The sequence below is a fragment of the Thermobia domestica genome, chromosome 15, assembly GCF_964235325.1.
Source record: "Thermobia domestica chromosome 15, izTheDome1.hap1.1, whole genome shotgun sequence".
NCBI classification, from domain to species: domain Eukaryota; kingdom Metazoa; phylum Arthropoda; class Insecta; order Zygentoma; family Lepismatidae; genus Thermobia; species Thermobia domestica.
This window is the reverse complement of record NC_137468.1, coordinates 162,959,522-163,103,700: the sequence shown is the minus strand read 5'-3', so window position 1 is coordinate 163,103,700 and position 144,179 is coordinate 162,959,522. Positions and strand designations below refer to the sequence as shown.

Genomic DNA, 144,179 nt, shown 5'->3' with positions numbered 1-144,179 from the left:
CTTCAAAGTGTATAACAAGTAACTAATAATTGTTAGTGAGAATTTTAGTTTTGGAGTTTATTATTTGCAACGAGCAAAGCTTTAGGTAGTATCTTTGACATGTTTACCAAATAACAAATAACGCAACATATTCTACTGTAATCGATCACGAAAATAATTTTGTAAACCTATGAACTGTCTGAGAGTAGTTACATCAGTACAATGCTGCCATCTGTCGATATTGTATCCTAGCTCAGTGGACGTTATGGAGTTTTTACAATCATTCAGCTTTTATTCGTCAAAAAGTCTCTATAACACCGCCTGGAGGAAAAATGACACCTACCAAAAATGGAGGTTACTTTCTGTTGATGAGAATGAGAGTAAAAGAATGAAAGTAAAAGTATACACTTGCACGGTATTATGAACGTCTCATACACACATGCAGTAGCCGTGCAAATACACATGTGCACACAACGGCTTAAGCACCGGTAATTTAAATGTGCTTCATCCACGCAAATGCACATGTGCACATCCACTGCTCAAGCATGGGTTATGCACATGCGCTGCATCCACGAAAAAGCACATGTGTACATAACGGCTACAGCACGGGTTATATAAATGTGTGCTTCATCCATGCAAATGCACATGTGCACAGTAGTATAGCACGTACTTCTCACGAACTTGTTCCGAAAATCTCACGAAAAACGCCCTAAAATCCGCCATTTTGTACCAAAATTTACCCATGTTCCCAAAATCTCACGAAAAACGCCCTAAAATCCGCCATTTTCTACCAAAATTTATCCATGTTCCCAAAATCTCACGAAAATGAGGGTAAAATCCGCCATTTTGTACCAAAAAATTTACCCATGTTCCCAAAATCTCACGAAAATGGATGCAAATTTCCTCTTGAATGTTTTATCATATATTTTAATACAATTTTATATTAATTTATACAATTTATGCTGATTACTTACCGTTTTTCCCCAAGCCTTTAAGAAACTTGTTTCTTCCTTGCTTATTCATCCCTCAAGTGCCCAGAAATAACTGAAGAAGCTTCAAAGCATGTCCACACAAGTCTTTTTTGTTAATCTTGAACGCAGTTGGTCTTGGTATTCAAGAAACTAATTCTAAAGAAAGAAGGCACCTATAATAAAAGAATGGGATGTTCTAAGGTGACGTAACTAAAGGAGAAAGGCAGAAAACAAAAGGATAAAAAAGTAGCTTATTTGCTATATGTAAACATTCCTTCGTTGCAGGGTGCCTTTGTTCAATGTATAGCAACGAGTTAAATGTATAGCAGATGGTCTTATGTAGCTGTCTCGTAATTTCATCATTGTGTCAATTAAAAAAAGAACAAGCTGTCACTTTAATGTGACATATGGATGTTGGACAATACTTTAACCATGGGAGGTGAGAAAGACATGTCAAATAAGTTAGTTTCATGTATTTAGAAACATGGGAAACTCTGGATAAACAACAAATGTTAAAAGATATTGACTGTCTAAGATGTAAGGCGTAGGAGGGAGGGAGCCCTTTGATGGGTGAAGAGTAACGAACGTAACATAGACACCTGCTTGTATGTGTGTGTTCCAGAATGCTGGAGTTGGGGGGAGCGAACTGTGCTCTGGACAATGCTTAATTGGGGGGACTGTGATTTCTATTGCATGGAAACTGAAAAATATGTGAAAAAGAAAGAAATAGGAATCATTATTCTAACGACAGAGAATGTAAGAATGAGATAGGTACGTGTCACTTTTTAAAAGTTAATGTATTGCCCCATATTGAGGGAACCGCACATAAGATGGAGGGGTGAAGTGTGTTTTTTGTTTTGTGAGCAAAGGACCACTTTAAACCGGCGTGCGACTTGTTACGCATTTTGTTAAGACCTTGCCACATACGTAGAGGGGAGAGAAAGGGTGGCCCTTCCTACCTGACTTGCAAAGAGGAAAAAGACTGAATGAATTGTGTACTCAAGACAACTTTCACTATTGTGCTTTTTGGAAGAAGTGTTCAAACAAGATTTCTTTAGGTATTTTCACATAAATGATTTTATCCTTTTAAAAACTAGAGTAATGAATTAATTATTTATGAATATTAATGAAATGATAATGAATATTAATGAGATGGTAATGAATATTAATGAGGGGGTATTTTATGTACTGATATTGTATTTTCAGTAGCTGATATGGGATTTTAGCATAGAATATCATCTTTTGGATATTGTATGGGTCTAATGGTGTACGAAGCTTAGAGGAATGACAAATTGCATGTATATATGATTACTTTGTAAGTGGGGTACATGTATGTGTAGCTGATATGTGATTTTAATATAGAATATCATCTTTTGGATATTGTATGGGTCTAATGGTGTACGAAGCTTAGAGGAATGACAAATTGCATGTATATGTGATTAGTTTGTAAGTGGGGTACATGTATGTGTAGCTGATATGTGATTTTAGCATAGAATATTGTCTTTTGGATATTGTATGGGTCTAATGGTGTACGAAGCTTAGACGAATGACAAATTGCATGTATTTGTGATTAGTTTGTAAGTGGGTACATGTATGTGTAGGTGATATGGGATTTTAGCATAGAATATCATGTTTTGGATATTGTATGGATTTAATGGTGTACGAAGCTTAGACGAATGACAAATTGCATGTATATATGATTAGTTTGTAAGTAGGTAGATGTATGTATGTAAGTATATTGGTTTTTGATATCGGGACAGGAATATATGTATCATATTGTAGACATATTATCTTTCGTTTGCATGTAAGTGTTTTAAGCATGTGTTGTTGGTTGCGTAGCTTTAGGGGCTATACTAGGCTGGATGCAAACACCTGAAGTGTTTCTATTGTAGGGTTATATATATTGTATAGTTGTATATGTTGTTGTGATGATATGTTATGTGAATGCAAACACATGAACTGATTATATTGTAGCCTTATAATTTGATTGCTTATGTATATAGATTACCTTGAATACCATGTTAGAATGTATATATTGTGATTTTTTATGTATTTATCCTCTTGTAATATTCATTGGATCGTTTGCTAAGCAATCTCCGAGGAACTATGTTCCGAAAAATACTAAAATGTGTGAGCATGCCATAGATGTTTGCTGGTATTTGAAGCACAAAGAAAATCACTGTGTTATAACCCATTTACATATAGATATCTTTTCACTACAGTATTCTAATGTCTTATATTGATACCTTTACTTACTTCTAAGATGCTTGTTTACCTTATAGAAGACATTATGACATCAACATGGTTTCCAACTTGGAATCATTTATTGTAGGAACATAAAATACGTATAAATAACCTTATATGAAGCATACGTATTCTTCCTTTATCTTATATAGAATACAGATACTTCGTATGATATCAATATTTGTTTGGAGAAATAAAACATAGTATTGTAAATTGTAACGCTTTATTCTATTTATATACTCTATAATATTGTATTTTGCAATATTGGCATATTGATATACATATATAGATATATTTAAATAAGATATTTACTATACTTAGAATATTCTTAATAACTTATTGACATATTTACATTATATATACGGACAAGTACCAACAGATAGCAAAACTTATGGACATATTTGATGATATTATGACCATGTTATGACATTATAGTACCTTTAGACAGTTTACTATTTACATATATACAGAATACCAATCATTTAACACACTTAATACTTTGATAACCATATGGCAATGTTCTATAGTCAGTAATACTGTTATGATTTAATCGTCGTCTTTTATTTTGAACTTTTTGATGTGTTTTAGTTTCAGACTTGGATACGATGACAAACCCAGGCTTACGAACAATTCTTCCTGGATTGTGTAACTGTTTTTTGTCAGCTTTATCTTGAACTAGTTGATAAAAATGATCAAAGTTAATTTCTTGTCGTGTACGATGATTTAAAGTAATTCCTCTAATTTTAAATACATAATCTACTTTCCCTGTTTGAACTTCTTTCATTCTATAGGCATAATTTTTTGGTCCTAAGCCTATAAAGGCATCAATTTCCCAGCCATCAGGAACTTCATTAGTTAACTGACCTAAATAGGAACCCAAAGAAAGTGGAGGCTTTTCATTACGTTGCTGCACAAACATAATACTATCAGTGTCACAGTACAATACACGCTCAGGATCTATAGCTGTTAGTAACTCATAAAGTTTTAGACGCGCCCAAGAGGTGATGAAGGCTGCAAGGACAACATTGGAAAATTTCCATGGTTTGTTTTTGTTTTCAATGTTTTTATATGATACAATGAGATGTCGCTCTCCAATAGGCAATACAGTTTGTATCTCATATTGTGGTGCCCATAGATAACTTAAAAATTTTTCTGGAGTATCTACAATTAGAGATTGAGATAAATCTGTTCTTTGTCCCCATTTCCCATACAAGGAATTGAGAAATATTTTGGAAATATATCTTAAACCAGGATTTGATTGAATGTTATTTTCCGTTAACTGAATGCATTCATGTTCATAATAGTCTACAATATATTTTTCTTGATCTTGTTTACTTTTGCACCAGCTAGGAAATCCTGAAGACTCCTGTTTCATTTTTAAGAAGGAATTGACATAATCTTTAAACAGATTATTTTCTGAATCGGATAATTTGAATTCCCAAATTTCGATAATTTGTAGAATTTTGTATCCGAGATCTAAAGCTACATGAAGTTCAGGAGTACAGTATGTACCAGTAAGGACACGCTCGGCATCATTATGGATGCAATTGTTTTCACTTTGTTCCATACACGTACGACATAACCCAAACAAAAGGCGATCATTACATGTATATGGTAAAATTGGAAAATATAAGTCTTTGGGAGGCAAGATACTACATTTCACTAATCCATGAATACTTTGCACTTGTGGAAAGTCAGGCCCCTTGTATATTATAGGTTTACCTATAGGCAATGGCTTACGTGCCATTACCCACGGATAAAGACTGGTAATATCATAATATGCCACAAACTCTTCGCTGGTACATTCGTACAAGGCATTAAAACATTCTGTACGTCCCCCATGAAAACTATCTTTAGGTACCAGATGGTTGACAAGATCATGACACTGTGTTTGAATAAACTGTTGTAATTTTTTATCATTTTTTACCATGAGGTCCCATTCACATTCCCACATTTCAATGACATTAAGATTTAATTTTTTAAGAAATGCTATTTTTGTGGTGGTGTTTTCATACCGATCTTGTACTGATGTACCTTGCTTAGAGGATGAATCTAGGGACACGTGTCGTAGTGTAGGATAACAGTTTAAACACCCGTGATAGTAACATCCATGAAATTCGTAAACTGTATTTGTTTCAGTTTCAAATCCATCAACCTTATACCTCCCAAATCGTTTTTCCAAACCATTTCCAGAATGAAGAATTTTATTACCAGTAGTACGTTCTAAGTATCGCAGCCAGTACATTGCCTTCAGACTTTGACGATCACGATACCCATAAGGTGGAATAATTGGAATAATTTCTTTGGGTAAATATAAGGTACGATATGTTAGTATTGCCAAACTAGCAATAGTTGGTGCAGCGATAAAACATTGGATACCATTTGTTTTGTCTTCAATTAAGTTTGAAAATTTAATGACAGCCTCTGCTAAAATTTTAACATCATTCCGACAATATTCAATCATTTCCTTTTGGAGATTATACTCCTCATTACTTGCAACACGTTCTTTGTGCCATATGATAAGTTGCTCTCGATCTTCAGTGCTCCTTGAATCAGCATCAAAATATTTTAGATCAGGAATTTTGCCTATATAATTTTGGTTTTCTAATGTATTAAACAAGTACGGAAAATCTCCCTTTCGTAAATTTGCAGAAAGACCTAACGTCTTAGGTAATTTAGATAATTTAACTCCCATATACAAATATGTGTCACGAAAGTAAATCTTTTGTCCTAAACGCATTTCAATAATTTTTTGCCCTGACATTATTACTTCAGGTGTAAAATGATGGTTTATGATCAAAGTTTTAGCACAGAATTGCATATCATAATTACTGCCATTATGGGAAAGCACAATGATTTTTTTAAACATTGGTCGAGTTATTAATTCATGATTAACAAATTCTTCAATGTTGTGAAAATCAAACGAACGGAATCCATTTTTATCGCCGCATACAAAGCATGTATCATCAAGCTTCATGTCCTTACACTTGTAACAAGCATGAATACAATTTACGAAATTTACGCGATGTTCTTGTTCTCCTTGTTCATTTTTAGGAAGCAACATTGTTTCTACATCAAAGATAATGTACAAAAAGGTATCTACATGTTGCATCATAGCCGTTTGAACAAAACAAATATGGTCATCTATTACATATGAGTAACATGTTTTACAATAACGTTCACCACATTCATGTTGAGACCTGCGTGAACGCATGTCAATCATATCACCACATTGGACACAAATTTTCTTTGTTTCGCATAAACTTTTTCCGGAAACATTTATTGTTTTATGATTAGCAAAACATTCTTCTGAAGAAAACAGTCTATGACAATTAATGCATTCACGTTTAATATTATTATCATTATTACAAACATTGTGATACTTTTCACACATTGGGCATTTGAAGTTACACTTATGATTTTCTGTACGATGATAACCTTCCAAACAATACTGACAATAATTTTTCTTGTTTAATAGTGTTGTAATACTAGTAATTAATTCATAGTGTCCCTCAGTATACAAAATTAAAATTTTCTTTGATGCATATATTCCAGGATAAATTACATTGTAGTTTCGAGTTAAACGATTTTTTTCGTAAACAACAATTTGATAATGATAATGATAATTTCAAAAGTTTATTTTGAAACTTTTTTACATCATCAATAGTACATCCATCATGGATTTCAATGCCAACTTTAGCACTAACACACAAATCCTTTGCTTGTTTCATCAATCGTTCAGAATGATTTTTCAATTCATATACGTAATTATAACGGTGATCAGCTCTACCCATTCCAAGAATAATACTCTTGGGAAGACAATACACATCCTTTTGTACAGGAATAGTACATTGATGCATGTGTGTTACAAGATCAACATATTTTGATGAACCCATAGTTCGTCCCCTACCTTTACGTAAATCAACAATATGAATTTTGAAATTTACTTTATCACCTAATAAATAATTTTCATTACTATTTAAAACATTTTCAATTTTACGAAATAAAATGTCGGAGCTTAAATTTGACTTTTGACGCCACGAAATGTATATTGGTTTATTAATTGTGGAAGCAGAACTTTCTATTGTTATACCAACATACATATCATCATCGGCATCATTTAAAACATGATCCTTTACAAATTCAAATAACAACTGAATATATTTTTCAGGATCATCTATTCCGCTAGTGTGCATACGTTCAATTGTAACTTCCTTTCCCGTAAGTCCAAAATAAGTATAATGTTTGGTTCTATTATTAACAATACGAAAATATTCATTTGTTTTACCACTCCCATACATGGTAGGTTGTGATAGATTATTAGTATTAGGACTTGGAAAGTTTATAAAATTTTCCATGAAAACGCTAAAATCATTTGTAGTTAAACTATTAGCTTTTCCTTCAGACACAAGTTCCATAAACTTCTCACGAGCTAAATTCTTTATATTATCTTGACGAAAGAAGCCTACATGATATAAATCAATAATATCTTTTGCAGACTTACATTTTTTCAAAACAACATGAGGATCACAACCAAAATGCATAAACAACGCCTGCAATAACTTGGAATAAGCTTCATTGCTTACCCTTGCACCCGTAGCATGACATTGTGTTATCACTTCCCATGTAAATAAAACTTCGTTTGGATTTTCATATCCACATGCTTCTTGTGCCGCCAACATGGTACAGATGACAGACTGTTCTTCCATTGTGTGATTGACACACTAAATATGTAATTGCAATTTGAATTTTTGTCTTATACAATAAATATTTTACACAATGATGTACACAGAACTTTGATATTTCTTTCACAGTTTTTTAAATGATAAGGTTTCGTAAGTAGACTTTTATGAAATAATTCACAATGTGTTGACCAAAGATACACTTTTTAAGAATTTTTTACACTTACCAGTAAGTATAATAATAAAACTTTCCCGAACTTGTTTCAGTTCACAACAGATTTAGTTGTAAGTTTACCGACACTACACTTAAAAGCTTGTCGGCAATTGCACTAACACTTGCCGTTAACCACAATGATAAAACTTCCCGTAACTTTTTTCAGTTTAGTATCGATGCACTACCACTTGTCACTCACTAAGTATATTTTAGTTTACCGAAGATATACTTTTAAGTTTATCGGTTAATCCTTTAGCACTTTCCGATAATTGTAATTTACAAACTGCCGTAATAAAATTGATTTAGACTAATTACAGCACGCAAAGTACAAACAGGAAGTGTGTTTACTTTTTATTGATTGTTTATTATCAACACTAATAAATGGAAATTCCAAGAACTCCACACGAAGATTCCCGAAGATTGCCGAAGGTTCCCGAAGTTTCCCGAAGTTTTCCGAACATTGCCGAACCTAACCGAAGATGAACATGAGAGTTTATCCACAATTCCTGTACATGTTGGTTAATGTACCACACGAATGGTTCCGAAAATTACCGAACTTAACCGAAGATGGACATAAGAATGTATGAACAATTCCTGTACACGTTTAGTAAATGTAACTTCCAAAAGACTTGTAACTTTAAGATATATTTCAAAGTTTATTATTATTAGATGTAACTTTGTAACAAAATCGGTATTTTAAAATAAATGATTTAACAACAGAGAGTATACCAATAATTGGCTTTACTTTAACACTAGTAATTCTATAGTGCGCGGCGCGGCTTGCTGCGCGGGATTTATAGTTTAAAATTTAATCTCGTACCCAAACACACTTAGTTTTTGTAATCTCGTACACAGGTGCTTTAACATATTTTAAATTAGTAACAGTAATATTACATAATGTGATATAATTTGTAAATGCACTATTAAAGTTTGCAACACTTCAAATAATTATAGCTACTTGTTTTGTATGCTTTTCCACTGTGTTATTGGCCTTAAAAATTCCTTTGTTAGTAGTGCTAAAAATTTGTTTTGTCTACATTGCTACAGGTGTTTAAACTGGTTTAAACCGGTTTAAACTAGTTTATTGTTTTTTCTTAACAGAACACTCATAGAGTGTGATCGTATTTAAATTGCTGTGCAAGCTCATTATTTATTTAACCTTTCGTAATATTCATTGGATCGTTTGTTACTCAAACTCTTTATTTATTTAACCTCTCGTAATAAATTACTCGAACACTTCGTGTGAGCATACAAAATATGTTCCGAAAAATACTAAAATGTGTCAGCATACGAAAGATAATTTGAAAATAATTAAAAAATGAAGTAAACTTAGAATTAATCCCGATAGAAACACAAAGTAACATAGTTACAAATATTTTATTCGTTCGCTTGATTAGCAGCTCAGAGGAATTACATTCCGAAAATATTAAAATTAACAAAACATAAATATAAAAAAGTTATTTTAGCATGACACAAGATGATTAAACTTAAAATTTATTACATGAAGCTCTTTGATTGTTAAATGGAGAAGTAAAATTTAAGTCAGTGTTGCAATTGAATACAGAAACTATCAGTAAAAGTACAAGTTCCCAAAAGTAAAATGTAGAAACAAAACTTAAAACACAATGTTGCAATCTAAATTGGAAAGAAAATTAAAAATACAACTTACAAACAAAATGTAGAAACCGAAAATAAAATTGCAGAAGCAAAATTAATACTACAAGTTTAAAAAAAATTGAAACTGACATGAAAATACATAAACAAAATTAAAACAACGCTACAATTTAAATTTAAAGTACAAGTTCCCAAAAGTAAAGTGCAGAAACAAAACTTAAAACACAATGTTGCAATCTAAATTGGAAAGAAAATTAAAAATACAACTTACAAACAAAATGTAGAAACCGAAAATAAAATTGCAGAAGCAAAATTAATACTACAAGTTTAAAAAAAATTGAAACTGACATGAAAATACATAAACAAAATTAAAACAACGCTACAATTTAAATTTAAAGTACAAGTTCCCAAAAGTAAAGTGCAGAAACAAAACTTAAAACACAATGTTGCAATCCAAAATGTAAAAGAAAAAATTAAAAGTACAAGTTTAAAAAATTAAAACATGCAAACTAAAAAATAAAAAAATACAGAAACAAAACTTAAAACACAATGTTGCAATCCAAATTGCAAAAGAAAATTAAAAGTATAACTTTAAAACACAATGTTACATTACAAATTCCGAAACAAAATAAAAATTACAACTAAAGAAATCAAAAATGTAAACTGAAAAACTAAAAATGCAGGAATAAAAAATTTTAAAGTACACAATGTTGCAATCTAAATTGCAAAATGAAAATAACAAGGAGGAAACAAATTTTAAAAAATGCAAAACTGAAAACAAAAAAATACAAAATAAGATTAAAACAATGTTGCAATCGAAAATACAGATAGAAAATAAAAATACAAACATAAAACATATACGAAACATTATGTAGTAGTATAGCACGTCATTATTTTAATAACATGAGTTTGCACCAGCTTTGGTGAGATTTGCGGACAAAGTTGGTGAGATCTACGTGCTATACTACTACATAAAAAAAGAACAAGCTGTCACTTTAATGTGACATATGGATGTTGGACAATACTTTAACCATGGGAGGTGAGAAAGACATGTCAAATAAGTTAGTTTCATGTATTTAGAAACATGGGAAACTCTGGATAAACAACAAATGTTAAAAGATATTGACTGTCTAAGATGTAAGGCGTAGGAGGGAGGGAGCCCTTTGATGGGTGAAGAGTAACGAACGTAACATAGACACCTGCTTGTATGTGTGTGTTCCAGAATGCTGGAGTTGGGGGGAGCGAACTGTGCTCTGGACAATGCTTAATTGGGGGGACTGTGATTTCTATTGCATGGAAACTGAAAAATATGTGAAAAAGAAAGAAATAGGAATCATTATTCTAACGACAGAGAATGTAAGAATGAGATAGGTACGTGTCACTTTTTAAAAGTTAATGTATTGCCCCATATTGAGGGAACCGCACATAAGATGGAGGGGTGAAGTGTGTTTTTTGTTTTGTGAGCAAAGGACCACTTTAAACCGGCGTGCGACTTGTTACGCATTTTGTTAAGACCTTGCCACATACGTAGAGGGGAGAGAAAGGGTGGCCCTTCCTACCTGACTTGCAAAGAGGAAAAAGACTGAATGAATTGTGTACTCAAGACAACTTTCACTATTGTGCTTTTTGGAAGAAGTGTTCAAACAAGATTTCTTTAGGTATTTTCACATAAATGATTTTATCCTTTTAAAAACTAGAGTAATGAATTAATTATTTATGAATATTAATGAAATGATAATGAATATTAATGAGATGGTAATGAATATTAATGAGGGGGTATTTTATGTACTGATATTGTATTTTCAGTAGCTGATATGGGATTTTAGCATAGAATATCATCTTTTGGATATTGTATGGGTCTAATGGTGTACGAAGCTTAGAGGAATGACAAATTGCATGTATATATGATTACTTTGTAAGTGGAGTACATGTATGTACATGTATGAACTTGTACTTTTACTGATAGTTTCTGTATTCAATTGCAACACTGACTTAAATTTTACTTCTCCATTTAACAATCAAAGAGCTTCATGTAATAAATTTTAAGTTTAATCATCTTGTGTCATGCTAAAATAACTTTTTTATATTTATGTTTTGTTAATTTTAATATTTTCGGAATGTAATTCCTCTGAGCTGCTAATCAAGCGAACGAATAAAATATTTGTAACTATGTTACTTTGTGTTTCTATCGGGATTAATTCTAAGTTTACTTCATTTTTTAATTATTTTCAAATTATCTTTCGTATGCTGACACATTTTAGTATTTTTCGGAACATATTTTGTATGCTCACACGAAGTGTTCGAGTAATTTATTACGAGAGGTTAAATAAATAAAGAGTTTGTGTAACAAACGATCCAATGAATATTACGAAAGGTTAAATAAATAATGAGCTTGCACAGCAATTTAAATACGATCACACTCTATGAGTGTTCTGTTAAGAAAAAACAATAAACTAGTTTAAACCGGTTTAAACCAGTTTAAACACCTGTAGCAATGTAGACAAAACAAATTTTTAGCACTACTAACAAAGGAATTTTTTTAAGGCCAATAACACAGTGGAAAAGCATACAAAACAAGTAGCTATAATTATTTGAAGTGTTGCAAACTTTAATAGTGCATTTACAAATTATATCACATTATGTAATATTACTGTTACTAATTTAAAATATGTTAAAGCACCTGTGTACGAGATTACAAAAACTGTGTGTGTTTGGGTACGAGATTAAATTTTAAACTATAAATCCCGCGCAGCAAGCCGCGCCGCGCACTATAGAATTACTAGTGTTAAAGTAAAGCCAATTATTGGTATACTCTCTGTTGTTAAATCATTTATTTTAAAATACCGATTTTGTTACAAAGTTACATCTAATAATAATAAACTTTGAAATATATCTTAAAGTTACAAGTCTTTTGGTAGTTACATTTACTAAACGTGTACAGGAATTGTTCATACATTCTTATGTCCATCTTCGGTTAAGTTCGGTAATTTTCGGAACCATTCGTGTGGTACATTAACCAACATGTACAGGAATTGTGGATAAACTCTCATGTTCATCTTCGGTTAGGTTCGGCAATGTTCGGAAAACTTCGGGAAACTTCGGGAACCTTCGGCAATCTTCGGGAATCTTCGTGTGGAGTTCTTGGAATTTCCATTTATTAGTGTTGATAATAAACAATCAATAAAAAGTAAACACACTTCCTGTTTGTACTTTGCGTGCTGTAATTAGTCTAAATCAATTTTATTACGGCAGTTTGTAAATTACAATTATCGGAAAGTGCTAAAGGATTAACCGATAAACTTAAAAGTATATCTTCGGTAAACTAAAATATACTTAGTGAGTGACAAGTGGTAGTGCATCGATACTAAACTGAAAAAAGTTACGGGAAGTTTTATCATTGTGGTTAACGGCAAGTGTTAGTGCAATTGCCGACAAGCTTTTAAGTGTAGTGTCGGTAAACTTACAACTAAATCTGTTGTGAACTGAAACAAGTTCGGGAAAGTTTTATTATTATACTTACTGGTAAGTGTAAAAAATTCTTAAAAAGTGTATCTTTGGTCAACACATTGTGAATTATTTCATAAAAGTCTACTTACGAAACCTTATCATTTAAAAAACTGTGAAAGAAATATCAAAGTTCTGTGTACATCATTGTGTAAAATATTTATTGTATAAGACAAAAATTCAAATTGCAATTACATATTTAGTGTGTCAATCACACAATGGAAGAACAGTCTGTCATCTGTACCATGTTGGCGGCACAAGAAGCATGTGGATATGAAAATCCAAACGAAGTTTTATTTACATGGGAAGTGATAACACAATGTCATGCTACGGGTGCAAGGGTAAGCAATGAAGCTTATTCCAAGTTATTGCAGGCGTTGTTTATGCATTTTGGTTGTGATCCTCATGTTGTTTTGAAAAAATGTAAGTCTGCAAAAGATATTATTGATTTATATCATGTAGGCTTCTTTCGTCAAGATAATATAAAGAATTTAGCTCGTGAGAAGTTTATGGAACTTGTGTCTGAAGGAAAAGCTAATAGTTTAACTACAAATGATTTTAGCGTTTTCATGGAAAATTTTATAAACTTTCCAAGTCCTAATACTAATAATCTATCACAACCTACCATGTATGGGAGTGGTAAAACAAATGAATATTTTCGTATTGTTAATAATAGAACCAAACATTATACTTATTTTGGACTTACGGGAAAGGAAGTTACAATTGAACGTATGCACACTAGCGGAATAGATGATCCTGAAAAATATATTCAGTTGTTATTTGAATTTGTAAAGGATAATGTTTTAAATGATGCCGATGATGATATGTATGTTGGTATAACAATAGAAAGTTCTGCTTCCACAATTAATAAACCAATATACATTTCGTGGCGTCAAAAGTCAAATTTAAGCTCCGACATTTTATTTCGTAAAATTGAAAATGTTTTAAATAGTAATGAAAATTATTTATTAGGTGATAAAGTAAATTTCAAAATTCATATTGTTGATTTACGTAAAGGTAGGGGACGAACTATGGGTTCATCAAAATATGTTGATCTTGTAACACACATGCATCAATGTACTATTCCTGTACAAAAGGATGTGTATTGTCTTCCCAAGAGTATTATTCTTGGAATGGGTAGAGCTGATCATCGTTATAATTACGTATATGAATTGAAAAATCATTCTGAACGATTGATGAAACAAGCAAAGGATTTGTGTGTTAGTGCTAAAGTTGACATTGAAATCCATGATGGATGTACTATTGATGATGTAAAAAAGTTTCAAAATAAGCTAGCACCTCATTATCAAATTGTTGTTTACGAAAAAAATCGTTTAACTCGAAACTACAATGTAATTTATCCTGGAATATATGCATCAAAGAAAATTTTAATTTTGTATACTGAGGGACACTATGAATTAATTACTAGTATTACAACACTATTAAACAAGAAAAATTATTGTCAGTATTGTTTGGAAGGTTATCATCGTACAGAAAATCATAAGTGTTACTTCAAATGCCCAATGTGTGAAAAGTATCACAATGTTTGTAATAATGATAATAATATTAAACGTGAATGCATTAATTGTCATAGACTGTTTTCTTCAGAAGAATGTTTTGCTAATCATAAAACAATAAATGTTTCCGGAAAAAGTTTATGCGAAACAAAGAAAATTTGTGTCCAATGTGGTGATATGATTGACATGCGTTCACGCAGGTCTCAACATGAATGTGGTGAACGTTATTGTAAAACATGTTACTCATATGTAATAGATGACCATATTTGTTTTGTTCAAACGGCTATGATGCAACATGTAGATACCTTTTTGTACATTATCTTTGATGTAGAAACAATGTTGCTTCCTAAAAATGAACAAGGAGAACAAGAACATCGCGTAAATTTCGTAAATTGTATTCATGCTTGTTACAAGTGTAAGGACATGAAGCTTGATGATACATGCTTTGTATGCGGCGATAAAAATGGATTCCGTTCGTTTGATTTTCACAACATTGAAGAATTTGTTAATCATGTATTAATAACTCGACCAATGTTTAAAAAAATCATTGTGCTTTCCCATAATGGCAGTAATTATGATATGCAATTCTGTGCTAAAACTTTGATCATAAACCATCATTTTACACCTGAAGTAATAATGTCAGGGCAAAAAATTATTGAAATGCGTTTAGGACAAAAGATTTACTTTCGTGACACATATTTGTATATGGGAGTTAAATTATCTAAATTACCTAAGACGTTAGGTCTTTCTGCAAATTTACGAAAGGGAGATTTTCCGTACTTGTTTAATACATTAGAAAACCAAAATTATATAGGCAAAATTCCTGATCTAAAATATTTTGATGCTGATTCAAGGAGCACTGAAGATCGAGAGCAACTTATCATATGGCACAAAGAACGTGTTGCAAGTAATGAGGAGTATAATCTCCAAAAGGAAATGATTGAATATTGTCGGAATGATGTTAAAATTTTAGCAGAGGCTGTCACTAAATTTTCAAACTTAATTGAAGACAAAACAAATGGTATCCAATGTTTTATCGCTGCACCAACTATTGCTAGTTTGGCAATACTAACATATCGTACCTTATATTTACCCAAAGAAATTATTCCAATTATTCCACCTTATGGGTTTGACCATCGTGATCGTCAAAGTGTGCACATAACGGCTTAAGCACGGGTTATACGTGCGTTGCATCCATGCAAATGCACATGCGTACATAACGGCTTAGGCACGGGTTATATAAATATGTGCTTCATCCATGCAAATGCACATGTGCACATAACGGCTTAAATACTAGTTCCGTACGTGCGCTGCATCCACGCAAATGCACATGTGTACATAACGGCTACAGTACGGGTTATATAAATGTGTGCTTCATCCATGCAAATGCACATGTGCACATAACGGCTTAAGCACGAGTTACGTACGTGCGCTGCATCCATGCAAATGCACATGCGTACACAACGGCTTAAGCACGGGTTATATAAATATGTGCTTCATCCATGCAAATGCACATGTGCACATAACGGCTTAAGTATGGGTTCCGTACTTGCGCTGCATCCACGCAAATGCACATGTGTACATAACGGCTTAGACACGGGTTACGTGCGTGCGCTGCATCCACACAAATGTACATGTGTATATAACGGCTACAGCGCGGGTTATATAAATGTGTACTTCATCCATGCAAATGCACATGTGCACATAGCGGCTTTAAGCACGGGTTCTGTACTTGTGCTTCATCCACGCAAATGCACATGTGTATGTAACGGCTTAGGCACGGGTTATGTAAATGTGTACTTTATCCATGCAAATGCACATGTGCACATGCACGACTTAATCACTGGTTATGTACGTGTGCATAACCCACGTAAATGCACATGTGCACATACACGGGTTATGTATGTGTGCTTCATTCACGCAAATTCACGTGTACGGCTTATGCACGGGTTATGTATGTGTTCATCATCCACACAAATGCACATGTGCAAATGTACGGCTTATGCATGGATAGTACACATGTGTCGTACACGTACGTGTTGTCTGGGAGTGCACCGAACACTCCTAACGATGGGCCTCCGCAGCCGACGACTCATCCATGTGCAAATGTTAACACTACGACATCGGCAACTACGACTGAAATGAACACGTGACCATCGCCACTGGATCTTAGGACTCATGACGATGGGAGGGTGCGAATCCGTCGTGTTTCAAGGGAACAGCTCCTTGATACTTGTATTGCGGGACAGAGACAAGCTGGCGGCGGCTTAATTATGCTCTGGGGTATATTCACGTGAGCATCTATGTGTTTAGTGCAGCTCGAGCAAGGCACCATGACGGCCGAGGCGTATCGCACACTTCTTGCAGACTACGTACACCCCTTCATGACGACCATGTTTCCGAACGGTATTGGCATTTTTGGACAAAATAATGCACTATGTCACGAGGCCAGGAGTGTGATGGAGTGGTTCGAGGAATACAAGGGCAAGTTCCAAGTGATGTGCTGGCCTCCTAACTCGCCGGATCTGAACCCAATCGAACACATCTGCGATGTGATTCAACGTGACGTCAGAGCGCATCGCCCTCCTTCCTGGAATTTACGGGAATTAGGTGATCTGTGTGTGCACATGTGGTGCCAACTCTCTCCAGCAACCTACCAAGGATCATTGCGTCCATGCCAAGACGCGCCGCCGTTGTTATCCGTTCCAAAGGTGAACATACTGACAGTTAGGTAGGCAGTCATAATGTTCTGGCTGATGTGTGCGTATATTTTAACTATCGAGTCGAGTCAAGACAGAAACATATTTTCGAGTCGAGACATTTTCTCGAGACGAGTCAAGACAGGCTTAAATCTCGACTCGTGTGCATCCCTAATAATGAATGCTTGTAACAATTGAAATAACAAGCTTGTCAAAATTCCGGATAGATAGTGCACTAGGGCTTACACAGGGGTGCCCACAAAGGGGGGCTATGACGCAAACTGCGTCATTGAAATATTTGGGGGGTTAAAAATCTATATAAATATGTTTGATGGGGTGTAAAAATTAATCGAAAAGTTTTTTTTTCATGGAAGAACACCTACGGATAGACAATTGAGGGGGGTGCATCATGGACATAAGGGGGGTGGGCACCACTGGCTTATAGTGGTGAATGGGCCTTTGTAATGTGGCGACCATTGCTACAGTAATAATAGAAATATCGTGGCTTGCGCTTTCTAACAATGAATACTTGTATCAATTGAATAATAAACTTATCAAAATTTTAGGTGGGTATGCACTGGAGGTTGTAGTGCTGAATGGCTCTTTGCAACATGGCAGCTGGCTGCCAATGCTGAACTAATGACGAAAATATCATGGTTCAGGTTTTCAACAACGAATGTTTAAAACAATAGAAATAATGAGATAATCTAAATTTCATATAGATGATGCACTAAAGATTATAGTGCACTAAAGACTATAGTGTATACCAAGGTGACCAGACGTCCCGTTTTAGCCGGGCCAGTCCCTTTTTTTTCCAACCGTTGTCCCGTTTTCTTCTGATTCTCGAACGGTACGCCTAAATGTCCCATTTTTAAGTAAAAATGACCTAGGTGTCCCGTAATTATTATTCAAAATATAAATCGTCAATGCAAATTCTCTCTTCCGTACCAACACTCGTTGCCAAGGTTCAGCCGTGAACTTCTGAATTTTCGAATGGGAATAGAGTGTTCGTGGTTCAAGTGAGAAATGAGTGGGAATTCTGAGTGTTCAACTAGTTAAAATACTTGTTGGGTAGAACTTGCAATTGGGATCCATTATTTGTTGTGTGGTACACGCAAAGTTAGAAACGGTGTGTTATCACTCTTACTTGTGTATTTTGTAAATTGAGAACACTGCTGAGTCCCAAAATGCAATCTGGAAGTCAGATATCCACTTCGCGTAGCCGATTCGTATGCGTCCCGTTTTCGCAAGTGAAAATTCTGGTCACCTTGGTGTATACACCTGCTTGAAATGGTAGAATCTACTTAATTTATGACGAAGGTGTCGTGGCTCGCGTTTTCAAAAATAAATGTTTGTAACAATGGAAATAATAAGGTATTGAAAATTTCAGATAAGTAATGAACTAGAGCAGCGTTTCCCAACCTTTTCAACTTGCGGCACACTACGGGTGTAACTTTAATTCTCGCGACACACTCACTCATAGATATTATTATGTATTTGTAATTATAAAATACCATGGTATTTTTTTCTGTGATTACTGATCTCCTTCTCACAGACAAAAAGCTCAATCACTGGTTTTCCCCCGTGGTAAATTATTATGCTTATTTTTCTATTGTAATTAAAAATAGAAAACAATTGCAATGTAATGTTGGACTCAGGTTTTTAAACATTCACTTTCTTTTTCGAAAACTGTAACCAACCTTTCACTAAGATGGAAGATCACTAAATAACGAACGAACAAACAAATCTCTTGATCTTTTAAAAGACTAATGTACGTAATTTATGTGTATGTTTGGTTTGTCGAAAAGATTGAATGATATTTTAAAATTTCAAGTTACAAAATAGACTGCAACAATAAAGAAGCAATAATGGTCATAAAATGATAACAAATACTTTTTTCAACATTAAAAATGTACAGAAAAGCAACAACGTCTGAAACTTGAAATTGTAGATTCGTAGTAGAAGTCCTCATTTTCCCTATGTCTTGCAATTTGATTGCTATGGAATTAATAATTTTATTTCGATTTCCTCTCGGCACACCAGCGGCTCATTCACGGCACACCGGTTGGGAAACGCTGAACTAGAGATTGTAGTGGTGAATGGGCCTTTGCAATTTGGGTTTGTTATTGATTTAACCACAGATATATCACGGTCAGGGGCGCTCGAAAAAATTTTAAATAAACATAGTATTTAATATATGTGGTTTGCTATATTACATATACATTTTCGTGAACCAGAGGGGGCCCGGGTCCCACCTTGCCCTCCCCTTTGGGCGCCCATGATCACGGTTCATGTTTTTAACAACGAATGCTTAAAACATTAGAAATAAAGAGGTAATCAAAATTTCAGATTGGTAATGCACTGGGAATAATAATATTGTTTACGTCTGCGTGAAATGGTACAGGGTGCAGCACGTAAAACCAGCCCGTAAAGTGAACACATAAAATGAAATGTAATGTATTGAATATGACTACTCACCTTCACAGCAGCCTTCACAGCAGGTGCTGAAAGTGTCCTCCGCCCATTTCAACACACATGTGAGCACGATTGAGGAGATTCATATATACCCTTGTCAGTTCTTGTGTTGTAATGCTATTGGTGACATCCTGGATCCTGGTCTTGAGTTCTTCAATTGTGTGTGGATTTGTTTCGTATACTCTTCCCTTTAATAGTCCCCATAAGTAAAAGTCACACGTGTACAAGTCTGGTGACCGAGGAGGCCACAAGCAGGAGCGTCATTTAGGGGGGGCAGGGAGGGGCATTTGCCCCCCCCCTGAGTTTGAGATTTATATAGATTTTATCAATATAGTAGTAGTAAATGAGTGAAAAACGCGAAATTTTACTTATATCGAGGGGTTTTGCCCCCTCCAAGCAAAATCTGAAATGACGCTCCTGGCCACAAGCCTTTGCTGATTGTCCTCTCTGGTGTAAACATCTCATGCACAAGGGACAATGATGCAGCTGATGTGAGGCATGTTGCACCGTCCTGCTGAAAGTAACATAACTGACGCTTCTCTTCGGTCAAGTGTGTATAAAACTCCTCCAGGATTCCCATATACACGTCACTGTTCACTGTCGTCTCAAAGAATATGGGCTTAATAACGCTTGTGGCGGAAATGGCACACCAAACACCAATCTTCTCATCATGCAAGGGTACCTGGTGGATTGTGTGTGGATTTTTTGTCGACCAATACCGGTTGTTTTGGGAATTTACGTACCCAGACAGGTGGAACCACGCCTCGTCACTCATGATGAGCATTAGTGGATCCAAGAAACCACTGGCAACATTGCTCAACAGCCATGAACAGAAATGCACCCTCTTTTGCAGATCAGGCTCCTTCAGTTCTTGCACAACACTTATCCGGTACGGTTTTAACTTCAGTCCCCTTAAAACACGTCTGCAACTTCTCTCACTCGCATGAACCTCTTGACTCAATCTCCTGGTTGACTTTCGAGGACTTCTTGTCATTATCTCCTCCACCTGCATCTTTAATTCAGGTGTGTAGACAGATGGTTGTCTGTTCCTGGGAGCATTTTGAACCGATCCTGTACGCCGCCATTTTTCAATCAATTCCTGAATGGTGCTTTTTGCTGGCACAGAACGTCCTGGAAATTTCTCCCGAAACAAATTCTTTGTTTTCACAAAAGATCCAGTGAGAATGAACCCTTCAACAATGGCAACACGCTCGGGTATTGAATACGGCATTATCACACACTGACACTCACCCGGCTTAACACAACGAGGCCTTTTTTCTCAACTGGTTTCGACAAGTTTCACTTGCTGCGGCTGCACGTGACTGCTGCAGGTCACGTGAGTCGACCCGACCTCGACACGCCATCTCTTGGTAGGAAGGTAGATTATTTAAGTGTTGCCAAAAACACAATATACCAGAATGTTACGACGGGCCGGTTTTACGTGCCGCACCCTGTACAATCTACTGAATTTATGACGGAGATATCATGGTTTAGGTTTTCAACAATGAATGTTTGAAACAATGAAAATAATGAGGTAATCCAAATTTCAGATGGGTAATAAACTAGAGGTTGTAGTAGTGAGAAACCTTTGTAATATGACGGCCATTGCTCAGTACTGACGGAAATATCCTCGCTTGCGTTGTCAACAAATGCTTTAAATAATAGAAATAATGAGATAATCAAAATTTCAGGTGGGTAATTTACCAGAGGTTGTAGTGGTGAATGGGTCGTTGAAATATGGCGGCCATTGCTGAAATAATGACAGATATCTTGGCCCAAGATTTCAACAGTGAATACTTGAAACAATGGATATAATCAGGTTATCAAAATTTCAAATGGATAATGCACTAGAGTTTGTAATGGTGAATGGACCTTTGTAGTATGGTGGCCATTGTTGAATTAGTGTCGGAGATATTGTGGCTCACGTTTTCCACAATGAATGCTTGAAACAATGTAAATAATGAGCTATAATGAGTGAGTATGATTTTTCCAATAAGATTTGCGTGAAATCATTATCAATTCATTTGGTAATTAATACAATACAATACTTACAATATTTACTATAATATTGTAGTATCAATGCAATACCACAATATTTACAATAAAAAAAATGTTTTTTCTTTATTTTTCCGCTTGATTGTTGTTTCCTAATAGAAAAAGTAAGTGTGTACTTCAATTCATCAGTTGAGTGACAGACGAATAGACTGAAATAGTGTGACGTCACATCCTTTTCGTTGCTATGGTGATCGCCAGTTTGTTTTCTATACAAACACGAGCGAAGGCTGAGAAATAACGTAAAAATGGTTGTGTGTTATGCACCTGATTTTAAACATTATAGCGATAGCGATTTTTTACATTTCCCATGAATGAAGCAGAAAAAGATGGGAAAAACAATTAGGTAAGTAATATTTAGTTTCATAGAGAGAAAATTATAGGCCTATATTGACAAGTATTAAAATGAAATAAGTGCAAGTTTACATTCCCTCGGAAATGTTCTTTTTCATGTCGTACTTTTATTATTATTATTATTATTATTATTATTATTATTATTATTATTATTTTCATTTTGATATTTACAATATCTGTCAAAGTGCATCCATCTTATTCACTGTAAGTTTAAATTTTTCACTCAGTGGTATCGATATTACATACAGTGTTCCAAGCACGAAGAATTACTGTTTTAACAGTTGTTCAAAAATATGTGCAGAACCACTCATGACTAGTTGTTTCTTGTTGTACCTTTTCCCACCATTTTCACTTCGTCCTCAAAGTATTTGAACACCAGTGGCGTATTTAGGGGGATGGCTTCCGGGCTTAAGCCCCCCTGAAATCTTACTTAGTATAGTAAAGTGAATGAAATATCTTGCAGAATTTTCACATTTCCAGGCAAAGCCCCCCCCCGAAAGTTAGCAAAGCCCCTCCCGAAACAAAATCGTAAATACGCCACTGTTGAACACACTCATTGTTCGTATGCACATGAAACTACACACCTCATACTTCAACTCACGTTTGTGTAGAAAACAAAATGGCGATCACCATGGTAACGGTAAGGAAATGACGTCACTACTATTTCAGTCTATTATGTAACGCTGACGTTTCTATTTTGGGTAATCCCCCAATTTGGCAGTTGCGGACTGTTATCAATGGTTTTCGTTTTACATATATTTGTTGTTTAAGAACAGAACGATCTTCGGCGCTTAAGTAAAACAATACCTGATATTGATCATTTCGAAAACAACAAGAAAAGGGAAAATATGAAACTTGAAATTTGCCTTTAATATAGGCTAAATATGATTTCTCCCATACGAATTGCATTAATTCATTTATCAATTAACGTAAATATAGTTATTATTGACTTTTCTGCTTAATTGATACTTTTTAATACTAAAAGAAAATATTTATATCAACTGAGCAGCGTCACTTGAGTGACAGCTAATTATGTGACACTATCTGATTTCTTTTTTTTTTTAATTAAGATAATCCTTCATTTTGACAGGTGCTGACTTACAATAGTTTCATTAGTTTCTTTTTTTTAATAAATTCCTGTTTGATAACTGAACGATTTTTGGTTTATATGTAAAAGAATGTCTAATAATGATTTTTTAGACTTCCTTAGAAAAAGAGCAATATGAAAATTGAAATGTGTGTATAAGATTAACATAATTATTCATGATGGATGCAATGAGTAAGATATAAGTTATTAAGAAATGAAATCTTTCAGTTTTGCGTCCCATGTCATGTAGGTTAAAGAAGACTGTGATGATGAGAAATGAATGAAATGTAATTAAGAAAGTGGAAAGAAACGGGACAACTCCGAGAAAACCCACGCACACAGCGTTTGTTCACCACAAAGCACACTTGACGCGAGCTGGGATTGAACCATAGGCGGAGCTATGTGGGGCGTTTCTCCCCAACTTTTTCACTAAAAATAAAAATGCCACCTATAAGATGGCCACCTACCAAGCAAAATATGTCAGTCTGCCCCCAGCAGAAAATTCCTAACTAAGCTTATGGTTTGTACCACGGACCCCATGCACCAGAGGTGAACGCTCTATCACTAAGCCACTGTGGCCCATAAGCTATTAAGTGAAAATAGGTAGTTGCCAGGGACGTACGCAGGGTGTGGATCCTGGGGGTCCGGACCCCCCGAAATTTCGACTTTTGTGTAAATTTAGCCTAATTTTAGGGTCAATTTTAGGAATTTTAATATAAAATACCCTCATATTTAGTTTGGACCCCCCTAAATAAATTCATGGGTACGCTACTGGTAGTTGCTATTGAAAATTACCGGCAAATTAATAGTTCGTACTTTAGATTGTTTTTCCTAACCATTACGTATAATTTCCGTTACATAGTCGGCATCAGCGCAAATATGATGATAGTAAATTGCGTATATAGTTTTGAGGGCTGGCAGCATGTTCTTTGTTAATGAAAATGTTATAATTTAGGCTACGTGTCATTAAAGGGGTAAGTCAATTAATTCCGTTAGTGTTATACTTAATTTCATCTTCTATTTTATCTTCATTCTTAACTTGAAGGTTTTTAATTTGAGTGAATATTCTGAAGCTGCGCCCAATATTTAGCTCTCATGTTTATAATTTAGGCTTTGCTCTATTGTCAAAGAGCAAAATGATCTGTAACTCCGAAGCAGTAGTTAACATGAGTAACCATTATGATAATGGTATATTTGGTTTAAAACTGACCAAAACCATAGACCTGAGAACTACTTCCGTTACTCTCTCTTCCCAGCTCAGTGCAAAGAAACATGGCCACTCAGTGTGATTATGGTAGCAAAGTATTCCAGTAATAGAATTTGCAATCGACTATTACTTACGTAATAAAACAAAGGTGTGTAATGAGTGAGTAATGGACGTAATATGAAGTGAAGTAGATTTTGACACACGTTTAGTAAATAATTATTGAATCTTGTCAGTGAGAACTTGAAGGCAGATAACTAGTATTTTACGATGACTTGTTGCAAGAGCTACCAACAGGGTGTATATTGACCGCCGATCGGCAGAAAGTAGTGATAGATAAACCTCTATTGTTTTTGATATTGAAATTTCACAGGTATACTTTTAAAAAATCTATAATTGGTAGTATACGTCAGTTGATACGATATAATAGTCGATATAGTATTAAAGAGCAAATATACGTACGATGTATTAATAAGCTTTTGTACGTAATGCGAACAGGAATTCTTGTGCGGTGAACAACGGTGGGCGCTGATTTACTATATGGATCTACATGTTACATTTACAGAAATTTGTAATAATTTAATAAACCAGCCTGTAAATAACCGAAACATGTTTTGTTCTTACCAGTGAGATGTATATCGACGATAGAAATATTGTGCTAGTTGACTTTTGAGATATCACTCGAAATAGTTGTTGAAAAATTATAATTCTTTCACTAATTTCCTTCTTATTGCCTTCTAAATTATTTGCACTGAGCAACATGAAAATATCCTACTTGCCATAGATAAAATTCAAGGGGGTCATCAGAAGTAGCTGTTGAAAAATTACAATTCTTTTGGGATTTCCGTATAAAATACGGAGCCCGGATATATGGTTAAGAAATTACATTGCGAGAAACAAACCAACCACGAATTCTACCTGAGTAAGGCAGGGCGAAGCTTGGGGTTCAGCGCTGGGTTGCATCCGAAGGGAGCAGGAGCTTCAGCGACGGTGGATATACTCGTAAGCAAGAATAGTTAAACAAGTGGAGTTTGGCAATAGGTATATGAATTTCAATAGCATTTGTCATTGGTTTCATACTAGTAGCACCCCACTTGTAAACATAAAGTACCGGTACAGCTTCTGTACACTGCGGAAGTGTTAGATTTAAGGAATCCTTATATACGTGAAATTTACGAAAGTAATATGTCATGGTAGGCCTACTTTAAAACACCAATGTGTAAGCAATTGAGAAAAGTGGGATATTAACTACAATGTCCATAATAACGTAGAAATGCATATAATCTAACACGTAAACAAAGTATTTTTATGTGGGTATTATTTAGTTTCGCCCCTAAATCACTTGATAGTGACTCTGGCTCACTTGTAGTGATTATAGTTCATTAATTGTAACTGTGTTGAATATAAATACAGTGTGGACATCTAGCATGAAAACTACAGTGCACAAACACGAGTCAATTTGTGCCAAGTGACCATTAAAAAGCACTAATCCTATGTAACAAAGGAGTCATAGCGGGAGCGCAGTAGAGGAGCCCGAGCAGTAGCGAGGGGTGTGTCCGTATCGAACAGGCGTGTCAGCGATGGTGGGTATACGCGTAAACGAAGTGGTTTACAACGGCTCACTGTAAGTCACAATACGGATTCCAGAACCATCAATGGATTTGGGAAATAGCCGTCATCTTTTTTATGCTATATATAGTGTTTGTGCTATCCTTGTTGATGTGTATACCCACCGTTACTGTCCCATCTCTTCCCTACGGACGCACTACCGCACTGGCAGCCCTGTTGTGTTGGTTAAATTGGTCTTCCTAAGTCCAGGTGTCTAAGGAAAGAATTCCACAGACTTCCAGGCAAGCTAAGTGAAAATATTTTGGGAATTCTCAGTGCTTCAGGCAAGCAATGAGTGATCGTTGTTCCGCATAGCTCCAGGCAAGCTAAGCGGGCAGGGATTAGGTTGATCTGTCAGAGCTCCATGCAAGCTAATAGAGGGGATTTGACTATCCGAAACTGATGTCGATGGAGACCTTACATGGTGTTGTATACCCTCATCTGGAGAGCGGTATTGCTAGTGTTCCTTTTCTCACACACGACCTGATGATGATTCCTGTCGTTTGCTTCTTGTAGTAGGAGAGCACGTCGTGTTTGTAAATAAATAGCACGTGTTCGTGTTTATAAGTATAGACCATGTGTAGAATAATACAATATTATGCATGATCGAAAGATATGACCCTGTGTACCATCTCCTAGTATCTTCACTGTACTTATAATGAGGCCTGTCTTTTTTCCCCACCCTTTACAGTGATCGTACGGATATTTTTCGAGTATTAGAGATATTTTTTAGAAAGGTTGGAGGGAACTTGGCATCACTGATTTTCATGATGCTTAAGTCAAATGCACTAACAGTGTGAAGTTACATGGTGTTTAGCAGAAGCGTTATTTCGGTATTTACTGGGGAGGGGGAGGACACTTCAATATAAGAAGTTTGATGTGTTTTATTAGTATATTATAATAATATCATTTAATATATATATATGAAGTTTAGGCTCTGCATTTGCATACGCCTTTGTTTTCCTCATACACGGATATCCTTTATAGTAATTGTTGTGCAAGTAGTACACGATTGTTAAACATGACTATTTATATAGTACTTGCGCTAGTTCCTGTCTAATTTCTTCAACCACTTTTGTTAAGTCTCATACTTTTCAAGCTAGATAGTTTAAACAGTATTTTCCTTTCATCGGCAACCAGTAACCATGCATTTCAGACATTTTTTCTAATAGGAATTTCCTTTGTTTCTTTCAGGGCTCTCTATACGATACTATAGTTAGTATACGAAAATATTCTTCAACCAATATATTCATAATTGAAAAGCTAACGAAAGGACGGGGCCGTAGTGGCTCACTGGTAGAGCGCTCAGTTCTAGCGTTAAACTAAAATAAGAGTATTAATTACTTATTGAGTGTATAAAACACATTTGCAATAATAATAATATGACTCACCTGTAATGTCTTTCAGTTCGTGTTTCTTCGCCAATATTTCAATTGCTCAAGCGGACAATTTTCGTCAAGGCAGAGGGTTAAATTATTTTTCTATGCAGATCTTTATATAGTTGTTACAACTAACAGTGGTACGTTGTAAGAATATATTATTATTGCATTCTTATATGAGGTATCCATAACCAGTTATTTAAACTAATTAAGATAGCTTAATCTATTAGTGTAGGACTACTAGATTAGTTCAAAAAACTTAACTTAAACCAAAATGTTTTGGCACCCTTCCAGTTAGTTACATTTGATGATATAATGCACGAGGTAAAATTTCAGTTCCTTTAATTGAGGGGTTGGGGAGTGCTGAAGAATGTGGATTTTTGAAAATCTCGGAATTTTGTTTTTTTGTTTAAAAAAATGTAATTATTGTTCCCGGTTCCAACGAAGTTTTACTGAAGAATTAATGTCGAATTTGATGGCAAAAGTGAATTGTCCCCTGGGACGGCAAAAATATTTTATTACGGCTCACAACGTTCTTTAAAAAATTATATAAAATAAAGTTTTGATAATACGGTAGTAAACACAGGTTCAAAACATGGACTATGCATTTTGGTTTAAAATAGAATAAAAGCCTACTAAAGCTGGCATGTCGATATCACACTCTAGAAAATATGTTTAGTAAAATATTTATATTATGTTTTGATCCTTCCAATTCACTTAAAATCCCCCTGTTTAAAAGGCTCAAAGCTTCATGGCATTTGGAACACTGCCTTCTAAGTAAGATACAGGAATGAAATTTACACAGAACACTTCTCTTACCAAGAGAATAAATAAGGGTGGTGCCTTAGTCTCTACCTTGAACTTAAGTTTCTGCCATTATAAAGGGGTCCACCCTAATGAGTATACTAAACCTGTTTTTGTAGTAATCACTTGACTATCTGCTATCTTCTTGTACTAAGAGATGCTATGTTCAAAATTCGTGGAACAATTTGGAGCATTGGTGCGGAAGAAAGGGACGCATTTTTCCAACAAATTCTTCAAGTTTGGCTAGAAGGCGCTTAAACACAACTTAAAACAATATAATATTAGTATGTGTGTATATACTAGGGATGGCCAAAATTTTCCGGAATCCGGATTCCGGAAATTTTGTTTTCCGGAATCGGAAAATTTACTTTCCGGAATTCGGAAAAATTCCGGAATTCGGAAAAATTCCGGAATTCGGAAAAATTCCGGATTTCGGAAAAATTCCGACATTCGGAAAAAATCCGGAATTCGGAAAAATTCCGGAATTCAGAAAAAATCCGGATTTCGGAAAAATTCCGGATTTCGGAAAAATTCCGACATTCGGAAAAATTCCGGATTTCGGAAAAATTCCGACATTCGGAAAAAATCCGGAATTTAGAAAAATTCCGGAATTCGGAAAAATTCCGGAATTCAGAAAAAATCCGGAATTTTTCCGAGATCCGGAATTTTTCCGATTTTACTTTCCGGATTCCGGAAAGTAAAAATTCTGGAATTGGCCATCCTTAGCTAGTAGTTGTTAAAAGAGAAACACAATAATGAATAGGCTATATATACTGTATTAATTTCTTGTAGTTGGATATGTCTTTATCATTTACGTAGACAATTGCTACTGCAGTTATTTACTACTTTATGAGAAAGATCTTATTTTCACACACAAAAAAGTCGCCGGTATGTCTCAAACATTATCGCGTTCCCACCTGCAGCTGCTCCAAAGCACTGCAAACTACTTTTTAATCAGGCGAAAGGCAGTGAAGGAAAATAAATCTCAACAAATATTCTAATAACATTCGCTTATTGTCAACATACCTACAGTGAGCGCAGAAAGTGTTCGTACACCGTGCATAGTTTATATTGAAAACAGCTAGCATGAGAACGGGAGGTGGAAAAATATATATATAACCAGAATTAAGACTACACATTCATACATTTTATTTCTATATACAAGAGAAAGGCCAAACAAACACAATCACTGTTTTGTTCAGAAGAAAAGAGAGAATTCCTTTTTTGTAAACGCAAAAAGTCACCGTACACTTATGCTTGAATTAATGCTTATAAAGTATATTACGTTATTTAATATTTTGTGGGATTACCCTGTGCGTTAATGATTGTCTGTAATCTTCGTGGCATTGATTTCACCTGTAGTAGTTCGTAGTTCTGTAGCTTCGGGACTGATTATGTCCCATTCTTCTTGAATAGCTTTTCTTAGGCCTTCTTTAGTAGACAAGCTGTGCCTTCTGATTCTTGTCTCCAGAACAGATCATAGATGTTCTATGGGGTTCATGTCTGGGGATTGGGGAGGTGTGCGAAGCTGTTTCAAGGTATTATAGAGTCAGGGGCGGGTCCAGAGGGGGCAATCGCCCCCCCCCCCCCACAAGAGGAAACTCTTATTTTATACATAAATAAACCCATCCATAACAAGTTTGGAGCTCTTAAAAGTAGCAGTATTACCGCCGACCGCCCCCCCCCCAGAAGTCCGTCCTGGATCCGCCCCTGGCAAACCTTGCAGACAGGCCTTGTTCAACAGTACAAACAATAATTGCGATGTATAATGTTTCTATCACTGTGCGAAACCATAAAAAAAATAATAAAAAAAGAACTCGAAGACCAAGAGTGTTGAGTGAACAAGTTAAACGTTACATTATTAGGGAAAGAAAAAAGGTTCCAAAAAGTAGTGCTGTGCAATTGGCAACGGATCTGGAAACACGCGGTGTTAAAGTATCAGCCAGTACAGTGCGGAATATTTGCAGGGTATCATGGTCGGATAGCCAGGAAAATGTTCTGGGTGAACAAGACAAATCGTATAAAGAGACTAAAGTTTGAAAAAGAGTATAAAGATAAGGGATCAGGCTTCTTTCTGGAATAGGGTCATATTTTCGGACGAAAATAAATTTAATTTTATCGAGTCCAATGGGAGGCGTATGGTATGGCGCAAGGTGAATACAGAGATGAATCCTCAAAATCTCGTCTCTAAAGTAAGACACGGAGGAGGGTCCGTGCTCGTCTGGGGTTGTATGAGTGCCTCAGGAGTGGGTCGTCTCCACCTTATCGATGGAGTGATGATCTACAAAGTGTATATTAACATATTAAAGGAATATCTCCATACTAGTGGGCAGAAGATGGTTCTTGAAAACAATTTATTGTTCAGCAAGACAACGACTCCAAACATACAGCGGAAAATACTCGATTGTGGCTACTCTATACAGGGGCGGATCCAGGACGGACTTCTGGGGAAGGGGCGGTCGGCAGTAATACTGCTACTTTTAAGAGCTCCAAACTTGTTATGGATGGGTTTATTTATATATAAAATAAGAAAGTTTCCTCATGTGGGGGGGGGGCGATGGCCCCGATCGCCCCCCTCTGGATCTGCCCCTGAGGTTTGCTATCTTTCTCAAAGACTTACCCTTCTTATGCACTTTAATAATTACTTTTCTTGTCTCCTCATTTGTTTCTGTTCGGTTGCTTCCCATTTCGACAGCCCACCGTGCAGTTTTTTCAATCCTATTCACAACTAAACTCATTCTGTTACTCGTCATGCTATACAGAGGTGTATACTCAGGTGAATACTAGTGAACCCCAGTTGTGGTATCTTTGTTTCGTATTCGTACGTCAGGTGTACGATCACTTTTTGCGTCTACTCTATATATTTTCTACGGAATTTATTTACTTTCTGACCATTAAACTTGTCTTTGTGGTTCTTTATTGATATATTCATAAAGCTTAGTTTTCATTATTCATATTGTGTGTGTTATTACACTTCTTAAATTTTCTGTTTCTTTTTCGCAGGCATTTTCGTTTCAATAGCATAGGTGTACGAACACTTTCTGCGCTCACTGTATGTACAGTAAATACAAATTGACTTTACGAAGTATACAATGTAATTGTTCAATAATTAACATAAGCAGGCATTCATTAATTTATATTAATATAATAGTTAACAAAACTAATAAGCGGGTGATTGATGACTCAGTGGTAGAGTTTTCATCTATGGTATTCTAACCCAGGACATGTGGGTTTTCGATGGCTAATTTTGTGTTCGAAAATTTTCCCGGTGGTACTCTTGGTTCCCTTTCTTATATTTGTTCCATCATCACTCATTAACGAATTTAGTTTATCAAAACTCTATAGCCATATATTCATTCTGTCCGTCAGTGAAACAAACAGTCTCAAGAACTATCTGATGGATTACCAATCAATTTTGGCCATGATGTACAGAGTCAATAGTTAAGAATCGAGTTCCCTGATGAATGTAATATTCAAACCGGAAGCGGTACAAATCAACCATTTCCGGTTTTAACGTTAATCATTATATAGTAAATATGGTAATAGATAGCGAGAAGCGGTTTCCAGTAATCGACATATATAACATTCATGTAGATAGCATGTTACCCAGTTTGTGCATCTGCTGAAAATAATGAGCTTAGGTATTTAGAGAGCATTTTCCGCTTTAGAAAATGTGTGCTTGGTAAAGAATGTAGAGATTTAGCTGAGTCAGGCACGTAGCTAGAATATGGTAATAGGAAGGGGGGGGGTCTGTCACGAAATACTATGGTTATTTACCAGGGGCTCAATCATTCTAAACTATTTTATTGGCAACATATATTGATTCGTTTAGCCAAGATTTCTAATGGGGGCATGATACTGTGGTTACACACCAGAGGCTCGATCAATCTAAATATTTTACTGACAACATACCCATATTGATTGGTTAGGACAATAAAATGAGGATATATTAGTAAGTATTTTAATAAGAAGCTATGAAGAAATCTCGAGTAAAAAATTATAAAAAAGTATTGAAAAAGATATAGTCTTCCGAGGTCATTCGAACGGTGTCGAGAATTTTGCGTCTGGGAAATTTGCGCCCTACCTCAAGAACAGGGAAAATTGCGCCTGCGATGTACCTCCACCGGGAAGTTTGAGACCTGCGAAATAAAAGAACCTATTGGAGCTTACGCATTTCCTCGGAGGGGCTGACATTACAGCATAAACAATCCTCCCCCCACAACCATGCCATTTGTGATTTATTTTCATTGTGGCTATATAAGGGGAGAATAAACTTCAATATAAGCCAAAAGAACACAACGGATCAACGCAATCACTGCTTCTTCCAGAGATGATTTTGGGGGAACACTGGCCTCCCCAGAGCTCTCAGAGTGCCCCCTCGGAGGAGACCAAAATAATACGTCTATAATATAATAATAAATAGAATAGTACCAGCAGTGACCCCCCTCCGGAATACTAAATGTGCCCCCCGGAACATTTTTCCTGAAAGAACGACTGAACGCAATTGTGTGTTTGAAGTGTAATTCCAGCAAGTAAACACACTGTACATAGTTTTCTTGATAATATTACTGAACTGATTTTACATTCACTTTACATTTTCTTTTCTATATTTTGTGTCCTGAAAAGCAAACAACTCTCAAGGATTGTGAACAGAGATATCTGGGTAGAGCCAAACAGCCTTTTGTAGATTAAATTATACTCTTTGATTATATTAATAAATAATTATATATCAGTCATTTATACGTTTATTGTAAATTTTGTAGTATAATGAAAAATTGTATTTGTATGGATTGCCCTTTAGTGAACTAAAATTGTATTTTTTTTTCATTTGTTCGGAATATTATAACGGATGGAGTAACTCACTGAGACGATGAGAGGCAAGCCTAGTTCAAGTGCGAGTGGAAGTTACTTTACACAATACAATAATAAGTTGAATTGTAGGGCGCTAACATCCCAGTGCAAATATATAGCCGGCGCATTTTCCCCTCTTTTTGGGGTAGGGCGCAAACATTCCAGTGCAAATATATTGCGAGTGCATTTTTTCCTATTTTTGTGGTAGGGCGCAAAATTCTCGCATTCAAGGAAAATATAATGTCCGTGAAGTTGACAAGCCACTTATGTCAGACTCCAATTTCGACTTTAAACGTCGCTAGTGCTACGTTAGTGTTCGATAGTGACGCAAATCGTTAGTACTCCAACTGCATGCCAACACGCCCACTTCTAAGAATCATCTCAAAAGTGAGGTTAACCATTAGAGCAAGTAAGTGCTCATTGGTGCCATTAACATTAACGTTAAAGCCTCCATCGTACGGCCCTTTGAGTAATAATAACACCACGTTTTTTGCTAGTCTCAATGCGTCCCTATATTCTCGCGAATATTCTGACGTGCCCAAGTTAGTTACTTTTTTTTTGGGACTATTGTTTATGTTATTGTTTATTGTTTATTGCTAGTCTGCAGAGTAGTCCTTACATTAATATGCCATTGTCCTTGATAATCATTGCGTATTTACAAGCAATTTGTTATTACTGTTAGAAGATATCAAAAAACAAGATAAAATATACTACTTAACGGTTCATATTTTTCTTTTACAGTACATAAACGATTAATAATAATAATAATAATAATAATAATAATAATAATAATAAGAAGAAGAAGAAGAAGAAGAAGAAGAAGAAGACTATTCCAGCATAAAAGTTATCAATTGCATTACACTGGCAACAAGCGACGCATATTTTAACTTCATAAAAAATCGTTTCTCACGATTTTCTGGAAAACTACGTATGATAACATCTTCATTATGTCAAGTTGTTTATCTCAGTGTAATATATGTCTTACCTCTGGACAATATCACAGTAAAACAAAAATTAAATATTAGGAGTACATCGTACTTTTGGACTACATCTCATTAACCATGGGAAGATTGAGTAGTGTATACTTTAAGATATAAGTTTCAGCTTAACTTGCATCATACATTCTTAGGATTACAAAAAGGAAATTTGTTCGTTTGCATTTGAACAAAATTCTTAGGATTACAAAAAGAAAAAATAATTTTTCCGAATTCCGGAATTTTTCCGAATTCCGGATTTTTTCCGAAATCCGGAATTTTTCCGAATTCCGGAATTTTTCCGAAATACGGATTTTTTCCGAATTCCGGAATTTTTCCGAAATACGGATTTTTTCCGAATTCCGGAATTTTTCCGAATTCCGGATTTTTTCTGAATTCCGGAATTTTTCCGAATTCCGGAATTTTTCCGAATTCCGGAATTTTTCCGAATTCCGGAATTTTTCCGAATTCCGGAATTTTTCCGAAATCCGGAATTTTTCCGAATTCCGGAATTTTTCCGAAATCCGGAATTTTCCGATTTTACTTTCCGGATTCCGGAAAGTAAAAATTCCGGAATTGGCCATCCCTAGTATATACTAAATTGAGAGAAAGCACGAAATTCATGTTATTATTCAGTCCAAATTCTTTTGTCTGCGCGAATTCTAGCAAGGAATTTTAAGCTTAAGTATATAGCACGATAATTATGCCTGTTGTACTGTACATGGTTGCAAAACATCATTGCCTACTCTGAGGGAATGACGCAGACTGAAAGTATTTGAGAATAGAATCCAGAAGTGCAAATTCCGACCAAAGAAGACAGGAATGGGAAATGGCGGAAACTTCATAACGAGGAAGTACATAATTTAATAAGTGTACCTGACATGGTTAGATTCATAAAGTCTATGAGATTCAGACGGGCAGGTCATGTAGCCAGAATAGAAAAAAGTAAGACCGCTTTCAAAATTTTAACTGGTAATCCAATCGGAAAAAGACCATTAGGAACGCCTAGACGCAGATGGGAGGACAGTTAAGATGAATCTCGCAGAAATGAGAATACAAAGTAAAAACTGGATCCAGTTTGCTGAGGACAGAAGTCAATGTAGAAATTTCGAGGATACTGCGTCAGTGAATTTTGGAAATGTTTGCATCTGTTCGACTCACCGTACCCTCCAGTGATCAGTCAGTTGTTCCCTCCAAAAATTATTTAACCCATTTGTATATTGCTGACTTCTTCATGGCATTCTAACCTAACCATATTCCAGTATTTCATCATCCTTCTTTTCTAGATTCACCAAAAATTTCACGTTTGTTCGTTGCTCTAGTTCCAGCTCAGACGTTTTCACTAAGAACACACAAGCACAAACAGTGAACGCCACTCAGCACGAAACCGCCACCCGTCAACGCAAACACTGCTGTAAGACACTGAAATAATAGGCTTCTGAAAAAATATAAAGCTGCTTGTGTAGTGCTGCCCTCAGTCACAGGTGGCGAGTTCGCGAACTTTAAAAAAATGAAATTTTTGAGTTTTACGTCCCACGTTAATGCCGGTTAGGCTAAAAGAGACGGTGATGATGAGAGATGAATGAAATGGTGGAATGAAGAAAGTGGGAGGAAACGGGAGAACCCCGAGAAAACCCACGCACACGGTGTTTGTCCACCACACAGTTCACTTGGCGGGAGCAGGGTTTGAACCTGGGACCCCAAGCACCAGAGGTGAACGCTCTACCACTGAGCCACCGCGGCCCCATTTCGCGAACTTAATTGTCAGTACATTAATAAAATGTTTTCCGTTATTTGGTGAAATACCGAGCTACTTCGACTCTGAGTTGTTGGTTATTGCTATTGAATTTTATATTTTAAAATTAAAGAATCTAACTTTTCACTGTTTAGCTTAGAATTGATTCTGACGAAAGGCATTCTTACATTATGCTTGAAATATCAGTGGGCAGTTAATGAGTAGTGGATCATCACTGTTGGAACACAAAGATTAGTATAGTATCTATAAAATAATAATAACGAAAAGACAAGAAATATATCTAATTGTTATGTTTCCTAAAGATTTTATTAACGTGTTCCTGTTCTTTACATATGTTAATACTTAAAAAGCCCGTAGATGCGTGTAAGTCACTTAATATGCTTATTCGCTTACTTAATTGGAGTGTCGGATTTACGTATAAGCTAAACAAGATATAGCTTAGGGCCCCACTCTTTTGAGGGCCTCCCTAAAATAAAGGAGAAAGCTGGATTTACATTTCCAAAATATAAGAGAAACTGTAAATATCTAAGATAAAAATCTACATATAGCAACAGTGCTTCGTGTTGTGTAAGTCCTGTGATGTAAGTAACGGGTCCCCTTCTGCTAGCCTAAGTTTTAAAATATCACTAGTTCCTTCATTTCTGTATATAGGACGCCTACATTCATTAGGAAACATAAAGGGCCCCATTACTTTCAATAGCTTAGGACCCCACCAAACCTAAATCCTGCTCTGCTTAATTGGGGGGCGCGGTGGCTCAGTGGTAGAGCGTTCATCTCCGGTGCTTGGGGTCCCTGGTTCGATTTCAGCTCGCGCCATGTGTGGACTTTGTGGTGGACAAACACCGTGCTCGTGGGTTTTCTCGGGATTCTTCCGTTTCTTCCCACTTTCTTCATTCCACCATTTCATTCATTTCTCATAATCACCGCTCCTTTAGCCTAACCGGCATAATCGTGGGACGTAAAACTCAAAGATTTCATTTCATTTTTTCGCTTACTTAATTGTTTTCATTTAGAAAACATGGAGGTGAGTTTGAAAAATTTAATAGCTGTTTACATTTTTTAACCCCTTCACAACCAAGGGATATTGTTGTCTCATTTTTTAAACTGTCCTAAAATTGTAGTTGATCATTTAAAATGTTTCAGTTTTCATGTATTAGCTGTTAAAGATACAGGAAGCACCTAAGTAAGCTTGAGTATAAATTGCTTTATAATAGTTTTGTAATCCCATTCTGGTTTCGTTTAATTTTTACCAGCTACTTTTGGATTTTTGAAGAATATAGGAACATTATAATTGCTAACACTGTGCAGAGGAATAAAGAAAAATTAAAGAGTTATCGTTTGTACAACTGCTTGTGCTTTTTTAATTTTTATTTTCATTTTTTTTTTTAATGCCGTATTTATCAAGAGACATGTTTGTCCCAAATCATGAATAGGTGAACGTGTGATGATGATTTATAGAATGTACACAACTTTCGCTTAAATAACTAAAAGAATATTTTCCTCTTTGCCAACAATTGTTATGGTCCTCAAAAGGGTTAAGTAATTATAACTAATTGTCGTAATTTCTTTCGTTGATAGTAATGAGTTGGAGTGCTGAAATTCTTGTTAAAAATGCCTATCATTCAGCGAGTAGAGGCGTCTATTTCGATCGAGCAGGTCGACTGGATGTGGCCTCATACTTTTACAAAGAGGCAGCCAAACTTTTGGAACAGGCGTCCCGCCAGACACCTTGTAATGACTGGCTCACTAAAGCTAAGGAATATGAGGGGCGTGCACAGACGTTGGATGCCATGCGTAAGTACAAGTATTCCATTATACGTTACGACTTTAATTGGTAATATCGATTTATCCTTGTAATTTACATTAAAATGTATGCTTTTCCATATATCTGAATAAGGAGCGTTCCTGATTCTGAGCGCGATTTCTTGCGAGAGCATAAAACACAAGTAACTTTTCAGTGGTGTTATCATCGTCATAAGCCTCTTGTGCTTGGGGTCCCGGGTTCAATCCCAGCCCCCCGCAAAGTGAACTTTGTGGTGGACAAACACCGTGTGCGTAGGTTTCCTCGGGGTTCTCCCACTTTCTTCATTCCATCATTTCATTCATTACTCATCATCACCGTCTCCTTTAACCTAACCGGCATAACCGTGGGACGTAGAACTCAAAGATTTCATTTCATTTTTCATCGTCATGAAACAGTTTGGGAAGTCGCGCCCAGAGTCAAACACGCTCAGAATTTAGCTAAGTAGAATTAAGAGGGTTCACTTTGACCTTAAAATTCAGGGAGTCAGGGAAATTAAAATAAATCAGGGAAATGCTTTAAAAATATGCTGAGAATAAGGGAAATTGCTATATTTCACAGAGTCATGGGAAATGCAATCAGATTTCACAAAAGTCTTTCATATTAACAAGCATTACATTGCCCACAGAACATGTAAAAAGCACCTCAAACAATTGATGCATATTCAAAAAGATGGTGATAAGAAGCTTGAGAAACCCCAAAAGTAATCAAACCTTAAAGCTTTGAAAGAACAAATTGAATCAAAAATTTTACGTTTGGCCGATTTCGTTCCTTCCCCCTCCCGGGCAGAATGGATTCACCTGACCTGGCTCGTGGCGTCCTGTAGTGTTGTGCAGTGGCTTCCTGGGAACGAAGTTGTTTTTCCGCGCGGACGACAATATCGCACAAAACAGGACCATTGTTGTGAGTGTTGTGTTAAATTTGTTTCCAAGTGTGTGTGGGTTTCCGCTCTGTGACCAAAATGCCGCCCAAACTAAGCCGGTTTTGGGAAGGCTATGTTACGGTTCTTTATGACGCCCACTTTAGTGTTTCTGTCATTAGAAAACAGTGCAAGAAGAATGGTTGCAACATCAGTTTATGTGGAATAAAAAATGTTATTAAAAAGCACAAGGGCAACGAAGCTTCACCATTTGGATCACCAACGAAGTTGCCTAGGAAGCGGGAATGCACCAAGGCCACCTCCACCATGCTGAGGAAACTTCGCAAAATGGCAATGCAAGAAAATCCGCTAACACGAAGTGTATGGCTAATCGTCTTGACGTGTCTTAGGGGACTGTGAGCCGGACGTTACACCATCAACTCAAGCTGGAAAAAGTCATGAAAGCTCGCGGCCATCTTCTCACGGATGCCCACCAAAAGGAACAAAAGTATAACGCCCGGAAGCTGTACGAACGGCATCTGGCAAAACAAAGGTGGATGTACGTCGTAACGCTCGATGAAGCATGGATTTACCTTTCCAACTGCGGCAAACCTAGAGCCATCATGTACCGAGAGAAAGGCGCCAAGAACTTCAGAAGGTGGGTCCGTGTCTTTCCCAAAAGGATTCATGGTCGTTACTGGCTACTGTCACCGAGGTAAACTGAAGGTTCGTAGGGTGGCGAAGAACTGCAAAATAAATTTTCAGTATTTTCAGGAGCAGATCATGCGACCGATCTACGAGCATGAGATTCCAACAATGTACGGAAATGACGCCAGTCTGGTGTGCATTCACATGGACAAGGCCTCATCACATACTTCACGATCGTCCCTCGCATTCTACAGGGAGATGGAGGAGGCAAGTGGTATACAGGTGATACCTTTCAATGAGGTACCTGTTAAATCTCCAGATGCAAGTCCTATGGACTATTGTGGATTTGGATTGCTGAAGCGGGCTTTGGGAAAACTGCATGTGACAACTGTGGAAGGACTTTGGAAAGCTGTGCAGAGGGAATGGGACAAGATTCCCCTCCCAGTTCTTCAGAGAAGCCCATTACAGTGGAAATTACGCTGTCGGGCTATTGTTAGGAATTAAGGGAAACACATCAAGCACTTACGGACAAGTCGAAATTGATCAAATGTAGACTGAACAACCTCTGTATTACAGAAAAAGTAAGTTAGGTGTGTTGACTGCAAATAGTCAAAGAGGTACTAAATTAAGGTATATGTTTACTTGTTTATATTAGGTGTATATTCAGAATGCCGAGATATTACATTAATGTTTAATTATTGTTTGGTGCTAATGTTTTATTGTACTCCAAATACAGAAAGTTTTATTCAAAAGTATTGCAGGTAAGAAAGTAAAGCGTGTACTGTATTTTAAAACATTAAAAGGAGAGCGTTTTACGCCAATGGAAATGGTGGTGGCCTATTAAAAAGCTATTATTGTTATTTTTTTAACTTCGTCATAAATGATACTATCGCGAGTCAAGGAAAATCATGCCCAATTCAGAAATGCACATGTCATGAATGTACAGGGGATTTCCTGCAGGATATGAATCCGAGATACGTTCTCAACAGAGTTTTCAGATATGCCCTGATTTGAAGATTAGTCCAAAAAAGGTATGAGGTAAGCCTTGATAACAGTAGACACGGAAAGCTTCGGCGGAAAGTCGAAAGTGTTAGGAACCGTCAGCTCCACGATTTCTTGTATTCGAAATAACGCGTGCTACGATGTATTCAATGTATTTCGTCACGGTATACTTCACTTTTTTTTTTTTTTCTCCATTTGTAAGCGTGAAACAAAATATAGCAGCACACGTTTCCTCGAACATGGAGAGACCGTGGTGCTGACTTTCCTTAACATTTCCGACATCTGCCGAAGCATTCCGTGTTCCTGCTGTCGTGGCTTATCATGCCAACTTTGTGCCAACCATAAAGACAGAGTATATCTGCAAATTCGGTCCAGAGCATGTCTGGGAATTATACGCTGCACATACATTGGACACTGTTGAAATATGCATTTCTGGATTGTGTATGTGAGACTTCCTTTACGGTGATAACGACCGCCATCCACACTTCCTCGAATTCGAAATAGCGACTGATGAATGAAATTTAGCGTTTTCCTGAGTTTGGGCAGCCATACGTCTGAAAGTATGCACTTTTCCCCACAAATCCGTATGAACTTTTTATCTTAGTCTCCGAAAGGGTTTTGTGAACAGAAGCTTACAATAGCCTCGGTGCTGAAAGGAATGCTGAACTCCAGTCCAACCGACTAGTCTACTGAATTTTTCAGTATGTAGTAACACTCTCGCAGATGTACCAAAACACACGTTTATGTTGAAAAGGAAAATTCAGTACAACGATGCCTCAACATCATTTCGAAAACCTTTGTTATTCATAGAAAGACAGGATTGTGAGATCTCATTCGGACAAAATGAATTAAAGTCAAACTGATATCGTTAACTGAAAAATACAAAAGATCTGGCCTATACGGAGATTAAAAATTCTTTTAAATTGTACCGATGCTCGCTGACCTCTTTATTAATAACTTTTATTTGCTATTAAACTGGTAACATATGGTTAGAATTATGCTTTCTTGTAAAACTTTCCTGAGAGAGAAAAGTAAAATAAAGTTTTTATTTCTCAAACAGTATTGAACATGCCTCCTTGAAAAAATATTTGAGTTATTCAATATATCATAGCGATAGCACTGGGCAAGAACAATTTCCAGAATGAAAAGTACTTCTTTAATAAGCTTATTAATATCCACTCCAAGAAGAAATTTCCAAAAATCTTCGTTTGGAGTTTCTGGACGTATGGGTGTGAAACCTGGACATTAGCAAAACAACAAAAACGTCAGCTCGACACAATGTAAATATAATTTGGAGAATTGCAAGAACTACTTGGACCGACGGGAAGAGCAACAAGATGGTACTGCAGGAAGTAGGTATGGGAAGACAGCAACTTTAAATTAATAGAAGTACGCAATGCAAGCTAATTGGACATTTACTCAGACATGATGCCTTTCTCTAAAACATTTTCGAAGACAAGATCTTGGGAAAGAAGACGAGGGGACGACCGAGAACATCTTGTTTTAAAAATGTGATCAATAAGATGAAATGTTTTTCCTACATGGAAGTGAAAAGGCCTGCGGAAGACTGAAAGCTATAGCTGCAAAGGCAAGGCATAGGCCTTTGAAGAGGAGAGAGAGAGAGTTTGAGATTGTGATTGAGTGTGTATCCTTTACCAGCTATTAGCAATTACTCTGATATCGGTACTTCTGACAGAAGTTGAAATAACATAAAGACTAATATTTGAAATAACATTATAATAACTAATATTAATAGTTGAAATAACATTAATAATAAAGTCCTTAGACTTAAAAAAAGAAAACAAACAAATAAATAAATAAATAAAATCAATCGTTTCAAAGATATAGATTGAATTATATCTGAACAGAAATACGATGAGGTTTTTAACTTAAAACTGAAAAATATCTAGAACAGGTATACGGCAAAAATCTTCATCGAACGGAAGAAACGAAGTATAAGGTAACTAAGAAAGTTCTTTCGCTTTTTGTGGAAGTCTATATTCAATTAGCACTCACACCGTGAGTTGAATGCGAATGGAGATGGGACCTCCACAGAGCATCATATGGGGGTACATGCTGTATGAGTTCAAGTTGGGGTCAAACGACGCTGCAGCGGGGTAGACAATATGCCAGGCCTTTGGTGAGGGTGTCGTGACTATGCAGACAGTGCAGCGGTGCTGTAACAAGTTAAAGACGGTGACGAAACACCCGAAGATGCAGGAGCTCCTCCGTGGCTAAGCGGTTAGCGTACGCGCCTTTGGCGTGGGAGACCCGGGTTCGATTCCCGGCGGGAGCTCATGTGGTTCGGATTCCACGTTAATCAGTAGGTCCACGTCTCATATAGCCTCGCTGCTGAAAGGGACGCTAAACTAAAATCAACTCAACAACCCGAAGATGCACTACGTACCGGAAGACCAACACATGTACAAAATGAAGATCTTCAGGCAGCAATTGAGGCCAGACATGTAACGACTGGGACTACAATTCAGTGTGAGTGGATAAACCATTCGGCAACACTTCCATTAACTTGGGAAGCACTATAAGTTGGGTCGATGAGTCATACATGATTTGACTCCGGGCCAGAAGGCAACGCGAGCAGACACCTGTGTTTCTTTGCTATCTCATCTTAGGAAGGAGCCGTTTCTGGACAGGTTGTTGACATGTGATGAGAAGTGGGACCTGTACGAAGCTCCACTGCGCCGTCATCATTGGTTAGCATCCCATGAACCGGTTCCAAAACAGCCGAAACCAGCATTGCACTAGAAGAAGGTCCTCCTGTGTGTTTGGTGGACTGCTTGCAGCATCGTGTATCGAGAACTGCTACCAGCTGGTCAGAGCATTAATGCAACTGTGTCCTGTCAGCAGTTGACCTGTGTTAAAGAAGAACTCAAAACTCTGGAGCCAGTACTTCTGAATCGCAAAGGGGTCCTCCTGTTACAGAACAACACTAAGCCCCCACGTGGTTAGGATGACCCGGGCCGGGACACCATTCTATGTCTTGGATGGCAAACAGTATTGCATCCGCCATACTCCCCAAACATTGCACCGTTCGATTATCACTTGTTTCATTCCTTGGACAATCATCTTAGAGGACGCAAGTTCAAATTTCTAGTAGAGGTAAAAAATGCACGTGATACTTTCTTCGCTTCACGGCCCACCACGTTCTACCGCGATAGAATCCATGGCTTTCCAGAACGTTGGCAGAAGGTAGTCTATGCCGATAGGGAATACTTTTGATCTTCCAGGTACGTCTTAGGTGATATATCGATGTTCGAAAGTGATGAGTGAAAAAGCGACAACACTTTCTTGGTTACTTTTATAAAAAGTTAATGTATTGAAAAGGAAATGAATTTACCTGTGATAAAATTAGCCCGTGAAAGTGGAATAGGAGCCAACTTTGAGAACTTAAATGGGAACCTGCATTTTTGTTTTTTCTTAATTTAGGATTCTGATTCTAGGAGGAAAAATAAGTAAATTTTATTTGAAATATTTTTCTGGACTCCGGATAAATGATGCTATAATCAATGAAAATGAGGAATCAAATGTTTGAAAAGAAAAAAAAAAACTACTTTATCAGTATAAATAACGTGCCCCTATTCCTGGGCAAGCTGACATACATATTCTTTGCTAAACTTGGACTTAAACGTCATCTGGACTGTTGGATTCAGCACTAATCTTGGTCATTTATTCACATTTTCTTTTTCAGCCCTTCTCATTCTCTATATAGATGGGGGCTGAACTTGAATGACATCAAACTTGTCGCTCTTCAAATTACTGACCCCGTGGCCCTGTGAAACAGTGGATTCAACACTAATGTTGATTGTTTTCGATTATTTCCAACTCCCCTCGGTGCTAAGGTGCCTTTCCAACACAGTATATTTGTTTTCCGATCTAAAACAATAATGTATGTTCACTTGTATTTAAAAATGAGTGTACGAACAGAGTTAATTATTTCTAACATGAGATCGTGAGATACTCTATTTTTGTTATAAATCTTAAGACCAGCTCTTCCCCTTTAAATATCTTTCTCCTTCCTTAGGATACGCATCAGAAAATCTAAGTGGCCTACAGTCTGTTCCACATGTAATCTCTTCGATACAGTTACTTACAAGTATGCCAAGCAAACGGTCTGGATTTGGATACCGAACAAACGAAAAACATTTTATATATATATATATATATATATATATATAAGATAAAACACCTTTTCCTCTTGAGTCCCCTTCTCCCCCCTCAGAAAATACATAAAAATGTAAATAGTCTACCACCTCTTTTTGACTATGATCTCTTCGATGTACTTACTTAGAAGTATGTCATACAAATGACTTGGATTTGTAAAGAGGACAAATAAGCAAACAAACATTCATTTTTATATATAGGATTATAGTGGTGTGTAGTATTTCTGTTCAGACACAATTCAGTCTATATCTTTGAAAGATAGATTCTACGAAGAAAAAAAAAAGCTTAAGAACCATTTTCTTTTATGTGTGTAGAATTTTATGAACTAAAATTTTTCTCCTAACTTTCTCCCTCGAATCATTGATAATTTTTCGAGATCATTGCAAAAAAGGCTAGAATCTTCCCTACCACTCACCAACTGCCCTCCAAAAAATGTCACGGCTTCTTTTCAGGATATGCTGAGAACATCAAAAAATAAAGATCTTCACAATAATCCAGCTTGTTTGAAATTTTTTAAATTCTAATTTTACTGGGCTATTTTCGCATTAAACGTTTTTTACTCACCTGTGTCTTAAAAATTCTTCCAGGGAAGCCAATGGAAATCCGATTATTGTTGATCGTTCAGTTAATTCTTACTACAGTAGAAAGGATAAGATAAGAAATTGATTCGTATGTTCAAAGTGACTTGAACGAAAGTATTTTCTCTGGATTTGCAAGTCGCGTATCAAAGCCCGAGCAAAATACATTAAAATTGAAAATCTGTATTAATACTATGCAGCGTTAAAATTACAATACTTTTATCTGAACACCACTAATTCTAATTTAATAAATAATATATACTTTGGTCGGAATTTGTCTTTTATTTTATAGAATTACGGTACTTTTCTTCTGAGTTGAGTTGATTTTGAGTTTAACGACCCTTTCAACAGCACGGCTATATGAGACGGGACCTATTGATTAACGTGGAATCCGAACCACATGAGCTACCACTGGGAATGGGACCAGGGTCTCCTACGCCAAAGGCGCGTACAGTAACCGCTTAGCTACGAAAGAGCTAATATTTTTCTTTTATGTTGTTAGTGTGTACTTGGCCAGTAATATTTGAATGAGGTGTGTCTTCGCATCTTCGTTTCATAATGAGACTCAATGAGATCTCGTTTTGACTGTCTGTGCTTAAGCTATCCAAAGTGTTGCGTTTATTTTCCGGAATTTATTCTTACACTTCTCTTATTCTGCAATGTTTCAATTGTGATTCTTGTACATTTAAGCCTAGATTCTATGATCGTTCTAAGACGACTAGTGAAACTGTACTATTAAAAGTAATAAACATATAAATAGTAAATACAATATTTATAAATAACGCAGAGAAAATTTAACATTTAGTTTTTTGCACTGAAGTTTTTCTTGTAAATTTACGTTAAAAAAAAGTGATGGTATCTAAAAGCGAATAAGGGAGTGCAGAATTAAACTATTTTGTTCAATTTGTGGATTTATGTTATGTGGCAAAATATTTCGTTTTTTTTTTTATTATTATTATTATTATTTATTTATTTATTTATTTCAGAGGTATCAAAGAGTGTAGCTGAAGTTCAGTCCAATAGCCAAAAGATGCTCGGGAAAGCTCATTTCTTATTTACACAGGCGTTAGATGCAGATGAATCTGGTAATAAAGACGAAGCCGTGGATTTGTATACACAAGCTGTTGAACTTTGCCTTAATGCTGTAAGTTCAGTAAGAGTTCATTATCTGAAACAAATTTTCGTCTTTGTTTCATACAATGTCGAACTATTCGCTGATGTTCTTCTGTAAGATATCAAATTTTTGGTTCCTTGATTGTGATCCTTTATTGGTAGTATATGCAGGATGCGTAAAACATAATGTGGATTGTAATTAATAATACTTAGGGCATTTTCAATACTTTTGTTCTTTGAAATGGGATGATAGTCATTCTGTATTATGTTAGTTTTGCTCATACGTATTTGTACGCACATCATACGAGCTGACTATCTATAGGGTCTCAGATTTCTCACTAACATGTAATCCTATAAATTAATATATTTGGTCAGAATTTATAAGTTTTAGAATTCCTGATGCAGTAAAAACAAAATGAATGAAAAAAAAAATGTAATAGTACCAAGAGATATTAATCACACGAAAGTTACAGGTGAGAACTCTGCTTGTTTTTGTTAGTTATTGCTCATTTTTCTCAACTAGCCTTCTGGTAGAGGTTGTTAACAATATCTTTTCTTTATTTAAAAACATATACACCTGGAAAATGATATAAATAGACATGAAAAAGCGTGGAAAAAACCTGGAATTTAAGAACAAGCAAATAGTAGGCACTCTGTTACTTATTCATGTAGTGTATAGGTTTAAAAAAAAAAAATCCAAACACATTCAATCCGTCGTTGTGTATGTGTTCTCCTAACAATTACGCAAATATAACTTGTAGTATAGAGCTGGTGGCTTTAGTACACGAACAGTTTCCTACTTCTGAAAACTACAATCTCCTTCTTAGTATTGGCACATGACTTACTGGTTGGTTGTCCGTCCCTTACGTAGGGTTCTTGTTGAAATTCCAGGTCGTGTGAGGTGGTAGTGGGCACCATTGTGGATCCGTGGGTTTCATTTGTATTATTATTTTCATTCTACCAAGCATAAGCATTCCTACATTTGTTATCCATTCGCGTGAGCCAACAGTAATTTTTTTTATTTCTTTTTGGAAACAAATACTTGGTCACATGTCAAATTTAACGTTATTGTACCTTTTATTTGTTGAAAAATTTTTGAAATTGGCAACTTACGTTGTTCAGAACTCTGATAAGAATATTTCAAGCTGAGTAGAGTCTGTGCTTATAATTGTCTGACTTTCTGTTTTAAAAGTGTGTTGTTTATGAAAGTAATTTGTAATTTTCCCAAGAATAAGCCAAAACGAATTATTATTAACAGTAACGCACAAAGAGTGAGAAAGTGACTTACTAAACCGAGACTCGAACCCGGAACCTCGTGCTTATCGTGCGATGCGTTAAACACCACTCACTTTCCGTGTTATAGAATTCGCAGCTATAGAGGATCTAGTGTGTTAAAAAAATCGGTTGTTTCCTCCTTTCATTAGTTCATATATTATTAACAGTGTTCACAATAATTCCACGTCTTAAAAGGATTATAATTACTCCAACGAAATAAATGCAATCGGTAACCGCATAATCATTTTCCCGAAGCAGTCTAATTGTCAGAAATTAATTTCAATAAAAATGCATATTTTATCTTAAAAATTTAATGATGAAAAAATTCTAGAGAACATTATTTGATTGTACAGAGTTTGTGTTGGTTAATTTTAAGATTTGGGTAAACGTTAGACGTCGCATCGATAGTCCAGTATCATATCGAATTTTCAATTAGTTGCTAAACTGAGTATCGGGAATTCAGGAGTTTCTGAACTTCTTAATTTGTAATCGCTCTGGTGAACAAATAAAAGCTAGTAGTTTATTGCAAGGTTAATGAATGCAAATTAGTAGTTTATTGCTAGGTTAATGAATGCGAGACGTTTTCCACGTAATGTAATATTTATTTTTCGTGCCTTCTTGTGCATTTCCATTGATTTTCATGTTCTTGATTTTGTGCTGTATGCTGTAAACACGAGAGAATGAATGACAGAGATCTATTTTGTGTTTGTTTCAGCGAAAGTCTGTTCAGGAAACGGATTTACAAAATAAATTAACAGAGTTAGCTAAGCAAGCGCTTGAAAGAGCCGAAGAGTTAAAAGGAATCAACCAACAAGCTGAGGCAGGAAGCTCTTCTCTTTCCGCATCATCAGTAGTCCAGCCAAAACTTAGCACAGTACCTGAAACTGGAACATTATCTGTACGAGCAAGTAATGTTGCAGGCGTGCAAGGTATGTAAAATAATCATAATAAAAATAAAATAAAATAAATAAATACCTTTATAGTACCGAATATATAGTACCCTCTCGTTAGTTCCATTGTGAAGCATTTGTTACACATCTATATTTCAGGAGTTACACTGCTCTCTTCGTCTCGGCGATCACTTTATTTGGAAGGATGAATTACAGTAACCACGTTATGAAATAAAAAGTAAGAATGTTACCCAATACCGTAAATTATGTTTCGGCTTGGACAATAACAGATCACTTTAAAATGTAACTTGTTACAATTTTGCATCTACGTTTGTTTCTCATACCTCAGTGTTATCACACAGTAATTTTGATTTTTTGTGTGTGTGTGTGTGTGTGTGTGTGTGTGTGTGTGTGTGTGTGTGTGTGTGTGTGTGTGTGTGTGTGTGTGTGTGTGTGTGTGTGTGTGTGTGTGTGTGTGTGTGTGTGTGTGTGTGTGTGTGTGTGTGTGTGTGTGTGTGTGTGTGTGTGTGTGTGTGTGTGTGTGTGTGTGTGTGTGTGTGTGTGTGTGTGTGTGTGTGTGTGTGTGTGTGTGTTATTATAACACTATCTGTGTGGAGCGAACGATTTGTACATCCTCGTACATTTGTGCTTGAAGACTATTTATTTCACAGAGATGTTTATACTTCCTTTTGGTCCATCAAGCAGCGTTTTTCATTCATGTAGGTGATGCCTCTTACCTTTAATATCTCTGAATAAGGTCCTGATTAAAGCATATTGTTCTGGTATATTTTATACTTCGTTATATATTTTCAAGTTTCTTATTAGGTTCAGCTAACTTTCTCTCATCCTCCTCAAATTTCAAAACAACACTTAGGATCACTTTCCTTTGTGGACACCGTTGTAATACAGCATTATAATAAAATGTAACAAAACCTTAAAGATCTTATTTTGAGACCTATGTCGCATATCGTTTTCAGTAGGAAATCCGAGAATACTATTCAAAAAACATTATGTCGGTCCCAGAACAGGAACAATGAACACTGTGTCTTAATTTGAAACTCTACAAAAAGACAAATATTTCTGGATAACCTTGTAACTGAAAACAGCAGTAAATCTACTCAATAATGGTAAAATAAAACCCCTTCTAAAATACAGTGCGTAGATTAAATGTTCATTGCTTCAAAGAGTAATTTGTATATATATATATATATATATATATATATATTTTAAATACAGGTTTTGTACCGTATTAACTTCATTAGACGTCGAAGTAAGATAACTTGGGATTAATAGGGTTAATGTAATGCATATTCAATTTGCCTGGCACTACTCGTAAAACACTTTCTCAAACATTCCACGAAATTCCTTTTATTTGTCTTCAACCAGCAGAATCTATAGCAGCCATTGCAGTTGTTATTCTTTCTCGGAGATGATCCAGTTCCTGGATTTTGACCAGGCATATTTCAGATTTTAAACTTCTTATATCATCGCCCGTAGGGTTGAGGAAAGGTGATCGTGTTGCACGTTCCACAGGCCTGCTTCTCTCAATCTAGCATCTAGAAAACATGTTTGTTGAAGTTAATTATTGAAGTACGAAGGGTGATCAGAAAGTAAGGTTACAAAGCCTGCAGTGAAACGTGTTTATATTATTTCATACAACCAATACAGCCAATAGATAGTATACACATTAAATTCTTTTTCGACATAGCATCATATCGGTTGAGGCACTTGTCACATCGTGGGATGAGTTTGAATATTCCCTCCTCGTAAAAGATTCCGTCCTTGCATGTTCAGCCACGTTGTCACGAAGTGTTTTGCCTTTTCTAATGCAAAGCGACGGCCTTCTAGGTGCTCCTTCAAATGTGGGAACAGGTGAAAGTTGCTTGGAGCGAGGTCCGGGCTGTTTGGAGGGTGGTCGATGATGTCCTTGCGAAAATACTTCAACAGCCTGGTGGGTTGGCTACTGCGTTCCTCGTATGTGACGTTTCCTCTCTACCAGCTGCAAACTTTCAACACCATTCTGCAACATGCTGACGAGACATTACAGTCTCTCCGTAAAGCTCTACCAGCTGCCGGGGAATTTCAGCCGCGGTTACATGTTTCGCTCACATAAATTGAATAACTGAGCAGACTTCTTTGCGAGACCAGTTTCCGAAACTAATCGCCATTTGTGTTTACATACAACTAGCGCCGTAGATGGCGGGTGACTGAAACTCTGCACAGTTGCCAACTCCATGTATTAAAATTGTACAGACTGACATGTGAAGAGGATCTCAATGTCGTACAGCATTCCCGTGATGATAGTGATGCAGTGTTGCAATATTGTGCTGAGGGAGTGAGGTAGAGAGAGAGTGTGTGTGTGTATATGTATGTATGTATGTATGGTATGTATGTATGTATGTATATATGTAATGTATGTATGTTTGTGGTGAATGTATGTAATGTATGTATGTATGTATGTATATATGTGAGTGAGTGAGTGAGTGAGAGAGAGAGAGAGAGAAAGGGGGATAATTGATCATGTGAAAGCAAAAAATCGAAGTATGACTTGTTATCTTCGTGGACATTGATTTGAAGACAGAAAAACAAGTGAAAGAACTGCAAGCATCAGGTAAACTAGCTTTTTCAGGCTTGACTGTCAAAACCTTTTGCTGGATACAATCAAGAAGATTGTGGGAAGGAGCCCTCTGAAGTACAAACTGGTACGTGCTCCGTAAGTTTTGGATCTCAGGCTACAAAAGAACAATTCAGAACTTGCTCAGACTAGGATGAAACGCATCCTACAAACTGCATGAGCATAACAGAATATCTGATTCTGTAGCTTTGGAAGCAAAGTGTCAATTTATGTCTTTCTGTATTGAAATTCAAGGGTCTCCTGATTTCAGAGAATACGAAGTGTGACAGAAAGAAGATAGCATCAGGTTAGATGACTTCTTTGCAGAGGTGATGTCCAAGAAAGAAGATTATTCTGATTTGTGGAATGTGAAAATGTTTAATCTCATCCCATGGCAATGTTTCAGTGGAGGGCGGGTTCTTAGTCAATAAGACACTTATTGTAGAAAACCAAATCGAAGATTCTCTGGTAGCACAAATGCGGGTGCATGATGCAATTATGTAGTATGGAGGTGTAAATCTGTTCCTGGTGATCGAAAAATGCTTCTTTCAGTTCGTTCGGCTCGGAGACGCTATGATGAATATCAAACAGAAACGAATCAAAAGTGCAGAGGAAAGTAAAGTCAAAGTTAAAAAAATAAAACTTAAGTGCTGAAGTTGAAAAATTGGAAGCAAAAAAGAAACAAATGGAATAATGTTACAAACAAGAACAAGACGCTCGCGTAGAACAAATTCAAGAACTGAAGGCGAAACAAAATTCTGTTTAAAAAATGTAAATATGAGGATTACCATGTCTCAGAGGTGGCAATATTAGGACTGATAATAGGCCACGGTGGCTCAGTAGTAGAGCGTTCAGCTCTGGTTCATGAAGTCCTTGGTTCGATTCCAGCTCGCGCCAAGTGAACTTTGTGGTGGACAAACACCATATATATGGGTTTTCTCGGGGTTCTCCCGTTTCCTCCCACTTGTTTCATTCCACAATTTCATTCCAGGTTGTCTATCGGTCACGAAAGTCACGAAATCAGAAAACGGTCATGAAAGTCACGAAATTTAGCTTTTGGGTCACGATTTTTTTAAACTGTACAAATGTAAGTACAGATTGGAAAATTTTGTTCTATAAAACGTCAAAATTCACCACCAAAAATGTCTATAGTCGGCTTTAGACGCTACCAAATCGCAAGCAAAGTATGTTTCTATCACATGGATGAAAATTCGGCCTAATTCGCAGCCAAATTCGCTCTTCAAAATGTTAGGAAATTTTATAATTTGGTAAAGAAAAGGTCACGAAAAAGTCACGAAATTTCATTTTGGAATTTTAGTAGACACCCTGCTCCTTTCTCTCATTACCGTCTCTTTTAGCCTAGATGGCATACCCGTGGAACGTAAAACTTCATTTCATTTCATTTTAGGACTAATAGTAATAGGTCTCAGAGAGAGTTGGCAATATATTCCTGACTGCATGTTGTATTGCTTTTTATTGTTTTTTCAAGCAAAAAAAGTCTTAAGTTGCAATGTCAAGGTATGTGCTATATCATACACATATAATGATAGAAAAATCTTCCTTTTTATATTCAAGCATTTATGTCATGGAAAACAAGAATTTGTGTCAAGGAATGCCATGGAAAATCAGGGAAATCGATCTTCAGTTTTTTGCGGGAACTCTGTTTTTAAATTAATCGGTAGGGTTTAGAATTTTATGCACTAATTACGTTACAATATTATTACCTAATAAGTACCGTAGTAATTCTGCATAATGAAGGCGCCATTGTTAAAGATTTCGTGGTCACCTACAGATAAACAAACGATAAGAGTGTTTTACGTAATTTACTGTATTATATTTTTTCTCTCATGAACAGGAAGTACCAGCACGAGACCAAAGCTCCACCGAGGGGACAGCGCTCATCTCATCGTTAGTGGACAAGAGTCGTATACAGAAGAAGAGAAACGTGTTCTTCTGGTCACATCCAAAATCAATAACAAAGAATACGTGCCTTTTATGACGGTGGATCTTAGAGAGCGATTCCAGTACACAATGCCGTTCACAGACCGTGATGGATTTCTAGCATTGTCTCCGAAGCAGACACGAAGCTTTTCTCGATGGGCGAGACCTGATGAGTTCTGTTCAGAGCCTAAAATGATCGAGGTGATCGATTGCTTTAGTATCAAACAGACTGTGGTGTCAGATTGTTCGTTTGTGGCATCACTTGCTGTAAGTGCTCTGTATGAGAAACGCTTTAAAAAGAGTCTAGTTACGTCCATTATTTATCCCCGTAACTCCAAAGGACAGCCTGTGTACAATCCATTTGGCAAGTACATGGTGAAGTTGCATTTGAATGGTATTCCTCGGAAGGTGATTATTGATGACTATTTTCCTGTTGGACGACATGGAGAACTTTTGTGTTCGTATTCAACAAACAAAAATGAACTGTGGATCTCTCTTCTAGAAAAGGCCTACATGAAAGTCATGGGTGGATATGACTTCCCTGGCTCAAATAGTGTAAGTATTTTATTCTATATACTGGTGCTGCTGCGCAAAGAACTTATTTGTAATACTGATAAAAATCTTATCTGGTATGCTTTGATAGCGCAACGGGGGTCACTTGATATGCTTTATAATTCTCTCTTATGCATGATAAGTGATCTAAGGATAGAGGTAGGATATTGGCTCAGTGGTAATGTGCTCACCTCTTAATGCGAGGGGTCCCTGGCACTATTCCAAGACGGGGGCAGCGGTGGCTCAGTGATAGAGCGTTCATCTCTGTGTCTGGGGTCCTTGGTTCGATTCCATCTCGCGCCAAGTGGACTTTTTGGTGGATAAACACGGTGTGCGTGGGTTTTCTCGGAATTCTGCTGTTTCCTCCCACTTTTTTCGTTCCACCATTTCCTTCATTTCTCATCATCACCGTCTCCTTTAACTTAGCCGGCATAAACATGAGACGTGAAACTTAAAGATTTCATTTTCATTTTGGTATGCTTTGATAGCACAACATTGTAATTCTCTCTCTTATGCATGATATATCATCTAAGGATAAGAGTGCCATAGCAGTTCAATGGTAAAGTGTTTACCTCTTTATGAGAGGGATCCCTGGCACGATTCCAATATGGTTTTAGTGGTCAACTGTAGATCTTGTCCGTATATAGATATATGGTTGTTAAAATAATGAAAAATTTGAAAAAAGTAACTTCCCGGTGAGAGCACTCGGTCGAAAAAGTGTAAAAAACTTTTTCAGGTCAGTCATTCTGAATGAGGACTTTCTGGCTTCTCCTCATTTATACCAGACAAATGTCGGGGTGGTACCTAACATACAGGCCCCAGGCCGCTTCCTTCCTTCCCTTTTCCCGGACAGTGTGTTCGCCGAGGGACGTTATCCCTCATGCATGACGGGCTAAATGGCCTTAGATGCCGAAAACCCAGAAGTCTAAATCCTAAAGTGCAACTTAACTCATTAAAGTGAGTTTAAAGGAGCACTGAAAATCAATAGGTGTCAGCACATATCCTCTATCTTCCCGTGTATTTTGTAGGAAATGACAATATTCAAATTAGGGCTTACATTTCAATTAAATTCAAGTGTCCAGTGAGAAGTTGAATAAATAATCAGAATAATCCGTGTAGTTTCTTTTTAATATTATATTTCTTTCATTGTTGAGAGTTTCATTGTTGGGAGCTCTTGTCCGAGAAGTATAATTATGTGCTGTCAACAATGAAAGTAATAGAATATCAAAAAACTGCACGGATTACTATTTGATTATTTTTTCAACGCGTCTTTGGAGTAAGTCTGAATATTCATCTCTTCAATTCCGTTGAATTATTTCTAATACAGTCGTTTCCTTCGAAAGACGTTGGAAAGATATGGGATAAGTGCTGCGATTTGTTGGTGATATTTCGAGCTTGACACTTACCTTAATACGATGCGGAACCATCGTTAGCTTTAGAATATGACTGACTTGTCGTGGAATGAAGGCATGTAAGTTATGAATGGGTTCCAGAGGAATATTGTACCATTCCGCATGCAGTAAAGGATTGAGTTTCGTCCATGCGGATGGGAAAGAGTATTTTTTCCACTTTCTGTTCTTCGGAACTAGCCGCAGTTGTTCAATAATGATTAGGCACAACAAAGGAGGTATTGTACAAGGTATGATCAAAAGAATACGGTGTGATTTTTTTAAAAGCAGCAACTACTGACGCTACAGCCATTTGATGTAATTCGTCCAATAACCTGATCCCTTGAGACAGGCAGTGTCAAGTTGGAACACGTTCTGACTTGTCATTCATCGTTCAAAGTCGCTAGAGTGAGGTTGCGTGTCTGTAGCGCATCGACAACGCGTGAATATTAAGTTTTCTTTCAAATTGTGAAAAAAAGTGCCAAAGAAATTCATGAAATGTTGAAATTGGTGTATGGCTTTAGTGCTGTAACTCTGAAGACTGTTTACAACTGGTATGAACGATTTAAAAGCAGAAATGAGTCATTAGAAGACGAGCAACGTTCGGGATGTCCATTAACCTCAAAAAGAGAAGAAAACGTGCAAAAAGTGACACAAATTGTTTGTTCAAACAGGCGAATAACTATTCAAGAGCTTTCCAAAGAACTAAACATCTCGTACGGGTTCATACAAAGCATTTCAACCAGCGATTTGGAAATGAGAAGAGTGAGTGCGAATTCTTTTCCCGATTTTCGACTAGCAAACAAGAGTTTTTGAAAATATTCCTGTCTGTCCACATCCATCGTACTCTCCAGATATAACATGATGCGACTTCTGGCTCTTCCCAAATATTAAAACCGTGCATAAAGGAAAACGTTTTGACACCATTCCTGACATTGAGAGGGCCACGAGAGAGCAGCTGAACACCCTTCCGAAAGAAACCTTCCTGAAATGCTTCCGGTCATGGATTTAATGTTTGGATAATTGCATTCCTAGCCAAGGACAGTATTTTGAAAGAGATTAAATCAAAACCCATGTAAGCTTATTACTTTGTTTCTAATAAAATTATTCACCCTATTTTTTGATGACACCTCGTAGTTCATCCCGATGTTCATGAAACCACGCCGTAACTTGAGTTACATTGTTTTGTCGCTATAAGAATTTTTGAATTTCCCGCCACCGATATTTATGTTCACCAGGCCCAGCATTGAGCGGAGTCAAATACTTTTGAAAATATACCAAAGAGAATTTCGATGTAAGTAGGAAATTAGCCGGTCTGTGGCGACTTTACGGCTCTTTTTCTCAAAACTGCTCCGCCAAAGTTACAGCGTTTTGTCGCGACAGGGCAGAGCAGTAGTGCGTCCTTTGAGCGTGGTTCCAGGACGCGCAGAAGACTAGAAAATTGCGGCCACTCACTGCCATGTTTCACAGTAGGAAGGAGATTGTTAGGAGCATAAACTCCTTTAGGTGTGCACTATACATAAATACTGCTTATCGTTAGAAAAGGTAAAAGAGAATTCACCGTACCATATTATTCGTTTCTAATTTTGGGGCCGCGGTGGCTCAGTGGTAGAGCGTTCACCTCTGGTGCTTGGGGTCCCGGGTTCGATCCCAGCCCCCGCCAAGTGAACTTTGTGGTGGACAAACACCGTGTGCGTGGGTTTTCTCGGGGTTCTCCCGTTTCCTCCCACTTTCTTCATTCCACCATTTTCATTCATTACTCATTATCACCGTCTCCTTTAGCCTAACCGGCATAACTGTGGGACGTAAAACTCAAAGATTTCATTTCATTTCATTTTCGTTTCTAATTTTGGCAGTATACTTTGCATGTTGTCAACAGCATGCTCTTTGCGCTAAATCGTTATTGATAGTGATCAACAATACGGAAATTTGCAACCCAACCGTGAATATTCATTCGCGTCGAACTACAGATGTCCATTTTGCATTAAGCTTGCTCGGGATCGGTCTCACTGATAGCTGGGCTCGCGCTCACTTGCACTCGGACTCTCTTAAGTGGGCTCGCTCTCGGAATGTCATAAAAAGCCTTTATAATGATGTTCTAAATACACGCCATTCTGTGATTGAAAATATAACCCAACTTTTATATCCGAGACGAAACACGGACTATTTAGGTTTAATGTTAATACGAGTGCTTTGTTACACACGATACCCCGGTGGGAGAGCATCGAACGCACTAGAGCAGCCATGTGCAACAGCTGGCACTCAGGCCACCAGGCCCCAATCTGAACTTTTCTTTATAATAATTTTATCTGAAAAGTTAGACACTTGTGGCGTCATGATTTTGTCTTTAAAATGATTAAAATTATACACATGCTTATTACTGACCTTTATATTTTGTTTTTATAGTTTTTATTGGCAGGATATATTGGTGGACGCTTGGTATGACGCGTCTTATTTTCGTTCTTGTTAAAAATGAACATCTTACGAAATTTTCTCCCTGGTCTTGTGGTCTCATGTTACTCAAAACCATACCTGAAGGAACATTTCAAAAATGTTATTTCTTATTTTGTGTAAAGAACTAGTTTATTACAGTGACGGTCGTTTATATATAGACGACACGGTTCTTTGGTTCTGTGTTCAGTTCTGATAATTTCGAAAGCTATATTTTAATACTAACTAAAACTATTCATTGACAATAAAACAAACCAAAACAAAATATTCACTCTGATCCCCGAAACTGTACGGTTGCGATGGCTCAGTGATAGAGCGTTCACCTCTGGTGCGTGGGGTCGCTGGTTCGATCCCGGCTCGCGCCAAGAGAACTTTGTGATGGACAAATGTCGTATCTGTAGGTTTTCTCATGATTCTCCCGTTTCCTTCCACTTTATTCATTCCACCATTGCATTCATTTCTCATCATCACCATCTCCTTAAGCCTAGCCGGCATAAACGTGAGACGCAAAACAAAGATTTCACCCACCCACCCCCAAATTGTACTGGAATAGTCAGAATACCCCGCTTGTGTAATAAAGGTATCGGAAAGCGTTAATTATGCAACAACGGAAGAGTTAATTATGCATCTTTAGCCTATAGGACATCATCGTAAGACATAAAAGTACCGATTTCTATTTATTATTATTATTATTATTATTATTATTATTATTATTATTATTATTATTATTATTATTATTTCAGAATATTGATCTTCATGCCTTAACTGGTTGGATTCCTGAGCGAGTTTCCATTGAGACTGATCAGCCAGACTTCAACAAGGACGCCTTATTCAAAAAGTTACTTGAGAGACTTTCGAAAGGTGATGTTCTAGTCACTGTTGCGACCGGAGATTTAAGTGATGCAGAATCTGAAAGAACCGGCTTAGTATCGACGCATGCGTATGCTGTGTTAGATGTTCGTGAAGTAAAGGTAAGCATATGACGAAACTAGTTATCTCATTCAAAATCAATCTAGTGTTTATAATTACTTATTGAGTATATGGAACACAATTACAGTAATAATAATATAGTCTTACCTGTAATGCCTTTTCAATTCGTGCTTTAGCCAATATTTCAGTTTCTCTGGCGAGCAATTTTCATCTGGGCAGTTATATATATATATAGCGTCCTTATATGAGGTATCAACAACCAGTTATGTATCTCACTACTTAAGAGCTCTTGACTTACTAATACATGATACACTAAACTCTTTTTCGTCAGTTTACTTTTTGTAGGAGTCATTCGATGCTATCTCCTTGTACTAAACTTCTTTATGTGTATCGGCCAATGAATACTTCAAATTTCTAGATGTACAGTGTTGCCGGATAGCATCGAGTGACCCGTATCAATAATAATAATAATATAGGTTAGTGTATTCATATATTAATAGATTAAGAGGTCTTAACTAGGAAGATAAATAACTGGTTGTGGATACCTCATATATCATCATCATCATAGGTATTCTGCCTTTATTGGCAGGTCACTTGCCGCAGCTGAGAAGCTTCCATGCTCCACGATCCTCCGCTAACCTTTTCGTCTTCGCGTATGATCTTTCTGTTTTAATATCATCCATTAATTGTAGTCTCCTTCGCCCCCTTCCTCTCTTTCCCGCCACCATACCCTCTAGGACGTCCCTCATGATACAATCTCTTCTTAGGCAATGCCCCAACCAGTTTCTCTTCCTCTTCCTAATAATATCTAAAAGTGTTCTTTTCTCACCCACCATTTCTAACACTCTCTCATTCGTTTTCCGCTCATATAAGGATGCTATAATAATACTAAAGAACTTTTTCAACGTTCTCCTTTAGCCTAACCGGCATAACCGTGGGACGTAAAACTCATTTTTTTTTCAACGTACCACTGTTTGTTGCAATAACTATGTAAAGATCTACATAGGAAAATAATTTAAGCCCTCTCCCGTGACGAGAATTTCCCGCTGAAGCACGCTAAATTGGTGAAATATTGGCGAAAAAACACACATTAATGGAAGATTACAGAAAAGTCAGGATAATAAGGGATATTGGATTATCATGCCCTTGTATTCTTCTGTCATTAATAAACTTCAGTGTGTTTTCGTGCGCGCGTAACCTCAACGCAACATATCTCCCTCTGCGCAAGGAGAAAGTAAAAGTAAGTAATATGTGTTTGATATATTAGTACAAACGGCAAGATTGCGAATTAATTTCATTGTTTACAAATGATGTCAGAAATATGGCAGCGTTGTCAGAAATATTGCTTTTATCTGCATGTGCAAACTTTTTTTTTTTTTTTTTTTTTTTTTTTTTTTTTTTTTTTTTAAGTTGAACCTAACGAAATTTGTGTGGAGAGCAGTCGTGTACATAATTTAAGTCGTGCGCGTTGAATATGTAAAACTGTTTAACAGGTATTAAACCATTTACATAACTGCTAACGTACGGTAATTGTCTTATATGAAAAAGAACTTTAAACATGGAAGGAAATTGGAAAAAAAAATAGTACGTCTACAGTGTACAGTTCTTCTGTACAGAATTTTAATACTTAAATGTTTTTAGTATCACCGAATTACTTCCTTGCTGCAATTTTCCTCGTGTTTTTCTCTTCCAATCACAACAGCCGTATAGATAACAAAACAAAATGAGAACTGGACTATGCCTGCTGACTTTGTTGCTCTTGTATTATGATAAAGTAATGCAAATGGACTGATATCTCCCTCTCTCAACACCTCCTTTAACCAATAACACAACGCAGGGTTTCTACAGACCTGGTAAGGGAACAGGGAACAATATTTGATCACTGAAGGTGAAGGAACCATATAAATAATCGGGGAGATTTACTAAATATTTATCTTCCAAATAAAAGAAAGTGGACACAAGCTACAGCAACCTGCTAGAGCTCCTTCGTGGCTAAGCAATTAGCGTACGCGCCTTTGACGTGGGAGCCCCGGGTTCGATTCCCGGCGGGAGCTCACGTGGTTCATATTCCACGTTAAACTGTCGGTCCACGTCTCATATAGTCTCGCTGCTGAACTCAAAATCAAATCATTCAACCTGCTAGTAGGTAGAAAATGAATATTTAAAAAATAATATATTTTTTAATTACTAGATAAATTAAAATGAGTTGGCCTGCAGCTCAGTGAGTAGAGTGTCCGACTACCAATCCTCTGATCCATGTTCAATCCACGGTGTGTGAAAAGGATTGGAGGATCAGCCGGAGGTTGGATCAGCCTCGGAAAGAGACTGGGACCAAACTGGTGAAGAAAGAAAGAAAGCTGCAGGCGATATCATCACTAGGGAGGCTCAGGCCCATTTAAGGTGTTGCGTTAAGAGATATTGCATGGAGAACAAACTCCATGCAATTAGACATTGAAAACAAAACACAAGAACTGCGAAAAATAAAATAAAATAAGCATAAGTAAAATGTCTTGATGAGTGTATCAGTTTCATAAAGAAACGGAGCACATTTCTTGGAATCACACGTTGACATCAAAGTAGTGCAAGAACTGCAAAAGAAGAAAGAGAAATACACCGTGTCCCAAAAGTCCGGTAACACTTTTCGTAATTTATTACACAAAAACTACAAGTGATACAGCTATCCTGTATATGTCATATGCAAGTTTTTGTATGAGTTCACAATGCCTCGATATGGGAATCATGTGTAACATGACATATGTCTAGACGGTAATAAAATTCTTGCCATACTCGTTGGAACATATCCTGAGAGACAATGGTAGCAACTTCTTCAATCCTGCGCTATAGTTCTACATTTTCTGGTAACGTTGGCACATACACACTATCTTTTGTGTGTCATCATAAAAAGAAGTTACAGGGAGTTAGATCCGAAGATCTTGGAGGCCACGTATCGAAACACTGATCACTTTTGCATGCTCGTTCTATCCAGCGTTGAAGTAACTCATTGTTTAGGAATTCACAAACGTTGTGATGATAATGTAGTGAGGCCCCGTTCTGCTGGAACAGGAAATTGTCAGCATCTTGCATTTGTGGGAGTAGCCAATGCTGTAACATATCGAGGTACATATGGCCAATTACAGTGTTTTCTGCACCAGAAATCACCATGTTTACAACACGTCGACGCGAACGCCAACTGCTGTGAATGTGGGAACTACAAGCATTGCCTTAAAAAAAAAAAAAAAAAAAAATCATATATACACGACAGCTATATCACTGGTAGTTTTTGTGTAATAAATTAAGAAAAGTGTTACCAGACTTTCGGGACACGGTGTGTGTATATATAAGCAGAAATAGCATTTAAAATTTTAGGTGTTATTCATTTCATAAGTAGTTTGTATTAGTCGAACTGTTACTAAGCAACTGAACACACAGTTGTAATTCCGTGTAATCAATATACGTTGACTATGTATACTGTTGTAGTGCACGAAGTAGGTAGAATTAAATGGAATAAATTAAAATAAGAATAAGTAAATATGATATAAACATTTATAGAAACCTTCATTTTCCTTTGTAATTAAATATTTAATTCTAGTAGTAAAAATAACCTGAAAAGATAGAACATAAAGGCAAGATATGGTAGGTTATAAGGGAAGGAGGTGGCTGACAAAGTATGTATTTATTTTGAAGTCACGGAAATTAAAATATTATGGAAATCCTGTAACAGGGAAAATTTATATTAAAGTCAGAAATACTAATTCTAAAATACCTGTAGGACACTGCAACAAGGAAAATTTATACTGAAATCAGGGAAATTGAAACTAAGAAACCTGTAGAATCTCTGTAACAAGAGCGACTTCACAAAACAAATACATAAATCATCGGTTTCGGGTACAGAGGTTTGTTATTATTATTATTATTATTATTATTATTATTATTATTATTATTATTATTATTATTATTATTATTATTATAACATAACAGTTCCATTGTGCTACCCGAATTTATGCAAAGAGAATTAGAGTTGCATGGTGAAAAGGAATATTTGTGTCCAAGTTTACATAATTATTGTATCCAAAATGTTCTGAAACTTCATACATAATTTTTTAAAAGAAAACTTTAAAAAGCTTACTGGAAAAGTACTGCTTTTTTATCATTAGATTAGTTCTAGACGTCTTCATTCGATTTAGCAACAAGGTTATGTAAAATCTGTGGAAATGCTTTGTATCTCTGGTTGTAGTGCAAGATGCTTCTGGTTGTAAACTTGATAACAGACTTGATAAACTTGATAACTTAATAGAAGCGGTTGGTACTCTTTGTGTATCATGATGTAATTTATTAGTGTGCAACAGGATGAAATAGACATAATATAGAATATTGAAATACATGTAATAGAAAGCATTGAAGGAAAAACTTTGTTGCCGTAAGTTATAGTTGCAGTTGCAAGTTTGAAAAAGAGCATTACCATGACAGAAAGAGTGAAAAAGTGCATTACCAGACCGGGACTCGAACCCGGGATCTTTGTTCTAGCTGTTATGTAGTTCGACAAATCCGAGTCTATATTCCGAACACCGCTAACGGCTGCTCTGGGAGCGGACTTGGTAGCGTAGTGGTTAACATAACGGCATAGTACGCCGAAGAAACTAGGTTCTACTTCCGGACTAGTCTTGCACTTTTTTACTCTTCTTGTGTTATTGAATTCGCACCTACAGAGGATTTGATGTGTAAAAATGGGCTTAAATCGGTTGAATCCTCCTCTTACTAATAGTGATAATACAACCGTTAGCGGTGTTTTGAAAGTAGACACTGGATTTTCTCCAAGCACAACAGCTAGGTTGTGAAACCACGTTGTCTGAGTGGAAGAACACCGAAAAGTGGGAGAGTGTATGGCTGCTCTGGGAGCGGACTGAATAGCGTAATGGTTAATGCATCGGCACGGTACGCTAAAGTTCTCGGGTTTGGTCTCGGTCTACTCATGCACTTTTTCACTCTTTATGCAATATGATTTCTAGAAAGTCCGTGTTCACATTTGCTACGTGAAGGACCAAGGGGGGAGGGGTCAAATTTGCCCGCGCTGGTTTTTAAGTAGCTTTCAGAGTAGATTTGTTCAAATTGAGTTAACATTTTGGACTCAGTTTCAAAAAAGAAACTTTTCAAAGAATTGTGCTTTTTATTTGAAAAAAAAAAAATTGGCTAAATACAGTGTGTACAATTGCTTATATATTATACTAAATTTCTTATAATACTATGCAGAAAACCAATATTACAACTGACACTTGACAAGGTATATGAAAGCCTAAGTGTTTATATAAAGGAGAAATGTAACATTTTAAAAAAGTAATACAAGTTTTACATATTTAAAAAAAAAAAAAAATGGGGAAAACAAAGATGGGTAGCACCTATGACCAAGGGAGGTCAAATCGGCTCACCCAACATATATATATATATATATTTTTTTTTTTTTTACAGGAAAACAATGCAGTATATTCCAGTTGGAAAAAAAATGAAAATGAACCTTTCATCAAAAGGAACAATAACAAAGAAAAGAAGAAGAAACAGAATCCTGAATACATATTAATTCATATAAAGTAAATAAAAAAGAAGACGCGGGCAAAATTGACCTCCCCCCTGGTCTTTCTAGGGTTAATATGTTTCGGATAATTATCTTTCCTTATGTTTATCTAAATAAGCATAAACCAAACATAACATCGACATTTTACGGTTGTTCTCCCTCTCTCAAAAAAGAAAGAAAACCTTTGTTGAAAGCTAGGCTTAGGATTTATTGGCCACTGAAATTATAACACTGCGAAGGGGACATCCGATCCACCCGATATTTGCAGAAATTGTAGAACATTGGAGAACAGTGCCATTATTAGCGGCGCAGATCTGCTGCTTGTCACATGCGTCGCTAATATTGTCATATGCGGCAGCCACGCCTCCAGTAATGGTAACCAAGGAAAAAGAATAGCTGCAGCGGGTTAGAAATATATTTATTCGACGTTAGTGTACCCCTAAGGTTAAAATTTGCTTCTTCGATAAGTGTAGCAGCAATATTGTCAGGTTTCCGATTTTTGTTGCAGAAGAATTAAAATATATTGAAACCTGCTGATTATATCCTTATGTGAAATCGCTATGTTGGAATGCAGCCACAGTGATGCAAATCTTGATTCGCTGGCTCAAGGAAGTAGAAACATACCTACATTTAGGAATCCAATAAGACCGTCACATCACCGACCGAGAGGACATGTATCTTGTGTATGGCATTTGTCGATTATACAGCCACGTCACAAACACGCGCGCTCCGAAGTATTCGGGAATACTGTATAGTGACCAGTAACCGCATGTACGTGTATGATGTGGCTCACTTTGCATATCACAGTAGGCGTTTACAACTGGAATGATACCAAGGTTACACATGGCCAATTGAATGATATGAACTCTTCTTTTTCGAATACTACTATCTACATCATCATAATGGGCCTTTTGTGTCTGGTATCGTGGTTACAAACTAGGTAACGGATGCGTTGTAACACACACCAGTCAGGCACTGGGCATTATGAAGTTGGTGCCATTCTATTCCATTTCCGCTTGGGTTCAAAACACATTCACGGGACATTATACATCACTGTTATATTGCCGAAGAGTTGAAGCTTGTTCGTGGTCCCATTTCTGGAGTTCTTAATGTGGTCATGTAACCAAGAAAGTTCTCTCGGTTTTTGTGGAGGTCTGTGTTCAATTGGCCTGAATGCAAATGGAGATAAGGCGAAGGTCAGTTGTTGGTGTGGGTATATCCAACTTACTACTTGGTTGTGGCAGTTTAGTTACACCGTGAACTTGCGTAGGGACAGAGCGTCATAGGGGTGTGTATGCTGTACGAGTTCAAACTGGGGTCATACGTCGCCGGGAATCCATGGCCTTCTAGAACGTTGGCAGAAGGTCGTCGATGCTGATGGGACTATTTTTGATCTTCCAGGTTACGTCATAATTGACATATTGATATTCGAAGGTGGTGGGTGAAAAAGCGACAAAACTCTTGATTACCTTTATACAATTCCTCAATGGTGACCGTGTTTCTTTCGTCCTTAACCGACATGCCCCTTGATCTCTCACCTATTGAACACATCTAGGTGATTATTGCATACTGAAAACATCTCCCTCCCCCTCTCCCCTGCGGCTACAATAGATAAAAACTTTGACACCGTATCGAAATTAAATGGTTTGCCGTATGCGAAAGGATTTTCTGAGCTCCTTCATTTGCTTCGCCGTGACACAACAGTTATTCACGTCGTTGGTGATTCAACGCGAACGTCTAGAATCTAAGCTCCCGAGATGCCATGGCACATCTTACAGTGTATGAGAACTGGAATCATCTCACACTGGTACAATAAGGGATCCGTCTACCAGATTTGAAGGGGTTGCTGACTCTTCTTTTTCCTGTCGTTGGAATTTTAGTAGCAGTATGCGTTGTATTTTATTGAAAGTAAAACTACAAAATTAAGTTTGGACTTGAGAGCGTACGCATATAACTAACCAACAAACTAACTGTGTGGTGTATGAACCCGGAGGTTCAATTGTGCATTCACAAAGGCTCTCAGTAGACTTTTGTTCTTAGCTAATTAGAGCCAGTTTCTCAGTTTCTACTTTGTATTCCTATTTCTGTGAGATTAATCTTAATATTGTTCTCCCATTCTGCGCCTAGGTCGTCCTAATTGTCTTTTTCCTAATGCATATATATAAATAAATTATTATTATGGAATAAATTGTTACTTTATAGGGTGTGAAGTTGTTGCTGGTGAAGAATCCTTGGTCTCACCTTCGGTGGAAAGGCAATTACTCGGAATTGGATGTTGTTCATTGGACTGATGAAATGAAGAGATTGCTCAACTACGATCCAGATAGTGCTTCGATGTTTGATAATGGAGTGTTTTGGATTGATTATGAGAGTGTGTGCAGGTTTTTTGACGTCTTCTATCTCAACTGGAACCCAGCACTCTTCAGCTACACTTATTGTATACATCAGTAAGTAGGTAATGGAGTAACAAAATTTAAAAAGATGCATATTTTGAGTGAATTTTTTTTTTCTTTCATCTAAGTAAACTGTTAGAACTAGTTTTAACCTCTTGCATATTCTATTGGATTTGTAAAGCTCTCTACTGGCTAAGTAGTTAATGTTATTACCGTTGGTGATAGTTAGTAGAAGAATGAGCCATAAATTTTGCGAATTGGTGTGCGTACATTGTTTACAATATCCCACGTAACGTTTATGTTATGGCGCACGTATGTCACGTGACCAAAGGAGTTAAGCCGTTGTCGCTAGCACGGATATATGTAGTGGCAGTTTGTTTCCTGAAAGGTTGTACTCTGCTACGTTTCGTGTGTGATTTGATAACTGCAAGAATTAAGATGCAAGCTAGGATTTAGGAACTTTTACTTTACAACTTTGAACTAGGTGGACACGGTGGTTCAGTGGTAGAGCGCGTACCTCTGGTGCAGGGTCCCCGGTTCGATCCCCGGCAAAGTAAGTTTGTAGTGGACAACATCGTGTCTGTGGGTTTTCTCAGGGTACTCCCGTTTTCTATGACTTTTTTATTTCAGCGATTCTTCTATCATCATTCGCTTGCCTTAATCATCGGCTCTCTTACCCTAAAAAGCATACCCATGGGATATTAAACTGAAATATTTCATTTCATTTTTGTGTTTACGACTTCAAACTGGGCCATAAGGACAAGGAAGCCAATCGAAGCATTTGTTGTGCGAAAGGTGAAGGAATAGGTTACGATAGTACAGTACGAGATTCTTCAAGAAATTTCTTCGGGTTGCAAGAACCTTTGCGATCAGCCGAAACCAAGGAGACCGAAAACATTGGATTCCGTGGTCTTGTGTCGGGGTATAGAAGCAAATTGAATGACTGAATCTCGAATGTGGCGAAGTCGGTATCTCAGTCCCACTGTGTGATTCGCCGTCTGTACTCCGAACACTTGGAGGCGGATATATGCCATTGTTTGTCAGAAGTACTCTGTTTTGGTGAAAAGAAAGCGACCATTTTTATAGCAAGAGAAGACAACATGAAATCTCGTACCTTTAACAACCTCAGAAACTTGATGGAATTGAATGATGCCACTCCCAGCGTATAGTCCGGACATCGCACACTTGGAATGGTACTTGTTCTGAGTCGTGGTTATCCAGTGCTCGTGATGCTTCAACAAGGAAGAGGAAGCCACAATTCAGTTCTTTGCCTCGAAGAACAAGAAATGGTATCGGCGTGTGTTCAAAGAACTGGCCAAATAGTGGCGTTCGCCGATACAGCGCCATAACCTCTACTTTTTGAATGCTAGACAGCTTTTGTTGTAACTTGACGCACAAAGTACGTACATGACCGCTGTATTAAAAAACTTTTGATTCATCCTTGTAATAATTAACTAGGGTATAAAATGGAATATGTAATATGAAATATCTACTCAAGTCTTGTTGTTTTGGAAAGGTTACTGTTAGTGTTTGTATTATGACGTGTTTATATTTTCTTGTGGGAGAGTTGTTTAACGTACTGCTTAGTTACATGAATCAGACGAGAGAATTTATGTAACTTCTTTGCTATATCTGTGTCTTTCGCTACTGATGTTTAACAGAATAAGTTATTGTGCACCGATCTATTCGAAGTTGTAAGTTCATAATTGAGCAAATTTTGTATCATCATGCATATATATTCTTTTTCGTCGCTAAAGTAGTGCGTAGTTCTAAAGCATTACATTCGTAATCTAGTAAATGTTTTATTCCTCTTTTCTTTATTTCTTCTTGTCGTGTCGACGACTGTCTCAACAAATAAAGGAGGGACATTCGGTTACTATCCAAGAATTTTCTTTTAAAACGTAAGACATAGGAAATGCTTATACTTACGACAACTCACAAACAATGTTTTTTCCAGACATGATTTTGGGCGGGTACTGCCCCCGGAGCTCTGAGAGTAACCTCCTGGAGAAGACCAAAATAATACGTCTATAATATAATAATAAATAGAATAGTACCGTATGGAAATATGTGCCTCTCCGAATACTAAGTGTACCTCCCTCCGGAATTTTTTTCTGAGGAAAAAAAAAAGCTGCTTACAAAGGAGATAGACTTCAATTCGAAGATTGTAAGTCGTCGAAAAAATAAAGATCAGATTCATAATCGCTTTTAAAGATTATAAGCAGAAACTAGAAATTTGATTAACTTCAGATCTACAGCTGTGTACAGAGAGATACAGATGGTGATCAGAAAAATGGAAACGCCTGTAGTTGGCAACACGTCAGATGTATGGGTTGGTAGTGGTGTCGTGGCGCCCGCAGCGCCGGATCGCTGGTGGTTGGGGGTTAGGTCGGTCTCCATACTACGCCAGGCGCAGTGGAACAGCAGTGTCCAGTGGCTGCAGCAGACGGAGGTCGTGTAAAATGGGAGACCTCTCAGAGTTTCAAAGAGGACAAATTGTTGGTGCGCGGTTATGTGGAGTGAGTGTGACGGCAGTGGCTACTGTGTTAGGTGTGTCGCGTGGGACAGTGTCGAAGGTGATGACGGCCTACACAACACACGGGAAAACCACATCGGGGAAGCGGAACAGTAGGCGGAAGAAAATTACGAGTGACAGGTCACGCCGGGTAATTAAAGCGCATTGTCACGCAGAACCGTCGTGCCACTGCGGAGCAAGTGACGCAGCACCTCCCCTACCCTGTTTCGACAATCACAGTCCGCCGCGAATTACATAACATGAACTTACGGGATCGTGTTGCACGGGCCAAACCGCTCATCAGGGGCCATAACGCTTTCGCACGCCGCAAATGGTGCCGCGACCATGCAACTTGGACCGTTGAGGACTGGAAACGTGTGATATGGTCGGATGAGTCATCTTTCATCCTATTCCCAACCACGGGCCGTGTTTATGTGTGGAGAACGCCCAAAGAAGCTTATGATCTGCAGTGTCTCCGCCCAACTGTGAAACATGGCGGCAGGTCGGTGATGCTGTGGGCCGCAATATCATGGTTTTCATTGGGTCATGTGGTCACACTTAGCGGACGAATTACTGCCAACGATTATGTCGCAATTTTAGGAGACCACTTGCATCCTATGGTCCGGATGTTGTTCCCGGACAATGACGCCATCTTCCAGGATGATAATGCACCCATTCACACAGCCGGCCTTGTTGCTGCGTGGTTTGACGAACATCGGGATGAAGTTCAACACCTCCCCAGGCCCGCCCAGTCCCCAGATCTCAACATAATTGAACATCTGTGGTCCGTCTTGGAAACACGACTCCGGCGACGATTTCCACCTCCATCCTCTCTCACAGAACTGGCCGATGCCCTGCACGAGGAATGGTGTAAAATTCCACTTGCTACTATTCACGACTTCTATGCCTCCATCCCACGTCGCATCAAGGCTGTTCTGAAGGCGAAAGGTGGCCCGACACCATATTAATCTGGTAAGTTGCAATTTCGTTCAGGTGTTTCCATTTTTCTAATCACCATCTGTATATTACCAACTCTACTTCTATCAAGTAAATAAATAAATAAAATAAATAAATAAATAAATAAAACTTGAAATGAAATCTTAAATATCCCACAATAATGCCCTTTCAGCTAAAGGAAATCGATGGTTAATTGAAGTGTAATGATTATGAAAGAGTTGGTGAATAGAAATGTGCGATGAATCCAGAACACCCACGGACACGAGTGTTATCTACCACATATTCACACTGCTTGGGATCGAACCAAGGACCTCTCACACCAAAAGTGCAAACAAAAAATGTACTTCTAAATCCGATCACTATTAAAATATAATCATTCCGTTTTTATTGTTGAAGAAATTTCTGAGGCTTAAATCGTAAAATAAGTTTTGTAGTCACTTTTTGTCGCCAAACCCGGAGCTAGTGACGTGGTCCTGTTAGGAGTCATTCGTCTGTATTGCGTAAGAACGTAAACACCAAAACTCAATTATTTACCATTGAACAATGTTTAGATTATTTTCTGTGTGATAAACTCATCTGTTATTCAATGAAAACTGTTTGAAAATGAAAATCAAATGAAATTTTTCAGTTTAACGACTCACCCTTTAGGCTAAGGGAGACGGAATTAAGGCAAGTGAATGATAATGGAAGAATCGGTGGAATGAGATTGTGGGAGGGAACAGGAGCACCTGAGAAAACTCTCGGACACGATGTTGTCCAGCATAATCTTACTTTGCAGGAAATCGAACCAGAAATCCTACGCACCAGAGGTAAGCGCTCTACCACTGAACCACCGTGCTACTCCGAGAATTGTCTGATATAGACCTGAAAAGTGAGATACAATATATGACACTCTTACATAGTAATCTTCCATTATTGTGATTCTATGTAAACTTCAAAAAAATAGTTGGATAAAAAAAGATGAACAGACACTTTTTGACGTTAACGTTCTACGATTATGCTCCGAAGCTAAAGGAGACGGTGATGATGATAGTAAACAAAATGATAGAATGAAGAAAGTGGAAGGAAATGGAAGAACCCCGAGAAAAATTTACGCACACAATGTGTGTCCATCCACAATATCTACTTGGCACGAGCTGGGATTGAACCAGAAACCCCAGGCACTGTAACGCTCCCATCCGTAGCCTAGCGGACAAGGTGGGAAAAACCAATCCAGCCTGGCCTCAGAAGGGGCTTTACACGAGCAAGCATCCGGATAGCTCAGGCTGTTATTTCAATTCGGAAATCCAGAGGAGTAATAGTTCATAAACTAACAGTAAATATATATATATATATATATAATCAAATAACAACACAACCAATTCAGGAATAAATGTTTATTATAAATAAATTACAATAATTAATTTGTCTTCTCGCTGCCAAGTCAAATCTGAATTCAATAATTATTTTGTTTCTCAGTTTGAGAAAAGAAAAAAAAATAATATAATTCCAAAGAATCGTCCGCTGAATCGTAAATCTTCAAAATTAAATAATAAAGCAAATTCTCCAGTCAAGTCAGGAACCTCTAAGTTTGCCGCAAATATTCGAGGCCAGTCAAGGACCTCTCACACTTAACTCTAATATGAGTACTCAAGGCCAGTCCAGGACCTCTCTTGTCTAGTACTAATATATTCCTTTCTTTTAAAAATAAGAAATAAAATCGTACCTTTATTCGAGTGAAGATTTCCTTTCTTTCAAACCGAAGAACAAGTTTCATAAATACTTATCATAAAAAGAAACTATTTTTATTAATTTGTCGCAATTTAGTTTGAAAATGGAAATTTCTCGATGAAAAACAACCGCAAACAACTTTACTATACTCAATTGAATGAGTTGCAACATCGAAACATATCAAACATAAACCGGTCAAACATTCTTCAAACAGCACGAACAAGTCAAACGAAGTTTTACTTTCTAGAAAAAGAGAATTAAATTTTACTATCAATTCTTCAGCATTCAAAACAGCATTAATAAGCCTTTCGGATTTTACTCTTTGAATCAAAAACATGAAATTCAGACCTGTAACAAACATAGTGTAAATAGCACATTTCAAAGGTTTCGGGTACAATCCCTCCACCTTTGTTCCCCTGGATTTGCCGAGCTTTTCGCGATAATTATATATATTCCGCTGAAAATCTAGCCAAATGGAATCCAACAAGACAACCCACTGGAAAGACACAATGGACGTAGACAGACAAAATAATAGAAAAATTGAAAATTCACTCACCTCTGTAAATCCATGTTTTTACCTCAACTTTTGTAGTTTTTCTGGCCTCAATTGCCTCGGACTCTCTTATCAAAACAAGAATAATCCACTGTAAGGTGAGGTTATGCTCAGGATTCAATTTAAATAATTCCAATTCAATCAGAAACTCAAATGAGAAAATGGGACGTAGATCCACAATTTCCCACATTCACGAAATCGAGAAAAAATGCAGAAACAACTTCAATTATATGATTCCGAGTATTGCTAACGCACTTTTCTGTAATTTGCTTGCTAACAGAATCAGAGAGAGCTAAACCAAGCCTCCCTTCCAACACTTTTATCGATTTTTCAAGCAACACTACTTTCACTAGTTTTGCAAGAAAAAGCAAATACACGTAATATTGCACTAAATATAATATCACTATATTCATAATCCTCACTTATAATGGATATTCTTATTTCCTTCAACAACACACTCTTCTACAACGAAGACTTCAATACAAGAAACTGAACCAACACGAAACGTCCATTTAGATTCGAAATCCATTCGAACAACTGAATCCTCCAGATGTTACCCGTTCGCAAAACACAGCCCAAGTCAGCTAGCCGAGGCCAGCTGCTTGCGGCCGCAAAGCTGTGACCATGCGCAGTCGACGACCAGCGCATAAGCCAAGACCTTGATATTTCTCGGTTACGAAAGGCAAAGGAAATCTTCTCACAAGCGTTATTTTTACATTCAATTTTTTCTCTCTTATTTTTTAAAAAATTCAAAGATGATATTTCTTTTATATAAGCTTATGTCTCCTTCTATAACACATAATATTAAATACATTCATAGTAATTTTACCATTTTCCTTATCGTAGATTTACATTTTTATTTTATAATTTCTTTTTTTTCGTGACTTGTAACGGGCACGTTACAAACTCGCCGCCCTGGAAAAGAAAAATTCTCAAACCAAGAATTTTTCGACATCTTCTTGGCAAGCTACGGAATACAAAAAGATTATAAGACACAAATTTTAAACAAACATATATAAACAACAATCAACTGACTAACCAAATTATATATATATAACAAACAACGTTAAATATTGTAAACTATTCGCAATTTTTCAAAAACTTTTACTTTAAGATATATATAAAGTTATTTTACTGTTATTTTTAAATTCGTATTTAACTATGATTCAAAAATTTTACTTAAATATATACATAAAATTATTTACTATATTTACAATTTTTTTGTTTCACTATGGTTCAAAAATTTTGACTTAAATATATATATATATATAAATTAATTACTATATTTACAATTTTTTTGTTTCACTATGGCCATAGTAAAATCTATATTTACAAGTAATAAATAATTATTTACAATTTTAAGAAAAATAGCAATAATACTTAAGAATTTTTAAATATACTAACAAAATGCAATTGCAATTTCATTAAACCATAAACTAGACTTAAACCTTTAAGGATAAAGCAAGGTCTTTCAAGGAATTTTAATTATCGTCCCCCACTCTATCTAGGTTTCTTCTATCTCTATATACCTTTACTTCTGAAACATGGGATCGGCGATAAGAATTTGGAGTATCATTTTCGTCAGAAACAAGTACCGTATTTGGAGTTAAGAAACTCCTCACTACAAACGGACCAAACCACTTATCTGCTAAGGACTTAGCTATTTTATCCTTCAACGAAGATTTAACGTGAGTTTTTAATAAAACCTTATCGCCAATACTGAAATTTACAGGGTTTCGTCTTCTCATCATCAGCTTCCGTCGTTTACTCCAGCTCTTTTCCATGTTTTCAATAGCGTTATTCCACAATTCAGCCGATGACTTGCCACCATAGTCTGAACTGACGATGTTCCATCGATTCTCTAATGGTGTAGAGTATGGACGTCCGTAGAATAATTCGATAGGACACATCTTCAGTCCCTCGTGCTCGCTAATATTCAGTGCAAACTGCAATTGCGGAATAAGATTGCTCCATAGATGTTGCCTTTTTGATATATAGGCACGTAACGCCGCCTTTAAGGTTTCTATAAATATCTCCGCTGCGTTTCCCCCCGGGTGATAGGGACTGAGTCGGCGATGACGAATCCCTAGTCCAAACAAGAAGGTTCTAAATTTCTCAGACACAAAGATGGAAGCATTGTCAGTCGATATGGCCTCCGGAAAACCTATTCTACTGAAAATCTCCATCATTTTATTTGCCACCACTGTTGAATTGATGGTCCTCAATTTTTCCAGCACAACGAAGCGACTGGCGTTATCAACTCCAATCAAAATAAACTTATATCCCTGAGAATTAGGGAGAACACCTACAATGTCAAACATCCAATGAGTATTTATTCTTTTACTGAATTCGGAAGCTAGATGACCCATCTTCTGATTAACTTCGTTTGATTTCTGACAAATATCACATGTAGAAACATAGTCTCTAACATCCTCTTTCATTTTTTCCCAAGTAAATTTCCGCATCAGCTTTTTTAATGTCTTATACGTACCAGAATGTCCTCCGACTATTCGGTCGTCATGATGATATTCTATCATAACCTTCCGTAATTTTTTAGGAATTACTACCTTAAATGGATTCATAACAGACTTAGTTTTCTTCATGAGTATTTTATTATTAAGAAGGTATCCTGAAATACTTTCCCCACGCTCTAATTTCTCTATTATTTCCTTCAGCTCGAGGTCTTCTCGCTGTAATTTATCAATCGAATCTTCTACTAAAGGAAGTTTCCACTTATTGGCTATTTCCATATTCTTCTTGAAAGCAGCTAGTCCTACAGGTCCTTGCATAATGTCGAACTCAAAAGGATCGTACATCCTGGTCAGAAAATCCGCAACGGTATTGTCTGCTGACCTGACATGTTTTATCTTAAAATTAAACTGACAAAGTATTTCTACCAATGGACCATATTTCAGGAGTCTCTTGCTGTCATTCAAAATCCAAGTTAACGCCTTGTTGTCGGTGAGTACGTCAAATTCATTTATCAGATAATGTTTATAACGTGAAATAGTTTTAACCAGGCTGATAAACTCTTATTTCATATATGCTTCGGTGCTTATCAGCCTCCGAAAGCCGTTTGCTGAAGTAGGCAACAGGTTGAAGATTGCCGTTTTCATTCTCCTGAGAGACGCACCCAGCCACACTCTTCCCAGAGCCGTCCACGTTGACAATGAACCTCTTATTCAAATCCGGCGTTTTCAAAACTACATTTTCAATTAAAATGTTCTTTAATCTATCTAGCAACATTTGGTGCTCCTTCGTCCATTCAAATTTCACCTTAGGTGACTTCAAGGCACTCAAAGGTCCCATTAATCCTTGAAATTCAGAAACAAATTTTGAGTAATTAAATAAACCTAGTATTTTCATAAGGCCACGTCTATTTTTAGGAGGAGGAATATTTTTAATGGCTGACACCCTACTAGGATCGATTTCCATTTGATCCCCTTCTATCACATATCCTAAATAATTAATACGTCTATAAAAGAACATACATTTGTCTGGGGATACAGTAATACCATAATCTTTAAATCGTTCGAATACCCTTTCAACCGTTTTCATATGTTCTTCGATGGAATTGGAAGCTATCAGGACATCATCGAAAAATAATTTAACACCCTCGTCTCTCATATCTCCTAAGACTTTTTCCATTGCTCGAGACAAAATATTACTTCCAGTCTTAATTCCTACTGGAAGATGAGTATACTGATAGCACCCTTTTGGAGTTACAATAGTTGTTATATCTCGAGAACCTTTATCCAACTGGATTTGGAAGTACGCACGGCGTAAATCTATTTTCGTGTACACGCGCTTATCAGCTAAACCTGTAAGGCATTCCTCTAAATTAGGAGACGGATATACGTCATTCACAATAAGTGAATTAACCTTAATGTAGTTCCCAACAATACGATGAGTGTTATTGTTATTCCGAACTAGAAAACAGCTACTGGCAAAATTAGAGTGATCAACTTCCTCTAGAATACCTTGATCCAATAACTCACGAATTTGATCATAAAAAATCTTTTCTTTATTTTTTGGAATAGGAAATGGTGTGTCCTTAAATGGATTATTGTCCTTAAGATATAATCTACCAATAAAATTTTTTATACACCCTACTCTATCTGATATCACGTCTTTATATTTAGCCTTTATAGAATCAATGAAAGAGATCACCTCTGGTTCATTGAATCTCCAAGAATCCCGATTATCATTTTGGTTTTTCAACTGTGTGCATTCCGGATTTTTCACCTGCATGGTAGTCTGATCATGTAAACTATCGGATGTACGAGGCTCATCCGAAATAAACTTTTTATTTCTCTGAATCAACTTGTAAAAGTTTTCAGCTTGATCGATATCAATATCCGATACCTCAGAGCCGCTGCTACCATCTAAAGAATTCAGCTTATCCACTTTATTCACTGGACCACTGCTATGTCTAAGCTCCACTTTCTTTTCAGCTAAGTTTGTATCCTGAGTTACCACTAAAGTCTTATTCTTTGATCCTTTCTTCCTACGATTCCTACGCTTGATTTTCTTTCCACTAGTATTTGCATCGGGTTTCCCAACACTATCTTGATCCTTATCTGTCAACCTAGCATTGCTCGTCGAATGTTCACTCTGACCACGTTCAACATTCAGAACTGCAGATGTTAAATCGACAACTAAAGGTTGACTCGAATTTTCTTTTGAACTACTATTCCCTAATTTGTCCATTAACCGAGAATTCGCAATGCACTGTCCAGAATTCTCCAAGTTAATTTCGGATATTTCATTGGCACCACTCTGATTTCCATGAAAACGATCAATCACTGAGAAGCTACTGCCCCTTGAAGATGAATTATTATACTGAGTCCCAACTGGATTTGTAACTTCGGACCTTTCAATCGCACCACCCAGTGTTTTCCCAAATTTCGTACGACTTTCATCCTTCCACATGGGTTCAATGGAATCTTCGATTCTTCGAACGTCTCCAACTTCTGAATCAATCATAGATCTCAGATGATTCAGCTGGATAGCACTAGGCGCTGGAATTTCTAATAATTTGGATTCAAGATCTAAATAATCCAAATCACACTGAATACTCGCATCTTTTTTCCGAAAACTAAATCCATCTTCACAAATAAAAATTGATACCATAAAGTTCGAAACAGAAGAACTATCTCGTTTATTAGAGTGATGATCCGTTAACATTTCTTCCCTTTGGCCAGACTCATCACCAGATTTAAATCCGCTAAGAAGTTTGTTATGTTGAATCATCTTCTTATAATTCAACCTAACTCGTTTCTTTCCACCGCGTAGAATCAAACAATTTCTAGCATAATCTATAACTGAGTTCGTTGATCGTAAGAAAGGCGTTCCCAAAAGACACATGCAAGGCAACTATTCCACTATCTTAAATGATATTCTCTCAAAATGACCTGAGAGATTCAAAGTCAATATTATCTCCCGGTTCGTTGATAAATTTAACCCGGACGGAGCATTTACCACCTTTTCAGGAGTCAGTCTAATAAATTTTTCCAATCCACAAAACCGCACTAAGTCCAGTCGAACGATGTTAAAGCTTGAACCTCCATCCACACAAATGTCTGTTAAATAATTATGTATTTTACCAACCACAAATGAAGCGACGGTATTATCCATTTCACTTGGAATAGTGTTAACTGAAGCATTAGGTGCTTTATATTGATCAGACCGTTCATTCGGAATCTTGTTTTTTCTATGAACCTGAGGTTCTACTTTCAAACGATTCTTTACATTAGTAGGGTAAGAATTATTTAATCCTTTATTCAAAGAAAAATTTTTATCACCCACTGGAATTTCTCGATTTTTAAAACCTTGATCAGGATTTAACATTACTAAATTAGTCTTTTTCCGAGAAGAACCCATCTCCCTATTATATTCCAATTGATTTCGAAAATTTAATTCATGTTTATCAGCAATGTCAATTAACTCGGATCGGGTAGCTGGGATGTAATAATTCAACATCTTATATCTATGATTTGGATTCATGCCACTTACTATGATATTTACCATGTCTGATTCACTATCCATAATATTTAATACATTCATGGCAATTACTATAGATCTTACATACTGAATAACTGATTCAGACAAGCGTTGACGTCTATAAATTCTATCAGAAATAAGGGAATGTAATGCAACAGGCGTAATAAAATTCTTAACAAGCCTAGATTTTAACTCATTCCAAGCTATTTGATGATTTAATGCTAACAAAATTTCCTTTAATAACGAACCTTCACATTTCCCGACAAGAACAGAATCATACTCAAAGAGTAGCTAGTATCCATTAGAGTTTCCTCAATTTTGGCTAATATTTCAAAAACTAGCAAACTATTACTGCCATCTGTTATTTTAAATTCCTTAAATTTTGACTCTAGAAAATCACTAGTTCTTTTAAATGTATACTTCATCAGGAGATTATGCTCAATATTTGAAGATTCATTAATACTAGGCAAAGTTGGCAACCCTGTTAACACATTGTCACCCATCTGAGTTCTCTTAGGTGGAGCACCATACTGCGGATGTAACGAAGTCTTGGGAGTGGAATTTCTAATTTGAGAAACCCTTCGGTAATAATCTCTAAGATTCAAATACCTAGAAGGAATCTCGTTCTTATCAGGACCTGAATTTCCAAAATTTATCGAATTCCTATCATTATTTGAACCAGAACTCGTTAAAGGCTCATTAAAAGTAACTTGCCTTTGATCTCGAAACGATTCATTCAAACTCCCAATATTAACAAATCTACTAAAATTGTATTCATCCGCAGGTGACTGCGAACTACCTCCACATTCTAAATTATTAGCTCTCATAGGTGGTTGTCTAAAATGAAAACTCCCTTGAGTTGGCGGAGTCAGTGACATATTCAACTGTCCAAAATCAGATCTAGTATCTGTTTCAAGATTACCAGTTCTATCTACCGTTATCAATTCGGAATATTGCTCCGGAATATCAATACTGACATACTCCATCGGATTACACATAAGTATTATTATAGAACAATACAAATATAAATAGAACATAAATAATATAATTATAATACATACAAAATACTATACTAACTACGAACACTACTGCGACCCAGACTTTTTTGACCAAATGGAAATAATCCTAATAATCCCTTGCTTCACCTTAATTTAATTTATCAAATATACTAGTAATTTATAAATGAATCATAATTTATAATTATCAATCACGAATTTAATTCTGAAATGCAAAAGCAAGATATAAACTACCATAAATAACAACGAGCTTAATCCTTGGATCAAAAGTTATAATGACGGATGTGAAATACTTACAAAAACAAAAAATTTTAAGAGGACTTACTAAACAAAACAAAAAAAATTATAGAGCGGACTTACAATACAAACCCAAAAATTTTAGAACGGACTTGGGCTGTGTTTCAAATTTGTAACGCTCCCATCCGTAGCCTAGCGGACAAGGTGGGAAAAACCAATCCAGCCTGGCCTCAGAAGGGGCTTTACACGAGCAAGCATCCGGATAGCTCAGGCTGTTATTTCAATTCGGAAATCCAGAGGAGTAATAGTTCATAAACTAACAGTAAATATATATATATATAATCAAATAACAACACAACCAATTCAGGAATAAATGTTTATTATAAATAAATTACAATAATTAATTTGTCTTCTCGCTGCCAAGTCAAATCTGAATTCAATAATTATTTTGTTTCTCAGTTTGAGAAAAGAAAAAAAAATAATAATATTCCAAAGAATCGTCCGCTGAATCGTAAATCTTCAAAATTAAATAATAAAGCAAATTCTCCAGTCAAGTCAGGAACCTCTAAGTTTGCCGCAAATATTCGAGGCCAGTCAAGGACCTCTCACACTTAACTCTAATATGAGTACTCAAGGCCAGTCCAGGACCTCTCTTGTCTAGTACTAATATATTCCTTTCTTTTAAAAATAAGAAATAAAATCGTACCTTTATTCGAGTGAAGATTTCCTTTCTTTCAAACCGAAGAACAAGTTTCATAAATACTTATCATAAAAAGAAACTATTTTTATTAATTTGTCGCAATTTAGTTTGAAAATGGAAATTTCTCGATGAAAAACAACCGCAAACAACTTTACTATACTCAATTGAATGAGTTGCAACATCGAAACATATCAAACATAAACCGGTCAAACATTCTTCAAACAGCACGAACAAGTCAAACGAAGTTTTACTTTCTAGAAAAAGAGAATTAAATTTTACTATCAATTCTTCAGCATTCAAAACAGCATTAATAAGCCTTTCGGATTTTACTCTTTGAATCAAAAACATGAAATTCAGACCTGTAACAAACATAGTGTAAATAGCACATTTCAAAGGTTTCGGGTACAATCCCTCCACCTTTGTTCCCCTGGATTTGCCGAGCTTTTCGCGATAATTATATATATTCCGCTGAAAATCTAGCCAAATGGAATCCAACAAGACAACCCACTGGAAAGACACAATGGACGTAGACAGACAAAATAATAGAAAAATTGAAAATTCACTCACCTCTGTAAATCCATGTTTTTACCTCAACTTTTGTAGTTTTTCTGGCCTCAATTGCCTCGGACTCTCTTATCAAAACAAGAATAATCCACTGTAAGGTGAGGTTATGCTCAGGATTCAATTTAAATAATTCCAATTCAATCAGAAACTCAAATGAGAAAATGGGACGTAGATCCACAATTTCCCACATTCACGAAATCGAGAAAAAATGCAGAAACAACTTCAATTATATGATTCCGAGTATTGCTAACGCACTTTTCTGTAATTTGCTTGCTAACAGAATCAGAGAGAGCTAAACCAAGCCTCCCTTCCAACACTTTTATCGATTTTTCAAGCAACACTACTTTCACTAGTTTTGCAAGAAAAAGCAAATACACGTAATATTGCACTAAATATAATATCACTATATTCATAATCCTCACTTATAATGGATATTCTTATTTCCTTCAACAACACACTCTTCTACAACGAAGACTTCAATACAAGAAACTGAACCAACACGAAACGTCCATTTAGATTCGAAATCCATTCGAACAACTGAATCCTCCAGATGTTACCCGTTCGCAAAACACAGCCCAAGTCAGCTAGCCGAGGCCAGCTGCTTGCGGCCGCAAAGCTGTGACCATGCGCAGTCGACGACCAGCGCATAAGCCAAGACCTTGATATTTCTCGGTTACGAAAGGCAAAGGAAATCTTCTCACAAGCGTTATTTTTACATTCAATTTTTTCTCTCTTATTTTTTAAAAAATTCGAAGATGATATTTCTTTTATATAAGCTTATGTCTCCTTCTATAACACATAATATTAAATACATTCATAGTAATTTTACCATTTTCCTTATCGTAGATTTACATTTTTATTTTATAATTTCTTTTTTTTCGTGACTTGTAACGGGCACGTTACAGCACCAGTAGTTGAACGCTCTACTACTGAATCACCGAGACCCTATGGACAAACATGTAAATGAAGAAAATTATGTAACAATTAATTCAATACATAACCAGCACCGAATATTATGTGAATTGTCAAATCAAGATGTCTAACATGGATGGGAAATACGCTGCGAATGCATGGATATTGGCTAGAAAACCTTTTTTGAGAAGCAGCCATTGTATAGACATGAAAGACAGGATGAAGATAATATGAAGCATGATCTTAGAAAGGGAGGTAATCACAACCCTGATTGAATTGAATTGACACATGATCGAGTACGTTGCAGTTTTTGTTGCGTTAAACTTGTGAATTCCTGTATGAAGCCAAAGAATGAATGAACTAGATTCAAACTTATAACTGGTTCCAATTTTACTTTCTTGATATACACATTCTAAAGTTGTAAATGTGTAGTATAAAATGAATTATGCAGAGTAATACAGATCAAGGTATTTACGTCTTCGTAATAAGTATTCATACGTCAGTGACATGTCTTGCTGTGAATTTACAAGCTTCTGTGCACTTAGCCTCTCCTTCCATCTCTTCGTTTCGATATAAAAAATATCCTTGTTAATGTCATCTATCATTCGCAAACTTCTTTTCCTCTTCGGTTTATTGTCTGCCATAGTCGACGCACTTAAGCCCATTCCCGTTACTGTGTTCCAGTGCGAGCTAACACTGAGGACAACTCTGTACGTTCCAGCACAGCCAGTGAATAAGCCCCATGGCGCGGTCACATTACCCATTCCACTACCTAATTGTCGCTGCTTTCAGTCCTCTTTTCTTCATCGCTTTCACACACACATTACTGTCTCGCGGTATCCTTGTGCCCACAGTATTTTCGTGATTCGAGAAGCCCCTTCCCAATGGCCGTGTTTGAACGCAGTAGTCTGATTATAATGCGCCCTTTGACGTGTACGAGGCGTAGTGACTCTTCTCCACTCCTGTGCTGTTCGCTTCTTCACGTGCCCCATTACCTGAGTGTTGCATGCTCCCCTCACTGCCTTCGGTCCACGTGGTCCCGGGATTGAATCTCGATGAGAGAGCATTGAATACATTACGGTGATTCGGATTTCATCTTGAAATGTAGGTCCATTTCTCATATAACTTCGGTGCTGAAATGGGACGCAAAACTTCAACAAACAAACAGACTGAGTGCTGTGTAAGGCGCTCTTCGCTATACTGCTCTATTCATGGAAGTGAGGGTGGTGATGGACTTATGCATGCCTCATCTTGCTGAAATAGTAATCGTTCGAACATCATATTCTGCCGCACAAATTCTGAGAGTTTGGATACATTCTCTTAATCCCTTCTTCGTATTGCAATTTCGTAAATGACACTGTAACTGAAATGCTTTTCAAGTGCTTTTAAATGTCACGTAGGTTTAAATCTGTTGATATGAATAACTGAGAACCAAAGAAAGTCGTGTTCGTCAAAAACACTTTTTTCCGACCATTTCTGGTATTTTTATGATCTATAGAGGTATCATACCTTAAAGATGCTGCTTCATGGCCAGTATGAGTGTTGTCTGTACGCATAGTTCCGGGCTGGATCCCTGATAAATCACTAGTCTCAGATTAAACAAGTAGTAACTTGGAAACCTTTCTAAACATTTGAAAGCTCCATCTCTTCTGCCTTAACAGCCCTCACCGCTGGTCTATTGGTTAGCACATGCACCTTTGGTGTACATGGCCCTGGCTTCTATTCTTGGGAGAGAGGTTTAGTCGGAAATTTAACTGTCCTTGATATTTCCATGATCGAGTAACTTCAATTTACTCTGCCCGTGAGAAACTAGTGGTGTCGTGTTAAGTAGAAAATAGTTTTTTTTTTTTTTAAGTCACTAGCGCGTGTTGTACTTTTCGGTGCACATAGGCCCGGGTTCGTTCCCGGTGGGAGAGCCCAAAAATTGAATTTCACAATCATTCACTTTCATTAATCATCATCCTTCTTTAGGCTATAGGTCATAACTGTGGGACGTTAATTTTCTTCCTTCTTTTGACAGTGAACGTCGGTGCTAAACCTCAATTCATCTTCAACCAGCTTTTAAGCGCCAATATTTTCGTTGTAAATAGACGAACTTTACACTTGATCAGTTTCCACAAAGTTAGGGATGGCCTACTTTGGCTTTCAAACAGTCATATGTTGGAAAGTATCAAGATTTAGAGCTCTCTGAATGGTACCATCGTGTGATTAAAATGAAACATATTCTTAATAATTTGTGGGACAGAGTGAACGGAAATTGTACGAATAATGACAGTCCATTCGTTAATTGGGAATGAAATGGCCATGACTAATTCTGAAGTAGACAATTAGCCAATCAAGATGCCCGGAACAATTTACAGATACCCCACAAAAATGGCTACGGTACTGTGGTATTACTTGTATAACTTTCATTTATTCTAAACCGTGAGAAGCCGGTGGTGCCATCGTGTGACAAAAACTGAAATGCATTCTTAAATCGTGAGAAGCCATATTGGTCTGCACTGCACACATAAAAAGTATTCTAATCATTTCAATATAGATTACACTAGTTTCAAAAGGCTAAAATATCGGAATGCGCACGAATATAATCTCTATGCATCATGAATATGTATGCAGTGTAGACCTATGTATTTTGAAAACATTGCAGGCCTCAGTTATTTTATACATAAACTTTATGGTTCTTATTGCATTCTGATACATTGGACTTAACACTATGGGTTTCGAAAATGAATTACGATTGAACTTAATTATTGCGGCTTGCACAGTAAGGTATAATAACGTTTTATTATCTTCAATACTGCAAAAAATAGTAGTAATAAAGATTTCAGTATAAGATTTCAGTTCACTAACAAGAATTTGCGTCCAATTATTTACGTTGAGTTATTTTCAGTATATTGCTGTTAGTAAAAACGATGAATGTATTTATGCTGTTCACTGAGTCTTTGATTGGATGAGACTGTTCACAATATTCACAACCATCTGGAATTTTCAGCTATTTACACAGGAACAAACATATTCAGTCTACAACATTATATATACAATAATTATATGAAACGACATTTCTTCGAAAGTAACGAAGTCTCTGTGCTTGCACTTACAGCCATCGTCCTTTCGCGGCACATAAGGCAGCTACACTGAACGCACTGACAGCTATCAGCAATCGAGAAGTTCGTTTTTCAGTCTTCTTAATTACTAAGAAGTCTCTGGTAACACTTTCTCCACTGATAACCACTTGTTTTTCCACGTGTTCATTATCAACACTATAGTCTTCCAATGGTTCACAATCATTGTACTTGAAGTAAAGAGAGCATGCAGCTGAAGCTACAAGACTGCAGGTTCCAAATAATAAACTTCTGGTGCTGTTGATTGTACAGCAGAAAATTGATGCACCTCCAAAAGTAATTGATAACCAATGCAGTCTGTCTCCTGTATAGATGGAAGTCAAAATCCGTTGTCTTGGTGCTTGAGGAAGAATTCCTATTTCATTGGTCTTATTTGCTGCTGCTTCCATTATAGGTTCCCAGAAGCCATCCAATTCTTCTGATGGGCTTAAATGAACATCAAAATTTTGGCGAAAGTAAATGGAACTTCGCTGCTGACGAGCAGCTGCTGCCAGTGGTCGATGGCGGCCAGTTACAACGTTCATAACGCTGGAGAAGACCATCGCTCCAACCATGGAAGCTACTGCACTGTTCACTCCACTGCCACTGGTTACAGTTTGCAGTTGCTCAACAGCTCGTGTTGCGTCCGCTCCAGTTAATGAAGCTACTGTCCCAAGAACATTCACTATATCTGTGGCTGTTACAGGTAATTGGTTGGCTGACTGTCGTGGAGCAGCTGCTTGGGACGTTGTATAGTCACAGCTCATGACTTCTTCACTTGCGCAGGATTCCACTGCTGAAACTTCTCCATCGGGATTCACTTGCTCATCCTCAGTATGAGGTTCACTTTCTGGCTGTGCCGGATGATCGACCGGAGGGTCAACACCGTCATCCGCCATCTTCTTTTTTTTAAGAATCACAATCAAGTTGCAAACTTGAATTAGTCACAATCGGTATAAAAGGCCTTTCACGGCCGTAGTCTTTAGTCTTTTACCTTTCCCTATGCTATGAGGAAGGTTTTCAGTTCATTAAACAAAAGAAAAGTAACACTTGAATCGCTTAAATCGCCTTTTTCTCTTCCGCTCTTCGATCGCTCGACTTCTTTCTTCTTCGTTGGCCCCATGGGGCAAAGACAACAATCAGCCCGTATCTATGGATATTAAAGCGCGGACCGCGTAGACGTTAACAATTAAAAATTTTATATATAATACATTTTTCTTATTATTTAATATATTATCATATATATTATGCAAAATATTTTCTTATGCTTTACGGTAAGTTACTTTGTACTTCAATTTTAATATGATATTCTGTACATAAGCAGGATTACTATGTTTTATGAAGTAAAATAGAAGGTATGTGGCAAAAACATTTATTTATAAAGTGTGACAAGTATAAATATCCTTTTAGCTTTTAAATGGCTTTTTCTTTGTAGTTTATAGAACTTGATACGAATCCACTGGTTTTATTGGTTGGACAAATTATAGATGTCCCTTTTCTACGTAATTTTAGCAGATGCCGAGCTGGGTTCGACCATTACGCATTTCCTTCCTAATCCATAGATAACAAATATTTGCAAGAATCGAGATGGAACTGTTTAATTCAAATTTAATTCAATTAGATTAATTTAATTTAGAACAATTTAATTCAAATTTCAAATTTAAATTCAAGTCTCGAATTCATAGACAACTCGGACAAATTCATTGTTGAAGAAAACCCTCCCGAACGCTTATTTTATTCTTGAAAAAGAGGACTTGCCCGGGTAAGAAAGAACATATAGTAACCCTGTAAGTGTGAGAGAGAAAATTTAGGCCATGTGAATTTATTACATGCCTGAAGTTCTACATATATATTTTAAAGCAATGGCTTTGCCCTTCGACACCAACTAGTACTCATGATTCGAATAATTAATTCTTCTGCTGTTATTCGAATAATGTTTGAATAATTGTTTGAGTATGTATTCGTTAACCGAATAGAGTAAAACTTATCAACTTGGCCACTTCTTTAAGTTGGTCACCTTAGTATCTTGGGCCTATGTTTGTAGAACTTCCCGTAAGACTTGTACTAATTACACTTTGTAAGATGCTCTATTCGAATATTCGTTATTCGAACAGAATGAAACTTTTCGACTACTATCAATCTTTTTACTATTGTCAATTAATTAGAAACAATGCGGCGATGAAAATAAATACCTGAGATGTTCATACTTAGCATTCCAAGTACTGTACTTCGTACTGTACTGTCTAGCAGCATGTCTGCAAGTTTTAGCAGTTGTTCTTGGTAATTTTAACAGTAGTAGGGTAAATTTTTAGTAGTAGTAGTAGTACTTTCAAATTAGGGGAGAAAACCGACAGAAATCCTGAACCTCCAGGTTGGGGGTTGACGTCAGGTAGGCAGCCAGTTGTAAAAACATTTGCCAAATCAAACATGGATCGAGAAAGAAATACGAGTGAGAAAAAGGCTATGGTGTAACCCTGAAGTGACGCGCGGACCGATCGCATTAAGACTGTGAGAAGTGAGCGAGACCTACCCCTCTTATCAATGGACGGAAGGGGCTAAAGAAGCAAGTCGAAAAACAGCAGAAGATCAGAATAGGAACGTGGAACGTTGGAACCTTGACAGGTAGGAGCTATGAATTACCGGAGACGCTGGCGAAAAGAAGAGTGAGCATACCATGCGTTCAAGAGACTAAATGGAATGGTTTAAGATCAAAGGGAATAGGAAATGAATACAAAGAGACAAAGCAAGAATTTTGGATGGAACTAGATAGTACTTCGCAGAATTGTTCATTACATGAGCAGCTTGTTCTAACAGGAGATCTAAATGAACCTGTTGGACGATCAAGCCCAGGATATAAAAGAATACATGGAAGATATGGATTGGAAAACAGAAATAAGGAAGGCGAGAACATACTACAAGTGACAGAAGCATACGATCTGGTTATCCTGAATACTTTGTACAAGAAGAAAGAACAACACCTTATTATATATAAAAGTGGCACCGCAAGATCTCAGATCGACTGTATGTTATGAAGGAGACAAAACGTACATGATTTAAAGGACTGCAAAGTAATACCAGGTGAGAGTCTAACGGAGCAACCGCCTTGTAGTAGCTGATCTCTCTCCTTCCCCCTCCCCCCCCCAAAAACGACAAAATGTTCCGTTTAGAACGAAGTAGTAGAAATTAGATACAATAAGTGCTGAAAAGATTCGAAAAGAAATCACCACATACCAAGTATTGCAAATAAAGGAAGAGGAGTTACTAGTGAAAGAGGAATGGACCAGCGTATTAGTAAACACTCAGGGAAACAGCAAGAAAAGTTGTGGGAGAAACAAATGGAAGAGGCAGCTGTGAAGAAGAAGCAGCGATGCGAAAAAGTAGCAGAACCCTTTCACTCGACTAGGTCTAATGGATTACGAAGAAGCGAAGAAGAACGTCAAGAAGGCAGTTAGTGTAGCAAAAGGCAAGGCTTATGATAAGTTATATAACAACCTGGAAACAAAACGGGGTGGAAAAAATGATATACAAGCTTTCGAAGGTAGGAAAGAGGCAAAAGGAACATACTTCGCATGTACGGTGCATAACGAAAATAACGAGGCTCTGACAAGTGAGAAGAAGATAAAGAAGAAGTGGGAGGAGTATTTTCAGGGACTTCTCAATAAGTAATAATAATAATAATAATAATAACAATAATAATAATAATAATAATAATAATAATAATAATAATAATAATAATAATAATAATAATAATAGAAACCTAGGAAAACATGCGAAAATCTATCCACGAATCAGGGACTGGTTCGGCCTGTGACCATGGTAGAGGTAGGAACAGACATAAAAAAGATGAAAAGTGCTAAAGCGCCAAGACCGGTTAATCTCCCTATCGAAGCATGGAAATGTTTAGCTAAACAAGGGGTGCATGGTTTATTCGACTTTTTAATAGAATATTCGAATGGGGAATATGCCAAATGAGTGGAGAAGTAGCTACATTGTACCACTTTTTAAGCATAGAGGAGATGTGTAAGGATGTGGTAGCTACAGAGGAATAAAACTTACAAGCAATGCAGTGAAGTTCTCGCAGAGAGAATGATAGAAGGAAGATTGAGAGAAGAGGCCGAAATTACAGAGAACCAATTTGCTTTCATGCCAGGGCGATCGACAAGGGATGCAATATTTGGACTGAGTATGCTCATGGAAAAGTACAGAGAATACCAGGACTTTCATATGGTTTTCATTGACTTAGAGAAAGCGTATGATAGAGTGCCACGGGATCTTATTTGGTGGACACTGAAGAAATGTGTTCCGAACATATAAATATGTGTAATTAGATACGTACAATGGATGTGAGACAGGAGTGAAGAGCGTGTGCGGAATAACAGAAGAGTTCGCAGTTAAAGTCGGACTTCATCAGGGGTCCAGCCGTAGTCCATACCTTTTTGCAATTGTGATGGAGGAACTTACAAAGGATATCCAAGAATTAGCACCTTGGAATATCTATTTACAGATGACATCGTGCCGGTGAGTAAGACCAAGGCAGCTCTGCAAGGGAAACTAGATGCCTGCAGAGGAGCATTGGAGAGCAAAGGGCTTAGAATTAGTAGAAATAAGATAGAATATTTACATTATGCTTTCAGGAAAACGGTAATCGAGAATACAAGAATACAACTGGACGAAAAACAGGTGGTAATGACGAAGAAATTCAAGTACTTGGGATCAATACTGCAGGAATAGAAGAAGATGTAAACAGCAGAATTAGCAGCTGTTGGATGAAATGAAGAGAAGCGGCAGGAGTGTTGTGTGACCGCAGGATACCAATGCGCCTTAAGGGTCTTCACTACAGCGAAATTAAACTACCGCTAATTTTCGAGTTTTTCTGTATTATCTTCAAAACAAATAAAAATATTCGAAAAGCAGAAACGTAGTGAACTAGACAGTATGATTTTGCATGTGATACCGTTATCACAACTCATCTATTTCCTTTCGATTTGCAACTGTAGTTAGATTCAGCATTTTTTTGCGGGGTCTGTAAATAGCGGCATACCAAAGGCAGATAGGTGAATTGTGGTAAAGGTATCACATGCAAAATTGTATTATCTAGTTCACAACGTTTCTGCTTTTCGAATATTTTTACTTGTTTTGAAGATATTGCAGAAAAACTCTAAAGACCCTTAAAGGAAAAGTTCACAAAACAGTAGTGAGACCTGCTATATTATCCAGAGCGAAATGTTGGACGACGAAGAAGAGAGAGGAACAGAAGTTGAATGTTGCGGAGGGGAAGATGATGCGATGGATGTGTGGAGTGACGCAGGAGGACAGTTTAAGAATGGAAGTGATCTGAGAATTTAAGAATGAAATAGAAACAGTAAAGGTGAGACTAGTAGTAGAAAAAACTGCAAGAAAGGAGACTAAAATGATTTGGGCATGTAAGAACAAGACCTTTGAAATACGTAGCTCACGGAGTAGATGCTATTGAAGTGTGGGAAACGAGTCCGAGGCCGGCCAAAGAACAAATGGGGAGATAGTGTTAAGAATGATATAGTGCAGTGTGCTGTCACAGCGAATAGGACACAAGATAGAAACAATGGAGGACAGCGATCCGGAAAGCCGACCCAAAGTAACTGGGAGAAAGGCTTAGAAGACGACGACTTAATAAGACATTTTTTTCTGAAATAATGCCTTAACCATTTATAAGTACTTCCAGTATTGTCTGTCTGTCTCTCCCAACGTTTACTAATATTTTCTCATTGGCTATTGATTCCACCCATCTTTTTTCACTCTTCTTTATACCCAGATTTCGCACTTTCGAGTCGTTTTCTCATCACTCGTTCTTAATTTGTGCTTTTGTGTTTAATATAGTACGATACACCACACAAAACATTTGATGAATGTATCTTTGCCACTCGTGCCGATGCTCCTATTTCTCATTCACATTTCAAATTGTTACTAATCAATACGTTTGTTCATCGCATATTCTTTACATTTTTTTTTTTTTTTTTTTTTTTTTTTTTTTTTTTTTTTTTTTGCGAAATCTGAAACAAAAACTACTATTAGTCATATCTCTGCAAAGCAAGCTAACGTACTTAACCTTCTACCACAGTAGATATACAAGGTACGACAATAAATTGGAAGATTTGGCAACAGTATTCTCTGGTGGATTCGTGGATGCCATTACTGCCACCTGGCAGTCTAATTCATTTATTATTAATCTGAACAGAACATGTCTGTATTTTTAACCATAGTTTATAAGAAATATCTACTGTTACAAGTCTTATATAATGATTTTCTTTTTCTCTATTGCAGAGCATGGAAGGCTGGTCTAGGTCCTGTGAAAGATGCGTATAACATAGGAGAAAATCCTCAGTATTCTTTAGAAGTACAAAGTTCCGGCGCATCAGCTGTCTGGGTACTGCTCACGAGACATATCACTCAAATAGATGATTTCAAGCAAAACCAGGAGTATATTACTGTGTTGGTTTATAAAAACAACGGGAAGAGAGTATATTATCCCTGTAAGTGTTACTAATATTTATGAAATCATAGTTTGATGGAAATGCAGTCAATTTTAAGCCAAACTTCAGAGGGACACCATAACATAATGTTTGGACCTGTCACATCTGAAATGTAGGTCGCACTCGTTATTTGAATGTCACATTATGAGCTTCGTGGTGGCTGCTACATAACATTCAGTGAATGTATATATTCCTTGAGATTGGCTAAAGAATTGTGTATTCTTTGGCCACGTATATCCAGCAGATACGCTTCCACATAGACATATAACAAGGTGTTCAATCGGATGTTCTACTATTTAAATAGGTATATCGTTGGAATGAATAACTATGTATTAACATAATCAAATGGAAACGAGAGGTTATCTCTGGGGAAATAATTTACGGTTACAAGATGTGCTCGAAGTATCTCCACTTCTTTCTTTTTGAGATGCAATCTTGCCTGTTTTGCCACATTGTCAGATGCTCGCCTTAACATATTTATATCGATATTGTTTATTCCGGCTGTGATGCTTCACTAGAGGCGGTGGATGGTTCTTGGTATGTTTGTGTAGATTCTATCCTTGAGGTAGCCCCACGAAAGATAATCCACAGCGTCAGGTCTAATGAACCAGGAGGCCACAAATCTTTGAAGATAAGACGATCCTTAGGGGACAACGGTGGCTCTGTGATAAAGCGCTCATCTCTGGTACGTAGGATTCCTGGTTCGATCTCAGCTTATGCCACGTGGGCAGTTTTGGACAAAAATTGTGTGCATAGGTTTTCTCGGGGTTCTCCCATTTCCTCTTACTTTCTTCATCCCATCATTTCATTCATTCTCTTCATCACCGCTCCGTCAGCCTATGCGATATAACCATAGGACATAAAACTGGAAATATTCATTTCAAAAAAAAAAAAAATCCTCGACCTTCCGTTGACTAATGAACCAGTTGTTTCCATCAACCTTTTGCTTTCAATTAGGACTACCACACTTACGCCAGTAAGCTCTTTTGTGAAAGTAACTAAATTAGTAAGTCTTTACAATTCTTAATAGAACAATGATCACTTTACGCTAGAACACAAGATCGATATGTGTTGAAATCAAAACACTTGATCTCGTGCATCAATTATTATACCAACTATCACACAGAGTTAGAACTTTTCAAACAGTGGGGCATCATACTGAAACACCATGTAATTATTACGTTATTACAGTACCTGTAATGTTTTTCTCTCGTATGAAAAAGGATAGGTAAAACTCCAACTCGAAATGCATGTTGAAGCCGCGGTGGCTCAGTGGTAGAGCATTCACCTCTGGTGCTATGGGTTCCAGGTTCGATCCCAGCCCCCGCCAAGTGAACTTTGTGGTGGACAAACACTGTGTACGTGGGTTTTCTCGGGGTTCTCCCGTTTCCTCCCACTTTCTTCATTCCACCATTTCATTCATCTCTCATCATCACCGTCTCCTTTAGCCTAGCCGGCATATCCGTGGGACGTGAAACTCAATAATTTCATTTCATTTTTCGAAATGCATGTTGTATAAAGTACACTCAACAGATTGGGTCATTCTTCTCCCACCCCCATGCCTTCAACTATCTATAGTTAAGATTATCATATTTCATAGGAGTACTCCAAAGCTATGTCATCGCCGCGATAGTTGTACCATGAGTTGCATTTACTGAAAAGTTAGAACCTTTGATGCAGTACTGTCTTGTGCTAACCTCTTCGCAGAATTAAACTGTTTTAATGCCGTCTGAATGCTGCACATTCTAACTTCATAACTACATATAACTTAAATAAAATTAAAATCGGGCAAAATGAGCACTTGTAATTACTAATCTTGTTACAGCTTTGGCAGTGTATCATTACTTCGATGTGACCCTATTACCGTAGTCGCTAACGCTCTCGCCTTTAATATGAGTGGTCCCGAGTTTGATTCCCGTTGGGACCCGCTCGAAAAAGTGTAAAAGATTTTTCAGGTCAGCCATATTGCGAGAGGTTTCATGGGTTTTTCTCATTCACACGAGGTAAATGCCAGGATAGTAATTCACGTAATGGTCCCAGGTCACTTCCTTCCTTCCCAATGCCTCGGGCAGCATGATGGCCGAGAGACGTCATGCCTCATACGTGACGGGCTAACATAGTAATAGATGCCATGGAAATCTAATTCTTAGTGTTGATACTAATACCTAGATGTCGTGTTTTTCTCCAAACGCTTTACTAAGAAAACTGCTGTCTCCCAGGTAGATCCTTTCTGCTCGTATCCTCTCTGCGTCGTTGTACATGTGAGATAATGTATTTGATTAAGGGAGTGATGCATTGCCGAAACTGTAACACAGTAATAATATGTGTTTTGCTTTGGTCTAATTTAATATTGTAAACCAGTTATGACGTTCCCTTCCCACACCTTCCTTCCAAACAGTGCACCCTAATTACTTTTTTTCTCCCTCCTTTTCATTATCTCGAATATAATTGAATGTCATACGTATCTTGTTTCATGATAATTCTCGTTGACTTTTTCTTTCTTCAACCAGAAATTTTTCAATGTTTTCTATGTTTTCTTTTTATCTTCTTTAGTAGTTTCAACGAAGTAAAGGAACTATTCGAAAAATTTTATAATGTTGTTGCATATTTTTATTTTAACACTCACTTTGATTCAGTTAATGTGTTCTTGTAGGTAAAAAATATTTCCACGTTACATGCACAAACTTCAAGATATAAACTTTTCCAGGTGAAAAGTTCTTCCGCTAAACCATACTCTTTGCTATTTAAGATCTGACAAACTTGAAAGTTAAATTTCGTGAGTTCTTGTCCGATATAGTATATTTATCATATATTAAGCACTTACCAATTTCGAATTCGATGTGTATTTTATTCAAAATTGATGCGCTTCGGTTATTCTGTTGTTTGTATTTCTGAATATTTCTTCATCTGTTATCTGCAAAACTACATACTTCATATCATAACAAGCTTAAAGCGACTTCATGTTTAAGTAATAGAGGTTTCTTTGAAGTTATAGTGATTATTGTTTCCTTCTCAAGCGATTATTACTCACACAGGGGCTAATCAGTTTTCTTCTGAACAAATTAAAGTTGTTGTTCACCTAAGATATTCCACCTCCACCATGGGTCATGCTCAATGTGATGGCAACCGGTTTAGACCATTGCACAGCATCGCAGTTTCCACTGTAGCAGACTTCGTTGTAGCGGTAACTGGGATAGGTTGTTCCACTCCTTCTTGCAATCTTTCGAGAGTCCATTTATTGTGCCAATTCAATGTGATAAGAGGCCGTTTGAGAAGTCCAAAAGCACAGAAATCCATAGAACTAGCATCTGGACTGTTTACAGGAATATTCCCTAACGGAATGATATGCATACGAGTTGAAGTTATCATGCGTCGGTAGAAATCGAGTGATGTTTTAGCCATGTGATTTGGAGCTTTGCCGTATATGTAGTTCTATAAGATGGGTATCATCGCCACACAATCCTGCTATTTCATGTGTATAATTTGGAGATAGAACACGTTCTTGAAATAAACAGCATTTGTTTTGACATTTTTTTGACCTTACGAATGTTGAGCTTTCTTCTGTTGCAAAAGACAGCAATGGCCATAAAACTTTTCCAGAAACTTCTTTGCATTGACTCATAGTTACATTTTTATTAAACTATATATAAGTGATAATCCAAACTTTACTGCAGTGAATCGATAGGTACACTCATGTCCAAAATGATTGTCGCATATCTATAACTGTCTTCTTGTAAGAATATAATTTGATAATGATTTTGCAGGGTACTTTTAATACTGATACTATGTGTATAATCGGGAAATGCATATTTGTGGTAAATTTCATAGAAAAGAATTATAAATACGAAAATTAGAATGAGTAGAACAAAATGTTGCTAAATGGACAAGAAAGTTTTATTTCCGTTTTATTGTTCTTATTTACTGCTCTTTTGACATGAAATTTGCCACATACATGTCTTCGCTGATTATACACATACTAACATTATAAGAAATACCGGGCGAATTCGTTATCAAATTATATTCCTACAGCAACATATTTATAGACATGGACAATAATCTTGGACATGAGTGTACATGCTTCGTCCATTGTCACAGTAAGTTTCCAGAAGTCACCAGCTAGGTGGCGGTCGTACAGCTTTCTCTCCTTGCTCTTTCGCTGCGAGATATGTGGTGGTGTTAACGCATGCGCGCTGGCCTTGCGGACAGTTTGCAGTATCAACCTGTGATGGATTGCATGACTCATTGTTGATTAGAGTACATGTAATCGTTTGGTCATAACACGCTGTGGTAATTCATTCGTACAGGTTGGCATATTCCTGATTTTCTTTAGCATATGTCTTCTGAGTTTAATTGACGTCCACTTTGGATGCGATTTCATTGGTGATATGGATTGTCGAGGAGACTGTTGTGCATAACCTTTACTTAATACGTAACAGTAGCTTGTCTTACTGAAACGTCATTGTCTCGACACTGTTCTATTATGCGCAAAATGCTAAAGTTTGCACAGAAAAGAGCTATGACGTGCCTTTCCCAAGAGTGATTTTTTCGGCAGCATTTTGTCTACTAGAAATTCACACTGCTGCACAACCGCTGAGAGACTGGTACACGTGTGCATACAGTTTAGTTCCTTTGTGAAATCTTATTTTAGAGTTGTTATCAAGTTGTTCGGATGGAAATGTATCAGCTTTAGATACGTTAACAATGTACAAGTATAGATTAACAATGTGTTAACGTATATGTAACCATCATTTCCTTCTGAAATGAATACCCTTTGTGCAAGAATGATCTATTTTTCCGTCAGTTTAAGGAATCAATAAGCCATTTTTGTTCGTATAGGCATTAACAATTCATCCATTCCATTTGTGTATATTTTTCCATTATCTCTTAGCTGGAGGTCTAGTTTGACGAATTGAGCACCTTAAGTTGTTCAGTTATATTTTAAGAAGTCGATAGTGGTTCGACGAAACCGTTTGTAGTTGAATGATGGATTAGGTTGGAATGTAGCTTCTCTTTCAGCACTGAGACTAGCTATGTGAGACGTGGATCTACAACTTAGCGTGGGATCCGAATTACATGAGGTTCAACCAGGAATCGAACCCAGATGTGTACGCTAACCATGTAGCATGAAGGAGCTCGAAACCGTTAAAGTTCCAAGAGCACTTATGGGTTATTTTTTTTTACTATATTGTGAAACTTTGTCCAATATAGTTATAGGTAAAGCTTTAATAATAAAGAGTGTCCGGAATTGACTCCCACTACCGGTTTTTATTATAAAACTTCTCCACTATAAAAGCATTTTCACAAAATACTGTACAAATAATTTCTCTAATATACAAGGTTAGTTATAGAATGCTTTGACCGTAAGATCGCAGATAGGATCTCTACAAAGCCCCGTAGCAGGCTAAGCGGCTGTGGTTAGGATTTCCCAGACAGAGCCCCGTAGCAGACTAGAGGCCTGGGTTAGGTTACTACTAATGTTCCGTTGCAATCAGTAGGAGGGTCATCATAAAACTGGTACAGAATTGCCGTCGTCCAGCCAATTTATAGGGTTTCTTGGGTGGCGGTGGCGCTGCTGCTCCGTGGGAGAAGCCCGTCGTCTGCAGGTGATTGTAGATCCATATGGTGTGGAATCTTCTTGCCAAACCACGTGGTAGTGTTTGTAAACACTGGCGTGTAGAATTGTTTATTCACTTACAATATAATATACCAGTACTTCTAATAGTACCTTTAAACCTTTTTTTCAGTCTTCCTAAATCTTGCTTAAATCTGTATCATCTCAGAAATGCGTGTGCATTTTTGTAAGAGAGGTACGTAGGACAATGAAATGTGATTGGTGAAAGTTACTTAGGGACTCAGCACACACGTCCAAAAGGATTTTTTAAATAATAATAATAATAATAATAATAATAATAATAATAATAATAATAATAATAATAATAATAATAATAATAATAATAATGATGATGATGATGATGATGATGATGATGATGATGATGATGATGATGATGATGATGATGATGATGATGATGATGATGATGATGATGATGATGATGATGATGATGATGATGATGATGATGATGATGATGATGATGATGATGATGATGATGATGATGATGATGATGATGATGATGATGATGATGATGATGATGATGATGATGATGATGATGATGATGATGATGATGATGATGATGATGATGATGATGATGATGATGATGATGATGATGATGATGATGATGATGATGATGATGATGATGATGATGATGATGATGATGATGATGATGATGATGATGATGATGATGATGATGATGTTGTTGTTGTTGTTGTTGTTGTTGTTGTTGTTGTTGTATGCTTTTGAAGATTGTTGAATCTATCAAAAGTATTGTTCGTATGTAGATGCAGCGGTTGCAATTTATGTTTGTTAGGTTTTTGGACGACTGTAACTCTAAAACTATACACTCTTCCGCACATAAGGCGATAATGAATTGTGCATACAAGAGCATGATTAATATATAAAAAATAATAAGTGAAATGAGGGACTGAGTTTATGTTCGGTGATGGTTATGTAAACAATGATAGATTATAAATATTGTGATACGCATGGTTATCGTTGTATATATGTAGTGAGTAAGATGTTCTGCTTCAATAAACTCTGCAGTTACTTATTTGATTGACATATCTAGAATTTTATTTATTACAGGCACACGTATTTGTTGACAGATAACGCTAATTATTATATGTGAAAATTCTAGTGATTTATTGATTTTTGAAAAAAAAAAATCAGCAATCTAATTTTTTAAAAGAAAAAGAATTTTGATGAGAAGCTACTGGATCTTTAACTCTGCAAACAATATAATTGTTAAAACTGTGAAGAATGAGCTTTACATGTTTTCTGGGTCGTGTGGCTAATATTGTGACTTTCTTCTTTCTATAAAAAGACAGTCTTAGCATCTTTAAATTTTTTAAAAAACTATTTTCTTTTAGCTATAAAAGAAGCTATAAATTATCTTCCTGATCTTGAGAGTATTCAATCGGGCGTTCTAAAAATGGTGTCCACGGACCACAGAGCATTATTGTACAAGTCAAAATAAAGCAATATATATATTTGTATACCTTTCGAGTCCTTGGCTGGAGACACAAATTGCACTATGTGGCAGTGTCGCAAATAAAGAATCATAGATTAGCTATACCAATTTATCAAATAGTTATATTGATTCTCTCCAGATGGCAGCTAAAGTCGATATTGATTGGGATTAGCATCTCTTAATAGTGTAGCAATCGGTTCAACTGCTTATCTTCGTAGAGTAATGCTAATAGTTTCAAGTTAATCTGCGACGTTGCCACATTGTGAAATTTTTGTCTCCCATAGTGGTTGAAGGAGGCCCTGGAGGGCATATCATCGTATAACATTTTCACTTGATTTTGGCCTGTAGAATAGTGCTCTGTGATCCGAGGGTGTCATTTTTAGAACACCCGATATACATATAATATCTGACAATGAGTAGTTATAATGTTTTCTCACCAAGCATCGTCATCAAAGATGCTAGTCATTATTATCAAAGAGTTTGGTACCATGTTGATCCAGGGAAGTGAGTTAAATCCCATATCATTTTTATCTCGCATAGATATTAGAAATGTGCCTTGCTTTGTTAAGAATACTTCATAATTTTTTTCAGCAAATATTATAAATAAAACTTTAATGAACGCATATAGTATGTGGAAAATCTTTGATATTCAACATTTTTCAATTTTGGTATGTTAATTTCCTATCACTCCCATAATGACCCTGTTGACAAAGTGCAGTTCGTAATCATTTTACCAACTTCTGATTTTGATTTTTCTTGTAGATGATCCTCCGCCTTACATTGATGGGGTACGAATCAACAGTCCTCATTATCTTTGCAAGATAATCCTAAAAGAGAAAGGAACGCAGAGGTTTACATTGGTGATTTCACAGTATGAGAAAAAGAATAATATTTTCTACAGTTTACGAGCATACTCTACGTCTCCCTTTACCTTGAGGAAGATTGGAAACCCGCATGAGCATAAACAACAGGTAACAGTAATTTCGAACATTGTAATCCATATAAATAAAAATGAAAGTGGCTGTGTTTGTGAGTTAATAACTCTTGTACTACCCGGCTGATCTCGATCAAATTTTCAACATAGATGAGGTTCGGGCCTATGATGGTTTTTATCATTTCACTTTGACGGTGCAGCTTAAGGGAGGAGGAAAGGGGAAATATATAAAAATGATCGAAAATGACCGATATTAATGTCGAATCGATAGCTTTCGGGGTCGCTGAAATGAACAGTGACACTTCCGATGTCGTTTAAATCTAGCCCCACAACTTGGAGGAGCGGGGATATAAAATGGTAAAAAATGACTGATATTAGTGCCGAATCCACAGTTTTCGTTACCATTGAGATGAACAGTGACTCTTCCGTTGCTGTTTAAATCCAAATTCAGTCCCGCATCCTGGGGGAGGGGGAGATATATAAAAATAATCGAAAATGACCGATGTCAGAGAGCGGTTTAGTAATAGTAAAAAGTGACTGACTAACGGAACATATTCCTAATTTTTCTTATTTTAACCCAGCGAAGCGAGTAATTGACGCTAGGTACAAATGAAATGAAGTTTCATGTTCTGCGATTATGGTAGGCTAGGAACAAGGAAGAATTAAGGTAGAGGCAAGGGCACAAGAGATGCTATTGGATTATTAAGGGCGATCGGTGAAAGATTTATAGAAAAAGGGAAAGAGGTGTATGTTGTATTTATTGATCTAGAAAAGGCTTTTGACTGCGTGAATTGGGAATTGTTGTTGGGAGTTCTAACAAAGATAGGGTTGGAATGGAAAGATAGAAGACTCATAAGAAACTTATACATGAACCAACAAGTGAGTGTTAGGATAGGTGAAGAACTGACTGAAGAGAGTGCAATTGGAAGGGGAGTTCGACAAGGATGATGCCTCTCGCCAACACTATTTAATGTCTAGCTAGAAGAGATAGTGAAAAAGAGCCTACATGATGATGATGGCATTTCGGTAGGAGGTAGAATGATTAGATGCATAAGATTTGCAGACGATATGGCGCTTGTTGCAGAATCTGAAAAGAAAATCAATAAAATGTTAGAAAAAATGAGAAAGGGCTTTGAAGAATATGGGATGAAAATAAATGTTAGAAAGACAAAAGCCATGGTGATTGCAACGAAGGGGTCTGTGTCAAATATAAAAGTAGGAGAGGAGAAAATAGAACAAGTGAATAGTTTTCGATACCTGGGTAGTATTCTTAGTAATGACATGAAATGCGAACGTGAAATAAAAGCAAGGATAGGAATGGCGAAAGAAGCTTTTAGGAGGAAGAAAAGTCTGTTTTGTGGGACCTTGAATAAAGAGTTGAGAAAAAGACTCATAAAATGCTTCGTGTGGAGTGTTGTACTGTACGGGGCGGGAACGTGGACATTACGTAAAGGTGACGAAAATCGACTGGAAGCCTTCGAAATGTGGGTGTGGAGAAGAATGGAAAGAATTAGTTGGGTAGAGCGGAAAACGAATGAGAGAGTGTTAGAAATGGTGGGTGAGAAAAGAACACTTTTACATATTATTAGGAAGAGGAAGAGAAACTGGTTGGGACATTGCCTAAGAAGATATTGTATCATGAGGGACGTCCTAGAGGGTATGGTGGCGGGAAAGAGAGGGAGGGGACGAAGGAGACTACAATTAATGGATGATATTAAAACAGAAAGATCATACGCAAAGACGAAAAGGTTAGCGGAGGACCGTGGAGCATGGAAGCTTCTCAGCTGCGACAAGTGACCTGCCAGTAAAGGCAGAATACCTATGATGATGAGGAACAGTGGATGGTTAATACAAGAAATAATAATGCACGAATTAATGAAACCACAAATTCTTATAGCATAGGATCGAATTATGGATCTTTGAGGCCAAAAGTGACCCATCATGTTCCCTGCTGTCATCAGAAAGTTATTTTTAATTATTTACTGAACTGATAAGATGCATATCTAACACAAAACAAAAATACCTATGATGATGAGGAACAGTGGATGGTTAATACAAGAAATAATAATGCACGAATTAATGAAACCACAAATTCTTATAGCATAGGATCGAATTATGGATCTTTGAGGCCAAAAGTGACCCATCATGTTCCCTGCTGTCATCAGAAAGTTATTTTTAATTATTTACTGAACTGATAAGATGCATATCTAACACAAAACAAAATTCAACGCTCATCGAAGTATGGAACATGCGATACTTTAAGCAGACGTTTCAACGGTGATTTTCTACTTTCCTCAGCGTGAATACCTGTAATGAGGAAACATATGTAGGAATAGGAACATTCAAGTGCAATGCTACATTAAACCTAATCAGTTAATTAAACAGAATAGAGGAGTATTTTTGCAGGCAATATAAAGAAAAGCTAACAAGGAAAGTACATGAACCTACATCCGGACATCCGAATCAAACCTAGTCCATTCGATAACCATAACAAAGACATGTTCATGCACCAAAAATTAGGTGCCATGGACAACGGAGTAAGTCCCTGGGACCCATTAATCCTGTTAATATAAAGAAAATGGTAGACTCGCAGTGAAATAGCTATTGCATCAACACTTCATTGGAAAATCACGGTTTATAATTCATTCCCTACAAGTTTTCCAGAGGTGCTGTGTATTGGGGCCCATAACATACTTGAACAGGAAAAACTGGGAGAATATCGGAAAAATCCCCTCCAGAAATCTCTCCCATCAACTTTGGACCCCTCTGGAGTGACCCCAGGTAACAGCACACAATCCAAATGTATCTCGAAAAATACTATAGGGAATAAGAAACGTATGTACCAAGTTTTGTATTGCTAGACAGAATAGGTATGAGGGGAAAGCGTGTATTGGTATAGAAGCTTTTCCCTCCTATCTATTCCGTCTATCAATACGAAACTTGGTATACACATTTCTTATCCCCTATACTATTATTTGACATACACTTGGATTGTGTGCTTGTACCCAGGGTCACTCCAGAGGGGTCCAAAGTTAATGGGAAGGATTTCTGGAGGGAATTTTCCCGACATTCTCCAAATTTTTCCTGTTCAAGTACGTTATGGGTCCCAATACATAGCACCTCTGGAAAGCTTGTTTCATATTGAAGAGAATGAACTATAAAACATGACACTCCAATGAACAGTGTTGATGCAATAGCTATTTCACTGCGAGTCTACGATTTTCTTTGTATTAACAGGGTTAATGGGCCCCAGGGACTTACTCCGTTGTCCATGGCACCTATTTTTTTTGTGCATGAACATAACTTTATGTTCATCTAATGGACTAGGTTTGATTTGGATGTCCGGATGACAGGTTCATGTCCTTTCCTTGGAAGTTTCAAGTATAAAAATAAACTACCACTTGGATTTAAAAAAAAAAAAAAGTTATCAGTAAAGGAAAAAAGTTACAAGTAATATATGAAAGAAACAAAAATGCTTAGGTTACAAAAAAGGAATATGATTCTACGGAAATAAAAGTCACAGTAATATAGTTCTTCAAGCAACGATAATTTCTTAGAGCAGTGATGGCTAAATAAAGGAAATGGATAAAAATTTTAAATGTATTATTTCTCTTTCAAAGAAAAAAAAAAGAGAGAAACCTCGTTGTTCCTATTAAAGGCAGTACTTGTTCTTGTATTGTTTTGTTTGTAATAATAATAATAATAATAATAATAATAATAATAATAATATGTTCTTAAATTGCCATAATTCTGTTCATTTTTATCTATCTCTTAATTTAGTTTCCCTGGCCCACATGTTTGATTTTATTTTGTTTTTATCCTCATTGATCCTCAGATCACTATAAATTTTACATTATATTTTAGGATATTCGTACTGACGAAAGCGGAAAATAGCCACTGAAACATTTACGTGAATGTATTGTGGATGCTTCTAGAAGTGCTAAATTTTGCTTTGTTAAAATTACTTATATTTTACCTGAGCTTCTTTGTGGTGAAATGATTACCATTTTTCCTGTCTTTGGTGCAGAAGACATAGATTCGGATTCCGGTTGGACACCATATTGTTTGGGTCCTACATTAAACTGTAAATCTACATACATCTCGTATTTGAGTACTGGAAACGGACTTTTTTGTTTGTTTATTTGTGTGATAGGAATGTTAGTCTTCAAATGTTCTGCTTAAAACTGCGACTTTTTTTTCCGTTAACATGTTGGCTTGTGTGAGGTATATATATCTCAAGAAGTAGTCCTGAGTGACTGACTGGTCAACGCCGAGGTCAAACTGTTTAAGTTGGGAACTTGAAATTTTGACAGTGCATAGGATTTGTAACGTAAGGTACCACTAAGGAAGGATTTTGGAAAAATCGACGGGGAAGGGGGGAAAATGGAGTGGCAGTTAAAGTGACTATTTCCCAATATTCATGGAGATTTTGATACATAAAGAAAGACATGAATTTTGATATATAAAGTTTCTATTTAAAATGACTGTACACATTTGTTTTTGCGCTTTTTGATATTTCCCCTAGAATGGGGGGGGGGGGGGGAAGAGGCGAGAAGAAGAAAGGGTGTTGCAGTTATTATAACAAAATAACCATATTTCAAAATCCTTTAAGGTTAGAGACATAAAATATGGTACTTAGACTTTTGGTTCAAAATAATTAAACCTTATTTCAACATTTTTTAAATATTTTCCTTTCAAGGAAAAAAGGCGGGAAGGAAAGGAGGGTGGGCACTGCAATTGTTAAAATAAGATTGTCATATCTTGAAATCCCTTAACGTTAGGGATGTGAAAACTGGTATTTAGTCTTTTAGTTTAAAATAATTAAAGATATGTTTGAATGTTTTTTAATTATTTTTCCCTTAGAAGGGAAGAAAAGAGTGGGGTTGCAATTATTACAGTACGATGGCCATATCTCGAAATTCCTTAAGATTAGGAATATGAAACTTGGTATATAAACTCATTATTTAAAAGAAGTGGTCATATGCCACAACATTTCTCGAAAGTCTGCTTTTAAGGAGAGAATTGGGGCAATTTCTAATATTTTTTTCTCTGAATTGAAGTGAATTCGAGGTCGTCATGTTTATCATCGGAGAAAAACAGATAACATTTGAAATTGCATTTTGAACACAGCACTTGGGCCCACATGGGTTTTTATCATTTCACTTTGATTCAAATATGTATTCTAAGAGTGAAATGAGTTCAAATTTTTCGCAAAGGATAATGCCATAAGCGTATTCTTGCGTGCGAAGAACGGAAGCAAGTCGTGAAATATGAGGTGCAAGGCCGTAGGCCGAGCAAATTAGGGAGTCTGGAGGTGAAGTCTCCAGCTAGCCGAAGGCCAGTACATGCTGCATCTGCATACTATCACTACACGTAATTACATTCATTGACTTTTTTTAGAACTACAGAGAATCTGCAATTGTAGCAGTACTAAAACTTCAACAATACTTTCATAAGATACTTCTTTACGAATATTCAGTTAACGTGAGTTTATATTGGAACAGTGAAGACCACAAATAAATAACATTAGTTGATTTTGAGAATAATACAATAGGGGAAAAGGTAGTCAGTTTTGGTAATGTCTTTGCAAATAATTCAATAAATTAAAATACATAATATTATTTTAAATTTTGGCTTTTTTTTTTTTTATTTATAATAGATATTTATTTGTTTGTGTTGTAGGATCATATTACAGAAAATTGGCAAAATCGATCGTCCAAACGGATCTTGAAAGAGCTAGAAGGCAGCAGTTAATACGTGCGCTAGATCTCATAAACACTTAATTAGAATAGCTCTGTTTTGAATGTGAACAGTGGCGTACGCAAAAGGGTTTCGGGGTTTTAACCCTTCTTCCCTTGAGCAAGTTGATTTGCGAAAATGAACTTTTACCATATTAAGTTATATAGCTGAAATTGTATGAATTTTCGGTGCTTGAACCCGTTTCTTGACGAACTTTTGCTTACACTACTGAATGTGGATATATTCGAAAACATCAACAAGAAGGAAAAGAAAACGCCGATTATATATCTAATAATTAACAAGATAGATTAATGGAATTTATTATCGCTCACCTGCATATTCCCTAAAAGCAGTGTTCTTATATTCTTTAAGTACCTATTGACAGGATATATTATAAACTATCATTGTATGTAAGAAAATAATAACGTGCAAAATTCTTGGTGATTCAGGTGTTGCGCTAATGCAAACTGCACCGAACAATACCACCGAATGCATTTTACGAAGAACCGTATTTTTCGGCCTGTAAGACGAACCCCATTTTCTGTATTCAATGCATATAACAGTATACGCAATGCATATATATATATAAGAGGATATAGAAGAGTAACACAATGCATATAAGAGTACTTTCATTGCATATTATAAAGATTTCATTTTTAAATTGAAAATGATATTTTAGCAAGAAACAGTATGGAGTTAACAGTGCTTGACTAACTGTAGAATCACATACGTACGTGTCTTGGAATGCGTCTAGTGCATTTGCGTCTAGAGAAAAGCATACTCGCTATGAGACGGTAAATAAAGCGATTGTATTTCAACTGCATTTACTGAATCACTGAGCTGTACGTAACTGGAATGCTGTTTCAAGGAAGACGTCAAGCAATACATTTTGAGATTAAAAGAACTAAAATCTCTTTATCGGTATTTCATTTCATTTTTGGACTTATTCTCAGAGGAAAGGAAGCGCGTTTTATGTGCCGCTAAATATGGTGTTATGCTTTTTCAATAGTCCTAGGAACAACTGTGAGAAATATCCAAAGAAATGTAGTACATACGAGGGTCACTACGAAAGTTTTGAGATCATTGTTGTGGCACAGTATTTGAATTCCAACAATTGCGTTCGGTAGTGGTATCCAGAGCGAAGAAGCGAAGCAAGTTTCAACTCGCCTCGCTTATCGGCGTGGCCGTATCGCCTTCACTTGTTTGTTGATGTGAGCAGTATTCGGCTGTTTAGAATGGAGCTCGAAAGAGAACATTTTCGGGCAATGATCCTTTACGATTTCAAAAGTAGTTTGAACGAGACACAAAGCCTTGACCGTTTGCAGGAGGCATTTGGGAACCTTGCTCCTTCCCGTACTACAATTTTTCGGTGGTTTGGTTAATTCAGAAGAGGCCGGACATCGCTTAAAGATGATGAGACGTCCGGCAACAGCTGTGTCAGATGAAAATATTGCCGCTGTAAAACAAATGATTCGAGAAAATTCTCGAACAACTTTCAAGGATATTGAATCTACAGTGAACATTGGATCGTCAGCAGTAACAAAATTCTTCATGATCATCTTCGGCTCAGGAAGGCTTCATCTCGTTGGGTGCCTCACACTTTGACTGAACAGCAGAAGCGCATGCGTGTGGATTGGTGTGAAGAAATGCTTGCAAGATTTGATGGAGGCAATTCTCGACGCGTCTTTGACATTGTTACTGGTGATGAGACTTGGATCTATCAATTTGACCCTGAAAATAAACGCCAGTCTACAGTTTGGATCTTGCCAGACGAAAATCCACCCACCAAAGTGAAGCGACCGCGAAGTGTGGGGAAGAAGATGGTCGCAACTTTCTTCTCCAAATCTGGCCGTGTTGCAACTGTTCCACTTGAAGAACAAAGGATTGTTACTGCACAGTGGTATACCACTGTTTGCCTAACAAAAGTGTTCCAGAAGCTTCGGGAACCGCGTCCAAGAACTGGATTGCGTGGGATCCTGCTTCATCATGACAACGCGTCCACACACACGACCAACATCACAATTCAGTTTTTAGAATCTACGGAGGTCAAACTTATGAATCATCCCCCGTATAGCCCTGACCTGGCCCCGTGTGATTTTTTTCTGTTCCCCAGGATCAAAGATCGCATGCGTGGAAAGAGAATTTGCAGCCCTGAAGAAGTTGTAGTGGCTTACGAGAATGAACTTTCAACACTTGAAGAAAAGACTTGCAACACTGCTTCCAAAAGTGGTTTTCGAGGATGCAAAAGTGTGTACAGTGTAATGGTGAATACTTTGAGAAAATGTAAGTGTTAAATTGATTTTCACATCTCAAAACTTTCGTAATGACCCTCGTATGAGGCATTATGTCGATATGTTTTTTGATAAGTGTTCGTGTTAACGAAATATCTCCGTCTCTGTTATGCTTCTCAGTTTTCATGAAGAGATTTCAGAGTATTGGCACAGAAAATTAGTTATTAAGATGTTAACAATGTAGGTATTTTTATTGGTTGCTCTAAATAAGGTAAATATTTTCTTTGGTTTATTAGCGATAATAATTAGACTTTTTTCTTTCTTCTTAGGTGACAAGTGAATGGACATCCCAAACAGCGGGTGGTTGTGGCAATCATCCTATGACGTATCCAAACAATCCTCGGTACCAAGTGACTTTGGAATCTAGTCATAACAACAATTATTTGCTCATCGATCTGAAGGGACCAAAACAATATCAGATTGGATTTGATATTGTTTGTGTGATCGTCAGCGATCAATCAGCTCCTGGTTGTTTCCAGAGGAAGTCGTCAGGGCCTTACAGGTACGCATAAAACCTGTTTCATTTTTAGTTTTTATAAAAGAATCACAAAATTTAAAAGGAATATATGTAAAATGTTCGTGAGATAGTCGTTGTTCAGCTTTACTCTCCTCGGGTGTAGGTTTCGGTTCGTCGGCTGGTTACTTTGTTGCGCAACATTTCACCATCGTTCTCGGGACTTTGCAGTTCACAGTGGGAGCTGTTATTGTAAGTTCTCTTGTTAGTATCCATATAAAATAATACGATGTGCAGGAGTTCGATTCTCAAGTTATAAGCTATAAAAGTTGGGGTCTAGACATTTTATTTTGTTTTACAGTGGAGTCCCGAATATCCGAGTTTCGATTAACCAAGGTTCCGTGTTGTTCGAGCTTAATCCAAACAAACAAACAAACAAACAAACAAAAAAAAACTAATCTGGTTACAACAATAAGCAATTTACAGGCTTTTGTTTCAGCAACAAAGCAAACATAAAGCTGGCGTAAAGATGATGACTCTGCCCGACATTGTCATAATTAAGCTAGCAAGCTTTAATTGTTGCACTTCTTGAGTTTCAGTTTTACCAATGTCGATTAATTCATTATTCTGTAATTTAGTACTCGTATACCTACATTTTAGGACCTCGGTGGCTCAGTGGTAGAGCGTTCACATCTGATGCGTAGGGTCCCTGGTTCGTTGCGAGCTTGCGCCAAGTGGATTTTATGATGTACAAACACCGTATGTGGTGGTTTCGTGGGGCTTTCCAGTTTCCTCCCACTTTGTTCATTCCACCATTTCACTCATTTCTCATCATCACCGTCTCCTTTAGTCTTGCTGGCATAACTGTGGGACGTAAAACTAAAAGATTTCATTTCATTTTGCCAACATTCTTTTAACAATATTTACTTCGGTGCTTATTGTCTAAAATCATTTAAATAAATGATTTATCAATGAATTGTATGAAACGTAGTTTGGAGTCTCCAATAATCTAACCAGTATTCATAATTATGAGAATACTAATACTCTTTCATTTTAGAACAAAGTAGCCTAACAAAACACTTCTGAACCGCTTCTATTTTGTTTATTAGCGTATTAGAAATACTATTCCATATGACTGAACCAAACTCTAGTTTAGATCTAATAAGTGTCTTAGATCTAGATAAATATGTGAACTACTATTATTAAAATCAGGCCATTTTTCTGGACCCCAATAACTAATGATGTCGTTCATTGTTGAAGTGAGCCATCATCCGCCTTCTTTCACTAATTTTAAACCCAATTATAGGAGTAAGTGTCCTATCTCCGACAAAATTGCAGTTGACCAAGACAGTAATAATAATAATAATAATAATAATAATAAAAAGTGTAGTTTTGGCATTTATAATGCAATCACAATAAATCTTATAGAGTACAATCCTTAGGTTCCCTAATTATGAATTTGTCAAGTGGAAACAGGTGATAACAGACAGTGTACGAGAAGTGTAGCTGAACGGAGGAGTGCGTGTTGATCAGCTGGCGCAAAATCGGAGTTCAAGCAACGCGCAAACATGAAGTTCATGTGCAAATTGGAGAAATCTGCTTCATAGACTTTGATAGCCTTAAAACAGTTTACGGGTGCGGTGATAATACTTTAAGGAAAAACTGCCCTCAGAGGTACCCGTTTCGCCACTGTAAAAGATGATCAAAACCAATATGACGGCTGAACTTCTGAAGATACCAAAAGAGCAGTTTCGTCGAGATTTCCACTAATGGCAGGAGCAGTAGAGCACGTGTGTGTGTTCCGAGGGGGAGTATGCCTCCTTTGAAGGTGATTAAGTAAATGTGTACTTACTTATGTTGTGGGGATAAAGAGCCGCAACAAACTTTTTGACGTCCCTTGTATGTTGGATAATTACTTGGCATGTATATATCCAAACTTACAACGGAGGATGGATTTTACCCTCTTATTCGTGATGGCTGGCAAGGGATCTAATCTGCTAAGTTTACAATTGGTCTTTTATTATTATTATTATTATTATTATTATTATTATTATTAGTAGTAGTAGTAGTAGTAGTAGTAGTAGTAGTAGTAGTAGTAGTAGTAGTAGTAGTAGTAGTAGTAGTAGTAGTAGTAGTAGTAGTAGTAGTAGTAGTAGTAGTAGTAGTAGTAGTAGTAGTAGTAGTAGTAGTAGTAGTAGTAGTAGTAGTAGTAGTAGTAGTAGTAGTAGTAGTAGTAGTAGTAGTAGTAGTAGTAGTAGTAGTAGTAGTAGTAGTAGTAGTAGTAGTAGTAGTAGTAGAAGAAAAAGAAGAAGAATGTATTTTATAGCTCATTGTGTCAGGTTTGATATTAACATTTTACAGGAGACATATTTTTGTTTATGAAATGATTAGTATTATTATTATTATTATTTTTATTATTTCAGATCTGGTTTTGTTGTATTAGAGTTGGAGAACGTACCTGCAGGAACGTATGATATAATTCCTTCCACATTTCTTCCTGACCAAAAAGGACCATTCTTTCTCACAGTTCAGTCGTCATGTCCATTTAAAATGGCACGCTTACAGTGAAGACTTCTCGTTCTGAATGACGAAGACTTCGTAGAACTTGTATCTGTGATTAAAGCAAGTAAAAAGTTAACCAATTCTGTGATGAACAGTTCACGTAACTATACGTATGAATAGTCTAGCATGAAAGTTATTCGAATTATGTGAATAATGTATATTATATTTAAGTTAATCCAATTTGGAGAATTGTGTTAACTTGATTATGTGTAATGTTATGGCTGTGATTGAGAGATGAAGCGTATTTTCGTTGACTGTTAAACTATCTGTACGATGTACCTACGTAGAAAGAGAGCTGGTATTTATCTGTAAGTGTATTGGTGAATATCAATATCTGGTTGAAACGTGACTGTGTGTTGTACGTATATATAGTCACGTGTACACGGTATGTGTATCGTACTAATATGTGTAAATGCAAAACAATTCTCCAGTGCGAGAAGGTTCTTTGATATTTTTACTGCAATTTTCAACTATACTCCACAACACTTAGTTAATATTACTAACAACTATTTCATTTAGAACAACTCTGACGTCGTATTATATTGAGGAATGTAATCTGTTTCACATCACACCAATTTCTCTTTAGGTGGAAATTTAACAATGCACAAAGAGTGAAACTATGTATGACTGGACTAAGATTTCAACTCGTTTCACGGCTTGCCATTTATCGATATAATACATGATTCAACCGTCAGAGGTCAAATATCTCGGTAGTGTAATGGTTAACGCATCAGCACGATAAACCGGAGACCTGCTTTCAAATTCTAGTGATTTGTGTGTATAGTCGTCAGCAAAAGTACATACTTTTTTTTTAAGTGAAGCAATTAAAATACGATTTTTCTCTAAGTTCTAGAGAATTAGATCCTCTGTTAGTCAACCAAAGAAAGCTGTGTAGTCAAATTTGTTCTCCGAAAATTTGGTCGAGAACATATAAATGAGTTACGAACTTCCGTTACATACTGTTCTAATAAGGAAAAATTTTCTGCCGGTTATGCTGTCTGAGATCATATGCTGCAAAACTTCGAGCAGAATCACAATGTTATAACTTCAAACGTAATATATATGAGAGAATATTATCAAGAGGAGGGAAAAAGAAAAGCTTGTACTAGATAACTTGTCCTGTCATTAAAGAAAGGAGACTTATGTCTTCCCGTGGTGTTGGAAGCTGTTTGGAGCATTTGACTTACTTTTTTTTTTTTTCTTTCTTCAGTATGTAGTTCTGTTACCCTTTCCCATAAACTATGACGCGCCTGATATATTTGTGCAGGCGGCAAGATTACGAACTAATTTCCGTATTTAATAGTGGATCAAAAATATGACTGAGTTGCCACATATACTGCTTGTACTTCAGATATTTGCGTATGAATGAATTTTTCAAGACAAGAAATAGGATAAGTTGAATCTATTCAAATTTGTGTGAGGGCGGTCGTATACGTACTTTTAAGTCGTTTTGAGATGAATCTCGAAAGTATTTAGCATGGAATCAAACATTAAAGTACCGAGATCATATGTTAACTTTCTTATAACCTAGAAGAGCTTCAATCAGTAAAGATTATTTAAAAAGCATTGACAATAATACGTGTATAATGGAGGGCTTTTCTTTCCTACAGATTATCACTACTTTGCATATAGTTTTTGCAGTACGGAATTACTCGCGTTTCCGTTTTCATGTTCTTCAAATTACAACAATCTTATACAGTAATAAAACAAAATGAGAATTAGACTATGTCTACTGTCTTACTGCTTTTATGATTTTGCAACCCTGCAAAATAGTGCAGAGAACCAGTCGATGTTTCCCCTCCGAATAACACTTCCCAGTGCGTACACACAAAACAATTGCATCAACTTGTTAGATGCTCAGTTCTTCTCGACAGAGAAGTAACGTTTTTTGTGTATGGAAACATAGGTAGTTCTTCGTCTTTATTACGGATACTATAAATGCCTTCCTCACTCATTAAACGTCACTTTGTTGTTGTTGCTCTGTACAAATTGCATCCTCGCTGTGAGCTCACTCGTGGGTAAATGATGAGCGTGTTTGCTTATGGTGCTAGAGATTTGAATTAGATTCCTCGTGGAAGCTTATGTTGTTTCGGTTTATTGTTAAAGTATAGGTCTCTGTCTGAATGCTAGAAAGAGAGGTTAAACTTAAAGTAAACGCAATATTAAGTTGCCATATCACAATTATCATTGCCACTAAAAAGAGAATACTGTTAGTACGATGGTGATTCAGAAAGTAATGCTTCCAAGGTGATACGTTTATTTGTGTTTGACAGATAGCACCGATGCAAGTATCAATAAAAAGCTTGCAATGTCAGCTGCAATGATAGCATCATTTTTCAACATAGTCCCCATTACGGGCTACACATTTGTGCCAACAAGAAACAAAGTTTTCATACCCTCGGCGAACAATTGTGGTGATTGCTGGCGACACCATTGCCGAGCTACTGCTTTCATCTCCGCGTTATAACAGTAGCGTTGGCCCTTAAGGTGATCCTTAAGTTTGGGAAAGAGCTAAAAGTCGGAGAGCGCAAGATCCGGACTATAGGCAGGATGAGCTCGAATGTCAATAACACTTTACCAACAGATGGGACAACTTTGAATTTGTTTCGGCAGAGGAAGGGACGTGTGGCAGTATTCCGTCGACTGACGCTTCGTTTGCGGGTTGTAATGGTGTATCCACGACTCATCGTCGGGGATGGGTGTTCCTGGGTGCACAACCTTCCGCAGTCAGCAATTCAGTGACAGCCCGCTGTTTCAATGGAACGTCGGAATTACTTCATTATTCTGGAACAAGAAGAGAGAGGAGGGTGAAACAAATGACATTCTGTAGCTTAAACATAAGTTCATTAATGATAAACAGTTCAGAATGTTTCCAGTACTATTGGTCAAGTGGTGGGCTTGGAGGCATTACTTTGTGAATCACTCTCGCATCATTTATCTATTTGGTATTCGATTGATTGAAGTTAAACGAACTTTTTCAGAACGTAGTATTTCAATCGGGGATCAACCCAGGGTCCTGAGTATAGAAAGCAGCGCGTTAACCATATAGCCACGAAGGACACTCGAGACACATTAAGAATCGTTACTCACCCATTTCGGATTACATTCACTAGTTTTATCAAATCTTGCATTTACATTTATTAAGTGTCTAATATTAAGAAAAATAAAGCCCTGAATGAATTATATTTGAAATATTTTACCAAGAGACAGGCCTTATAATAAATCTGCATGCGAACACTGCTTGAAGTTTTTATCTTTCTATCTAACGGTTTCTATATACGCTGACATTTTTATGAGTGACTTTAAAGAGGGAATGATCAATTTAAACTCACAATATCTATGATCTTCTACGGGCAGAGAGTCAACTTGATCTTAAGAAAAAAATTGCATCAACTTTTTTTTTGGAACTTTAAGAAGAAGTTCAACCATCACTATTTGTAACTTTTTTTTCTTTTATTTATTTCAAGAAGCCAAGTTCATCATAGTTTGAGAAGTGAGGTTTTCGTTTACTTTTTTTTCTCAGAAAGATTCAACAGAAAGGCAGGAACTTCTCATATGTCATTAGTTTAGCAGCGAATAGAAGTCATTGATAAAGATGTCAGCGAACATCGAAACTATTTAATAGAATAATTTATCCTCCGAATACAAAGTACGATCTTTTATATCTGAGTTATCTCAAAGTTGTATTTTCCAGCTGTATGAAGCTCTTGTTTACTTGTGTCATTTCTACAGACTGACATGAATATGAGGTATATAAAGTTTTTATTTTGTTATTCGTTATAATTGCACAAGTGACTTCAAGAAGAAAAAGTATTTCCTAAAATAATGTGACTAATTCATGAAAGGTGGTACTGCAATGTCGTCTTTCTTCTGTGATGTGGAGGTACCGCAGCCTTAAAATTTTGTAATGGAAAAAGGTTCCAGTAATACATTGTTTAAAAACTTATCTATCTGTAGTATATTGCACGAAACATTGCCCCCAGAAATTTTAGTAATAAAAGAGATCTCAATCAAGATACGGAGATCGAAAGTATTATTTTCAGTAAGTCTTATTTTCAGGAAAAAAAAAAAAAAAAAAACGTTGAAAATAATTTTCCAAACATCTTAGTTTCTCCCAAAAAATCTGTCGTATTTCTTTTTAAGTTGATCCTCTGTCTGATATTATATGGATAATGTTCTGAAAAATTCTAAACACAGTAACTTTGGGGTCAATTGGTATTGTTTCTGCTATGTACAGTCCGCAGCAAAAAACCTGCAACATGAGCATGTAACTTTACCTACCTGAAACTACACCTAACAGTGCAGGGAATCAATATAATGTCTAAGTGGCACGAATCACGTGAGAGAAACCTCGGCGTCCTCCCGTGCACACTTATTTTGGAGCAAAAGACTTTGTCGTTTCACAATAAACTTACATGCTTATGAGGTTTTTTGCTGCGGACTGTACAACATCTGAAGGACGGGGAGTGGAGATAAGGTGGCTCAGTGGTATAGTTTTCACCTTTGTTATGCAAGGAACCCCTGGTTCAATTTCAACTCATGTGGGGTTTGTAATAGACAGCATCTTGTCTGTGAGTTTTCTCTTTCCTTCCACATTCTCATTCCACTATTTTTTCATAATGATATACTTCCATTAATCATTCATTTCCTTTAGCTTAAAGGGCATTAAATTAAATTAAATTAAATAAGACGCTATAGGACGTTAAATTAAAAAGTGAAAATAGAAATGTTGACATGGATAAAGGTTTCATGTAAGAAAATTGAAATTTTACAGGAGAATTTTTTCTTTTTGCGCTTTCATGTCATTTTTCACGGTTTTTTTTTCTTCCTTGACCTGGTTTGTGTGGATATAGACTTACCCTGAAATATACCTCGATAAGCTTTATGTAGACATTAGGTCTTATCCAAACAAAGTCATTTATGCAATAGAACGGATTTTGAAAATACGCTTCATACGCCCTTATCTAAATTAACTCTTTATTTGTAAGTAGCAGTAATCGAATTATCTACAAAATAATCTTTATTGTTGATTTATTGTGTTAATTTTATTGTAATGTTGTGAGATACAATTAATAATATATTTATAACAACTGTCTCTTTAATGACTTTTACAATTAATAATATATATTTTATAATAGTTGCGTACTTAATGGTTTTTAAAAAGTAATTTGTAATAATATTCCGCTTATATAGAATTTTCCCATTAGTTTTTTAAAAGCTTGAATGTGTCATATAATCCATATAATGATAAGTTACAATGTTCACATTGTTTTTACATTAGCTTTTTCCTTACGGACAGTGAATAATGAAAGCCTATGGCTTGTTGATATCCAAGACCATATGAATATTTTCGATGTCATAATATACAGGTGTCATATAATGGAGACAAACTCCGAAAAAAAGGAATTGTGTATGTAATAGTAATAATTAGAGACCGGGCGTTAGGCAAAATGTCTATTCTTTAATATTAAAGACACGATGAAAAATAACGTTTTAAAAAATATATGGGGTGTTATAGTTTCAGTTTAAGACAATTTTATTTTGCCTATTTTGCTCCTTCCTGCCAAATAATTGCTTTAGCGCCTGATGATCTATGCTATGCATTTTCTTCAAAATAAGACTTTATTGGGAAAAATATATAATTTACTATTTCAAGAAAGAATTCTGCCTCTTCCGAGAAATGTAAGTGCACTGTTGTGTGTACTGATAAAGTGTATAAAATGTGGACTGTTACGTGTAGTGGTAAAGTGTATAAAATGTGGACTGTTAAGTGTAGTGTAGTGAGTGATAAAGTGATGTGTAGAATGTATTTACCAAATATAAATGGAATACATGTCAGGCTTCTTTATATATATATATACAGTAAAATAAAGTATTAAACAAGTATGTTTCTATAGTCTTTGAACATTATATAAGACTTGAATTTATTTTTTAATTGTATTGTATCTTCATTACTTCGAGTTATATCTGAGTGCCTATTTTTTAAATTTTAAGTGTCTATTTCCCTGCCTATTTTCCAGATTTTTAATGCCTAAAGACCCGGTCTCTAGTAATAATAATAAGGGAAGCTACTAACTCCACTGCTGCTTGTAGCAAAATCAAACTTCGTCAAAATATAGATTGTACGAGATCTCTCTAAGAAGCGAAAATGGTCTAGTTCCTTGTTTAATTTTCAGTAAGTTATATAGAGGTTGAAATTCTTGAATTATATTTTTGAAAAACGTATATGTGTCGCAATGTCATAGCGTACAGTAGCGTAAGAGGGACAATCTATCTTTTCCCGAAAGATAAAATTCATCAATAAATTGGCCAATCCTGTTTTCTTACTGCTGCAAAACTCACTTCTTTTAAAATTTTCAATGGAAGTTCCTTTTGATTTACAAAAATAAATTATTTTGTGTTCTGAAAGATCGTACTATAAGTAGTCAAAACTATTAAAAGAGTGAATCAGTAGCTAACATGAATGGTTTGAGTGTGAGTAATCCCAAGTTCGATTCTCGTGCGAATAGAAACCTTAATTCATTTATGGATTTAGGTAATAAGACAATTACCTTATTCATATAACATTTTATCCCTATCTTGTTGTTTCTTTGTATTCTATTATTTTCACCAAAATTTTACAATAATTCGTTGAATAATGTAATTCCCTAAATAGTATGATGAACTATCAATTGTATGACAAATATATTTTAATTTTCCTATTCTTCTGCTTCTTTGGCATGTAGATGAAATATAGGGCATTTACGGCCAGTTTCTTATATTAATATATTTGCTTAAATATAAGCTTATGTTTTTTATTGTAGGGACTCTTACAATCACATTATCAATTTTTGGACAAATTGTAAAAATTCTGGTAATTCTTTAAATTATTTTTGAAATAGTTTATTTTTTATTTATTTATTTTTTTTTATTTTTATTTATTTATTTATTTATTCTTTTTTTTAAAAAAATATACAGAGTCTATGATAAAAATAACTTACAACTGTTTGACAATGTTAAATTCTGTTGTCGATTGTTTAATTTTTCAGTTCATAAGAATGCCTGTTAAGTTTAAGCATAGTATTTTTCAGAATGGATAATATACTACAGTACTGATAACTTTATTGGAACGATATTTCTAATAAGTCACCTGGTTTTGCATCCAATGATGAGCTGTTGATTAGTAGTTACAAAATTTTTTGTAGTGATTTTACAAGCAGGGATGTAATGTGACGTATACGGGAATACACTCACATATTATTTTTATAGTCCTTCGAGTCTTCACCACAAATTGATGACAGAACGAGCGTATACGGGGATGGGTATATCCTACACTTCGTGAAATGGTCTAGTGTATGCTTAGCAAAAATTCTAGCATTGCTTCATTGTGTACAGGGGTATCGTATTTGCATAATAATAATCGATAAACTTGTAGAGGGCGCTTATATTTTAGTAAATATGGGAACTGTTTTCGTTGAAATTTCATGCTTCTGTACCCTTAGTCTAATGTAGGATTATAGCAAGTGAAGACTTGTATTCCTCGTCTCTTTGAATTCCGTACTGTATTGTCATATTTTTCGAACTATTTTGTGTATTGTACTGAATAACAGTTCACAAATGCGTCTTGTATTTTCGTTGTTTCTATGCCGTATGTAGTCTTCCTCACACTATCCTCATTTCTGAAAATACGTATTAATGGTCCTTTCCTTGTATATTATTCAATGGACCTTTCATTTCGTTCATTGCTTCGTTTTCTTTCCATTTACTTCTTACCTGTCAGCCTGCATGTATACACACCTCTTCTTGTCAACTTATCGGATCTTCTTTTATTGCAGAACTCCTTCGTGGCTAAGCGGATAGCGTGCGTGCCTTTGGCGTGGGAGACCCGGGTTCGATTCTCGGCGGGAGCTCATGTGTTGAGTTGATTTTGAGTTTAACGTCCCTTTCAGCAGCGAGGCTATATGAGACGGGACCTACTGATTAACGTGGAATCCGAACCACATGAGCTCTGCCGGGAACCGAACTCGGGTCTCCCACGCCAAAGGCGCGTATGCTAACCACTTAGCCACAAAGGAGCTCATGTGGGTCGGATTCCATGTTAATCAATAGGTCCACTTCTCATATAGCCTCGCTGCTGAACGGAACATTAAACTCAACATCAACTCCTTTTATTGCTTTGTGGCTCAGTGGTAGAGCGCTTACCTCTGGTGCATGGAATCCCTGGTTTGAACCCCGGCCAAGTGGGTAACATCGTGTCCGTGGGTATTCTAGGGGTACTTCTGTCATTTCACCAGTTCTTTTATCATTCACTTGTGTTAATCATCATTTTGCGTTAACCTAATGGGCAAAGTCGTGGGACATTAAACGGAAAGATTTCACCTCATTTGATTTCTTCTTTTATTGAGTCATTCTTCGTTTCTCTTTCTCTTTTGTTTTTCTCTTATTCGCTTTACAACTTTAAATAAAAATAAAATCTTATCAAGGGAAACAGTTACTATTACTAATCTCTGTGTTACTACATCTCCATTTGACACTTGAAAGTAGAATCTAGGGCTACAGCCTATGCATTTCACATAAATAAATAAATAAAATAAAAATAAATACATATTTGCTTTGATCAGATTCTATTTATAAGTTATGTATAGTTCCAAGTCTGGAATGAGCAGAATTCCTTCCCGTTCTTTGTTTAATTCTTTCCTTTTATTCGTTATATATATATAGGGTGTTTCAAAACAACACCGACAACGTTTGGGAGGTGACTCCTGACACCAAGATAATACAAAAAGTATAGACCAACCTGGGTGCACAAATGCTTCCTTTCGGAGTTATAGGCTGCCGAAAACATTAAAAAATGAACTTTAAAGGTCCATAGCTCCAAAACTATTGGACCTACCTAGCCGGGTCAAGACTTCACTTAGGAACTAATATGTGCACTATTCTAAAATACATGTTTCAGAATCCTAGGCTATTCACGCAACAATTTTTATAGAGGGAGTTTGGCTACGGGCATTTAATGTAACGTACTCACAACTACTGCGATAAAATTTTTTACAGAAGTGCCGCAGGATTCTGAAACTTGGATATTTGGATAGCGCACATACTAGTTCCTAAGTGAAGTCTTGACCCGACTACGCTAGTCCCCATAGTTTTGGAGCTGTGGACTTTTCAAGTTCACTTTTTGATGTTTTCGGCAGCCTATAACTCCGAAAGGAAGCATTTGTGCACCCAGGTTGGTCTATAGTTTTCGTTTTATCTTGGTGTCAGGAATCACCTCCCAATCGTTGTTGGTGTTGTTTTGAAACATCCTGTATATATATTGTTATTTATGTCTTTTTAACCCTGTAATGTCTAAGGTAACGTAGAAGTTGCTCGCGGTATCGTACTTCTTGTACACAAGATCTACAATGTTAAACTATTTTTTATATGTAGACACACAATGTTTTAAATATTGTCACTATACTCAATACTTTTTATTTCTATTATTTTTGTGTTTCGCTAACATTGTGTTTAAGAAGCGGGTAATATAAGTTCTTCTTTAGATATGCGTGGAACACTTATTTCGCTCCTTAAAAATAATCTAATACTGCATTGTAAGAAAATGTATTCTAATAACAGCTATGAATAAATAATAAAATTTAATCAAGACAATGATAAATTGTTCAAACGCACATTTGTCATTTATTGCTAATGACGTTAATTAAATCTTGTTTTACTACTTACTACTTTACAAACAAATGGTTACATGTTCTTGTAAGATCATTTACTTTATAAATTGTGTAAATAAAATTATTTTATTTTATGTACCTATTTCTATGTGTATTATTTGCATTACCAGTCTAAGAATAACATCTTATTGTAAGAGGAATGTTTGATAAGTTTGTGGCATCAAGGTTGATTGATTTTCGTTTAATATTTCTTTGCATTCTGAGGCTATATGAGACAGGCTCTATGCTTAACGTGCGACACGAATAGCTACTGGTGTTTTTGTCCGAGGTAAGGATCCACATCAGAGGTTGAACTTAGATTAACGCGCTCAGAAATACCTTGATTTTAAACTGAAAATGTTGGTATATTTTAGACGTGTGCAACAAGAGAAAGCTAATATCTTCACGACGGCATATATGGAAATCGGTCTGAATATTAATACGTATGTGACAAAGTACGAAATATAAATAGTGTGAATATAAATAGCGTGTTGTTTTCTTTTGTCAGTGATACTGCATGTGCAAATTCAAAATCCGCAAGTGACGTCTATGTAATATCGACGTTAAAGACCAAATAGAAAATGCGTATATTGGACAAAAATGTAGCATCTCCTAGAATTGACATAGTACCGGGTAACACTGTCCCTAGCTTGCATCGTGTTAATGCCAGCTATCTGAAACCACTTGCTCATTATTAGGTCTTGTAATTCAAGCAAAGTACGGAGATATCGGTTTCTGTGTTGTACTCGGTACTCCAAATAGGGCTGATTCGTTTCCATTCGAACAAATCGAAGTTGATGTTTACCCAAGGTATTCCATCTCCTACCTCGATTATGTCTGATGTGATTAATGGACACCCATTGGCATCAATGTACGACGTCACAGTTTCCACTATATCAAATTTCGTTGCAGTTGTACCGGGACTAGATTGTTCCACTCTTGTTCGGAGGCTTTTCAGAGGCCATTTACCATGTCAACCCGATGTGATGAAAGGCATCGCTTGGTAAGTACAAAAGCATAGTAATCCGTGAGACTAGCACCTAGGCTATTAACGGGAATATAATCGAACGGAATAGCATGGATATCAGTTGCAGCTGCCATGCATCGGTAAAAAGCCAGCGATGGTTTTGCCATGTGACTTGAAGCGTTGTCGTGGTGCAGTTCCTTATCGTAATCATACAATGTTGGTATTTCGTCAGAGTAAACTGCGGATTCGACATTTTCTTGGTGATAAGCAGTATTGATTTCGGTAAATTTTATTTCGACCTTACTAATCTTGAAGTTTCCGACCCCAACTGGAACTTCTATACAACCTCTAATATATCTCTCAAAATGAAAATTGTTAAGTTATCAAGTTACGTGACTTAAGCAAGAGATAGATAGCTTCACATGTTTGATGTTTTGAACTATCTGTAAAGAAAAATGTACTCGTAGTCACGAGCAAATGCTAAATTTTAGGCTCATAAGAGCGCATTCACTTTTGTAAGCTTCCTAGTGAGATATTTTTTCTTCCATTTTTTGAGAGAAGATTCACTGATTTCCAGTCTAAATTCGAGAATTTTCATGCCATATATTCCTGCATCGAAATATAATTATTGAATTATTTTAAGTAACAATCGTGCACAAGAGCAGGACAGAAAGAGGCAAACGTATGGCTAGATGGAGAGAAAATCGAAAACGTTACGACGTTCTCTTATTTAGGAAGTCTAATATCTTCGGACGGAAGAAGTGAAAAAGTCGTAAGTTCCAGAATAACACAGGCTAAACAAAAACCATTCTATAGGAAAAGAGGACTACTAACATCAAGAAATGCGTCGCTGGACGTTCGTAAACGATTTATTAAGACACTGGTATGGAGTGTGGCGCTTTATGGATCAGAGACATGGACGTTGAGAAAAGCTGAAATATCCAAACTGGAAGCATTTGAAATGTGATGTTGGTGTAGAATACTGGGCATATAATGAACTGAAAGGAAAAGGAATGAAGACGTACTAAAGGAAGCTAATGAAGGACGACAGATCATGAAGATAATAGGAAAAAGAAGAAATAGCATGCTTGGCCATCTTATTCGGCACTCCGATTGGATCACCGTGCTGATAGAGGGAAAGGCAGAAGGAAAACCAGGAAGAGGAAGACCAAGGATAGAATATCTAGATACAGTTACGAAGAAGAAACCTTATCAAAGTATAAAACAGCTCTCCCAAGCGAGAGAAAAGTTTTAAAATATCCATGTTGCTCACCAACCTATGGTTGAGGTGAACAAGAAGATTAGAATCGTAGTGACAGAAGTGCTATGCCTGCGTGACGAGAGAGGATCTCCAATAAAATTTCCAAGAAAGATTCCAACACTTCCAATAAAAATATACATCTTTACGAAACGAGACGCTCAAATCTCTTCTTGGGGCAACACTTGTAGTAGAGAGTTCGCTTTTGGTGAGTGTTGTTCAATCCCGGCTTGTGAAAGTTAGACTTTTGCTAAATAAACATCGTGCGGATTGTTTCTCTTGAGGGATCGGTTTTCCCATTCCATTATCATTATTTTCTTTCATTCGTCACATTGTGTCCCACAGCTTTTGAACATAATTGTCAATTAAATTTTATTATATACTGTTACTAAACGAATTTAATCAGAGAATCAATCAATAAATGCAAACAATGAATACATACTGAAGGGATTTGCAAAACGTGTTGGCGTATTTGTATCGCCAATTCGTAGTAATTTATCAAAAGGAACTTGTATACCCAACTTCCTTTTATGAAATTTCTTTCCTCATCCTACCCTATATATTCAGACAGATACCGTTGTATGAAAACTTCAAAACAACGAAAAAATGCGTCTTTGTTTACCGCAATCCTAAAGAATTGATATACACGCGTAGACTTTCCAAAAGCGAATGGCTTTTTTTGTAACATGAGTATACATCGGTATTTCTTGAATAGTACAAACACAATAAATGAAGCAAACGGCTTAAGAACGCTCTGCTCCTCATTGATGGTAAAGCTCTAGAGCAATGTTTCTGAATCTGTGGTCCGCGGACACCCGAAGGGCCGCGGGACATTAAATTTTGTCTTATTATCTTCTCATATCTGGGGTATTTGTTAAATTTTGTCTTATTATGTTCTCATACCTGGGGTATTTGGAATATACAATAAGAACTTTTATACAAAGCTTTCGGTTTGATTTTGTTTCATTTCGCTCAATGATGATGTCAAAGTAATTACAGAGAATCTCCCTCAAAAAGATTTGAAGTCTTTCCCGCATTATAATCTTGATTACTGTTAACTTGAGTCTTCAATATAAATATGTTACTTTGTTTTCTTTATAAAACAATATAGGGGCAATGCACTAGTCTTTGACGTAAGAGACTTGGGTTCGTTTCCCGTCGGGAGCCATGTGGTTTGCATCATACGTTAAACTGTAGGTTCATGTCTCACATAGCCTCGCTTCTGAAAGAGGTGCTAAACTTTAATCTGAGATTAAGGCAACAGTCAAGAAGTTAAATTTGTGGTGGAACCGTTTGGAGAAAGAGAAATATGATTTCTCTTATACACTGAGTGATTTCATTGATTTCAGTGAACAATCTCTTTCTAGTGATCTCATTGAACGTGTGATTCAAAATATAAGATAATTCGTGTATTTTCGAATTGTTTCTTTAAAAAAAAAAAAAGCATTTGATGAAACTTACTAGGCTCGGAATATGAACTTCCTATGCCGAAGAAGAACATATCGAGCTGTCTTGCGATTCAATGTTCAAAATGCGGTCTCCTTTATTGCTATGGTTTTATTTTCAGTCAGGCTGGTTATCGTGAAATTTTCAAGAGTGTAAGATATCTATTGTTATTTGCCACTACATATTTTAGAGAATGACATTTCTCATCTCGTACCTATGAAAATCAAATACAGGAACATATTTAACATGGAATCATATCTAAGTCTGAAACTATTCACTTTTGATTCAGACATACCGAAGCTGACGTTTGAAAAACAGCCTTAGCTATAACATTAGTTGAGTGTTAAAGTGTTAAATTCATATTAGGCCTAATTGATATGGTCTACGAGGGGATATCAAAAGATTCGTGCTCACCTAGAAGCAGTAGCTTAGCTAGATTTTTTCTGAGGCCAATGAAGGTCCCAAGAAAATTTTGAGGGGGCCATCTCCAATGAAAAAAATACACACACACACACACACACACACACATATATATATATATATATATATATATATATATATATATATATATATATATATATATATATATATGTGTGTGTGTGTGTGTGTTTGTTTGTTTTACTCTTTTACTGTGAAAATGTAAGAATTTACTACTTCAAACAACTAGGATACATTAGTACAATGGATTTCTAATATAAGTAAGTAGTTGTTTAATCACGGCTTTAAAATATGTGTGGCTGGTTGACTTAAGTGGAAATAGAGAAATACACTTTTACAGGTAAAGAAAATAACTCATAGGTTCATGCCTCTACTTAAAAGAGGATCTTTCTATTCTTGTGGGCAGCAGCAAGCTTATCGACAACTTCTTCAAGATCTAAGGATTTAACAATTTTCTTCAATATAAAGTAATCCGCCAATATGTCTTTAATCTTTTGAAACATGAAAATGGCTTTTCACACAAGTCACAAGTCACTGGTATAGTCACAGAGATTATATCTAGCTTGTAGGTTTCTAGGAATGCGTTTTTGTAGACCAAAGAGCAAAGCATTCATCAAGGAATCAACTTTGGTTTTCTCTCATCTTCATACAACTTAATTGTGTTTGGGAGGATTTTGAGTTCACATTTGAATATTCCCAGATCACTTCCATAATGCTGAGCTCCACAATGTGGTAATTTAGAAAGTTTTCACCTTTTGGATGTAGAGTGGTGATTGATCTAATGATTTTGCTACATGATCCCAAGCGTTTTTTCCATGTCTGATTTTCTTATCAATAGTAGGCAGAAAAATGTGTCTCAGTATACTATCGTTAGAAAATTCGTTTTCTGCCTCCAATGAAGGAAGAGATTCATTCAAAATGAATTTGTGATATTTCGATGGCGAATGTCTAGTTCGTTTCGAGGAGGAACTCCTATATTCTATCTGTTTCCGCCTCTGGAATTTAAAAACCATTTTCCTTACATATCCACAAATATTCTTGACAAATTTGTTCGAATGTTGTTCGTTGAGAGTCATATTCTCCAGACCTCATCTTCGACAGCGTCTGAACTAGTGAATCTTCCGACATGTCTGCATCTACTTGAGATAAGGCGAAGCTTAAAGCTACAGCATGGCAGCAGTCATCTTAAATTTTACCAGCCCGAAAACATTCCCTCTTTTACAGATCACACTAATTTGCCAAATGGAATTATGGAAGTAAATAAATGTCACAACTTCCAGATTGGTTTAATACCGTATAATAATATAAATACGAGTAGTTGTTTGATAGATAAACTGTATTAATAATAATAAAGTAATAAATGATGTACAAGGACAAAAGTGCTTACGAGACAAACGTTCACACAGAAACAGAAACTGAACTCGAAAAGGACACTAATTTTCCTTTCCAGCCCACTTTAAATTATAAGCCTTACTCTTGAAGTTTAAGATTTACTTTAAAATAAACTGTTCAGAAAAATGTCCCGATTTCACGCTCTAAAAATATGGTAGCTTAATCAGTGACGAAACTAGTTATTTGGGGCCCAGGGCAAATTTTGCGATTAGTATCCTCTTCATCTACATCTACATCTTCACCAATAAACACACAGATTAGTTTGCTGGCGCCCGGTGCAATTGCCCTGGTTGCAGCGTCTTGTTTTGGTCGGTGTCCCGACAAAACGTACCAGCGACAAAACGTACCACTTGAATTTTCGCGACAAAACGTACCACTTTTGACGACCTGTCATAAATGACAACCTGTCATGGATTAATTAAAGCATTTCTGATATTTATTCCATGACAAAACGTACCACTTATATAAATTACAACCTGTCTTGGACTCATTAAAACATTTCGGATATTTAATCCGCGACAAAACGTACCACTTCAAGCTTTTTTCTTTTTCTTTTTTTTTTTTTTTTCAGCGTGTTCACAGATTATTCTCCAGATCGAACAAACTTCTCTTAAAGGTTCTGTACGTGACAAACGTAACATTAAACGCGTTTATCAGCGAGTAAGAGAACACGAGTCTTCCAAAATACATTAGACCAATGTGGATGCTTACATATCTAACAAAAGAGAACATAATGTTAAGAAACTACTTCCTCATGAACAGATAAAACAACGGCAGTATAAGGTTGACAAGAACAGACAGGTAATGTATCGAGTTGTCAAAGTGTAGAAACTCGTTGGTAAAAGAGGGTCATTTACAGAGGAAATGTAGCAGCCTATAAACTGAAAGAGACAGCTATAGATCATGGAAACTTTTTGGGTATTATTCCTTTCTTAAGCAAATTTGATCTTCCGCTTAAAAGTAATTTAGATAAGGTCACCGAGAAGAGTCATATACGAGGAAGTAAGCAGGATAGTTGTCGCATAACTTTTACTAAACACGGTGAATTTTGTTTTGAATGCTATCAACACACTTATCAGAGAAGATATTTCGAAAGAAGTCTCTTAAGCTTCAATATTTTCTGTTCTATTAGACACTACTCAAGATATAGTGGTTTCAGGCCAGTGCTCTGTTGTTTTACGGTATGTTGTTAAAATGGTTGTTAAACAAAGTATTGTTGTCATTGTAAATGCATATCTACCACAGGCCAGTGTCCTTGCGGTTTGCTGCAGGAAATTCTGCAGAAGTTGAACCTTGATATTAAGAAGTGTATTGGAAATTCAACCGATGGCTCAAGTAACATGGAAGGACAATATTCTGATTTTTTCAATTCACCTATGATCAATTACACTGTGATTCAGTTGATTTTGAGTTTAACGGCTCTTTTAGCAGTGAGGCTATATGAGACGGGACATACTGATTTACGGGAAATCCGAAGCACATGAATTCCTGCCAGGAATCTAACCCAGGTCTCCCACGACAAAGGCGCATACGCTAACCGCTTAACCACTAAGAAACTCAGTTACACGTGTGGTGTTACGCTCATATACTCAATCATGTCATATGTGAACTGACAAAAAATTGCATTGATTCTGTGTCATTGTTCTGCTGAATGACTGTGCTGAATATTTATGCGTGAGTCTTATCAGCGAATGGACATTTGGAAGATCAAATGTTAACAAAGGCGTCTTACAGTTATTGCGGAAACAAGATGGTAGAAAGAGCTCCTTCGTGGCTAAGCGGTTAGCGTACGCGCCTTTGGCGTGGGAGACCCGGGTTCGATTCCCGGCGGGAGCTCATGTGGTTCGGATTCCACGTTCATCAGTAGGTCCAGGTCTCATATAGCCTCGCTGCTGATAGGGACGCTAAACTAAAATAGGGGGTAAGATGGTAGAAAACACACTGTTTTTCAGAAAAAGTTTGGTCATTTTTCGAACCCAGAAAGTGCTTGTAGAGTTGACCATAATAATTAAGAAAATTGCTTCTACAGAAAATATCAAACCAAAGGCTAGGTGTGAAGCGAAAGGATATATAAAAGATCTTCTCAAGTTCAAAACAACTCGGACAGCACAAATGTTCCTTAAGATATTTCAAGTGACGGACCTCTCTGTCAACCTATCTCCAAATAGAGGGTGCTGCTAGTGTAATCCTATCGGATGGTGCAGACTACTCTGTTCCAAGTGAAAGAGTAGAGAGATGATTTTGAATCCGTTAAGAATGCAGCATTAAGCTTTGCAGAATGGACCAATAACAAATTTGAAGACTTAGAACGTGATTTCTTTTTTTATTATTATTATTATTATTATTATTTATTTATTTATTTTTTTTTATTGGCCTGTCGACAATTCGCCTTCAGAGATGGACAAAGATTTTCTTGTAAATATGAAGATGAAGCTGCTTCTATCCAATGACCAGGAATTGCATCGAAGCATTCAATACAAAAAAAAAAAAAAAAAAAAAAAAAAAAAATGGACATGGTAGTTTCGAGTATTTCTTCAAGATTCAAGAAGCAATGTACTTTATGGATTATTTGGACCCTAGCCACTTCAACCAAGTAACAGAACTTCCAGACGTGCCTTTCGATAAACTTACATATTTTCTGAAAAACTTCAGTAAAGAAGTTTCCAAGGATACTATAAATGTATTCTCTTAGACTTCTGAAGGACGTGGATATCCTTGAGAGTCAGTCTTGATGACAAGCACAACCGAGAAAAAATGATTGTCCTAATGTTGCAAGTGATTCAGAATTAAGAGAAAATACATTTGTTTACAAGGAAAGCGAATGCAAAACGTGTTGCAAAATTGTACAATGTGCTGCTTTTTAATTTTGCAGAATTGTAAATTTTGCAGTAATACTTATCCAGGTTTCTAGCATACAAATTTTTATTGACTTTGCCCGTAACCCAGGTAACATGTAAGAGAAATTTTTCAAAACTTAAATAAACTGAAATACATTAAAAATAGGCTAACGAGTACCATGTCTCAGTAACATTTGAAAACATTTATGTTGAGTCTATTGAAAAAGATTTATTAAAAAATATTTCGAATACAAAAGTGATAGATACAGTAGCATTAAAAACTAGTACACTAAAACATCTGCTAATTTTGTAATATAGTATACGTTCTCCTTGAACTTCATATAATATTTTGAACAATTCAGAATAATATACAGATGAAAGAATATCAGGTTTTAATTGTCAATTGTTAATACTATTGACTTACTGTAGAAAGAAAACTGCAATTGATTTGTGACATTGAGATGCTGGTGGCCCTTGTGGGAGAAAGCGCCCGCGTCCCTCTAATAATGCCTATCCGTCTCTGGTCCAAAGCCTGGATAAAGTGTGTTGGAAATCAGCAAATATTCAAATATTGCATATGCAAGATTCTTGCTGGTCTTGGTCTGGCGAGAATCTTGCAGGTATTGTCTTGGTGTTGCGAGAATCTTGCAGGCATGGTCTTAGTCTTAGCCTTAGTCTTAGTCTTGGTCTTGCGTCGCTACTTTTCTCACCAGCAATCTGTTCAACTTTTAACCTTATTTTAGCCGGTATGTATATACTTATATACCGTCCTATCAAGTGGTACGTTTTGTCGCCTGTCATTATTTGACGACTGATTAGAAGACTCTTCACAAGTAGCCCTCCAGGCAAGTGGTACGTTTTGTCGCTTGTCATTATTTAAAGTGTTTTTAGAAAACCTTTCACAAGCATCCCTCAGGGTAAGTGGTACGTTTTGTCGGTGGTACGTTTTGTCGCTAGTACGTTTTGTCGCTAGTACGTTTTGTCGCGTATTCGTTTTGGTCTGGCCGTAGTTCAATTATTTTTGGTTACTTTTACTTTTGAGCTCTAAAACTGAGTAATGAATGTGCCTTTACTTTATTAAAATGATGAAGTGAGAACTCTTTGAAGCAAAAAGAGGAAATGTGTTTTTCTTTCCCTAATATTAAACAGTGTTGGAACAGACATTTCAATCGAGACTTCTTACGGCAAAAGAAGTATACGTGGCCTTTTTCTTTCTTCCGTTTGTTTACCTTCCCTAGTTTTTAGAATTTGACGTGAATTCAAATACACAAACAATTCACATCCACACCGAATGGCCAAAGTTCAGCGGTAGAACATCAGCTTAAGATTCGGAAGATGGTGTGATCGATTCCTCGTGGATAAATATTTCGACTGAGGGGATTACCAAGATTTTTCCTCGTTGTCACTAGGGACATTTTATGGTCCTATTGATTCATTTCCCTTATTTCTATCTTCTGAGTCTCGGATGTTTCAAACCCTTAAAATAAATTCAAATGTAGCTGAAATAACGCTAATCTACTGTAGTCAATGCTAAATTAATATTGTTAGTTTTGAGATTAGATTTGAAGGAAGGGCATTAATTAGTATATCCTGTTGAAAATTCATGTCACCACTGATTTACTGTTCTCCATAATTCCTACAATGTAATTTTCTCAGAAATGCATATTTTGACGTAGAACATACAGGGTATTTCAAAACAACACCGACAACGTTTCGGAGGTGATTCCTGACACCAAGATAAAACAAAAAGTATAGACCAAGCTGGGTGCATAAATGCTTCCTTTTGGAGTTATGGGCCACCGAAAATATGAAAAAATGAAATTTAAAGGGCCATAGCTCCAAAACTATGGGACCTACTGTAGTCGGGTCAACACTTCACTTAAGAACTAATATGTGCGCTATCAAAAAATACATCAGAATCCTAAGATACTCATGCAACAATCTTAATTTCGCTACGGGCATGTAACCTGAAGTACTCACCAACTACTCTATAAAAATTGTTCGGGAAGTACCGCAGGACTCTGAAACTTGTATATTTGGATAGGGCACATACTAGTTCCTAAGTGAAGTGTTGACCCGACTGCGGTAGGTCTCATAATTTTGGAGCTATGGACCTTTACATTTCTTTTCTTTTTTTTTTTTTTTTTTTTTTTCATGGCAGCCTATAACTCCGAAAGGAAGCATTTGTGCACCCAGGTTGGTCTATACTTTTTGTCTTATCTTGGTGTCAGGAATCACCTCCCAAACATTTTCGGTGTTGTTTTGAAACACTCTGTATAAATCTGTGATAAAAATGGGTATTCAGTGACTGAACTTACTGAATGGAATATCAGTAATATATATATGATTACTAAACATCAGATAACAGGATTATACAACCTGGTCATGGGAGTAACTACCACTTTTACACAAAATAGCATTACTGCCGCGCATCTCCGTATCTTATCTGATGGTTAGTAATCAGGATATTGTAACACTGGCTTTGTGGTAAATTTTTGGAATTTCTGTAGTAGTAGCAGTTTTCGAATTAAGCTACAGTTAAAATCGTTTAAAAGAAAATAATTCTGAACGATTTATTTATAAAGAATCACTGATTTTTGTTAGCCTCATTTCTGCAGGCTTTAGTTAGTAGTATAGGTCCACCAAGCGCTGACTCCGTTTTCCTTGGAGATCGCTAGTATCGCTTATTAACATCGCAGCAAAAGGTTTCTATTTAGTTGCCATGGCCAAGAGCGTTAGGAGACTAGACATACTAGAGACAAGACCAGAAGGTAATCGAGAAGGAGAACCAGTATCAGTAGCAAATATTAGGTGTTGGTAGTATTCAGTATCTTAATTTTCTCGAACGATTGGAATACGAACAGCAGAGAGAATGGCAGACTCGATATTATTTGATGATAATACAAAATTATTTAATGGATGCTATGAATTTGTTCTATGTTGCCATAATCGATGGAAATTAATTACTTAGTGTACGAAGACTTCTTTCGTCCAACACGAGTGTAATGTTTTACTGCAGTGCATGCTCAGGGGTGGACTGGCTCTGTAAAAAGGGCGCGGTCACATATTCTGGGAGGGCGCCGTCCATCCGAGGCTTTCGCTTGTATGGAATACCCCCTCCTAATAAAAGGAAGTGCCGGGGGGCTTCCCCCGGAAAATTAGTACACAAAAAACAACAAAAGATTACGTAGCTTTGCAGTTAATCACGATAGAATTATACAAATTCAATATTTTCATAAACAAACACAGAGACTTTGAGTACTAAATATATTAGGTCTATATAAATCTGCACACTTTAACTGAGACTACAAAAATCACACCAGTTGTTTAAATTCTTCGGCTACATTTGTTAACAGCCTAATTATAACTGAAGATTTGAGTTATGTTTGGGGCTATGCTATTTGCCCCAAATATTTGAGTTATCTATTTTCATACTTCTGTCCTTTTAAAGCTATGTTCATCATAACATTAACTTATTTTTCATCTATTTTTAAAATCATTGATAAAACTCATACATGAAACATTTATTAGAAATTAACAAAAGTAAATTTAGAATTATATACCTACCTAGCAAAAAAAGAAATTCAAAAACAAAACTGGAAAATGAAAGTAAAGTCACTGCTTTATGCTTGAAGGAGCCTTCGCATCTCCTTGCTTTTCTCATATATTTTGTCAATAATAAGATTGTTGTCTATTTTGGTCAGAATGTTTCTTTCTGAGTTCATCAAGAACAATGATTCCACATGTTCATCTGTAAGCCTTGAACGGAATCTTGTTTTTGTGTATCTGAGCTTTGAAAATGCTCGCTCACAGGACACTTATGTTGTCAGTAATGTAAGGAGATACTTATAAACTTTGAATAATTCTGTGTAGAGTCTTGAGTACATATTGTACTGCAGAATCACATCGAAGGCGCACTTAAAGCAAGAATTGTACTTCACTCCATCACATTTTATAGACCTTAAATCCACAATATCGTCAGTCGGCCCCAAATATTCCTCCTCATCCTCCATGAAATCTTCAGAAAACTTGTCCTTCAATCGTACGAACCTCAACAGCTTCTTGATTCTTTTCTTTGTTCTCATAAGGTGATTTTGAAAACTCTTCCCACATTGATGAAAACGAAAGCTCTTCTTTAAGTTTTCCCTCTTCACAATCAGGAATTAATTCTGTGATTCTTTTCAGTGACAAGAAAAGCCAGACTTAAACTCTTGAACTTCTTAGGATCAAAATACTCTAAATCTAAGTATAAGCTTTGATTTTCAGCAAATCGTTCCTGCATGCTGTTAGAAATTTGGTCTAGAACACAGTTGAAAACGGTTACTTCAAATCTGTATTTACAGTCTTCAATTACTTCATCAGAAGCTGATTCCCCTGCCATTTTCTTTCTTTTTCTACATCTTACCTCAGGCAATTCTGTTTCTATAATAACTTGTTCTAGACTAGGAACATCTGTAATGAGTCCTTTAATACTATTTGACATTTCTGTTGCAAAGTATTCTGCTGCTTTGTAGACTTTGTCAAACTGATCCCTAGCTTCTTTCAACCTATTTTGAGTTGTGGAAATATATCAGGCGCCATGCTTGGACATAGTCTAAGTTTTTTGTTTGAAAGTAGTCTGATAAAGGTGTGGTATGCTGAAAAATCAATAAAAACATAATAGCCACAATAATAGTCTCAAAGGAGCACAAATTTTGAATGAGAGACATTGCATCATGTCTGACTTTGAAATTGAATTCTTGCGAGTTGCCAATCACACTTAAAGCTGCTACGAGTTTACTGGTTCATATACTGGTTTTGATTTTCTTGGTGTGGCATCCTTGGTCGGGTGCCCAGTAATGAAAGTGTCCAAATATTTTTACAGCAGCGTTGTTTTTACTTCTCCATCGAGTTATCCTAATAGCTTCAAAACGGATGCTTGGGTTTTGTTCCAAGTACACCTCAAGTCGTTTCTGGGATTCCTCCAAAAATATCTAAATTTCCTGGAGAAGCCCAAAGAAAGATATACAAACACCCGAACTCGCCCAAAGGGCAAGGCCGTAGGCCGAGTAAAGACGGGAACTGGGGCGGAGCAGTGGGGGTGGGAGGGTTGATATATAAAAGCATCCAAAATGACCGATATTAGAGTCAAATCTATATATTTAGGGGTAAATCTAATATCATTAATAGCATTCCCAGAAAGAGAAAGAGCGAGACCGCAGGCCGAGCAAATACTGGACTCTGGAGTGGAGCCCTGGCTGGCTAAAGGCTAGCAAATTTATAAAATACTTATGTAGCTTTGTTTTTTTAAAAATTGTATTCAGAGAGGAAACTGTGCGCCTTCCTGAGGCTAAGACGAGTCTTAGCCCCTCCCGCGGAGGGCGCAAAGGCACTGATGTGAGGAGGGCGCAGCGGCCATCGGGCCGGTACTTGATTATGGCCAGTCCACCCCTGTGCATGCTATTTGCAAGTAAGCATCTCTTACTTTAGTATGACTTTCAACATCGAAGCGAATGAGAATGCCGACTGATTTTGCTCTTTTTCTGGTTCTTTGTCGAAAACAAAGAAGATAAACAGATAACGGACAGAGGTTAAAAGGAACGTTCAGATGGTACTGTCAGTGCATGCACCTTACAGATTTCGATGAATTAGATCTTGCTGTACTACAAACAAAAACGAGCCTGAAGCTTTTTACTCGGAACACAGACTATTGCAACATACAGTATTTTGGAGTTCGTAACTCTGTTGTCGAGAGATGTTTCGGTAATAGTTTCAGTTGTGCCCACTATCAACTCACCGTGTGTCGACCTGTAACAATATCACTCTGTGTGGGGAGCACTGGGGGGCCAAGATTTTAAGTAAGGGGGCCTGCCCCCAGGCCCTCCCTTGGCTCCGCCACTGCCTAGAAGAAATGCATTCTGGGGAACTGAACCATGATGGTATTAGTCCTTTTCTGTGTAGTCACCGTGTTTAGCGACACATTTTAGACAGCAGTTCTTCACTTTTCGTAAGCCCGTTTTGTAAAAGTTCGCAGTTTGACTATGAATTTACAGTTCAAGCTCAGAAATGGCGTCCTCTGGCTGGACGCTTCATTTCTGATAAGAGATAGAAATTTGTGCTAGGTTCGGTGAGCATAAGGGTGGGGCAATATTTAATATTCTAATTCTACTGTCCTCACTATGGATGCATGGACGGAATGAGCTGGTTCATTGTCTGCCAACAGCAGCACCTATTTTGTGACCAACTCACGAGACTTTTCTTCTTCAGTTCCTCATGTAACTTAGCCAGATGGAAGTAACAGGTACTAATAACAGTTTGCCCCTGTGGTAGGTAATCTGTTACTATGACCTCTTAACAGTCCCAGAAAACAGAAAGCATCACCTCGACGGCAGACTTCTGCACTCATGCCCTTTTAGGAGGGTGAGAAGGGGTGTTTCCATTGTTTGGTCTTTCCTTTGTTTCTGGATCATAAAGATAAATCCAACTTTCGTCAATTGTCAGTAGTCTGCCGAAAAATCCTTTTCATTCACCTCACAGCGATGCAACAGTTGTCTTGCAACGTCTTCGCGTCCGTGCTGTGAGCAGTGATGGCACCCACCGTGGTGACACTTTCTGAAGATGCAGTTGGTAGTGGATGGTATTCCAGGTAGATTCATAACTCATATCTATTTCACACGTAACACTTTCAACGGTTATTCTCCTTCCGTGTATTATGATCTCAACCTTTTCCGTCAAGGCGCCATCATCAGTGAAAGATGGTCTTCCAGATCTAGATTCGTCCCCAGTGGTCATGTATCTAGTTTGGAATTGACGTTTCCACTTGGATCCATCTCACTGGATGGGCTTTCATTCCCATAGACTTCTTTCATCTCTTCGTGGATCTGCTTTTCTGATTTCTTCTGAAGATGGAGGAACTTAAAGACGCTCCGTGCCTGAAGCTTGTCAATAATCGCACCTTCAGTGGTTTGCCTGTAAAAAGAAAGCTAAAGTTGTTCTAACGAGTCTAGAATTTGCATGCTTAACACAAAAGGATTTAACTATAAAATGCATGTCCGAGAGAGTTTGTAGTTTGCCACCTTCTAGGTGATTGCACAAATTTGTTGATACCCCCTCGTATTTTTCCGAATTTATCTATTTACAACAGTATTGTATTGTCGTAAATAACACGTTTAAGTGTAAAATTTCAATTTATCAATGTATTTTTATGATATGTAAAATATAAAGTAATGTTTGATTTCATGCGGGGTCGCTACAGAAGGCCAGGAACATCAGAAATATTGGAAAATACTGCTCTGAACTATTACGTTCTTCAAAAACGTAATACTGTATTTTATTTCATTACGTCAATCCTTTGTTGAATTGCTTTATTAAGCAATTCTTTCTACAACGCAACTCGTATACAGGACGTCTGACAACGCTAAATAGGCGAATGAAGTGTGTTAAAGAGGACAGAGATGGAACCTACTGTACGTATTTTGAATCCATATCATAAACAATTTCTCGCTATCCATTAATGTGTCTCTTCTTTCTTTTTCTGTAATGAATAGTGAAACGGAAAGTAACGATTCTAGCTTTTATTTCTAAGGGGTGGGGAGCAGTGGGGAGAGTGGCAGATATATATATAGTGGGTGGGTGGGGGAAACAGCTATTTCTCTATCTAAAATATTAGTTTTGAAAATGAAACGCAATCTTTCAGTTTAACGTCCCTCGATTATGCCCTTTAGGCTCTTTAGGCTAAGGGAGAAAATGATTACGGTAAGTGAATGATGATGGAAGAATTTATGGAATGAAGTTGTTGGAGGAAACGGGAGTACCCCGAGAAAACCTCACGGACATGATGTTATCCACCACAAACTTACTTGGTCGGGGATCGAACCATGGAACCCATGCACCAGAAGTAAGCGCTCTACCACTGAGTCACCGTGCATCAACATGAGTTTTATTGGACTTAATTTACATTACAATACAACATGCGGGGCTGCGGTGGCTCAGTGGTAGAGCGTTCACCTCTGGTGCATGGGGTCCCGAGTTCAAACCTTGCTCCCGCCAAGTGAATTTTGTGGTGGACAAATACCGTGTGTGTGTAGGGTATTTGGTTTTTATTTCTATTTTAGTTCCGATATTTCTACTGGATAAAGGATGCTGATATACACTAATCCCTATTCCAAGTAAGATGGCCCCTGATAATTCATAAATATAGTATTAATGTTTGAGTTTTCAATATTCTTTGCAATAAATGTTTAGTCTGTTCCTTTAAGTACAAAATTTTATAATTAATGAAATTTTGTGTATAGTATTTCTTTTTCCGAAGTATAGATTTCTGAATGGTACCACATTTGTTAGAAATGGGACATTAGTTCCCCATACCCTCTTTAGGGATAGTTATTCCTAAATAACTTAGAAATGAGGTGTAAAGTAAAAAAAAAAAATAATAATAATAATAAAAACGATAGAAGTAAAACAGCTTACAACATCTAACCTATTACCAAATAGGGCCTGGCCTACCTTATCTAATACATTACAGTCTTGTAAATGAGCTCCATACCTTGTTGTTCATTTCGGCGAAAATATTAATAGCTCTTTCTTTGGATTCAGGTATCTTACAAAGCTTCCACACCAAGTTCTTTATTGTGTGTCCGTAATTCAGAGAGTGTCCGTAATTCAGAAAGTGTTCGTAATTTGTCATGCTGTTCATTAAGTAAGTTTTCACTCTTTTCAGGTCACTCAATGAATGTTTTCAAAAATCTGAAGTTGATAGATGATCAATACCATATTTAGCAGCTTTGTTGTCTCCCTGATATACGCTTTGAAGTTCATTACTGAGAATATATTTCAAGTATTTGGGAAGAGAAATGTGTTCGTTACTATCGGAACATAAGTTGATAAGTTCATTCTTAAGCTGATCTGATCAAAAAGTATTAGGAAAGGTGGATATCAAGTCATTCAGTTTGCTGTATCGAAGAATTTGTTGATATATACTAAATTTTCTATAATTTATTAGTTCTACAATGGCCAGATTTTTGTATTTTTCAAATATTTCATCTGCACAATTATTGAGCGAAGAATCTAATTATTATAAATAAAATAGAGTTTGTTTGTGTGTTTGTTTGTCTTTGTGTATGCGTGCGGCCTGGGGATCAGACGAGTGGACCGAGTTACCAAAATTTGGTCACGGGTACCTTGGTCTAGTCACCAGAATAAGACGAAGCGTTTTTTAAAATTCGAACTAGGGATCTCAGCGGGGGGGAGGTCGTTTACCGGGACATGTAAAAGTACTTGTCACTCGCGAAAAATATAAAAGTGATAGAATTGCCAATACATCTCAACTTTTCGTTAGGGGGGTCTTTTTTTATTCTGACGTTGGAGACATATAGGGACATATATATATACTAATTTTCTTCAAGGGTATGTTATAACAATTTAACATTTTATAGAGGGAGCTCGAAATATGGTTTAAAATAAAAACAAATAAGAAAAAATAGCGGTCTGTTTCTGTCACTTACAAATCCAGCTTAAAATAAATAAAACAGACAGCCCTCTAAACGTAGACAGAACAGCAAATGACTTTTCGCAGGTACTACTACACAGCGCGAGTCTTTGAACTTTAACTTCTCACGTAGCTTTTCTCCTACGCTTCTATAGGTTGATGCAAGTTAAATGGATGCAGCAGAGGAATAATATTCAAGGTTTCGCGAGACACTTTGCTTCCTGTCTTTCATATAGAAGCATTTAAAAGAAGAAAAGCTCAGAATAAATTATATGAAATTTTAAGTTCAGAAACTTTAAATTACAATTTTTTTAAAAAATAAAATGAAATCTTTGAGTTTTACGTTCCACAGTTATGTCGATTAGGCTAAAGGGAACGGCGATGATGAGTAATGAATGAAAATGATGGAATGAAGAAAGTGGGAGGAAACGGGAGAACCCCGAAGAAACCCACGCACACGGTGTACAAAATTTTAAGTTAGTAATTTAAACTTAATGGCGCTTAATATATATAAAATTCTAAAGGGTAGACGCTGTTTACCCTGTCTCCCCTCAAGTCTCGCCACTGTATTTATCACGTCTCCTTACTTTTTTTTTCTAAAGTAGTATGCTGAGCAAGTTACTGTGATCCAGCCTTCAGGTCTACAAGCTCTGATTTGCACACTATGCCACAGCACTAAAGCGAATATCTTCAATTTCACAAAAGTAACTCATTAATTACATCATAATACAAATTTATTTTTCTCGTAATACTGTAAAAAGGGCATTTTTCACATACAGTTGACTAAATTAAAACGAAACTCTCTCATGAAAGCCTAAAAAGTTCGAACATAAAGTTCACTAAATAACGTTAGTAGTCGTCAATATGCACAAAATTAAAGTCGTTAATTAATTTTGCTGTTTTTTTGTCTCTATGCGTGTTAAAGTATCTCAAAGTTGATTGGGAAATTTAAAATTTGCCATCTCATTTTTTTCAATTATATCATTATCATTTATTTATGTTTATTTACTTTTCTCAAATATCATGTTTTACGACTGTAAAAGTCAGAACTGGAATTCCAATTTCTTTTAAAAATCATCAGTATACAATATGATTTCCGAAATCACAAGTCAGGCACGTAGCCAGGATTTCGTGAAGGGGGGGGGGGTCCGTGACATGAAATACTGTGATCATCACAAAAGGTGTTCGATCACTCTAAACTATTTTACTGGAACATATATTGGTTCGTTTAGCCAGGATTTCGTAACGGCGGGGGGGGGGGGATGAACATGAAATTCTGAAGGCCCAGGCGCTCGATCAATCTAAACTACTTTACTATCAACATATATTGGTTTGTTAGGACAATAAAATGAGGATATGTTGGCAAGTATTTTAATAACAAACTATGAAGAAATTTCGAGCAAAATAATAAAAAAAAGTATTGAAAAAGATTTTGCAATATTTACGTTCTTCTCCTGTTTATTCAAATATAACAATTTTCCTTTCGTTATGACCTCAATTATTATAAAAAGTACATACTGAATACTGTCTTGTAAACTATCCTTTAATATAAATAAAATGAAGAGCTTGTTTGTGTGTTTGTCTGTCTGTCTGTCTGTGTGCTGCCTGGGGACCAGACGAGTGGACCGGGAGTTACCAAATTTTGGTCAGGGGTTGGCCCAGTCCCCAGATCAAGACGAAGCGTTTTTTTAATTTTGAAACAGTGGGGTCTCAGGGGGGCGTTTACCGGAACCGGCTTGGGAACCAGACAAATTGACCTAGAGTTACCAAATTTTAGTCACGAATACCTTGGTCCAGGCTCCAGACCAGAGTTAAACGTTTCTGTCGAAATTCGAACCAGGGGGGTCTCAGGGGGCGTTTACCGGGACATGTAAAAGTAGTAGAAAATGATCAATATTTATTTATTTATTTAACAATCACCAGATACAGCTCAGAGGCCATTTTACACTGGATATCCAACAACATTAACAATGGAAAGGATTTGGGAAGGTATCGGCCAGGGCCTGTTTAGTAGGTGCTATCCCGGCATTTGCCTGGTAGGACTGAGGGAAACCCAGGAAAACCTCAGTCAGAATGATAGGCAGCGGGATTCGAAACCACGACCTCCCAAATGCGAAGCCAACGCTCTACCACTTGAGCTATTAGTGCCGAATTCATATTTTCGCGGTCGCTGTAATCAATGGTGAAACTCCAGTCGCATTAACTTCCAAATTCACGCTATTCGCCTCCGGGCCGGGGGTCACCGGAAGGGGGTGAGATACTAAGACATAAAACTAATCCAAAATGACCAATATTAGTGTCAAATCCATAGTTTTCGCGGTCGCTGAAATCAATGGTGACACTTCAATTAGCGATGACTTGCAAGTATACGGGCCGGGAGCCAGCGGGGTGTCGATACCGAGGCATATAAAAAATATCCCAAAATGACCGATATTAGAATCAAATCCATAGTTTTCGCGGTCGCTGAGATCAATGGTGATACTCCCACAGGCGTTGACTTCCAAATACAGCCCCTGTGCGAAGCATATGTATATTCAACTAGTTTTACAATATATGCGTTCCTTTCTCTGTTGAATCAAATGCTAACAGAACTTTCTTTCAACATGATTTTTTTTTGTTTTTATTATTCCGTCAACTACTGTCGGTTCCAAATGACAGGTTAAAGGAGCAACAGAAAATTGTCCTTGAAATAACATGTTTGATACTGCAAGGATGCGATGACGAAAAGTTATGATTAAAAATGCCCACGCTGTTACACAACGGCACTTATGCTTTCGAAAGCTTAAAATCTCCCTGACTAATAGCAGGAATTCTGAGAATTCCATAACTTTTCTTGAAATTTAAAATTCCCTGACTCTTCCAAAATACCTCACCACCATATTGCAAGTAATACAAATCTCCTCATAAGAAAAAGTAAACAAAAGCTTCCTGTAGTTTTCTTTTTAATTTTTAACGCTGATCCTTCTTTTTGTCATTTCATTTTGTTTTATCCTTCCTTAATTTTTTTCATTTCTGGTCTCGAAGGGGGGGTCCGGACCCCCCGGATCCCCCTTGGCTACGTGCCTGCACAAGTGCACTTGAATTTGATTTTTTGTTTCTTATTTTATTTTATTTTATTTTATTATTTGTAATTGGAAGGAAAATTGAACTAGCGGGAGTAGAGTTGTTGCTGTTTCCAGCTGTTTATTTCCAAAGTCTGATGTATATTGCCATCTGGTGGTGAAAATTAAATGCACTATCGCTTGGAACAGTGTTGCCAATTTGGGGTAAAAGTCGCTAAATCTAGGGGATTCGCCTTCCAGGATAGCGACAAAAAATAATTTTTCCGATTAGCGACTTTTTTGGTGATTTTGGAACGACGATTTGGCGACTTACATACAAATCTAGCGACTTTTGCGCTGCGAACAACTTGTCCTAAAATAAGTACTATTAACTTGAATCAGTTCAGATATAGAGATCTTTTGCTTATTTGAATCAGTGCAGACGTTGACGAGCTGGGAAAGTACGTAATATTTATCTCTATATTCCCGCTTTGATTGTTATCTCTTACCTTCTAACGGGGACGAACTCCAGCTTTTAATATCCTTTAGTTTACGAGCTTCTGTTTAGAGGCACAAATAATACATTACCAATAGCAAACAGATTATCTGTAGAAGCGTGAGTAGACCTTTTAGACCAAGATTTTTTAAGACCTTTAATTTTGCTCGTTTTTCTAAATTCATTTTTGATTTTGTTGAAGCAAAATAGATCATAAAGTTAAAATATATAAAAGTGAAATTACTGTTAGTTATATATGTCTTTGAATCTTTCATATACGTTCTTGTAGCGTAGATAGTACTATGGCTTGAATTGATTACGTATCTTACACATACACACACACACACACACACACACATATATATATATATATATATATATATATATATATATATATATATATATATATGAAAGAGGCAAAATTCCACGCAATTTTTTAGCGACTTTTCACCCAAAATTGGAGTCATTTCATCTCCAATTTAGCGTCTTTTTGTATTAACTTGTTGGCAACACTGGCTTGGAAGTTTGAACAGAAGAGAGCGCAGCGCATTTGTTTGTAGTGTGCCAGTGCCTGGGTCGTGCAAGTGAGGATTCAAGTGATTTATTACTTTAAATTTGACATTGGTATGTATAATAAATCCACTTTACAATTTTAGTGCTTTTATCTGCATGAGCAATTACGGTTCATTGTAAAATCGATATTATCAGTATGTAGGGAAAGATGTTTACAAATCTGACAGTCAAGCATGTATATATGTGTGATGATACATTTATAGAGGAATTTTGTTATTATTGTGTGAATTCAATTTGTTATTAAAAATTAATATTACACACTCAATTATAAGATAATGTTCATTCAGTTATTCACACCTTGAGACAGTATTTATCGTTTTACATGATATATGAATGCCTGCACGGAAGGAAAACAAACTACAAATTGAAACATTATCAAATATAATAAAATATGGAAAGAATATGTATGAAGATCAATATCATCTATTTGTTAAATAGTCTTTTTTTGTTTGTCTCTCCAAGAAACGAGCATAAGGTATGGCGAAAAGTAACCTACTATTTTGTCTTCATAGTTGGAAGATGGTAGGAATCACACTTATTATACCGGGCGTTTCAAACACCGAGACGTGATATTGGCCTACAGATCCTTTTAGCTTTAGACCCAACCCATATTTTCTGTGTGAGGTCAAACCATTTAACGTTTCCAGGCAGGGACATACGCAGGGGTGGCTCATGAGAGTCCGTACAGGGGCGTCATTAGGGGGGGCAGGGAGGGGAATTTACTCCCCATGAGTTTGAGATTTATATAGATTTTATCAATAGAATAGTAGTAAGTGAAAACGCGAAATTTTACTTTTATCAAGGGGTCTTGCCCCCTCCAAGCCAAATCTGAAATGACGCTACTGAATCTGGGCCCCCCGAAGTACGACTTTTCTGTAAATTTAGCCGATTTTACATATTTTAATATAATTTATTTTCATATTGAATTTGGATCTCCAAAAGCTTTGAATCCCTTCCCCCCCCCCCGCCGAAATAAATTCCTACATACGTGTCAATGGTATTTATTTTATATGTCATACAAATCGAGTGAAATTCTCATTGTGAGAAATTAAATTTGTCATTATTGGATTTTTAAAAACATGTAGAAAGATAATAAGACATTACAATTTGTAATGTTAGCAGAGAGAAATTCAATTTTCAAATTTAATATTGAGTATGTCATATCTCAGGTGTAATCAAGAACATGGGTTCTAGTTATGATGCTAATGCATTTACCGCAGTAAGTTGAGCTGTACTTTTTTCGGTTTAAAAAAAATAGTGCAGATTGAGAATAGACCGACAGATAGAAATTTGGATTTTTTTTTTTTTTTTTTTTAAGCATCGTAGTTGATATTCGTAGGCAGACGGGACAAATAACACAAAAGTCAACCGTAAGAACAAATCATCAAGTTAAAAAATAAACAGGGATTTTCCCTTTGGGTGTATAAGCAAGCGTCAGCAATCTTAATTAGCCCGTGGCGTTACAAATCTTTTCAACACAAATTTCCATGTATCGGTAGTTTTGATGTGTCAGTTCGTTTCTAATTTTGCTTCATGTATAGGGGCCTAGGTGTTAGCTGCAGAAAATGTGGGTAATTTCTTGTATGAGGAACACAGGAATGTCGAAAATTGCGATAGCGTAAAAACCGGCGTATGTTCAATGTGTATTTGTAATTTTTAGAAATTTTAAGATTTTGTTAGTTTTTTTTTAGATCTTACAATAACCCTTTAATACACAATATCAGTCTATAATATAATCATTTTAATCGTACTAAAACAAACATAATTTACTATTATTATACTATAAGATTTTTCACAACATGGCATCACTTTGTCGAGAAGGCAATACGTTACTATGCTGGGATCAAAACAGGAAAAGAATTGACATTGGGAAGCACGCATGTTGTGTTGTTCTAGAACACAGGCCTCCCTTCTCATTTATCTGTAATAAAGACAAAAAGCACTTGCCCTGCGGGGCTTTAACCCACCTTCACTCGTTAAGGCTCGCTCGGCAATACTATGAAAATTAAATATTAAATTTTGGTACAGAACGGAACCAACTTAGCTACTAATCTGTATAGAGGGACCTGTGTTCTAGAACCTTCCCATCACAAGTATTCCACAGAGGCTTGTACTGTGCTTTACCATCCAGTTATGCCAGCCGGAAACGTCATAAAATCCCATCTCGAGAGGCAGAAATTCCCATTTTGCTCTTGAATTTTCCACGCTATAGTAATTACAAAATTAAGAAATAAACAAAAAGAAAAATGAAACTATTGTATGTCAGATATTTTCTTCAATGTTTGAGTAATCTGCTCGTAAATTTTGATCTTGTACGTTTATCAAGTGGTTGATAACTTTTTTCTTTCTTAATTGAAAGAGACAGTCGAAAATGCTGGCGAAAACAAATATATTTTATCGTTATATTTAGTATTTACGTGATTCCATTGTGTCATCATGTTGTGATGAGCGTAAGGGTACTAGAACTTTATTCGGGAATCGTTTTGTGTAGAACGCTTTCGAAGTTGGTTCGAAAGCGTTCTACACAAAAACGACTACCGATTAAAGTTCTAGTACCCTTTCTCATTTTGCACTTTATTTTTTTTTCCCGTTAAT

The 144,179-nt window shown here is 36.6% G+C and overlaps 2 protein-coding genes across 3 annotated transcripts in view; both read left to right on the top strand.

Annotated features, from left to right (window-relative positions):
* Positions 1–24,610: 24,610 nt before the first annotated feature.
* Positions 24,611–114,217, top strand: LOC145671330 (calpain-7-like). Of its 2 annotated transcripts, none has more exons than XM_081740338.1 (11): positions 24,611–24,747; positions 37,547–37,762; positions 46,022–46,179; positions 48,139–48,352; positions 52,783–53,423; positions 58,003–58,230; positions 65,958–66,202; positions 90,717–90,925; positions 98,770–98,978; positions 107,241–107,473; positions 109,849–114,217. In XM_081740338.1, the coding sequence occupies exons 2-11, from the start codon at positions 37,549–37,551 to the stop codon at positions 109,991–109,993; spliced, it is 2,496 nt and encodes an 831-aa protein (XP_081596464.1). In that variant the 5' UTR covers positions 24,611–24,747; positions 37,547–37,548; the 3' UTR covers positions 109,994–114,217. The 2 variants fall into 2 exon arrangements, with proteins under 2 accessions (XP_081596464.1, XP_081596465.1); XM_081740339.1 differs by lacking the exon at positions 24,611–24,747 and adding an exon at positions 24,758–24,969.
* Positions 114,218–141,526: 27,309 nt separating this feature from the next.
* The window catches only part of LOC145671329 (glycoprotein-N-acetylgalactosamine 3-beta-galactosyltransferase 1-like), a 301,114-nt gene continuing 298,461 nt past the window's right edge, over positions 141,527–144,179 (top strand). Inside the window, exon 1 of the mRNA XM_081740334.1 lies at positions 141,527–141,635. The gene's annotated coding sequence lies outside the window, so the exon portion shown is untranslated. The remainder of the gene's footprint in view (positions 141,636–144,179) is intronic.

Bases quoted from the DNA above. Each gene is read 5' to 3' on its own strand.
- LOC145671330 (XM_081740338.1), top strand. From the start codon at position 37,549: ATGAGTTGGAGTGCTGAAATTCTTGTTAAAAATGCCTATCATTCAGCG. The intron at 66,203-90,716 runs GTAAGTAGGTAA...TCTCTATTGCAG, and splicing joins TACACTTATTGTATACATCA to AGCATGGAAGGCTGGTCTAG. The intron at 98,979-107,240 runs GTAACAGTAATT...CTTTCTTCTTAG, and splicing joins CGCATGAGCATAAACAACAG to GTGACAAGTGAATGGACATC.